The sequence below is a fragment of the Macaca fascicularis genome, chromosome 12, assembly GCF_037993035.2.
Source record: "Macaca fascicularis isolate 582-1 chromosome 12, T2T-MFA8v1.1".
Taxonomy (NCBI): domain Eukaryota; kingdom Metazoa; phylum Chordata; class Mammalia; order Primates; family Cercopithecidae; genus Macaca; species Macaca fascicularis.
In genome coordinates this window covers 2,546,878-2,691,056 of record NC_088386.1, presented here as the reverse complement: position 1 = coordinate 2,691,056, position 144,179 = coordinate 2,546,878, and the positions used below count along the sequence as shown (strand labels likewise).

At 42.0% G+C, this 144,179-nt stretch overlaps 1 long non-coding RNA gene across 2 annotated transcripts; it reads left to right on the top strand.

Annotated features, from left to right (window-relative positions):
• Positions 1 to 79,126: 79,126 nt before the first annotated feature.
• Positions 79,127 to 130,137, top strand: LOC123568059 (uncharacterized). 2 transcript variants are annotated; one of them, XR_006691288.3, is made up of 5 exons: positions 79,127 to 79,282; positions 81,465 to 81,587; positions 81,886 to 81,962; positions 127,388 to 127,442; positions 128,024 to 130,137. It is a non-coding gene; the product is annotated as an uncharacterized lncRNA (long non-coding RNA). The 2 variants fall into 2 exon arrangements; XR_010579824.2 differs by lacking the exon at positions 81,886 to 81,962.
• Positions 130,138 to 144,179: the final 14,042 nt, after the last annotated feature.

Genomic DNA, 144,179 nt, shown 5'->3' with positions numbered 1-144,179 from the left:
GGGAATTTTTCTGACCAGGTCTCTCAGTTTCTCGGTCTCTGTGTCTCCAGAGCGTCTTCCGGAAGTGGAGGAGGGCTGGGTGATTGGCTGCCAGATTCTGGTCTGTGGAGGTCAGAGCATGATCCAGCAGGCCCACCTAGAGAAGCGGGAAGTCTTCCCTGACCCCTTTGCAGGTGGAAACTGTAGTGCACGGGCACTGGAGCTAGCCGGCCGCTTCGGTGCCTGCAGGGGTGGACTCCCCTGGCTCAGTCCTGCTGGGTTCCACCCCTCGCAGGAGGGAGCATGCAGGTGAGCAGGTGCAGGAGCTGGGGTGAGTGTTTTTGGGTGCTGGCAGGAGCAAAACTCAGTGCAGGCCCCAGAGCTGCATCTGGGGGTAGTACCCATGATCCCCAAAGCCCCAGAAGGAGTGTTACAGTGAGCACTCTTAGCTTTTGTCGTCTGCTGACAGCTTAAGTGTTAACAGTTCAATGGGCCCTAGGCCTTCTTGCATGAGGCAGTTGCCCTCCACCAACGAAGGCAGAGGGTCAATGTGACAGCCTTTAGCATCCATATCCGTGGAGCCTGAGCTCTTGTTCAGCATCTAGGAAAAATCAGGTTGCACGAACGAATTGAAGGGAGATGAATATGGAAGATTTTATTGCTGACAAAGGTGGCTGTCAGTGGGAAGGGGAGCTGGAAAGGGAATGGAGCAGGAAGACAATCTTTCCCTAGAGTCCACCTGTCCCAGGCTGAACTCTCTGAAGCAATGCCGTAAAGCCATCCCTCTGAAGTCAAGCTGCTTCTCTCTGATGTCCAACTGCAGTCTCCAATGTCCCACTGCTTCTTCTCTTCTCCTCTCTCTTCTCTCTGCCAGTGGAGCCTGGGGTTTTTATGGGCACAGGATCGGGGGTGGGGTGGGCCATAGGTGGTTTTCAAAAAGGCAACGTTTGAGCGGGAAACAGGAATACATATTCTCACTTTGGGTTGATGTTCCAGGCTTGAGGCTTGGACCCTCACTGGGAACCACTCTCTTCTGCTCAGAATTTCCCTGCCTCCTGTCCCTATCACCAAGGCTTGCTGCACAACTGGTTGTGATATCAGAGGCCACACAAGCCTAACAGTGGCTGAGCTGCAGTGAGAGGGAGCCTTCTAGTCTCCAGCCAACCGGGCTGAGAAGATGTACACTGGGCTTGGGGCTCTGCTGGAGTTCCTGTGTGGGAGACTATTGTCAGGGCTATGTTGTCCCTGAGAACAATGTGGGGATCAGCAGCCAAGTCCTGGGGTGGGACTGTGCCTTCAGTCACCTAGTTATCTTAGAGAAGGCTGACGGGTATATGTGTGTGGGTGGGTGTGCAAGTGTGAGTTTGGTGTGTTGCATGTGTGAATGTGTCTGTGTGTGTACATGTGTGCTTGTGTGTGGATTTTGTGCATGTTTATATTTTAGAAGGCCTGTCAGAGCTTCCTGGCTCTAGAGGACTGTCTGGGTCACTGAGTAGCTTCCTCCTCTTTTCTAGGGGAATGCTCACTGAAGAACCAAGTCAGTGACCTGGAAGATCAGGGAGAGGCAGTGTTTCCAAACTCAAAGGAAAGAATGAGGGAGAAACAGGGACCCAGAGGACAGATCCAGGATATCTAGCATATGGATAGCAAGAGCTCCAGAAGGAGAAGAAGGAACAGATGGGGAAGAGGCAATGGTTAAACAAATAATAGAGGAAATTTTCACTGATCTAAAAAAAGAAACTGTTCACTAACTAAAAAGGCTGGGTTCCAGACAATATGGATACTTCTCCTAGTAAATTTTTGAGGTCCAAGGATAAAAGGAAACATACATGCCTTCCAACAGAAACAACAGCTTATTAACAAGGGAAAATTAATGAGGTCAGGACATATAAATGTGTTTATGTTTTTCTGATCTGCAACATTGGAAACTAAAAGACAGCAGAAGAACCTTAAAGAAACCCTGAAGAAAATAGACCACAACCCAAGAATCGTTCATCCGGGTTAGATAACATTCTGTCAGGCCAAAGGGTGTTTCTAGATGCCAAGGATTCAAAGGAGAGGTAAACCAGAAATTACTAAATACCTAGAAATCAAGAAATGAAAAGAATGCACGCCTGGAGCCATAGGTGATGTTACACCCAGATGCAACTTAATGCTTCATTGGTCTCCATTACGAAAGAGAAGGACTGATGATGAAGGAGCCAGGAGCAAGTAAAGAGAAGAAATTGTCTTAAAAAACCTAAATTAACTAAAAACTAAGAAATAATGATAAATACTTCTGGAATCTTCAAAGAAAAAAATAATAGTAAAAAGAACAAATAAAATCTGTTTTGTTTATTCTTAAGGACCAAAAAATAACAAGACTCTCGCAAGATCAATTAAGAACAAAAAGAAATTAGAAATAAGAAAAAAAAGGCAAATCATGAACAGAGAAGAACAAAATTATGAGAATATTTTTGCCTGGGCAAAAAAAGAGAACATGGATGGTCTCTTAGAAAAATGTAGAGCATCGAAGATTCAAAAATAAATAGAAAATTTTAATAAGGCAGTTACCAATGAAGAATTTGGAATGACAACCAGCAGTGTGTCTGGAATTTATTCCTTCTGCTGGCTTCTTGGTCTTGCTGACTTCAGAATGAAGCCACAGACCTTTGTGGTGAGTGTTACAACTCTTAAACATGGTGTGTCTGGAGTTTGTTCTTTCAGATTTTCAGACATGTCAGAGTTTCTTCCTTCCGGTGGGTTTGTAGTCTCACTGACTTTAGGAGTGAAGCCCCAGACCTTCGCAGTGAATGTTACAGCTCTTAAAGGTGGTGTGTCCGGAGTTGTTTGCTCCTCCCAGTGGGTTTGTGGTCTTGCTGACTTCAGGAATGAAGCCGCAGACCTTTGCAGTGAGTGTTACAGCTCATTAAAGTAGTACGGACCCAAACAGTGAGCAGCAGCGATTTATTGTGAAGACGGAAAGAACTAACTTCTACAGCGTGGAAGGGGACCCCAGTGGGATGCCCTTGCTGGCTGGGGTGGCCAGCTTTTATTCCCGTATTTGACCCCGCCCACGTCCTGCTGATTGGTCCATTTCACAGAGTACTGGTTGGTGCATTTACAATCCCTTAGCTAGACACAGAGTACTGATTGGTGCATTTTTACAGAGTGCTGATTGGTGCATTTACAATCCTTTAGCTAGACACAGAGTGCTGATTGGTGCATTTTTACAGAGTGCTGACTGGTGCATTTACAATCCTTTAGCTAAACAGAAAAGTTCTCCAAGTCCCCACCTAAGCCAGAAGCTCAACTGTCTTCACCTCTCAGCAGGATACCATTAAGTAGAGACTGGGTGAAAATGTTTTTACAGTTGTTCACCTAACCTTTAAATTACATATGATTCCAGTGATATTTATATTATATGACAGTTGTTCTCAGTGTGTGATCCTAGAGAAGCAAAAATGTCAATTCTCGAAGCCCACCATGGATCTCCTATTGAATTAGAAACCCTGGAGATGGGACTCACCATGCCTTCCAGGTGGGAATGCACACTAAATTTGAGAGACACTGCTACTCCAGATCACAGAAAAGGTTTAAGAGTACTCTGTGTGTGTGGGGGTGGTGGTGGTGATGCATTGTTTTGTCATCTCTCTTATCTATCTATCTATCTATCTATCTATCATCTATCACCCATCTATCATCTATCTTAGGTATATAGATTGTGCAAGTTTCCAAATTGCTGGAAGATTTTTTCAGATTTAAAGATGAATAGGTGTTGAATTTTATCAAGCACTTTTCCTGAATGTGATAAAATGATTTCATGAATTTCCTTCTTTATTCTCGTAATATAATGATTTTTACATGTTAAATGTTGCAGTCTTGCCTTAAACGTTGTTTGATCATGATGCATTATACCTTTAAGATGCTGTTGGCTGGGCACGATGTCTCATGCCTGCAATCCTAGCACTTTGGGAGGCCAAGGCCGGAGGATTGCTTGAGCCCAGGAGGTCAAAACCAGCCTGGGCAACATGATGAAGCCCTGTCTCTACAAAAAATGCAAAAATTAGCTAGATGTGGTGGTGCATGCCTGTAGTCCCAGCTACTTGGGAGGCTGAAGTGGGAGGACCGCTTGATGCTTGAACCCAGGAGGTTGAGGCTGTGGTGAGCTGTGACTGAGTTGTTTAAGTTTGCTGATATTTTATTTATGATTTCTGTTCTTGAATAATCTCTAATTTTCTTTAAAAAATATATATTTGTAAAACTTTGGTAGCAGGGTTATTTATGTAGGGAATTGTAAAGATATGTGCCCTTTTTTCTAAAGAAAATATTGTGTAATATTGGTATTATTGCTTCCTAATGTGATAGAATTCACCAGTGAAACTATTTGGGCCTGGAGTTCTTTTTACAGAAATATTATAGTGATTCAATTTCTTAACAATTATTTTTGTTATTATATTTTTAATTCAGATTTTTCTATTTCTTCTGGTGTCAGTTTTGTAAATTGTGTTTTTAAAGTAATTTGTCCATTTCATCTAAATTGTCAAAATTGTTAGCATAAGGTTGTTTAAAACTTTCTTATTATTACCAATTTGAAAAAACTATTGAGATGTAATTTAAGTACCATAAAATTGACTCTTTTAAATTATACAATTTATTAGTTTTTACTATATTCACTGAATTGTGCAACTATCACTTCAATCTAAGTTAATATTTTCATCACTTCATATCCATTAGCAATGAGTACTCTCCTCCTTCTCCAAACCTTGGCAGTCAGTAATTTACTTTCAGTCTCTATGAACTTGTCAGTATTAGTCATTTCATAGGAGTGAAATTGTGCAATATGTAGTATTTTGTGACTGGTTTCTTTCACCTCCGATAACTTTTTTAAGGTTTGTCTCTGTTGTGGTATATATTAGTACTTGTTTCCTTTCTGTTGCCAAATAATAATTCATTATGTGAATATACACAATTTTTTAATCATTCATAATTTGATGGACACTTTCCATCAAATTATGTATTATTTTCACTTTATGGCTATTCTGAATAATGCTGTTCTGAATATATGTGTACAAGATATTTGTGAACATATGTTTTCATTTCTCATGAATATATACTATGGTGTGGGTTTTCTGGGCAATATGGTAACTGTTGACACCTTTCCATGTACTTACTGGCCATTTGCACATATTCTTCAGAGGAATATCTATTGAGTTTCATTGCCCACTTTTAAAGTTGGGTTATTCATATTTTTAAAAATGATTTAAAGGGAATTTGATATGACTCTTTTATCAGGTATAGGAATTACAGATATATTTTCCTATTCTGTGTGGTGTTTTTCCTTCACTTTTCTTGGTAGTATTATTAGCAGTATAAAAGATTTTAATTTTGATGTACTCCAATTTATAGATTTGTCTTTTGCTGCTTGTGTTTTTGATGTCATATAAAAAATAGCTTAAACCAATATGATGAACACTTACTCCTAAGTTTTCTTCTTAGAGAGTTTTAAATTTCAGCTCATACATTTAAGCACCATCATCTATTTTGAGTTAATTTTTGTGTATGGTGTAGGATATGGGTCCAACTTCTTTTCTTCGAAGTGAAAATCCAGCTGTCACAGAATCTTTTGTTGAAAGGACTACTTTTTCTCCCACTGAATCTCCACCTTGTGAAAACCAACTAGTTCATAGATATATGGATTGATTTCTGCATTCCCAATTCTGTTCTATTGACCAGTGTGTCTACCCTTATGCCAGTACCACACTGTTTTGATTACCATAGCTTTGTAGTAAGTTTTGAAATTTAGAAGTGTGAATTTTCCAACTTTGTTTGTCTTATTCAATATGTTGGCTATTCTAGGCCCCATGTATTACCATATGAATTATTAGTATCATCCCGCCAATATTAGCAAAAAAACAAGATAGGATTTTGATAGGGATTACATTTAGTCTGCATATCAGTTTGAGAAGTAATCCCTTTCTTTTTTTTTTTTTTTTTTTTTTGAGGCGGAGTCTTGCTCTGTCGCCCAGGCTGGAGTGCAGTGACGCAATCTCGGCTCACTGCAAGCTCTGCCTCCCGAGTTCACGCCATTCTCCTGCCTCGGCCTCCTGAGTAGCTGGGACTACAGGCGCCCGCCACCGTGCCCGGCTAATTTTTTGTATTTTTAGTAGAGACCGGGTTTCACCGTGGTCTCGATCTCCTGACCTTGTGATCCGCCCGCCTCGGCCTCCCAAAGTGCTGGGATTACAGGCGTGAGCCACCGTGCCTGGCGAGAAGTAATTCCATTTAACAATGTTAATTGTTCTAATCCATGAACATGGATATTTTCTACTTATTTAGATATTTCTTTCAAAAATGGTTTGTGGTTTTCATTTTGCAAGTCTTACATTTATTCAATTTATTCTTGTGTATTTTATTATTTTTGATGTTATTGTAAAAGATTTTTTTTTTTTTTTTTTTTTTTTGGAGATGGAGTCTCGCTATGTCGCCCAGGGTGGAGTGCAGTGGCCGGATCTCAGCTCACTGCAAGCTCCGCCTCCCGGGTTTTTACGCCATTCTCCTGCCTCAGCCTCCCGAGTAGCCGGGACTACAGGCGCCCACCACCTCGCCCGGCTAGTTTTTTGTATTTTTTAGTAGAGACGGGGTTTCACCGTGTTAGCCAGGATGGTCTCGAACTCCTCACCTCGTGATCCGCCCGTCTCGGCCTCCCAAAGTGCTGGGATTACAGGCTTGAGCCACCGCGCCCGGCCAGCTGTAAAAGATTTTTTTAGTTCAATTTTTGGGTTGTTTATTGCTAAAATATAGGCATACAACTGATTTCTGTATCTTGATCTTGTATGTTGCAACATTGCCAATCTCAGAATTGATAGTTTGGTAACTCAAAGTTATCAACATTGTTGATATTAGCTTAACTACTTTGTAATAGATTTTTAAGCATTTTCCATAAACAGAATTATGCAGATGGCATTTATTTCTTTTTCTTACCTAATTGCCTGACTAGAACATCCAGCGCAATGTTGAATACAAGTGGCAGGAGTAGACCTTCTTGTCATTTTCCTAATCTTACAGGAAAAGCATTTAGTCTTTCACCACTAAGTATGATATTAGCTATGAGTTTTTAGTAGATGCCCTTTATCAGGTTGAGGAAGTTTCTTTCTATTCCTAGTTGTTGAATTTTTAAAATCTTTAAATTATGAAAGGCTACTAGATTTTGTCAAATGTTCTTCTCTATTGAAATGAACATACAATTTTGATCATTTATACATTTAATTGATTGATTTTCTTATGCTAAAATGACCTTGGATTCCTGGGATTAATCCTAGTTGGTTACAGTATATAATCCTTTATGTAACTTGCTGAATTTCATTTGCTAGTATTTCGAAGAGGATTTTTGTGTCTGTGGTCATAAGGGAGGCTGGTTTGTAGTTTCCTGTACATGTAACATCTTTGTCTGGTTTTGGTATCAGGGTGATAGTGACCTCATAGAATGAGTGGAGAGGTATTTTCTTATCTTCATTTTTTCTGAAGACTTTATGAGAAATTCATATTAATTCATTTTTTAAAAAGTGGTCAGTGGAAACTACCATTGAAACTGTCTGGGGTTCAATTTTAGTCTGTGGTTCAATTTTAGTTTCAAGTACTATAGTACTTGAAAAGTACTAAAGTCTCTTGTTATAGATCTACTCAGATTTTCCATTTGTTTTTGAGTCATTTTTGGTAGTTTGTATCTTTTAAGGAATTCGTCAATTTCAGTTATCAGTAACTTGAACAAAACAAGTCAGTAAATGGCTGTTCATAGTATTCTCTTGTTACCCTTTTTATTTCTGTAAAGTCAATAATCACATACACCCTCTTTCATTCCTGATTTTGGTAGGTTTACTTTTCTATATTTTTGAGTCATGTAGCCAAATACTTGTCAATTCTGTTAATTTTTACAAACAGCTTTTGGTTTTAAAATTTTTCTATCATTTCTCTATTCTCCACTTTATTTTTTATTGTAATAGTTATTATTTTCTGTTTAATTTCAATTTATAATACTCTTCTAATTTAATAAACTGTACATATTTATGCTATTGATTAGAGACCTTTCTTTTTTAAAAAATACAGGCATTTATAGCCATAGGTTTCCATCTGACCACTGCTTTAGCTATAGCCCATAAGTGTTGTGTTGTCATTTTTATTCATCTCAAGGTATTTTATTATTTCCCATGTGAATTCTCTTTGACTCACCAGTTATTTTGAAGTGTTGCTAAATTTCTACATATTACTGGATTCCATAAATTTTCTTTTCTTGTTTTATAATTTTATGCCATTGCTGCCCATCATACTTTGTATGATTTCAATCATTTGAAATTTATTAAGGCTTGCTTTGTAGCTTACCATATGGTCTTTCCTGAACTGTGCAATCACTGAATTCCTGCTCAGATTTATTTATTTTTGTTTTCTTTGTCTTTTAGCTTGATGTGATGGTTAATACTGAATGACAACTTGATTGGATTGAAGGATGCAAAGTATTGATTCTGGATAAGTCTGTGAGCATGTTGCCAAAGGATATTAACATTTGAGTCAGTGGGCTTGGGAAGGCAGATCCACTCTTAATCTGGGTAGGCACCATCTAATCAGCTGCCAGCGAATAAAAAGTAGGCAGAAAAACATGAAAAGGCTAGACTGGCTTAGCCACCCAGCCTACATCTTTCTCCCAAGTTGGATGCTTCCTGACCTCGAACATCAGACTCCAAGTTCATCAGTTTTGGGACTCAGACTGGCTTCCTTGCTCTTCAACTTGCAGATGACCTATTGTGGGACCTTGTGATTGTGTGAGTTAATACTACTTAATAAACTCTCCTTTACGTTTGTATATCTATCATATTAGTTCTGTCCCTCTAGAGAACCCTGACTAATACATCTGGTTTTCCCTAGTTGAATGGTTGTTTTGTTGGAAAGAGAATCCTCCCCCGCTTCTCTACTATTCTGAAAGTTCCTTTCCCTTCTATTAGCCTGTCAATTCCTATAGGCTCTGTAGTAATGTCTCCTTTTTCATTTTTTTCTATTGGTAATCTGTGTGTTTTTATTTATTTTTATCAGTCTTGACAAAAGTTGATTGGTTTTACTCAGCCTTGTTAATAACCAAACTAGATTCATTTATCTTTTTTTTCCATTTTATACCTTTTAAAAAAATTATTGCATCTTTTATCATACAATTTTTTTGTTTTATTTGCCTTGGTTTAATTTACTTTTCTGTTTTCTAGTTTCGTGAGATGGATACTTAGGTCATTAATATTAAACATTTCTCTTTTTTTCTAACATAGTATTTAAAGCTATAGAATTCTCCTTAATCCCTGCTCTAACTGTATCTCACAAATTTTCATATGTTTACTTTCTTTACTACTCAGTTCCAAATATATTCTAATTTCTGTTTGATTCTTTCTTAGACTCATAAATTATTTAGCAATGTGCTGTTCAGTTTTCAAATATCTGAGGACTTCCTAGTTGTCTTTGTTATTGACTTTATATTTGATTCTATTTTTTCCTTAAAGCATACTCTAATTACAATTCTTTGAAACATATTGAGACTTCCATTACAGTTAAGCATTTGATCTCTTTTGCTGAATATTCCACAAGTTCTTAAAATGAATGTTTATTCTGCAATAGTTAGATGTAGTTCTATAGTCATCAATGGGGTTAAATTGTCTAATAGCACTTTAAAATTTTTCTCTATATTTACTGATTTTTCTCATCTGCTTGTTCTATCAATTCCTGAGCTGTGTGAGTAAAACTATGTGGCTTTGATTGTGAATTTGTATATTTTCACTCAATAGTTATGCTAATTTTTGCTTTATGTTATTTGATGCTATGTAATTAGAAACATACAGATTTAGAAATGTCATGTCTTTCAAATAAATTGATCTATTTAATTATGAGATACTTTTATTTATCTCCCAACTTTTCCTTGTCTTGAAGTTTACTCCATCTGATACTTACGTGGCTACATTAGCTTTCTTGTGGCTAATATTTGCATGTCACATTTTCCCAACCATTTAGTTTCACATGACTTTTTGTCCTTTCACTTAAACTATGTGTTTTATAAGCACCATATAATTTGGTCTCATCTATCCCATCTGACAATATCTGTCTTTAAATTAGATTGTTTAGCTCATTTTGATTTAATATGCCTATTGACATGAGTAAGTTTATTACCTTACAGTTTGTGTTCTGTTTGCCCTTCTTTTCCTTGTTTCCTTGTTCTTTTTTTCTTTCTTTTTAAAACTTAGTAATTTTTATTATAATATAACATTTGTACTCTACATGGACTACCTAGTAATGTCCTTTTAACTTTTTTAGTGGTTATAGCAATATGCATCTTTAATTTATTATAAACTACTTTGAATTAGTATTTTTTTAGAAGCTTAAAACAATGTAATTCCATTTATACTTTCACGCCATCTGTGCTATTTTCATATATTTTATTTCTGTATGTTATCAACTGCAGAGTACATTTTTTGTTGTTCTTAGCCATCAACGGTCTTTAACATAAAAAGTTCTCCATACTTACGAGTGTGTGTGTTCACACGCACATGTGTGTTTACTTGCTGATGCTCATTTCTTCTTGTAAAACTGTGCCTCTGGCTGGTATTATTTTTGGTTAACTTGAGTTTTAATTATTTATTTGAGGGTAAGCTTTGCTTACAAACAAATGTTCTTAGTTTTTGTTTGACTAAAAATGTCTTTATTTCAATTACAAGTTTAAATGATTTTTACTTGATATAGAATTCTAGTTTAGACAGTTTTAGTTTTAACACTTTAAAGATATCCTTTTATTATTTGGCTTCCATCATTTCTGTTGTCAAGACACTTGGAATTCTCATTGCTATTCCCATATCTTTTTGGGGGGTTGTGGGGAGTGCTGGTTTTCAACTTTTATTTTTATTTTTGGTGTTCAGCAGTTTGATTACAGAGCGCCTATGTGTATTTTTCTTATTATCCTGCTTGAATCAGTTAGTTGATATCTTTGATCAGTTTTGGAACATTCTCAGCTGTTATCTCTTCAAATACTTCTGTCTTTTCACTGTCCTACATGTCTCTCGTGGTCTGTTATTTTTTTTTTTTTCTCTTTTTTGGCCTCAGTTTGGAAAATTTATTTAACACTGTCTTCTTATTAACTAATCTTTTTTTCTATGTCCTTAGTTTTGCTAAACTCAGGATTTATTAATTTAATTATTATTTGTTTAATTTATTAATTTCAAATAATTTCTGATCTGAAATGCCTAATTTTTTCAGAATTCCATTTCCATACTGAAATTCCCTCTTTTTTCATCTGTTCTTCTAATGTCTTTACTATAACAACAGCACCTAAAGTCTCTGCCTGCTAATTCTAACATCTGGGTCATCTGTGGGTCAGCTGATTATTGAATATTCTTTCTCTTGATTATGAATCTCATTTTTTCCGTTTATTTACATTTATGATAATTTTTAATTCTTTGCACCTTTTATAATTTTTGGTGAGGCATTATGTTTTAAAAAATTATAGAGATGAGAAAAAATATTATTTTCTCCTAGAATGAATCACACTTTCTCCTCTGAGATAGCTAGAATAAAGGGTTGCTCATTCTGGTCTAATCAGAAATTATGCTAGCTCATGTTTCAATGACACATTTAATTATTTTAGTTAATCCGTTTAGATTTTTGAGAGTGAGATTTGGACTCTGTGTATTACAGGTTCCCTCTCTACAGGCTCTGGGTACTCAAGAATCCCAATACTTTTCCCTAATTTACCAGTCTAGTACTTACCCTTCCGCGGTGAGTTTGAAACATGTAACACAGAAACATGAAGTGAGCACGTGCTGTTGGGAAAATGGCTTGAACAGACTTGCTTGGTACAGGGTTGCCACAAACCTTTAATTTGTGAAAAACAAACAAACAAAAAAACACAGTATCTGGGAAGCACAATAAAGCAAACTGCAATTAAATGAGGTACACCTGTACCTGTAACTGGTGGGAGGGATAGAAATGTTGCTTTTTGAGAATTGTAATGAAAAATCAGAATTCTCACTTGATTTGGTAGAAGAAAATTAGTCTGTTTAGCAAACATGACCTACAAACTGATTAATGTTGTGGACGACAATGCTTTCTCCTGAGGGCATGGTTGTATTTCAGTTGCCATTGCATCCTACTGTAATCATGCCATTTCTTATTTGATTTAAATTATAAGACAAAGCCTCAGAGGCTGGAAGTGGCTTTGGTGCTACACAGCAAACAAGTGGCAAAACCAGAAATCTAAAGTCTAGGGTTTCTGACTCCCAGAACAGGACCATATTCTTTAAACATTTATGGCATACCTCTGATGTGCCAGGAACCATGCTAGGCACTATTATACTGTCGTCCCACCCCCAGATCCTGAAAGGCAGAGAGACTCAGTTCTTCCATTTTACTGCCTTAGCGCAGGATCCTATGATCCTATGATCCTGTGTGATCTCCTACACAGTAAGCACTTGACTAGAGTTGGATTTAATCAGGGCTGGGCTCTTGATGGGAAAATTTTCTTTGTCCTTACTTGGCATATGTTATGGGTTGAACTGCGTCCCCCTCCTAAATCCATGAGAGGCCCCTGAATATTGCTGAATGTGATCTTATTAGATGATAGGATCATTGCAGATGTTAGTAGTAAAGTTGTATAATACAGTTGTGTAATTAGTAAAATTGTGGTGCTGCTCAGGTGCCTAAAAGTGAGCCTGAGGTCCAGAGGGTGGATGCTAATCCAGGATGGCTGGCATGTTTATAAGAAGTGGACACAACCCACAAACATGCTTAAAGGGAAGATGATGTGAAGACATAGGGATGAGACAGCCATCACCAAGCCAAGGAGAGAGGCCTGGAACCAACTGTTCCCTCACAGCCCTCAGAGAGAAGCAACCATGCTGCACCTTGGTCTTGGACTTTCAACCTTCAGAGATACAAGATGATAAATTCCTGTTGTTTAGGCCAAAATGAAACACACACACATGCATACACACACATGTGTGCTCACACACACATATACTATATGTGATATATGACAAAGTGGAAATCTTCAGTACTCTCTGCTATGTCCAACGACACCTCTAGCACCTAGAGGTCAGGATTAAGGGGAGGGCAGAAATGGTGCCCATTTTTATTATAGGAACCTCAAAGTTGTGAGTTGATAATTCTGTACCTTTTCAGTTTATTGCAAAAAAGAAAAAAAAATCTTGCTGAGTACATACTATGTAACATACACCATGTTGGGTATACAAAAGTAAATTAAGATGTGCCCGCAGCACATCTTCAAAGCTAGCAGCCCAGAATTTCCTTTGTGCTGAATCCCTCTCACACTTCAAACCTCTTTTGTGAGGAAGAGCCTTGTAAGGTCTCATCTGGTTAGATCAGGTCCACTAAGGGTGAGATCCCTCTCTTAGAGTCAGCTGATTTGGAACCTTAATCACATATGCAAAATCTCTTACTAGCAGCATCTACATTAGGATTTGATTGAATAACTGGGAGATGGTCCCTGGGAACTTGGGGGACCATCTCCAATTTTAAGACTGTGTTTACCACACAGGGTAATGGTGTGGGACTATTCTGAAGGGGGCGACCTGATGCACCTCCCTTACTACCCACTTTTATAGGGTAGATAAAAGTTTTCACAGCAGATCAGTGAAAATGAGAGCTGACACTTGATGCCATTCCCTGAGTACATTCGGTGCACCATCCGTACCATTTATTTGTTGACCCATGTACACATGCATTCAGCACAAGTTTAATGGTCTCCAGGGTGTGCTAGTGAGGCATGAGGACAACATTCCCACAACCAGACTGAGGATCTCTATTTTTCAGACCAAAATGAGGCCCAAAGGGATTCAGCATGTTGTACACAGTTTGTGGGTGGCAGAGTTGGAATTCATGCCCAGTCTCCTACCTTTTCCCATTGTTTCCCTAAGTCATCACTAAGTGCATGTTTACAAATTGAACCAATAGGTCAAAAGGCGAGCTATTGAATGATTTGGCAGCTTCTAGCATCCTAAAAAGCTTACTGCTGTTTTGGTGAAATCACATGTTATGTGTCCCACCATTCGGGCATGTGCCATGGTAGTCATCACTATCCAATCACAGCCCTCTGCTCTATGATCCAGAGGGATACAGCTGCATAACTCTTTTAAGGGTAGTGCTACGGGAAGCCTTTGGCTGAGGACTGACTCATTATAGCACATCAGAAGAAAACTGAGGCCAGAACTAGAGTTTGAAGACCAAGGACTCTGAATAATTAAATTAAATAGATCAGAAATGGGCTGGGTTTAATCAACATTTTGAAAGCCACTTCTTTTGGTTGTGTTTCATTTTACCACATGGCATGGATGGACAGTTTTGTCAATTCATGAAATCTACTTATTAATGACACTTTCTTCTTTCTATCTTTATCATTATTATTGATTCATTCATATCTTTTTCATTCATCCAATAAACAATTATTGTCTTCTTCCTGTATAAAAGGGGATGTTCTAAGTGGGAAACAGACACCTCAATGAAATCTGTCCTCTGCTCACTTTGAGCTCAGGACTAACACAACTTTCATATTATTTGCCTGACTTTATTTTCCAATCTCTCTTCTGTGTGGTGGAAACCCTCTCTGTCCTCTTTTGAACAAACACAGGCTGATTTAGGTGTCTGTATAGAATTCTAGGGCTGCTTGATGATTGGATTCAGAAAAAATTAGAAAAAGATTGAAAAGAAATAAGCTCCTACATCTAACTTGATGCCATTTACTCGCTGACTTACTTCCAAGTACATTCAACACATTCTGACTGGGCTCCCTAGTGTGCTCATGATTATAGGATATAAAGGTGAGTAAAGCAAGTACCTGCCCTCCAAGAATGTACCATCCACTGGTGGGTGTTTACAAATGTCTACAGTACAAAGAAGTTGTAATAAGCATCCTGAGTGGAATAAACACTTAAAAGGAAAATGAAATACACAAAGCTTTGAGAACCCACCTTTCCCTTTGCCTGAGTCTCCCCTGGGCTCTGGCTCCCAAGCTGCCCTCCCCTGCACCTGGCCTTGCCTCAGACTGGTCCCTGCTATTTCTACCTCAACTCACCTTCCACCAGCTCTCATGTCTCCTGCAGTCCCTTTTCTGGGGCTCCTCTCCATGGAGCTCCTCAGTACTCTCCATGACCTATTTTTGTAGGTGTTGTGCATAAATCCAAAGCAGGTGAGTGAAGCCGAGAGCTGAAGAGAGGAATCCAGACTTCTCAGCAGGATGCACAGGGCCCTCCATGGTTTGGCTGTGGCCGAACATGCAACTGCATCCAGCTCACCCTTCCACAAGCCTCAGTTGCAACCATCCTGGATGGATGCCTGAGCTCTCTGGGCCAGCCCAACGTGCATGTCTCCTGCCTCTGCAGGGGTCCCTGGCCCCACTCAGGTGGTCCCTGAGGCTCAGCTAAGGGCCTGCCTAGGGCTGGACAGTGCCTACTGTTCTCGAAGCCTGGGGTAGCATCTGTCATGCCCTTCCTGGCATCTCATTGAACTCTTGAGACTTCTCCCACAGGGCCTGGATATTTACTTGGGTGTATTTTAATTTGTTTGCACAGCACTCTCCCCATAGGCCTGGAAATAGCTGGAGGAAAAGAGACTGCATCTTCATTGCTGCTTCCCAGGGTTAGATCAATGCACTCACTGTGTTGAATGAATGGATGGATTTGTCAGTGCCCTATGATGATTGACAGGGAGGAAAGATGAGCAGTCTGATGTGATTTAAGGAACCATTTCAGCTCCCAAAAAGTGTGCGCAGAGGGCCAAAGATACCAGGCACTGGTTATATTCTGGGAAAACGTTTGCATAAGGCTCAAAATTTTCTTAACCATTCATGAAAGTATGAATTCTGGGGCAGAGGTAATAGAGAAAACGAAGTCATAACAATGGAAAGTCTACTTAGAAAATGAAAGACTGATTGGGCTTCAGCTTTTATTCACTCACGTATCTGCTTCCGAACATGCATCGAGCATCTCCAGTGGAGCCGTGCGTGCGTTCTGGTAAGACTGGATGGATCGTGGGGTTTCCTGCCCTTGAGACGCTTGCAGAATCCCGGGAGAGAGACGTTTCCACACATAGTTACAGTATGCCCTCCCGGGGAACTCTTGACCTGGGGAAAAGAGCTGGGAAAGATGTGTTTGAGCTGAGCCTGCCCAGATGTCACTTCCAGTGTGAGGAGCCAAGAGAAGGTGGCACAATGCAGAAGGCAAGCGGCAGGGATCCTCTTATTAGAGCCTAGTGTGATGAGAAGGCAAATGTGTTAAGACGTACGTTTCTTATGTTTTCTTAGTTTTTTTTTTTTTTTTCAGTGAGAATATAGTATTTGATTGTAGGAATGAGACGTCAATAATCAAGTTTGCTTGTATGCTTAGAAAGCATGTGATGCCTGCCACCTGGGTGGTGTGAACCAGGCGTTTACCCTACAGTTAGACAGGGCAGGCTCCCTGCCTCATGCAATAACGCCTTCCACAATACCTCATAGCACTGGGGATGCAGGTAGAGACAGCACCTTACTGACCAGGGGTTAGTGTTCTGGTGGTGGGGGTGCCATTGGAGGCCTAGGTGCGAACAGGTGAGCATGTACAGCACATTCTAAGTGCTACTTTATTGGTGGGTAGAGGGGGCCCTGGGAGCACAGCAAAGGGGTGCCTGGCCCCCTGGGGAGAGTCAGGGCACATGGACAGTCATAACGTGTTACAGAATTAATTGTGTCTTCCCCCCAGATTCATACATTGAAGTTATAACCCTGAGCACTTCCGAATGGTTCTGTATTTGGAGACAGGATTTTCAAAGAGGTAACTAAGGCAAAATGATGTCCCAGGGCCAGGCCCTAATCCAAGGTGACTGGTGTCCTTATAATAAGAGATGGGGACACAGACACATGCAGAGGGAAGGCCATGTGAGGGCACAGGGAGGACACTGTCAGTGGGCCAGGAAGAGAGGCCTCAGGAGAAACAACCTCACTGGCACGTTGACCACGAACTTCAGCCTCCAGCAGCCTGGGGGAATCAGCTTCAGTGTTTGGAGTCACCCAGCCTCTGGTGTTTGTTACCCAGCCCCCTCTGACTAATACCTAAGGTAACACAAGGCATCCAATGCCAGTGCAGTGACGAGAGAGTGGCATTATTAGGGGACATGCCTATGTTTCAGGACCTAAAGAATGTCCTGATATTTAGGGAAAGTGGTTTGGGCTCTCAGAGACAGAGGAAGCTTGAGCTGGGTGGGTGAAACAAACCACTCCTGCAAGCATCCTGCACGCGGCCCCACAGTTCAGCCTGCTCTTGTTCCTGGGAGCCTGGGCCCAGCCACCAGGGCCTGCACTTACATGGTTTCACCCCCTCTCTTGTAAGGATTTGTTTCATCATCTGTCACCGCAGTCCTAGAAGGCGAAGTGGACCCGGAGCTAGCTGGCATATTGTCTTTCAGCAGCTAAGTCGGCCTAAAGGAAGAAGCCTGGGCTGCTCCGTGCAATGACGCGGCTAAGGGCCCAGCGGGGCCCTGACACTCAGGGACCCAGGAGCAGAGCTGGGGAGAAACAGGCGCACAGGAACTACAGGTGACACCCGCTGGAGGAGCGTGGCGCGGGATGCGGGCTGGTGCCAGCAGAGCCGGAGCTCATGGTGCTCAGGGCACCACCCCGCCTTTGGTCGTGGTTTTCCCGTTGAACAGTGTTGCAGAGGACAGTGAGAGAGGGTAATGTGAACAATGCATCGCACGTGACAGCTCACAGAGCGCCTCTGTGCCCAAGCCTCATGAAAGCCGCGCGCCTCTCCTGGGACACAGACGCCAGCACCACCCCCACCGTGGCCGCCCACCGTGGCCGGGCAAACGCGCCTGGGGCTGGCGGGTGAGGTCTTCCAGCTGCAGACCCGAGCCAGGCTCCCTCCTGCAGGCTCCTCCTGGCTGCTCGATTTGAGGCTCAGGCTGTTTCTGTGCCCAGCCAGTTTGGCTCCTTACCGAGCTCGCCCGGGCCCCGGACTGTGCGTTCCAGGCTTTCTCTGCACTCGACGACGCCAGGCGGCTTTTCTCTGCGGCTGCCGACGTCGCAGGAAAGTGAAGCTACAGAGCAAGCGGCCTCCGCGTGGGTGTGTTTGAAGAGTGGGAGCGCGCTCCTGTGTGCCTGGTCACCCCTGCGTGAGCCGCGCTCGGCGCCCGTCTCCTCCCCGGCCGCCAGGGGCCGTGCCCTGCGCTGGGAAGCGCCGCCTCGCTGTCGGGAAGGCGCCCCCGCGTCTCAGCTGCAAGGGCCAGCGACCGTGCTTGACTTTACTCAGCTGGGACAGGCGTGCGGTAATCCCCGTCACTCCAGACTGTCTCGAGAATTAAAGAAGACGGAAGGAACGGGAAGTGACTGCTGTATGGGGAGGCCCCGGCCCAGGCCTTCCAGACGCGAACCAGACACGACAGAGCAAAGCCAGTCCCGGTCTCCCTGATGTTTCTCCCGCTCAAACTGCTGCTGTCTCCTCCCGTTCCCAGTCCAGCTCTTCTGTTTCATGCTTCTTAAGTTATGAAATATATAATGTATGCAGAAAGGTAGACTTTGCCAACTGCTAGCATTTGGCCACATTTTCAGCATTTTGCCACATTTTCCACCAGTTATGTAAACCATAACCTTTTAGATGTATATTTGAAGCTCTTGTGTGGTTCCACCCTGCGCACCAGGAGTGCCTGTTCTCTTAACTTCGGCGTGTCAGGGTCTCATGCATGTTTTAAACTTTTACAGCCGGGCGCGGTGGTTCACGCCTGTAATCTCAGCACTTTGGGAGGTGGAGGCGGGTGTATCACGAAGTCAGGAGTTCGACACCAGCCTGGTCAACATGGTGAAACCCCATCTCTACTAATAATATAAAAATTAGCCAGGCATAGTGGCGGGTGCCTGTAATCCCAGCTACTCGGGAGGTTGAGACAGGAGAATCGCTTGAATCTGGGAAGGCAGAGGTTGCAGTGAGCCAAAATCAGGCCACTGCATTCCAGCTTGGGCAACAAGAGCAAGACTCCTTCTAAAAAAACAAAACAAAACAAACAAACAAACAAAAAAACCCTTTTACTAGATATTATGAACTTTTACTACATTTGTATGTTATAAACTTTTACCACACTCGTGCATATTATGTATTTTATATATATTACTATCTGTATATAGTAATACCCTAACGTATTTATTTTGTCAAAGTCATTTAAGATGTTTCCAAATTTTTGTTATAAACAAAATCATAATGAACTTTCCTGTATGTGTCTCTTAGTACATGTGTTAAGGACCTTAGAAGCAAAGAGTTCTTTAAACAGCAAGTCTTGACCTATTAGTGGAACATTAAATCCGTAGTGGGTAAGGCCAGCATTGTGAAGAGATGTAGTACAATAGAAATTTAAAAACCAGTGTGTCACGTGTGGTAAGAGTAAGTATTTTTCATGGAAATACACACAGACACATATATCTCATACACATATATATGTTCTGTTTATTGGTGGATGATGTAAAATGGATTTTCATTGGATCCAGTGAGAAGCATTTAGAAACCATAGTTCTAGTTGTATTCCCAAGAGAAATTTGCTGTTCACACAGTAGTCTCATCTTCCAACGTGGTAGATATCTCCAGATTCATCTCCAAAGTGGTTGTGTCAATTTTTATACCACCCAACCTGTATTTTTTTGACCAATCGAATGGATAAGAAATTGTGTCTCATAGTAATTTTAATTTTTCTTTTCTGGATTAGTGGTGCAAGCTGAGTGTTTGGCATATTTATTGCCCATTCAGGTTGCCTAATTCACAACTTTTTTTCCATTTGCTTGTTGAATCATTCGCTTTTTAATGATTTTGAGGTGTATGTATTTGATACTAATCCTCTTTCTGTTACATATACAGCTAATCTTCTCCTTGTCTATCTTGTCTTTCATGTTATTTATTATATATTTTGTGTATGTTTTTATTTTAACATGTCAAAAATAATCAATCTTTTCCTTTATGGATTGTTCTTTTTGAAACCTTTCTAAGGAACCCTTCCCCATCTGGAGGTCAGAAAAACATTTCCCTGTGTTTCTAAGGAAACATTTTAGTTAGTTTGTTTGTAGAAAGGGACCTCACTATGCTGTCCATGCTGATCTTGAACTCCTGGCCTGAAGGGATGCTCCCCACCTTGGTCTCCCAAAGTGCTGATATTACAGATGTGAGTCACTGCATCCAGATCCTGTTGAAGCATTTAAAGAACTAGTTAACTCTGTTCTATCTACCAAATAGCACATCCTTTCCCCCTGATTTGTTGGGTACTATGTGCACATGATTTTGTGCCTGGGTTTTCTGTTCTCCCCAGGTGTCTGTACCTGTAGCCCCACATCAGCACCACACTGTCCTGCTTTCACTATCACATGCCTTGATAGGTCCAGACACCTGTGTTCTTCAAAACTATCTTGGTTCTTTCTGTCCCTTTGGTTCATCTACAGAAAAATTTAGGATCAGTTCAAATTTTATAAAAATGTATGGGATTTTTTTTACAGTTACATAGAATTTATACATTTATAAAGTATAAATGACATTTTTATAATTATTGAAGCTTCAAATCTCTGACCAAATTTTATCTCTCCAGGTCTCCTATAAGTCTCCTTTAAGTATTTCCATGATTTTAAGTTTCCTTATGGCTGCTTTAACATATTTTTTCTATAGATATTATAACTTTTGCAACTATTTTGAAAATGGGATTTTTCATTAAATGTTTTAATAGATAGTAATAATTATTGATGTGTAGAATCACCATTTACTTTTGAATGTTGATCTTTTATCTGGTCAGAATGTTAGTCTCTCTGGAGTTGTAATTATATTAATAGCTTCTTTTTGATTTTCTAGGCAGGCTGTCATAATCTCAAAATAAGGATGGTTTGATCACTTCTCCCAATCTTGGTACCTTTTTTCCTTTTAACTCTTACAGCCACATCTTTAATGACCATATTTTTTTCAAACTGTACATGTTATACATGCATTGGTTAAAAATGTTTAAACTGCAGAGAAAAGAATGAAAAAAAATAAAACCCCAAATACTACCACCAAGTAGACTATTGTTAAGATTTTGTTTTCACTATGTAAGTTTAAAAAATTATTTACAATAAAATTTGCTGTTTTGGGGAGTACAGTTTTGTGATTTTTGACAAATATATAGAGTCTTGAAACCATCACTACAATCAGAATATGGGAAAGTCCCTCATTCCAAGTTATTTCTTCGTGCTGCAGCTGTATAAGCAAATCCTCCTTCTACCCCTAATCTTTGATAACTACAAATCCAGTCTCTGTCCTTGTAGTCTGTGCCTTTTCCAGAATGCCATATAAATGGAAACATATAGCATATAACCTTCTGTGTCTAGGTTTTTTAACTTACAATTATGCTTTTCAGATTTATCCATTGTTGGGTATATCAATCATTCTTACTTTGAATGTTTAATAGTACTGCCTTGTATGGATATAACACAGCTTGGTTATCTATTCAACCATGGAAGGACATTTGAGTTGTTTTCAATTTTTTACAGTGAAAATAATGCTGCTATAAATATTCACATACAGGTTTTCATGTGAATATAATTTTTCATTTCTCTTGGAAAAAAACTTGAGTGCGATTGTGGAGTCATATGGTAAGTGTATATTTGAAATACACGAAAGAACATACTATTATCCATAGTGTCTTTACCATTTTGCATTCTCTCCAGCAATGTATGAGAGTTCTAAATGCTCTGCATCCTTCCAGCATGTGCTATTGTTGTATATGTATTTGAAATTTTAACTACTTTAATATGTGAATAATGGAATCTCATGGAGATTTTAAATAACCTTAAAAAATTTATAAAAAGCATTTTATTTTAGAACACTTTTAGATTTACAGAAATATTGTCAAGATAATACACATGGTCCTTGACTTGATGATTCTACTTATTATTTTTCAACTTTACAATGAGACAAAAGCAATACGCATTCAACAGAAACCCTACTTCAAGTATCCAAAAAGCCATTCTGTTTTTCGCTTTCGGTACAGTATTCAATATATTATACGAGACATTCAACACTTTATTATAAAATAGGTTTTGTGTTAGATGATTTTGCCCAACTGTAGGCTAATGCCAGTATTCCGAGCACATTTGAGGTAGGCAGGGCTAAGCTGTGTCCAGCTGTCTTTGGTAGGTTATGTGTATTACATACATTTTTTTATTTATGATATTTTCAACTTATAATGGATTTATCATAAGTCAAGGAGCATCTGTGTAGAGAATTACCGTATACTCTCAAATTATTATTTGTCTGATGTTTTTCACATGATTAGACTGGGCTAATATGTTTTTGGGAAAAACCTCAGAGACAAAATATTATTTTCACTGCATCATATCAAATGTACATACTATCAAATGACTTACTGTTATTTGTTGTTACTTACTGTTACTGTTGATGTTAACCTTGAATATCTGGCTGACATAGTGGCTGTCAGCCTTCTCCACTGTAAAGTTCCTTTTTTCCTCCCTTTTCATACTGATTGCTTTGGAGGAAAGTCAATCTGTCCCTGTTTTGGCATCGGAATCTCTTTCACTTGGCTCCTGTGTCCTTCTGAATTATCCATCATCATTGTGGTGCTTTGTATAAAATGTTTTCTTAGCATTTCCTTACTTTCTGACACTAAATATGCTTCCTGTTCATCTTGTGTATTTCCTCTTTTTGTCCTAGGATTAGTTATTTCTCCAAGGAGCCCTGCTTCCTTCTCTAGGAGAATGGTGTTAAAAGCCAAGGTCTGGGGCTAGTTGTGCTCATTGCTATGAGGGTTTTGTTGCTATTAATTCCTCTGAGGTGACAGAGCAAGGAAATGCAGATGTGTATTCTAAACCATGTATATATACTTATCCATAAATATTTCTTTTTTTTTTCTTTTTTTCTTTCTTTCTTTCTTTTTTTTTTTTTTTGAGACGGAGTCTCGCTCTGTCGCCCAGGCTGCAGTGCCATATTGCTGCCTTGGCTCACTGCAAGCTCCACCTCCTGGGTTCACCATTCTCCTGCCTCAGCCACCACCATGCCTGGCTAATTTTTTGTATTTTTAATAGAGATGGGGTTTCACCGTGTTAGTCAGGATGGTCTCGATCTCCTGACCTCATGATCCGCCCACCTCAGCCTCCCAAAGTGCTGGGATTACAGGCGTGAGCCACCATGCCCAGCCTATAAATATTTCTATATGTAACTATCTGAATATATATTAAGCTATGCATGAGTTCATAGTGAGGTCTCTATCAGTTACCACATGGATCATGTGGAACCTGGCTCCCCCCACCAGCCATCCATTTGCTTAATTGCTCAATTCTAGTATACATGTGTAATGGTATTAGAAGTGTTAACCTTATCCCTGTCAAAGTGAAAAATGCACTGAACACAGTTAACAAAAAGGGAATACTTTATTCAAGACGATCACAATAGAGGGAAAGGACTGAACTCAACTCCACGGAAACAAAAGGTAGCAGGGTTGCTGAGTGCTGAGCGAGCTAGTGGAAAAGTACTGGGGGATCTTAGCGGGATGGTTGCTCAATAGGATGTGTCAAGCACATTGAGTTATTCCTGAGTTTGCAAATGTGTTTCTCTGTGATTAGGGTTTGCTAATTGGCACTAATCAAAGTTAGACTCCTACCCTTCCGGAGAACAGAAGACAGGGGTTCCCGGGTACTTGAGAAAGGCATTTCTTGAATTATAAAACTGGTAAGAAACAGAAAGAAGATTCACATACATTTAAAAAGGGCAGAGGAAAAGTGTTCCTATTTCTCCACATCCTCTCCAGCACCTGTTGTTTCCTGACTTTTTAATGATCGCCATTCGAACTGGTGTGAGACGGTATCTCATTGTGGTTTTGATTTGCATTTCTCTGATGGCCAGTGATGACGAGCATTTTTTCATTGTCTTTTGGCTGTATGCATGTCTTCTTTTGAGAAATGTCTATTCATATCCTTTGCCCACTTTTTGATGGGGTTGTTTGTTTTTTTCTTGTAAATTTGTTTGAGTTCTTTGTAGGTTCTGGATATTAGCCCTTTGTCAGATGAGTAGATTGCAAAAATTTTCTCCCATTCTGTAGATTGCCTGTTCACTCTGATGGTAGTTTCTTTTGCTGTGCAGAAGCTCTTTAGTTTAATTAGATCCCATTTGTCAATTTTGGCTTTTGTTGCTGTTGCTTTTGGTGTTTTAGACATGAAGTCCTTGCCCATGCCTATGTCCTGAATGGTATTACCTAGGTTTTCTTCTAGGGTTTTTATGATATTAGGTCTAACATTTAAGTCTCTAATCCATCTTGAATTAATTTTCATGTAAGGAGTAAGGAAAGGATCCAGTTTCAGCTTTCTACTTATGGCTAGCCAATTTTCCCAGCGCCTTTTATTAAATAGGGATATGCACATGTATCCTAGAACTTAAAGTATAATAATAATAACAATAAAAAAAAAGGGCAGAGGAAACTTTTAGAGTTAGGAGTTTTCTAAAGTAAATGCTCTAAGAAAAGGAAGGTCATGGCCATAGAAGCAGAAAGAAGCCCCTCTAAACTTTGGCCAACCTGAGGGAAATATTAAGGCTGCCTTGGTTATCCCTGTGGGAAACATTTTTATCAGTAAGAGTACAGTACTTATGTGCAAGTTCTTTTGCCATTACAAGGTGCCCCTCATTTCCACAATCACTTAGGTTGGCAGCTCCCCTCAGCCTCCTTCAGTGAGGTAGTTTCATACATTTGTAACAGAGTTAAATTGTTTTGTCGGCCGGGTGTGGTGGCTTATGCCTGTAATCCCAGCAGTTTGGCAGGCCGAGGCGGGCGGATCACCTAAGGTCAGGAGTTTGAGACCAGCCTAATCAACATGGAGAAACTCTGTCTCTACTAAAACTACAAAATTAGCCAGGCTTGGTGGCACATGCCTGTAATCCCAGCTACTCAGAAGGCTAAGGCAGGAGAATCGCTTGAACCCAGGAGACAGAGGTTGCGGTGAGCCGAGATCGTGCCGTTGCACTCCAGCCTAGGCAACAAGAGCGAAACTCTGTCTCAATAAATAAATAAATAAATAAATAAATAAATAAATAAATAAATTGTTTTGTCAGATTCTGCATTCCATCCTGGGATCCCCCAGCTTTCTAATTTTTTTTGTTTTAGCTTGTTTTTCTGAATTTTGCATGTATTAAGGTTTATTCCCTGTGTGGTTAAGTTCTATGGGTTTTGAAAAACAAATAACACTGTGGATCTACTGCATTAGTTTACTAAGGCTGCCATAACAAAATACCACAGACTGGAGGCATAGACTACAGAAATTCATATTCTTGTAGCTCTGGAGGCTGGAAGTCTGAGATCAAGCTGACAACATAGTTGGTTTCTCTTGAGGCCTCTCTCCTTGACTTGCAGACATCAGCTTCTTCTGGTGCCCTCACATGGCTGTCCCTATTGGGCATGTCCCTACATGGCCATCTGTGTTGTTCGTGTCTTAATGTCCTCTTCTTATGAGGACACCAGTCATATTGGATTAGGGCCCATCCAAATGGCCTCATTTTAACTTAATCACTTTTTTTTTTTTTGAAATGGAGTTTTGCTCTTTTGCCCAGGCTGGAGTGAGTGATATCGGCTCACTGCAGCCTCCACCTCCCGGGTTCAAGCAATTCTCCTAACTCAGCCTCCTGAGTAACTGGGATTACAGGCACCTGCCACCGTGCCCAGTTAATTTTTGTGTTTTTAGTAGAGATGGGGTTTCACCATGTTGATCAGGCTGGTCTTGAACTCCTGACCTCAGGTGACGATCCAGAAGCCTCAGCCTCCCAAAGTGCTAGGATTACAGGTGTGAGCCACTGCGCCCAGCTGAACTTAATCACCTTTCAAAATACCCTATCTCTAAGCACAATTTAGCCCATAGCATCTACCAGTACAGTTTCATACAGAAGAATTACACCGCCTTAAAAAAATACTCTGTGGCTCACCCATTTCACTTTTCCCCCAATTCAAACCCTTGGCAACCACTGACGTTCTACTGTCTAAATAATTTTGTCTTTCTGAAATGACATATAATGGAATTACACCATATATAATCTTTTCAGACTGCCTTCTTTCACTTAACAATATATATTTAAGATTCATCTATATCTTTTTGTGGCTTGATAGCTCATTTCTTTTTATTGCTGATTCTTTTTATCCATCTGATGAATGTACCACAGTTTATCCATTCACTTACCGAAGAATATCTCCTTTGCTTCTAGTTTTTGATGATTATGCATAAAGCTGCTGTAAACATTTGTGTGCAGGTTTGTATACAGACATATTTTCAAATCAACTGGGTAAATACCTAGGAACAGAATAGCTGGATTTTATGGTAAAATTAGGTATAGCTTTGTAAATGCTATAAAACTGTCTTCTGCTGTTTGAATAGCTGTACAACTTTTCATTCTCAGCACTAACGAATGAGAGTTTTTTTAACTCCACGTTCTTGTTAGCATTTGGTGTTGTCTGATTTTAGATTCTAACCATTTTAATGGGTGTATGAGAATATCTCATTGTTGTTTTAGTGTGAAATTCCCTAATGCCAAATAATGTTGAACATCTTTTTATATACTATTGACCATTTATTGTGTAGCAACTTTGGTGAGGTGTCTGTTCAGATCTTTTGTTCATTAAAAAAATTTTTTTTTAAATTGTTGAGCTTCAAGATTTTTGTGTGTTTTGAGTACAAGTCCCTTATTCGATATGCATGCCTCACATTTTTCCCCAGTCTGTGACTTGCTGTTTTATGCTTAGTATTGTTTTCACAGAGTGAAGCCTTTAATTTTAATAAGGTTATGCTTATCACTCTTTTTTCCTTCAAGGATCATCCTCTTATTGTTGCATGTAAAGAGCCTTCACTCAACCCAAGGGAACTTAGATTTCTCCTGTTTTCTTTGAGAGGTTTTATAGTTTTACATTTTACATTTATTCTATGATGCAGTTTGAATTAATGTTTGTTGACATTGTAAGGTCTGTGTATGGTTTCATTTTTTTCTTTTGCATTTGTTCTCTTAATCTATATGTGCCTTCTTTCACCAGTACCACACTGTCGAGATTCCTGTAGTCTCAAAATCAAATAGTTGAGTCCTCCAGCATTATTCTTCTTTAGTATTGTGCTAATTGCTCTAGGTCTTTTGCTTTCCATGTACACTTTAAAATTTGATTGTTGATATCTACAAAAAAGTTTGCTTGCATATAGAATTGCAAGGAACCCCACTAGCCAAAACAATCTTGAAAAAAAAAAAAAAGGACGAAGTTGGAGGACTCATACTTCCTGATTTCAAAACATACTACAAAGCTGCAGCTATCTGAAAGGTTTGGTATTGTAATAAAACTAGACATATAGACCAGTGAAATAGAACTGAGAGCCCAAAAAGAAGCCGTTACATTAATGGGCAATTGATTTTCAACAAGTGTGCCAAGATCATTTAACAGTGAAGGAATAGTGTCTTGAACAAATTATGCTGGGGCAACTATATATCCACATTCAGTAAAATGAGTTGGACTCCTATTTCATACCATATATAAATTGACTCAAAGTAGAACAAACACCCAAATATAAGGGCTAAGTTATAAAACTCTTGGAAGAAAACATAGGAGTAATTATTGTTGACCTTGGATTTGGTAAAGGAGTCCTAAATGTGACACCAAAAGCAAGAGCAACAAAAGCAAAAATAGATAAACCAGATTCCATTAAAATTAAAAACTTTTGCCATAAAATGACACTATCAAGAAACTGAAAAGAAAATCTACAACATGGCGATTCACTATCCAGTGTATGTAAAGGACTCCTAGAACTCAAATACAATAAGGCAAATACCCCCAAAAAATCTGGACAAATAACTCGAATAGACATTTCTCCAAAGATACACAGATTGACACAAATATTTGAAAAGGTGTTGGATGTCATTAGTCTTTAAGAAGATGTAAATCAAAAGCAAAATGAGATGCCACTTCACACCCACCAGGATAACAATAATAATAATTAAAAAAAAAAAAAACAATTGGCCAGGATGTGGAGTAATTGAAATTCTTATACATTGCTAGAGTGAATGGAGAATGGTTTACCTGCCATGAAAAACAATTTGGCAGTTCCTCAAAAAATTCGACAGAATTCCTATATGATCCAGTAATTTCACTTATAGAAATACACCAAAAAGAATTGTATATGGGTACTCAAACAAATACTTACACACAAATGTTTATAGCAGCACCTTTCACAACAATCAAAAGATGGAGATAACCAAAATGTGCATCAGTGGATGAGTGGATGAACAAAATTTGGTAGACCCGTACAATGAAATATTATTAATCCATAATAAGGAATTAAGGACTAATACATTACAACGTGGAAGAATCTCAAAATCTTTATGGCAATTGAAAGATGTTAGACACAAAAGGTCACATATTATATGATTCAATTTATCTGCAATATCTAGAAAGGTAAATCCATAGATACAGAAAACATATTAGCGGTTACCATGGGCTGAGGGGAATGGGAAGAGAAATGGGAATTAACTGCTTAACAAGTAAGGGTCTTCTCTGGGCATGATGAAAACGTTCTGGACTTTCAATGTGGGAAGATGAAAAATGTTTCGGAGTTGGAATGTGGTGATGGTTGCACAATATTGCGAATATACTCAATGGCACTGAATTGTACACTTTAAAATGGTACATTTTATGTTGCATGAATTTTACCTCAATTTAAAACAAAAGAAAGCTCACAGGAATTTTAATTGGGATTGCATTGAATATATAGATCAATTTGGAAAGAACTGATGTCTTGACAATATCGAGATTTTAAAAGCATGGAATATTTCTTCATGTATTTATTCATGTAGACCTTCTTTCTTTCTTTAATGCTTTTCATGTTCTGCATATAGACCCTGCACGTATTTTGTTAGACTTACAAATAAGCATTTCAATTATTTTGTTACTAAGGTAAAGGGTTTTTTTTTCCAAATTTTTTCATTGCTGGTGTAAACAAAAGCAATTTTTAAAATAATTAGCTTGTATTCTGCAATTTTGCTGCAGAATGGTACTCGGTACTTATAGTTCCAAGATTTTTGTGTTGATTCTTTGGAAATTTCTACATAGACAATCAGGTCATCTGAGAATAAATAAAATTTATTTATATATTTCCAAGGTGTAGATTTTTATTTCATTTTTTAAAAATATCTAGGACTTCCAGTATGATATTGCAGTGTTAAGAAAGAATACCCGTGTCCTATTCCTGATCTTAGGAGGAAAGCATTATATTTTCACAGCTAATGTTAGCTGTAGAATTTTTTTTTATGAAGTTGAGAAAGTTCTCCTATACTTCTAAATTTTTGAGTTGAGGCAGTGCTTGTTAGATTTATTCACTGTGAAGTTAAATTACCTCCTTTCTGTACTAGTCTTTGTCAGAATGTGTAGCCCACATTGCTTATGTGCCATTACTTTTACTTTTAGTCGTGCATAATATACTCATTTCCAAAGTTACTTAGGTTAGTACCCATTTCCCACACCTTCAAGGTAGGTTTTTGATTTATAGTCTTTAAGTATTTGTTCTTTTATCTTACTTTGTTTTGATGTCAGGATCTGCAAGTACTCATATGTTTGACATCATTTTCTTGTCTTCTATATTTAACACTTTTGACCGAATCCTTTTCATCATTTCTTTTGAATTCCCTAAGCCTTTTTATATTTATTTTGTATGCTTTTATGTTAATTTGATGGTGTTAATCTTGTTTGCAGTGAAATTCAGTTTCCATTTCTGAAATAATGTTGTCTTTTTAAAACTTATTTTCTAAATTATGCAAATTTCTAATTAACATTTTTCTCTTGTCTAATCATTTATTCTCTAAGATTTCTTAAAAATTTAAAAATATTTTTTCTTGACTGCATTTGCTTATTTAAAGACATGTTGTTTTGAATTTGTTTTTTGCTATTTACTCTGATTTGTAACTGCACTTTCTAGCAAGTTTTATTCTGTTTGTAACAAGCTCTGATTTAATTATTCCATTTTTGTAAGTATTAAGCATTTCCTTTTTTGTATTAATTATTGAGTGATTTGGCTCATCCTGGGTCACTTATTAACAGAAGAACCATATTGTTGGAATGTTTAAGGGCACTTTCCCCATTTCTCAACTTAAGAAGGTCTCCCTTCTCTGTTATCACAGGAAAGACTCATTTTTTCATATGAAACTGTCTCCTTAATTTTTCTGTACTTCTGACAGCTGTTATCTTGATTCTTCCTTTTCTTCTGTGTTTCTTTATTGGTTCTCAAATGTATCTTTATATTTCTACATGCTGTCTTTTGTGTGTGTGTGTGTTGCAGTAAATTACAAATATTGGCTAAAAATATATGGGTTTATTTATGAACTCTTAATTCTATTCCATTGACCTATATGTATACAGTTGTCCCAATATCATACTTGGTTGACAACTATAACTTTGCTGTAAAATTTAAAATTGGGGGCCGGGCACAGTCGCTCACACCTGTAATCCCAGCACTTTGGGAGGCTGAGGCAGGCGGATCACCTGAGGTCAGGAGTTTGAGAACAGCCTGGCCAACATGGTGAAACCCCATCTCTACTAAAAATACAAAAAAAAAAAAAAAAATAACTGGACGTGGTGGCTTGTGCCTGTAGTCCCAGCTACTGGGGAGGCTGAGGCAAGAGAATTGCTTGAACTTGGATGGCACAGATTGGCAATGAACCAAGATTGTGCCACTGCACTCCAGCCTGGCTGACAGAGCGAGACTCTGTCTATATATATTTAAAAAAAATTAAAATTGGGATGTATGAATACTCCAACTTTAAAAAAACACTGTTTTGGGTACTTGTGGTCTGTTGAAATTCCATATAAATTTTTGGTATTAGCTATTTCATTCTTCATAAAGGCTATTCAGATTTGGAATAGGACTGCACTGAATCATTATATTGCTTTGAGGAGTACTGACATCCTAGAAATGTTGATTCTTTCAATTTATTTTCATGAAATGTGTTTTTGTTTATTTCAGCAATATTTTATGGTTTAAAGTATACTGTTCTTCAAATCCTTGGCTAAAATGATTCCTAAGTATTCTATCCTTTTAAATAACATTATACATAAAATTATTTTCTTAATTTCCTCTTCAGGTTGTTTATTGCTAGCATACAGAAATAAAACTGATTTTTGTGTGTTGATCATCTGTCTTGCAACTTTGCTGAATTCTTTTACTAGCATTGACAAGTTTTGGGGTGTATTTGTTAGGATTTTCTACATGTAAGATTATTTCATTTACATACAGTGTTAGTTTTACTCCTTTTCTTTCAATTTAAAGGACTGTTATTTCTTTTTCTTACCTGATTGCTCTGTCTAGAATGTCTAGCCCAATGTGGAATAGGAAGTAGCAAAAGGAGGTATGCTTATCATGCTCCTGACCTTAAGGAAAAGGATTTAGCCTTTCACCTTTGGGAATAACATTAGTTAAGGTTTTTGTTTGTTTGTTTGTTTTTTAAATATCTATCATTAGTTTTTGAGTGCTTTTATTATAGTAGGGTATTGGATTTCTCAAATGTTTTTGCATCAGTGAAGATTATGATGTGCCTTTCACCATTTACTCTGGTAATATGATGTGTTACATTGATAGATTGTCATATATTAAACCATCCTTGCATTCCTAAAATAACTCACTTGGTTATGGTATAAAATACCTTTAATATGGTGCTGTATTTATTTTGCTAGTATTTTGTTGAAGATTTGACTTATATAGGCACAGGAATATTAACCTCTATTTTTTGTTTTGTTTTTGTTTTCATTTTATTTGTGATATATCTATTTGGCTTTGATATCAGGGTAATTCTGGCCACATAGAATAAGTTGGGAAGTATTCACTACTCTTCTATTCTTTGGAAGAGTTTGAGAAGCATTGGTATTAGGTCATTTTTATTTTTTGGTAGAATTCACCAGTGCAGTTATCTGGCTGGGTTTTGTTGGTTGTGAAGTTTTGATTACTGGTTTAATTTCTTCTTATATGTCTTTTCAGATATTCTTTTTAATCTTTAGTCAATTTTTATAGTTTTTTGTTTCAAGAAATTTTTTCATTACATCTAGGTTATCTAATTGGCATACAATTGTTAATAATATTCTTTAAAAATACATTTTATTTCTACAGGATCTGTAGTAATAAGCACATTTTCATTTTTATTCTACTATTTTGAGCCTTTTTTTTCCTTAATCAGTCTAGGTTAAGATTTGTCAATTTTGTTAATGTTTTAAAAAACTAATTTTTGATTTTGTTTATTTTCTCTATTGCTTTTCTATTCCCTATTTTGTCATCTTTATTATTTTGTTTCTTCTGCTAGCTTTAATGTTAGCTTCTTGTTCTTTTTCTACTGCATTAGGATATAACTTTCTCTTCTTTAAATGTAGGCATTTACAGCAATACATTTCCTTTGAGCACTGCTTTCACTGCTTCCTATGAGATTTTCATTTTCATTTTCATTTGTCTCAAAGTATTTTCTAATTCCCATTTTGATTTCTTCTTAACCTCTTGGTTATTTAAGAGTGTATTGTTCAATTTCCACACATTTGTGATTTTTCAGTTGTTATTCTGTTATTGATTTCTAGTTTAATTCCATCTGGGTGGAAAGGTAGTTTCTATGATTTCAGGTCTTTTAAATTTACTGAAACTTGTTTTGTGACTTCACATATGTTCTATCCTGGAGAATGTTTCACGTTCACACGAGAATAATGTGTAGTTATGTTGTTGTTAGGTGTAATGTGCTGTATGTTTGTTAGGTCTAATTGGTTTGTAGGGTAATTAAATTCTCTTTTCCTTACTCATCTTCTGTCTAGTTGCTCTATCTACTATTAAAAGTGGGGTATTGAAGTCTCCAACTCTGACTGCACATGATTTTTCTCTTCTTTTTTGTCAATATTATGTTCAGATATATTGAGATTCTGTTGTTAGCTGTGTATATGTTTATAATTGTTATATCTCCTTTATTGTCTAAAGTCTTTTAACTTTGTAATAATTTTTGACTGAAAGTACATTTAGTTCTGATACTGTAGCTCCCACTCTCTTTGGGTTACTATTTTCATGAAATTTCTTTTACTTCTAACCTAGTTGTGTCTTTGAAATTGAGATTCTTACAGACAACATATAGATAGTTATTTTAGCCATACTGTCAATCTCTGACTATTAATTGGGGGTTTAAATTTATATTTAAAGTTTAACTTATATTTAAATTAATTACTGATAAAAAGAAATTATTTCTGATATTTTGCTATATATGTTGTATATGTGTTATGTCTTTTTTTGTTCCTCAAGTATTGCTTTCTTTGACACTTAATTTTTTAATGCTCTGTCATCATTGCTTTCTAATTTCTTTTCTGTACAGTTTAAAAGTTATTTTCTTAGTGGCTGCCTTGAGGATTGCAATTAATATCTTAAACTCATACAAGTAAAATTAAATAAATACCAACTTGGCTTTCTTAGTATACAAATACATGGGCTACACATCATTTTGCCTCCCTCTTTTTGTTTTTATTGTCATAAAATATACTTTTATACATTATAGACTTATAATTATTGTTTCTGTATTTGCCCTTTCAATCATAGAGAAAAAAGGAATTACAAACCAAAGATACAATGATACTGGCTTTAATTTACTATATAGTTACTTTTACCAGTGCTCTTGATGCCATCATACAATTTTGATTTAGTCTCATGTCTTTAGATTTTGGTGTGAAAGACTCCCTTTAGCATTTCTTAGGGCAGATCTACTAGCAATAAACTCCAGTTTTGTTTGTCTGGGATTTCTCGATTTTTACAAATTTTATTTTAAGTTCTGGGATACATGAGCAGAAAATTTCTCCATTTTGAAAGATAGTTTCTATAGAATTCTGTACCTAGAATTCTTGGCTGACAGGTTTTTTTTTTCTTCCAGTAGTTTAAATATATTATTCCAGTGTTTTCTTTATTTTAGAGGTTCTGATGACAATTTAGCTGTTAATCTACTTGAGGATCACTTATCTGTGATGAGTCCTTTACTTTTGTTGTTTTCAAAATTCTTTTTGTCTTTGGCTTTTGAAAGTTGGATTAAAATGTACATTGGTGTTTATATCTTTGGGCTTATCCTACTCGGAGTTTGATAAATTTCTTGAATGTGTAGTTTTATGTCTTATATAAAGTTTTGGAAATTTTTTGGCCATTATTTCTTCAGGTATTCTTTATGCCCTCTTTCTCCTCTTCTCTCCTTTTGACACTCCCATTACGTGTATGTTGGTAAACTCAATGGTGTCCCACAAGTCTTAGGTTCTGTTTTTTGTGTTTGTTTGTTTGTTTGTTTTTGTTTTTGTTTTTGTTTTGTTTTTTTGCTTTTAAAAAATCTCTGCTCCTTGGACTGGATACTATCACTTGGCTTATCTTTCAGTTTACTGATATTTTTCTTCTGTCTGTTTAAATCTGATACTGAACACTCTAGTGAGTCTTTCATTTCAGTTATTCTACTTTTCAGTTCCAAATATTCTATTTTGTTCCTTTCTCTTTTTATAGTTTCTATATTTTTATTCCTCTCCTTTTATCTCTGTTCACACATTGTTCTCCTGATTTTCTTTAGATCTTTGTCTATTGTTTTCTTTAACTATCTTATGTATTTAAGATAGTTGATTTAAAATATTTGCATAGTACATTTAACATCTGTGCTTTTTGATGAATAATTTTAATCCTTTTTTATTCAGTTAAAATGCCATACTTTAATAGTTTTTTGCATGCTTCCTAATTTTTTAAAAATTGAACAGTTTGAATATTTTGACATGGTAACTCTGAAAATAAGATGGTCCTACTCCCAGTGAATTTCTTTGCTTACCATGGGCTGTCAATATTTAGTTACTTTTCTAAACTACTTCTGTAAAGCCTGTGTCTTCTTTGTCATGTGTACTCTTTGTTTCTTTAGCTTAATGTTCACTTAGTGTTTTGACAGATTTTACTAAACACCTGAATCCAACAACAAGAATGACAGTAAAAAACATGTGAAGCAAATATCTCCGTATTTGCAGATTGTCTCTGTATCAGGACACTCTTTCAATGCCTACTAATATCTCTGCCCTATCTTTCATTTTTGCCTGCATTGAGTCTAAGGGTAGCCAAAGATGAAATCTCATGGTCTTTCCAGTGTGTATGTTTTGCCCTGGTTCTGTAGAATCTTTGAAATATGTGGGAACTCAAAACCCTTATTCCCCAAATAATTTTACTCTCCAGGTTTTCTTTCAGGCATTCAGTGTGTGCCTATTGTTTGCCCTAAATGGTTTTTATTTTATTTTTTTCTCTCATGTAGCAGAGACTTTATTATTTACATTTTATTGTTCTCAAGTAACCCCGTCTGCATAACTGCTTCTCCACTTTGAGAAGATTTTAAATCAGAAAAACAAACAAACAAACCAAAAAAACAACAAGACCCTTGTATAAATTATTCAGGTAGCTCCCACACAGGTCAAAACAGACTAATGCAACTTCTTGGGAACAGGAGTAACTTTGCTTCTTCTGGAACTCCTGCTGGAAACAGGTACTCACACCAGGAAGGTAGGATGCTGTCTTCAGGACCACCATTATATCAGTGTGGAATATGGAGCAAGGGTAAGTTAAAGTTAAAATACCTCAAAGCTCTTTTACCAGGTTAGAGTGGAGTTTCTCCTTATTAAGCATTCACTTGGAGGCTGTACATTTTTTAATTTCATCCATGGTTCTGATAAGGTTGATTTTCACTTTTTTTTTTTTTTTTTCCAGATATGTGGTGTTTCTGAGGAGGAATGGTTACGTGTGATTTTCCACTTTGCCATTTTTTTCTAATGTTCTCTTATTCACATTTGAAGGATAATTTTTCTATATGTAGAATCTTAGATTTGTTTGTTTTTTAAAAAAATTGTAAATATTGGCTGGGTGCGGTGGCTCACGCCTGTAATCCCAGCACTTTGGGAGGCCGAGGCGGGCAGATCACAGGGTCAGGAGATCGAGACCATCCTGGCTAACACGGTGAAACCCTGTCTCTACTAAAAATACAAAAAATTAGCCGGGTATGGAGGCGGCACCTGTAGTCCCAGCTACTCGGGAGGCTGAGGCAGGAGAATGGTGTGAACCCAGGAGGCAGAGCTTGCAGTGAGCCAAGATCGCGCTACTGCACTCCAGCCTGGACGACAGAGTGAGACTCTTTGTCTCAAAAAAATAAAAAATTGTAAATATTTTACTTCATTATATTCTTTCTTCCATGGTGTCTGAAGCAAATCCCACTGCAATTCTTCTTGTTGTTCTTCTATCTATAAGGCCCCTTGCCACCTTGGGCTTCCTTCAGAATTTTCTCTTGGTCTTGTCTTTCTGCAGTTTGAAAAAAGACTTAGAATAATTTTGGTATTTATTCTGCTTGATGTTTGTGGATCACCCTGAACCTGTGGTTTGGAGTTTTTTATTGATTTTGGAAAAGTCTCATCCGTTATTACTTTTTTCTTTTCTATTCCATTTTCCATTTGTTTTTCTTCTGGTATTCCAATTTTTTATAGATTACACCTTTCAAAATTGCCCTACGGTTCTTGAATGTTTCTTCCTCTTTCCCTCTTTCTGTTATCCTTCCTCCTCTTTTTCTTTCTTCTTTTCTCATTTTTATTTGCTTGTTGATTCTGTAAGTTTTGATTGACTTGTCCTCAAGCTTGCTGATTCCTCTGTCTTGTCTAATCTCTTGATTATATTATCAAAAACATTGTTTACTTATGCCACAGTGCTTTTGATTTCTAGTATTTCCCTTTGATTCTTTCTTAACTTTTCTATCTCCCTTCTTGAATAACCCATCCGTTCTTGCACTGTGTCTCTTTCTTACATTAGGACTTTTAACATCATCATCATAGTTATTTTAAATTCACTACATGATAATTCCAGCAATTGTTTTATATCTGAGTATGCTTCTGGCACTTGTTTTGTTTCTTCAGCCTTGTTTTATTTATTTATTTATTTATTTTGCTTCCTGTACAGGAAAAGGTTAATTCAGGAAGTTACGTTGGTTCAAACCTTACACATTCCCAGAAAAGGCTAGTATTCAGGATTGGCACTTGACTGGCTCCTGGGAGATGAACTTTGAGCCCTAGGAATATTCTGCTTGATAAGAAGTGTGGGACTACGTAGTTCCAGTTTGATCAGATAGTTTATGCTAACGTGCATTTTATGGTGAACTCATGTGTTTGCTCTGGAAGACTGGAGTCTAAGTAGCTGCAGTTAGTCATATAGAAACTGCATACCTGGATGCATGAATCCCAATAAGAACCCTGGACATCCATGTTTGGATGAGCTTTCCTGGCTGACAAAACTTTGCCTGTGTTGCCACACATCACTGCTGGGAGAATTAGCATGTTCATATGGCTCTTGGAATTTACCCATGTAAATTTTTTTTTTTTTTTGCTGATTTGTATCTGTATTCTCTCTCAGTGATAAACTATAACCACAAGTATAATAGCTTATCTGAGTCCTGTAGCCCTTCCAGCAAATCATTGAGCCTGAGGGCAGTATTTAGAACCCCCAACACACTTGCAGTTTAGCATGTTTCATAATATCGTTAAAAGTTGGACATGTCATATTAGGTAATAGCAACTGTTTTATTTTTTTCAATTGCAGTTCCAGCCCGTGAAAATGGTTTCTTATAATAATAATAACTTAGGTGTGTATATAACTAGATTTGCCATTATCTTTTCTCTGTATGTTGAAGAAAATATTCATGTTGTCTTGGATTATATTATTTCTCTTAAATAGTGCAAGGATTTAAAGTGCTTAATTATCACCCTCTCTTATGCATGTGTAATACATTATCTTCTCTTCATTTTAAATGTCTCAAATTAAGCATCACTGTGGTTGTTATTGTAATTTTATAAAGTCAATTATTATTTAGATTTACTCAACTATTTGTCAGTTTCTTTACTGATTTTTTAATATTTTTTCTTTAAAATAAATTTTCATTTTATTAAATTGCATTATTTAGGTTGTTTTGACTACAATTTGCGAGTAGTAAACTCTCAGAATTTGTTTAAAATTATATTCATTTTGCCCATATTGTTGAGTAATAGCTTAGGTGTGTGTTTTACTAGATTGGCCATTATTTTTTCTCTGTATGTAGAGGAAACTATTCATGCTTTTGTGGAGTCTGTTGTTTTGCACTAAGTCTGCCTCAGTCTAATCATCATTCCATTGCAGGTAATGTGATATCTTTTTTAATTTGACAGCTTTTAAGATTTCGATGACTTTGATATTTTTCAATTTTATTATAATTTGCCTATATGTTATTTTGTTTTTATTTAATTGATGTAATTAATTACCTTTATTGATTGCGAGAAAGTATACCTTTAATCAAATGTAAGAAATCCAAGCTATTCTCTTTTCAATCTCCTTTACTTTATCATTCCAGAATTTATGTATGACACAAATTAGATCTTGCAAGTCTCTTTCAAATCTTTTAACTTCTGTTTATACTTCTGCAGTTGTTTCTACCTCTGTTGTTTTATTTTTGTTTTTTTTTTTAGAGTTTTGTTCTTTTCTTATGGTTTTTATTTCTTTGTATGTGGTTAACCATTCTAAATATACTGATTTTGTACTCTTCTATCGTCTGAAATGTGAGACTTATCTTCTATTTACTTTAATCTTTGCTAAAGATCATGTATGATTTTTTAATGCATTCATTGCTTTAGATTATGAGTTCATTTTTAATATTGCTTTATTTGTGGGAATTCTGGCCCAAGACGAATTATACTAATGTCTTGGGTCTTGGGACTATATATTAGTCTGGATTTTCAGAGGAACAGAACTGATATATTATACACACACACACACACTCACACACACACACACACACATATACATATATATCCTATTGGTTATACATAAACACACATATATATACACAAACACACATATATGTATCTGTGTGTGTGTGTATATATATATATGCATGTGATTCATTATAAGGAGTTGGATGTTGGGTCATATACCAGTCCATTCTTACACTGCTATAAAGATATACCTGAGACTGGATAGTTCACAGAGAAAAGAGGTTTAATGGACTCACAGTTCCACAGGCTACACAGGAGGCAGGGCTAGGGGAGCCTCAGGAAACTTACAGTCATGGTGGAAGGTGAAGGGGAAGCAAGCACATCTTTACATGGCAAAGGAGGAGAGAGAGAGGAAAGGGGGAACTGCTACACATTTTTAAACAACCAGATCTTGTGAGAATTCACTCACTATCATGAGAACAGCAAAGGTGAAATCTGCCTCCATGATCCAATCACTTCCCACCAGATCCTTCCCCACCATTGGGAATTACAAATCGCCATGAGATTTGGGTGGGGACACAGACTCAAACCATATCAGGTCACATAGAGGTTGGCAAGTCCGAAATCTGCAAAGTTGATGCCCCAATTTTATTATAATTTACCTGTATGTTATTTTGTTTTTATTTAATTGATATAATTAATTACATTTACTGATTGTGAGAAAGTATACCTTCAACTAAATACGAGAAATCTAAGTATCATTCCAGAATTCATGTATGACACAAATTAGATCTTGTAAATCTCTTTCAAATCTTTTAACTTCTGTTTATACCTCTGCAGTCCAAAGGCTGGAAGCTGCTGTTGAATTGGGAAATGCTCATGACCCAGTTTGAAGGCTATCAGGCAGGAAGAGCCAATGTACCAGTTCAAAGGTGATCAGGCAGAAGAATTCTGTCTTACTTAGAAGAAGGTCAGCCTTTTGTTTTTCTCAGGTCTTTAAACTGATTGAATAAGGCTCATCCACACTATGAAGGGCAATCTTCTTTACTCAGTCTTCTGATATAAATGTTAATCTCACCCAAAATTACCCCTACAGAAACACATAGAGTAATGTTTGAACAAGTATCTGGGCACCCTGCGCCCAGTCAAGCTGATTCATAAAATTAACCATCACAGAACATGCAGTAGTAAGTCCAAATGTAATTCCAAGAGTGAACCAGCTTATATTATGTATTCTAGGGGGCATTTCTTTTATTATCTACCCTGCGTCCAGGTGAAATGAGCTAAGTTTGTGGGTTTTGTTTGTTTGTTTTCGTAATCTCCTTATGCTGTGAGCTAATAATTGTAAATTTGACAATTTACTAAAGATTTAGATATATTTAGATAATGGTCTTAGTTTCAATTCCCTATTTAACACTGCTCTAATATGAAGTCTACTATCTCCAAAAAGTACTAAATCTCAGTTCTTGGGTTGCAAAGACTGGTGATCTCACTAGTCTATCCCTTCTCTAAGGCATTTGCTGCATTAGCTGTTGTGTTTATTGGTCTGTTTCATTTTCTTTCTCCTAGACTCTGAGGATTTTGCTGTCACTCACATTCTTTTGTGCAAACTAAATTCTGCACTTAATGTAATATTTATTAAATAGTTCTCTAGAATTTCTAGGTGTATATAGAATTAAATTTTCAGGATATTTATTGTTCTATTATGCTAATACCCAAAGTCAAATCAATTATTGTTATAATTTTGGGAACAATTTTGGGCATTAGTCTCTACACAAATGTATTACCATGTTCTGAAGCTAATGGAGTAGAAGTAGCAGTTTCTGCAAATACCTGAACCAAATCATAATCCCATTCAGTTTATTTCCTTTCTTTAATGTAACATTTCTGAATTCTGTCCTTCCAAACTTTAATTTTTAGCACAGTTTAATTATTTAATTGTAAAACCGCATATGGATAATTGGGCAAACATATTTTTCCTTTGTTTATCCTTCAATATATAATTATGATTAAAGAGCAGATAAATATTTTTACTTAATCTTATTCAAAGAGAATGTATGCTTACTGTTTTTACACTAGAAAACAAAATCACAACCTTTAATAAAACCTCTTGATACATGCATGATGTACAGTAGCCTGTATTTTAAAAGCCAACTGTGGAAGTAAGCCTTTATTCCCAAGGATAATATATTATTCCCTGTATGGTCACCCTGGACAGAGAGTGATGAAATGCTCCTTGCTTCAATTCCTGCTGAGTCCCTTGTATGGAAACTTTTAATTAGATTCTGGGGCTGGTTTGATCTTCCATAGAGAGAGAAGATTGCTGAATGCAGATATTCATTGCAGAGATAAAGTTCACAGCAGCTGGGAGATCCGACTGGGAAATTGTAGAAAGATGGATTCCAACATGCTATTTTCAGGAAAAGTAATTATCCCAGACCTAACAGGAATAGCCCAGAGTTATCTGGGATGCTCAAAAAATTAAAAATAGGGCTACTTAAAAAAACTTACTGTATAAACTACTTCACAGTAGAGTTTTTACTTTCATAAAATTATAAGGTAATACAGAGTTCCCATGTATCCTAGACCCAGTTTCCTCTGTTATCAATATTTACATTTGTTTGCTAAATTTTTATAATGAATGAACAACTACTGACATATCAGCATTAGCTAAAGTCCAGTTTTACTCAAAATTCTTTGTTTTTACTTTACTATCATAGGATCCCCTGCAGGATAACACATTACATGTAGTCACCAAGTCACCTTGGCTTCTCCTGGATTTCAGGTTCTCAGAGTTTCCTTGTTTTTGATGTCAGTGAGGACTTTTAGAGTACAGGTTATGGACTGATCAACCTGCATTTGTCTGATGTTTTTCTCATAAATAAGTTGGAATTATGAGTCTTTAGGAGGAAGACCACATACATGAAGTTCTATTTTTTATCACATCATATCAAGGTTAGATACTATCAGTGTGACTTATCACTGCTGAAGTTAATCTTGATCACCCAGCTAAGGAAAGGTTGTGATGTTATTCTTTTTTCCCTTTTCAATATCATACTGTTTGGAAGGAAGTCACTATGCACAGTCTGCACATGAGGAGTAGGAAGTTATTCTGCACTACCTGAAGGCATAGTACTTTAATAAATTCTCTGGAATTCTGCTTGGGAGATTTATCCATGCTCCTCTTTATATTAATTAATTAATTAATTAATTTTTAAATTATTCATGTCAGTATGAACTCATGGACATTTATACTATGCTTTCAGTTATACTCCAATACTACCTTATTTTTTTCTCAACTCGTTTTAGCTTTGGCCATTGGAAGTGCTTTCTGTTGGCTTCTATGTCCCTTTGACATACTCCTATCTTTGTGATTTGTTAGAGCACTTCCTTACTTTTCGAAAAGTCCAGACTCGAATGTATATTTCCTGCCTCAGTCCTAGAATCAGTCATTTTTCCAAGGATTCATGTTTTTTTTTCAATTGAAGAATTATATTAGAAACCAAAATCTGAGCACCCAGTGTGCTCATTGTTACTGGTGTGTCATTGCTTCTAGGTTCTCTCAGCTGATAGAGCAAGGCAATATATGCATGTGTGTCCAACTCATGTATACGCATGTATCAATAAATATCTTTTTTATCATCTGTGTCTATATAAAAATGAACATTTGTGCACACTGATGTCTCCAGCTCTACTCTGATTCATTACCACATGGATTACTCTAGACTTTTCCATCTGCTTATCTGTAATCTCCCATTCCAACAGTGAGAAACTTGGCTCCCACCATCTGCATTACATTTATTTAATTTTTCAATTGTATTATACATGTATAGCGGTTGCAGAATTGCTTAACCCATGCCCCATATGAAACTACATTATCAATTGTATTACTCTTATACAGTTCCACTTGTCTTTAAAGATTCCACATATTTCCAAAGTTACTTAGAATAGTTACTTTTCTCACATTTCTTCAGTAATAGACATTTATTTCTATTACTGTAATAGAATTATGTTGCTGCCTTCTGCATTCCTTTCTGGAACATACCAACCACCTGATATTAAAACATTTGCATACACAAATGTCCACACTTTCAGCTTCAAAATGATATGGGGTTTAAAAACTGTTTAGTATTGTGTATCTATCATTACAGTGTTATACAAAAGAGTTTTACTACGCTAATAAAAATTTCCTGTTAATCTCCTATTGAATACTGTTCTCCCTGAAACTATGACAATGACAGATCAGTTTAACATCTCTGTAGTTTTGAGTTTTCCATCATACCAAGTAAATAGAATCATGTAGTATGCAGCCTTTTCAAACTGACTTGTCACATAGAAATATGAATTTAGATTTATCCGTTTTTTTATGACTTGATAGCTCATTCCTTTTATTGATAAATAGTATTATATTTTATGAACATACCACCATTTGTTTATCTACTCTCCTGCTGAATATTGACTGTTTCCAGTTTTTGGAGATTACCAATATAGCTGCTATAAATATTCATCTGCAGGTTGTTGTGTGGACTTAGTTTTCAAATCAGTTGGGTAAATATGTAGGTGCACAATTACTGGATTGTATACTGTGGTAGGCTGAACAATGGCCCACAGAGATATTTGTGTCCTAATCCCTGTAATTTGTAAATGTTACCTTACATGAAAAAATGGACTTTTCAGATATGATAAAGTTATGAATCTTGAAATGGAGAGATTATCTTGAATTATTTGGGTGGTCTTTAAATGTAATCACAAGTGTCCTTATAAAGGGAAGACAGAGGCAGAATTGACTATAGTGTGGATGATGTGACCAAAGCATTGAGAGGTTTGAACATGCACACTGCTGGCTTTGAAGATGAAGGAAAGAGTCAAGATGAAGGAAGGGAGAGTCAAGAGCCAAGGAATACAGGCATGTTGCTCTAGAAACTTGAAAAGGCAAGGAAATTGATTTTCCCTAGATTTCAGAGGGAGTGCAGCCCTGCCAACACGTTGACATTAGCCCACTGAAATATACTTTGTACTTCTGTCCTCCAGAACTGTAAAATAATGAATTTATGTTTTTCAGTCATTAAATATATAATAATTTGTTTTAAAAGCCATAGTAAACTAATAATGAAACTATGTTTAGTATTATTAGAATCTGTCAGAGTTTCACAGTTTTGCATTTTACGATTAGTTTTACGATGTATTTTAAGTTAATTTCATATAAGATTTGTATCTAGAATCATTTATTTTCCAGTGTAGTTACTATTTTGCATTCCAACCAGCAACGAATGACAGTTTCTGTTATTCTTCATCATAGCCAGCAATTGGTACTGTCAGTGTTTTAAAAAATTTCAGACATTCCGGGCGCAGTGGCTCATGCCTGTAATCTCAGCACTTTGGGAGGCCAAGGCGGACGGATCACGGGGTCAGGAATTGAATTGAGGTCATCTTGGCTAACAGGGTGAAATCCTGTCTCTACTAAAAATACAAAAAAATTAGCCGGGCATGGTGGTGGGCGCCTGTAGTCCCAGCTACTGGGGAGGCTGAGGCAGGAGAATGGCCTGAACCCGAGAGGCGGAGCTTGTAGTGAGCCGAGATCGCGCCACTGCACTCCAGCCTGGGCGACTCCGTCTCAAAAAAAAAAAAAAAAATTAGACATTCTATTAAGTATGTAGTGGTAATTCTTTGTTTTAGCCTGCATTTCTTAATGACAAATGATATTGAGAATCTTTTTCACATGCTTTTTTCAAATTTGTGTGTCTTTTTTTACTAATGTGTAGGTTGAGATCTTCAGCCAATTTATAAATTAGGTCATTTGTTTTCTCATTTTTGACTTCTAAGAGTTTATGGTATATGTTGGTTATAAATTTTTTATTACATGTGGGTTTTGCAAATATTTTCTCCCAGTGTGTGGTTTGTATGTTTCTTTTTATATGTGTATATTTTGCAGAACAAGATTTTTAAATTTTAATAAATTTCAACGTTAATTTGTTCTTATACAGATTGTGCTTTTAAATGTTATATCTAAAAAGTTATTATCAAACCAAAGTCACCTAAATTTTTCTTCTATTTTTTCTATGGGTTTCATAGTTTTGCATTTTGTAATTAGTTTTATGATGCATTTTGAGTTAATTTCACATAAGGTATAAGATTTGTATTTAGAATCATTTATTTTGTGAATCGTGTTGGGAGTTCTGAAATTAGAATTCAGTATTATGCATTGCCTTTATGCCTGGCAAAATTGGGAGTGTTTGAATGGCCTCACTGCAAGTCCTCTCCTCCACTCCGCTCATATTGATATTGTTCTCCAGCTGGAAAAAAAAGTTCCTCTTTATCACAGGGACCAGGCACAGTTCCTGCTTATCCCTGAGTAGTGGGCTTCAGTTCCTTGCTTGCCCGCGGAATTATTCAAGCAACCAATCAGTCTCCAGAGAGAACCAGTGGACCTCCCACACTCTTGTTGCTACAAGGCCTTCCTCCCACAGTCCCTGCTTGCTAACTGTTTTGAAGTTCAGCCCCTTTGGTATTGTGAGACTTAGTGTCCTTTGCTGTCAGCTGTCAGGATATGAGACTAATACACTTGTGTTAATCTCACTTGTCTAGTGTCAGGTGTCTTGGGTTTGGCAATCCAAACTCATATGACATCATTTTGTTGCAGTACTGCTTGTCGAAAAGACGACCTTTCCCCATTGGACTGCCATCCTGCCTTACAAAAAAATCAGTTGACTATATTGTTGTGGATCTATTTATGAGTTTTCTAATCTGATCCATTGGTTTGTTTATCTGTTCTTTCACCAATACCATACTGTCTTGATTTCTGTACCTTTACGGTAAATCTTGAAATTATGTAGTGTGAGTTCCCCAATTATAGTCATCTCTTTCGGAGAGGTCTTTTGTCTTTCTGTGTAAATTTTAGACTCAGTTTGTCAAGATCTACAAAGTCACTTGCTGAGATTTTCATTTATATTGCAATGAATTTGTAAGTCAGGTTGAGAAGCAATAACTTCTTAACGATATTGTGGCTTCAAATTCATGAACATGGAGAATCACTTATTTAGATCTTTGACTTCTTTCTCAAGATTCTGTAGCTTTCTGCATACAGGTCCTTCTGTACATATTTTGTTAGATTTATGGCTAAGTACTTCATTTTTAAAGTGCTAATATGTTTTTTCTTTTTAATTTCAAATTCCAATTGTTCATTTGTGGTACAGTCATCTTTCAGTATCTGCAGGGATTCCAGGACCCTCACAGATATTAAAATCTGTAGATGCTCAAATCCATTGTATAAAATGGTATAATGTTTTCATATAATCTACATATATTATCTTTTATATTTAAATTATTTGGGAATGTATAATACCTGATATAATTGCATGCAATGTAAATAGTTGTGATGCTGTATTTTATTTGTATTAGTCTTTGTTGTTGTATTGCTTTTTGTTTTCCTTTTCCAAATATTTTTGATCCACAGTTGGTTGAATCTGTGGATGTGAAAATCATAAATATGGAGTCAATAGGAAAGCAAAATTGACTCTTTTTATGTTGGTCTTGTATCCTTTGATCTTGCTGTACTCATTTATTAGTACCAGAAGGGCTTTTTTATTGTTGTTTATTTCTTCTGTTTTGTTTTTATAGACTTTTGGTGGTTTCCCCTGTAAAACAATCATGCCATCTGCAAATAAAGGCAGTTATAATTTTCCTTTTCAATCTGTGTATCTTTCTTGTCTATGTTTTCTTTTCAAGATATCTACTTTGTGTATCTTCTCTTTTTCTTGTCTTATTGTACTAGCCAGGAATTTCAGTATGATGCTGCATAGTAGTGGTGACAGGTGACACTTAACCTTGCTCCTTTCTTAGAAGAAAACATATTTTTCACCATTAAGCATGATGTTAGCTGTAGAATTCTTTTATGATTTTTTTTTCAATTTGAATAAGCTCAACTATAGATCTACTTTGCTAAAAGTTTTAGCCAAATAGGATTTTGAGTTTTGTCAACATTTTTTTTGTGTCAATTGATCTAATTATAGGATTTTTCTTCTTTAAGCTTATTGATATATTAGATTGCATTGATTGATTTTTCAGTGTCAAATTAGGTTTGTATTCCTATAACAAGTGCCACTTAGTTGTGGGGTATAATTATTTTTTACATTGTTGTTTTTAATTTGCTAATATTTTGTTGAGGATTTTTACACCTATGTCCATGTGAAATTGGTCTGTGGTTTTCTTTTCTGGTATATGATTGGATTTTGATTTTTAGAGTAATGCCTGACTCATAGAATAAATAGGAAACCTTTTCTTTCCTATTTTTTAAAAGCGACTGTGGAGAAGTGATATTATATCTTCCTTAAATTTTTGGAAGAATTCACCAGTGAAATTATCTTTTTGGACAATGATTAATTATTAAATTAATTTTCTCATAGATACAGGGATAATTAGTTTGTGTTTTCTTATGTGAGTTTTGGAGTTCTGGTAGTCTGTATCTTACAAATAATTGTTTTGTTTTGTTTTGTTTTATTGCCAAGAGGGAGTCTCACTCTGTCATCCAGGCTGGAGTGCAGTGGTGTGATCTCAGTTAATTGCAGCTTCTGTCTCCTGGGTTCAAGCAATTCTCCTGCCTCAGCCTCCCGAGTAGATGGGACTACAGGTATACACTGCCATGCCCAGCTAATTTTTGTAATTTTAGTAGAGATGCGGTTTCACCATGTTGGCTAGGATGGTCTTGATCTCCTGACCTCCTCATTCACCTGCCTCAGCCTCCCAAAGCGCTGGGATTACAGGCACAAGCTACCACGCCTGACCCAAATAACTGGTTCATGTAAATTATATAATTTGAGAGAACAGGGTTACCTTTTGCTTTCTCATTCTTCTCTTATTCCTTTAATGCTCGTGTGATCAGTAGTGATGATCCGTTTTCATTTCTAAGATTGTCAGTTGCACTTCTTTTTCCTTTCTTGGTTAGCCTGAGAGGAAGCTTATCATTTTTATTGATATACTTAAAGGATCATTTAAAAAACTTTCTGTATTGCTATCCCAGTTTCAACTTAATTTATTTCTGTTCTAATGTTTATTATTTCTTTTCTTCTGTCTACATTAGTTTTAAATTATACCTATTTCTCTAATTTCCTAAGGCAGAAGCTTAGGTTATTAACTTTAGGGTATGCATCATTTCTAATATGTTTATTTCTTTCTATAAATTTCCCTACATATGCTTCTTTCACTCCACTCCTCAAATTTTGATGAGTTGTTTTTTATTTCCAAATACCTTTAAATTTTTAAGAGCTCTTCTTTTACTATGTGTTACTTAGAAATGTGCTTAATTTGCAAATATTTGGGGATTTTCCAGCTATCTTTCTGTTATCAATTTTGAGTTTAATTCCACTGTGATCGGAGAACATCTTTTGCATGATTTCTATTCTCTTAAATTTGTGAAGGTGTGTTTTATGGCCCAGATCCTGGTGAATTTTCCATTTCAGCTTAAGAAAAAGGTGTGTTCTACCATTGTTGGGTGAAGTATACTATAAATGTCAATTAGATCGAGTTGATTGATGGTGCTGTGCAGTCCAACTATATCATTACTGATTTTCTGTTGGTACCATTTATCAATTACTAAAAGAAAGGCGTTAAACTCTCTCACTGTAAGAGTCAAATTATCTGTTTCTTCCTTCATTCTATTGGTTTTACCTCATGTATTTTGATGCTTTTTATATTTTAGGTAATATATATTTAAAATTGTTTCATGATTGTTATGTTGTATTATAATTTTTAGTAATCATTTTTATAAACCTTTTTTCTTTCTTCTCTTACCATGTCAAACTTCATTTGAAAAAGCAGTGATTGTTGCAGAGTTCACAATATGCATTTTTAACTAAGCAAACTTTTCTTTAAAAATTATTTTATTTTTGGGGGGCACTCATGACGGCCAAATAGAAACAGCTCCAGCCTCCAGCTCCCAGCATGAGCAACACAGAAGACAGGTGATTTCTGCATTTTCAACTGAGGTACTGGGTTCATCTCACTGGGGCATGTCAGACCATCAGTGCTGGTCAGTGGGTGCAGCCCAACCAGCAAGAGCTGAGGTAGGGCGAGGCATCGCCTCACCTGGGAAGTGCAAGGGGGAAGGGAATTCCTTTTCCTAGCCAAGGGAAACTGAGACACACAACACCTGGAAAATCGGGTAACTCCCACCCTAATACTGCATTTTACCAAGGGTCTTACCAAATGGCACACCAGCAGATTATATCCCACGCATGTCCAGGAGGGTCCCACGCCCACTGAGCCTCCCTCATTGCTAGCACAACAGTCTGAGATCTAACCACAAGGCAGCAGTGAGGCTGGGGGAGGGGTGCCCACCATTGCTGAGGCTTAAGTAGGTAAACAAAGCTGCCAGGAAGCTCGAATTAGGTGGAGTCCACCACAGCTCAAGGAGGCCTCCCTGCCTCTGTAGACTCCACCTCTGGGGACAGGGCATAGCTAAACAAAAAGTAGCAGAAACCTCTGCAGATGTAAATGTCCCTGTCTGACAGCTTTGAAAAGAGCAGTGGTTCTCCCAGCACAGAGGTTGAGATCTGAGAACGGACAGACTGCCTGCTCAAGTGGGTCCCTGACCCCTGAGTAGCCTAACTGGGAGACATCCTCCACTAGGTGCAGACTGACACCTCACACCTCACACGGCAGGGTACAGCTCTGAGATGAAGCTTCCAGAGCAAGATTCAGACAGTAACACTTGCTGTTCAGCAATATTCTACCTTCTGCAGCCTCCACTGCTGATACACAGGCAAACAGGGTCTGGAGTGGACCTCAAGAAAATTCCAACAGACCTGCAGCTGAGGGTCCTGACTGTTAGAAGGAAAACTAACAGAAAGGACACACACACCAAAACCCCATCAGTACATCACCATCATAAAAAACCAAAGGTAGATAAAACTACAAAGAGGGGAAAAAGCAGGGCAGAAAAGCTGGAAATTTAAAAAATCAGAGCACATCTCCCCCTCCAAAGGAATGCAGCTCATCACCAGCAACGGAACAAAGCTGGACAGAAAATGACTTTCACAAGTTGAGAGAAGAAGGCTTCAGTCGATCAAACTTCTCAGAGCTAAAGGAGGAACTACATAACCAGTGCAAAGAAACTACAAACCTTGAAAAAAGAATGGAAGAATGGATAACTAGAATAACCAATGCAGAGAAGTCCATAAACGAACTGATAGAGATGAAAACCATGACACAGAACTACGTGACAAATGCACAAGCTTCAGTAACTGACTCAATCAACTGGAAGAACGACTATCACCGATTGAAGATCAAATGAATGAAATGAAGTGAGAAGAGAAGTTTAGAGAAAAAAGAGTAAAAAGAAATGAACAAAGCCTCCAAGAAATATGAGATTATGTGAAAAGACCAAATCTACGTCTGATTGGTGTGCCTGAAGGTGACAGGGAGAATGGAACCAAGTTGGAAAACACTCTGCAGGATATTATCCAGTAGAACTTTCCCAACCTAGCAAGGCAGGCCAACATTCAAATTCAGGAAATACAGAGAATGCCACAAAGATACTCCTCAAGAGGAGCGACTCCAAGACACATAATTGTCAGATTCACCAAAGTTGAAATGAAGGAAAAAATGTTAAGGGCAGCCAGAGAGAAAGGTTGGGTTACACACAAAGGGAAGCCCATCAGACTAACAGCAGATCTCTGGGCAGAAACTCTTCAAGCCAGAAGACAGTGGGGGCCAATATTCAACATTCTTAAAGAAAAGAATTTTCAACCCAGAATTTCATATCCAGTCAAACTAAGTTTCAAAAGTGAAGGAGAAATAAAATCCTTTACAGACAAGCAAATGCTGAGAGGTTTTGTCACCACCAGGCCTGCCCTACAAGAAATCCTGAAGGAAGCACTAAACATGGAAAGGAACAACTGGTACCAGCCATTGCAAAAACATGCCAAAATGTAAAGACCATGGATGCTAGGAAGAAACTGCATCAACTAACTAGCAAAATTACCAGCTAATATCGTAATGACAGGATCAAGTTCACACATAACAATATTAACCTTAAATGTAAATGGACTAAATGGCCCAATTAAAAGACACAGACTGGCAAATTGAATAAAGAGTCAATACCCATCAGTTTGCTGTATCCAGGAGACCCATCTCATGTGCAGAGACACACATAGGCTCAAAGTAAAGGGATGGAGGAAGATCTACGAAGCACATGGAAAACAAAAAAAGGCCGGGGTTGCAATCCTAGTCTCTGATAAAACAGTCTCTAAACCAACAAAGATCAAAAGAGACAAAGAAGGTCATTACATAATGGTAAAGGGACCAATTCAACAAGAAGAGTGATCTATCCTAAATATATATGCACCCAATACAGGAGCACCCAGATTCATAAAGCAAGTCCTTAGAGACTTACAAAGAGACTTAGACTCCCATACAATAATAATGGGAGACTTTAACACCCCACTGTCAACATTAGACAGATCAATGAGACAGAAAGTTAACAAGGATATCCAAGAATTGAATTCAGCTCTGCACCAAGTGGACCTAATAGACATCTACAGAACTCTCCACCCTAAATCAACAGACTATACATTCTTCTCAGCACCGCATTGCACTTATTCCAAAATTGACCACATAGTTGGAAGTAAAGCACTCCTCAGCAAATGTAAAAGAACAGAAATTATAACAAACTATCTCTCAGACCACAGTGCAATAAAACCAGAACTCAGGACTAAGAAACTCAATCAAAACCGCTCAACTACAGGGAAACTGAACAACCTGCTCCTGAATGACTACTGGGTACATAACAAAATGAAGGCAGAAATAAAGATGTTCTTTGAAACCAATGAGAACAAAGATACAACATACCAGAATCTCTGGGACACATTTAAAGCAGTGTGTAGAGGGAAATTTATAGCACTAAATGCCCACAAGAGAAAGAAGGAAAGGTCTAAAATTGACACCCTAACATCACAATTAAAAGAACTAGAGAAGCAAGAGCAAACACATTCAAAAGCTAGCAGAAGGCAAGAAACAACTAAGATCAGAGCAGAATTGAAGGAGATAGAGACACAAAAAACCCTTCAAAAAATCAATGAATCCAGGAGCTGGTTTTTTGAAAAGATCAACAAAATTGATAGACTGCTAGCAAGACTAAGAAAGAAAAAAAGAGAGAAGAATCAAATAGATGCAATAAAAAATGATAAAGGGGATATCACCACTGACCCCACAGAAATACAAACTACCATCAGAGAATACTATAAACACCTCTATGCAAATAAACTAGAAAGCCTAGAAGAAATGGATAATTTCCTGGACACATACACTCTCCCAAGACTAAACCAGGAAGAAGTTGAATCCCTGAATAGACCAATACAGGCTCTGAAATTGAGGCAATAATTAAAAGCCTGCCATCCAAAAAAAGTCCAGGACCAGACGGATTCACAGCCAAATTCTACCAGAGGTACAAGGAGGAGCTGGTACCATTCCTTCTGAAACTATTCCAATCAATAGAAAAACAGGGAATCCTCCCTAACTCATTTTAAGAGGCCAACATCATACTGATACCAAAGCCTGGCAGACACACAACAAAAAAAAAGAATTTTAGAACAATATCCGTGATGAACATCGGTGCAAAAATCATCAATAAAATACTGGTAAACCGAATCCAGCAGCACATCAAAAAACTTATCCACCATAATCAAGTGGGCTTCATCCCTGGGATGCAAGGCTGCTTCAACACACCTTCTACCCGCACATGCGTCTATACAATACACACCCTCTACCCCCATGTGCATCTATAAAACATGCACCCTTTACCCCCACGTACATCTATACAACAGGCACCCTCTTCCCCCATGTACGTCTATACAACAGGCACCCTCTACCCCCCCGTACATCTATACAACACACACCCTCTACCCCCACGTACGTCTATACAACATGCACCCTCTACCCCCACATGAGTCTAAACAACACGCACCCTCTACCCCCCCGTACATCTATACAACACACACCCTCTACCCCCACGTACGTCTATACAACATGCACCCTCTACCCCCACATGAGTCTAAACAACACGCACCCTCTACCCCCACATACATCTATACAACACACACTCTCTACCCCCACGTACATCTATACAACATGCACCCTCTACCCCCACGAGTCTAAACAACACACACCCTCTACCTACACATGCATCTATACAACACACACCCTTTACCCCCACATACATCTATACAACGCGCACCCTCTACCCCCACGTACGTCTCTACAACCCGCACCCTCTACCCCCACATACGTCTATACAACATGCACCCTCTACCCCCACGTGCGTCTATACAACACACACCCTCTACCCCCACGTACATCTATACAACACGGACCCTCTACCCCCCCGAGTCTAAACAACACGCACCCTCTACCCCCACGAGTCTAAACAACACGCACCCTCTACCCCCACATACATCTATACAACGCGCACCCTCTACCCCCACATACATCTATACAACGCGCACCCTCTACCCCCACGTACGTCTATACAACGCGCACCCTCTACCCCCACGTACGTCTATACAACGCGCACCCTCTACCCCCATGTACGTCTATACAACGCGCACCCTCTACCCCCACGTACGTCTATACAACGCGCACCCTCTACCCCCATGTACGTCTATACAACGCGCACCCTCTACCCCCACGTACGTCTATACAACGCGCACCCTCTACCCCCACGTATGTCTATACAACGCGCACCCTCTACCCCCACGTACGTCTATACAACACACACCCTCTACCCCCACATGAGTCTAAACAACAAGCACCCTCTACCCCCACATACATCTATACAACACACACCCTTTACCCGCACATGTGTCCAAGCAACACGCACCCTCTACCCCCTTGTGCGTCTATACAACACACACTCTCTACCCCCTCGTGCATCTATACAACATGCACCCTCTACTCCCACATGAGTCTAAACAACACACACCCTCTACCCGAACATACGTTTATACAACACGCACCCTTTACTCCCTGTATGTCTATACAACATACACCCCTCCCCCCACATACATCTATACAACACACACCCTCTACCCCCACATATAGACATATACACCGTGTACTCTCTGTGTTGCTGGAGGAGTGCTTATGCTGAATTGTTGTGCAAGTGAGACATAAGAGAGGGGGCCAACCAGGAGGTAGAAATGGAAGGAGGGAGAAAAGGACAGTCAGTTCTGCAGATTCACTTTACCACTAACATTTACTTATTGTTAAATATCAGATCTGGTTGTATAGGAGGACTACATGTCTGTCTTGCCTTGCCCAATAAGAGTCATCTGGTAGAATAATATTATTTTATTTTTTTTAGATCATTGAAATCAAGCAGCACATGTGTTTCTTAAATACCGCAGCCACAACCGCCTCAGAAATAGCTGTCAAAAATTACTAAATTCATGAAAAGCCTTTCATACAAATTCTTATTTACAATTGTCTTGGAAATTAAATATGATTTCCTCCTTTCTTTTTTTTTTTGAGAAGACAGTTGAGGCAAGCCTCTTTCCCAAAGTCACCCCAGACCCCAGAGACAGTGTTGGGGCTAGACTCAAGTACTAACCCCATCTGCACTATCACTTTTTTGTTTGTGTTTTTGAGACGGAGTCTCACTCTGTCGTCAGGCTGGAGTGCAGTGGCGTGATCTTGGCTCACTGCAACCTCTGCCTCCTCAGTTCAAGCAATTCTCCTACTTCAGCCTCCAGAGTAGCTAGGATTACAGGCACCCACCACCATACCCAGCTAAGTTTTGTATTTTTAGTAGAGACAGGGTCTCATTATGTTGGCCAGGCTGGTTTTGAACTCCTGACCTCAGGTGATCCTCCTGCCTCGGCCTCCCAAAGTGCTGGGATTACAGGCATGAGCCACTACACTATCACCTTTATTTCAATGTATTTCCATCAGCAAAATTGTGCTCTTGGAGCAGAACAGTTTGTCCAATGTCTGCCTAGAAACAATCATTTTTAACATGCTGGAGGAAGTGTTTATCTCCGAGTTCAGATTATTTATAAGTGGAGAAACCTGAAATTCTCCCACAACAGAATCTGGCAAGCGCATGCAGATCAGCCTTGGACCTGTGCTGTACTTGTGTTTCAAGAGCACCGATCAGCAAACACAGCTCCAATCACCCCATTTTACAGCCCAGGAGGGGGGACTTGGCAGCTGCAGAGCCAGGTGCCTGTGCACTGCTGGCTCCCTTCCTGCTCATGGAGATTCTCCACACTAATCCTCAGCTCATTCAGCCTTATTCCAAGCAAGAGCTCTTCAAAATGTAGTCTTATTGCTTAGTTAGTAGAGTGATTATATAACAAGGCAAATCTTAGCAACTAGCCCAAAGTCTGGTATGCAATAAGCATGCAAATGATTCTTTAAAAAAATAAATAAAGTGTCTCATATCAAGAGACTTCTGTTTGCCTTCACAGCTTCCTAAAAAGGCAATGTTTAATATTTAGGACAAGATTTCCAATGAGGATTGAGCAAAATCATTACTATTTATTAAATTCCTACACTGATGCCCTTCACCTGTCATTTATACAACCTCGTTTAATCCCCACAGTCATCTTGCTACTGATTTTGATTCAATAAGGAAGACAAAGGGATAATCAAATAACTCAAATAATTCATTACAGTGACCTGCAAGTAAACTGTACTGAAAGGATTTGAACCCAGGACTGACCAGCAGCAGACTCAGTGCAGTGGCATGATCTCGGCTCACTGCAACCTCTGCCTCCCAGGTTCAAGTGATTCTCCTGCCTCAGCCTCCCGAGTAGCTGAGACTACAGGCGTGTGCCACCATGCCCGGCTAATTTTTTGTATTTTTAGTAGAGACGGGGTTTCACCGTGTTAGCCGGGATGGTTTCGATCTCCTGATCTCGTGATCCACCTGCCTCGGCCTCCCAAAGTGCTGGGATTACAGGTGTGAGCCACTACATCCAGCCTCAGAGTGTGCTTTCTATCACATCGGTCAGTGGTTTCTAGAGGAGGTCCCTGGCCCAACAGCAACGCTTGATGGAAACACAAGTAGCTGGGTCCCAACCCAGACAGACTCAGTGGGTAGAGCCACTCGGAGGGTAGAGCCTGCAGCCTTGTCTTGATGCCCCTCCAGGAGATCCTGACACAGCTCAAGCCAGAGGGCCGTCGTGCTGCACCACTGGACCATCCCCGGCTTCTTCGTTTTCATTTGCTGGTCTTTCACTAAGTCTTGGCTCTTATTCTTGAATTTGCATGTGCCATTTACCTACTTGGTGCTGATCTAAAATATTTTCTGTTGGCTTCAACCAGTTGTCACAGCATTTCTGCAATAGAAGTTTTTTTCTTACATAAAAATTATTCAGCCCACTTCTTCTGGGGGACACTACACCTCTCTAAAAGCAACAGTTTCTAAATGAGGGCATTCTTAATCACTATGACTGTTGCTACTTTCTGTAGTATTATCATAAATTTTAATATAATTGTGTGTTACCTGCAAAATTATTTCAGTATGAAAAATGATCTTACAATTAAGTGTTAAGCAGTGATGTATTGCATAACATTTCCTAATAAAGATGAGGGATCAACTAGATAGACAAGTCATTGAGGTCAGATGTGTCACCATCATCACAAATGACTCACTGGCGTATCACTGAGAGCAGAGGTGACTGATTCCGTGGGCAGCCTCTATTTCCCCAAACCCACAATGCAGTGACAGCCAGCCCTTTATTGTATCTATCACTGACCTCGACAAAACAATGCAGCCACACAAAATTGACTCCAACTCCAGCCGCAATAATATGCTGTGTGGAAGGTTTCTGAAGAAGTCAGAGGAAGGGCAATCTTGCAGCATGTACAGAAAAACTAAATTACATTCTTGCAACCCACGAGTCCCAGGTCAGCTGTGTCTCTGAGATTCTCCTTGTGCTCTGTCCTGCCCGACAGAGCTGCCCCAGCCCCTCTTACCTTTCCTGATCTTTCCCCTCTCTCTCTTTCCCACGCCCACCTATGTGCACACTACAGATCTTCTTTGAGATTCATTTTTCCAAGACACAGAGCTGATCATAAACATTGTTCCTTTTTTATTGTACACATTCAAAAAGAAAAATTAATTTTGTAAGCCACTCTTTTTAAAAAATTCTAAAACAACTTCGCAGTAGAGCATGGGGACTTCCACAGTGGTTGTTCATTGGTGGCAGAAAGGGGCAGTAAGATAGGCACTGCCACCACTGTGCATTCTGCTGTGCACACACATCACTGAGGCTGGGTGTGAACCGTGCTGCTGGGCCCATGATAGGACAAGGCCCTTCCCTTTAGCTGGAACCAGCCAGAAAATGATGCTCCCGTTTCACATATGAATTTAGGTTTAAACCCCTTATCTGTCCCTGGGGTATAAATGACCTTGATGACAAAAAGGACCTCCTTCCCCTGTGATTACCCTAGTTTAACTTGGTGTTGATTTTTATTGAGTCTGTTTAAGAAATGCAATGTGATCATGCATTTTACTGAACAGATTTTTATCCTCTTTTGTCCTTAAGGAAATAGTCACGTCAGCTTAAGGAAGAGAAAACACTCAATTAGCAAAATAAGTATGTAGGACAATATGAAGATCCCAGTGCTGACCCTACATGCTTCACAGCACAGAGGTCTCTGAAGCTGGGGGTTTGGTAATGAACGTAAGGTGGCTGAGTGCGAGCCAGGTTCCAACACAAACCCATCTGGCTCACAGGACTTCTTGCCTCCTGTCTGGTCTTTGCAATCAGCAGTATAGGAAGTTGGTTAGGAGCAGAAATTCTGGAAGCAGACATTAAAATTCCAGCCCTACCACTAACCAGTTGTGTTACCTTTGGGGAGCTATTTATCTATACCTCAGTGCCTTCATTGATTAAATGACAGGATAATAAATGTACCTGTGTGTCATAGGTAGTTGGTTGTTTATTGTTGCATAATAAATCAACAAATTCAGTGGTTAAAAACAGCTGCAATCATGTTATCTTCTCTCACTGTTGGTCGTCAGTTCAGGAAGGGCTCTGCTGTACAGCTCTAGCTCAGGGTGTCTCTTGGGGCTGTGGCCAGACAGTGACTGAAATGTGACAACGGCTGAAACTGAGGGTGGAGCAGCACAGTGGGGGCTGGGCATCTCTCTCCCCATGCAGACTCGGGCTTCCTCCTATTTTCTGTCCAGCGGAGCTAGTTAGGCTTCCTCACAGCATGGCAACCTCAGGGCAGCTGGGCTGCTTATGTGGTGGCTGCAGGGTTCAAGAAGGAGGCTTCCAGCAAACGAAGTGGAAGTTGTGTCATCTTTTATGGACCACACTCAGAAGTACCACGATGTCACTTTCACCATATTCTTTTGACCATACAGTCACCACAGCCCCACGTGCAAGGAGACATTCCTTTGATTAGGGAAACATCAACGTCTCACACTAAGAAGATCTATAGGGTGGGCAGCAATGTGGTGGTCATCTTTGCAGAGCACAACCTACCGCAGTTGGGTTGTCAGGAGGTTTAAATGAGTGACTTCATGCAAAGCACTCAGAACTTGCGTCTGCACATAGTGATCCCCCGTGAAGCGTGAACCTTGCAAAGATGTGCAGCCAAATTGGCAAAACAGGGACCAGCAGCCTGTGAAAAAGCAACACGAAGAGTTCCTTTCCTTCCCCTGTGGGCCGGGGAGCATCTGCTGCTGACTTAGCCCCAGAGAAGGCAGTGCCCGTTTACTGACCTCTGTGCTCAGGTCTGGGGCACTTTACCCAGGCATGCCACATAGACTGAGAGAAGGACACTGGCTGAATGGATAGAAAGTGGTTCCATGTGCTATTTGGACCAGCCGTGTGGACTGCCTGTGCTGGGATGAGAGCTAAAACATGATTTGGTTGGAATTCCAGAGAGGTAGACTTGAGGTTGCCATTGGTCTCAGTGTGCTCACCTTAGCTGGAACCAGAGCTTCCTCCGGGTCCTCGTGTGCGGCTGACATCTGCATGGCTGCTGGCTCAGGTGGGCAGAGTCAGGTCTGAGCATTGCCACTCGCTGGCCACAGCACCTGGGACAAGTGAGTTTACCTGCTTATGGGACATGAGCCCTGGATTTGGGCTGTTGCTCCTGGTACGGGCCCACCTGGGTCATCCTAGGTCCTTGGTGATCCCACTATACATACTGTGTGACCTGTCCCCAAGTTGTCCTGGTTCTACTTTCAAACCTCGTGGCTGTCTGCCCCCTGGCACTGCCTCTGCCTCCTGATTCTTGCCAGTTCTTTCTCACACCCGTCCCTCCCTCCTAACTGGCCTCCACCTCCGGAAGGTCCCTCCACTCACCCTCTGCACTCCAGAGTGTGCTCTCGCCTGAATGCCATCCCCACCCCATTCCTCCCTCCTTCAAGCCCTTCCTGCTTCTTGGCCTGGTCCAGGAGGCCAAAGGCCCGCCTAGCGTGCGTTCCTCCTCCTTCAATACGTGGCTTGTGGTCCCGCTCCCGAGAAGCCTTCGCCTGGCTCCCACTGCTCTGTTAAGCTGCCTGGCCCTGTTCAACATTGAAACATTTCCCTGAAGGCTGCCTCGCAGCAGATTGTCCTTACTGTTTACCTCTGTGACTCCCTCCCGGGCAGATGCACGGGGTCAGCTCTCCCCGGGCACCTGCACATCCAGAGACCCTGGACTGTGGAAACGTGCCGTGGGCATAGACTGTGCCGTGGGCATAGACTCTTGGAGGGACTTTCTGTCGGTGAACACCTGGGCTTTGACAAACCCCTAACCTTGGCTCCTCCGGTACCGCCTGAACAAGGAGGCATGGCCAGAGAATGCGCAGAAAGCTGATCACTCATCTCAGGCAGAGGCTGAGCACACGGAGCAATCACGGCCAGACCAGGCCATCCTAGAGCTTTGACCCACAGCTCGGAGCAGCCTGTCCAGGAAGCCAAACCTCAACTTCTGTAGCCATCAACTCGAGGTGGTCAGGATTTACACAATAACTGACAACTTCCCTAACTTTGCCCCTCTTCCAAATTAGGATCAACCAGAGAGAGCTAAATGTACACCCTTACCGATCCCATGGGCTGCCCGGCTGCCAGCCTCCATCAGGCACACCGCAAGCCTTCCTTTTTCCATATTATGAAGCGTCCCACTCCTCTGCCTGCCTTTGAGTCTCTGCCCAGCACAAGGGACCACGGCCACCTCCCTTGCTATGATGAGCTCTGAAGAAGTAGCGTTTGCTGTTTCTCTGTAGGGCCACACCAGACCCCTGGAGGCCAAGGCAGGCAGCTGAGCTGTGAAGGCTATAGGTGGGGATCTAGGTGAGCTGGATGTGGCAGTAGATGAGTGAGGACTTGAGACACTTATTTCCATGAAAGACAGCGTATGTGCTCCTGCACAGGCCTCGTGGTTCCTCCTTATCTCCACGTGTGGAATACTGGGTGGCTGGGGGAGGGGGTGGTTGCTAGCAAAGAGGGGAGTAACTACTATTACAAAGAAATACAAAAAACACCAACCACTGTTAAAATGTTAGCATTTTTGCTCACTCCCTTTAAATAAACATTATTTTCTTGTTTCCCTCAACACCATTATACTTATGAAGAAACAGACCAATGCACACAAGTACGAAAATTGGTAAAATAATTTACCTGAAAGCCCACAACTTAGAAATAACTACCCTTAATGTAGGCAAATATCACATCAGATTTCTTTTTATGAGAAATTCAGATGGAAGGTGAGATGGATATAAAGATAAATGCATGGAGAGTCTTTAAAAAGTAGGCAAATATAAATGTGTTTTTTATGTAAAGGTAATAACTGGTATACTTAGTTTCACTTGAATTTAACAGAATACAAAGTGGAGTTAAAATGAATAGGTATTCAAATACATGTTTCTTCACTACAAAAACTATTATTATTATGTAACATATCTAAGAATAAGAAAAGAGGCTGTGAAAATGTTAAGTGCTTGTGAGTCATGTTTTTATCTGTTTTGAGCTTAGACAGTTTCAACCTGGCACCTGCCATGAAAGAGGACAGAGCCCCTCATTCATTGTACTCAGCTTCCATCCTTGCAGCTCCTGATGTTAGTCCGTTATGATTTCTATGTGTGTCCCTTTACATAATGTTCTGATTCTGTTCTATAAACATCATTCCCAGCACCCTTCAGTGTTTATAAATGTGTAAACTGCTCACAGTAGCTGAAGCCAGAACTTCAGTGTCCTGGTGTGTGTGGCTGTGAGTTCTCCACGGCGTCTGAGTTCGCTGGATGGAGTCCGGTGTGAGCACTGCCACTCACTGGCCGTGGAACCTGGGATCAAGTGTTCCCCAGGTGCTCTTGCTGGTGTAGAGAAGGAGGCGTGTCCAAGCGGCTCATCGCAGGCTTGCTTACAATTAAGTAAAAAACAAAATGAAACCTAAATGCTCATTGTGAGAAACAGATACTTACATTGTGGCATCTTCATACAATTAAGTATTACACAGATTTAAATGTATGATCTAGATCCACATGACGAATCTCGTAAAATAAAGCTGAGAGAAAGAAGCTTGGTGCAGAAAATTATAGTAAGCCATTTTTTTGTGAATTTTATAAACACCCAGAAAAATATTGTATGCTGCCTATGAATTCATATACATGAGGTACAACTATCAAAACACTGACTCCAGAAGGCTGATTACTCCAGGGAAGAGGGAGGAGGGCACGCATGGGATCTGGTGGGATGCAAAAGATGTTACCATGAAATTGGAAATGTTTTATTTGTAAAACAAAACACGAGTACATGTGACAAGCATATCAACACTTGCTTGCTATATTAGGTACTCTGCTTTTTGCTTGTTTGAAATATTTCCTAAACAAACCTGTGGAAGAAGAGAGGAGAGGAGAGGAAGCTGGCTGCTTCAAAAGGAAGCCCCACTGCTCCCAGATTCCAGGTCTCTGAGTTGGCCCTCCCGTCCTCTCCTGTCCCCTCTTTCTCCCTGTCCTGACTCAAACCACACCTGTGCCCTTAGAGCGGGGTTTTCTGTGCATTCATACACAACTGCTTCTTGTACCCTCTGTCCTCTGCTCCCGCTGGGGCCTCTGAGTGACCTCTGGGAAGCTGACTGCTATGGTTTGGATTCGTGTCCCCGCCCAAATCTCATGTTCAATTGTTATCCTCAGTGTTGGAGGCGGGGCCCGGTGGGAGGTGATGGATCATAGGAGTGGATCCTTCATGAATGGTTTAGCACAAGGGCATCCAATCTTTTGGCTTCTCTGGGCCACATTGGAAGAAGAATTGTCTTGGACCACACATATTACAAAATACACTAACATTAATGATAGCTAATACATTAACATCAACATAACACCTGACAGGCTCTGGTGTGTGATATTCCCCTCCCTGTGTCCATGCATTCTCATTGTTCAGCTCCCACTTATAAGTGAGAACATGCGGTGTTTGGTTTTCTGCTCCTGTGTTAGTTTGCTGAGGATAATGGCTTCCAGATCCAACCATGTCCCTGCGAAGGACACGATCTTGTTCCTTTTCGTGGCTGCATAGTATTCCATGGTGTATATGTACCACATTTTCTTTATCCAGTCTATCATTGATTGGCACATGGGTTGATTCTGTGTCTTTGCTGTTGTGAATAGTGCTGCAGTGAACATCTGCATGCATGTATCTTGATAATAGAATGATTTGTATTCCTTTGGGTATGTATCTAGTAATGGATTGCTGGGTCAAATGGTATTTCTGGTTCTAGGTTTCTGAGGAATGGCCACACTGTCTTCCACAACGGTTGAACTAATTTACATTCCCACCAATACAGCAATGCAAGAACAAACTGACACACTGACCCTCCTGGCCAAGTGTTCTTACACCACCTCATTCTTTTTTGTTGTTTGTGTTTTGTTTTGTCTTGTCTTGTTTTAGACGGAATCTCACTCTGTCGCCCAGGTTGGAGTGCAGTGGCGTGATCTCGGCTCACTGCAAGCTCCTCCTCCCAGGTTCACGCCATTCTCCTGCTTCAACCTCCCAAGTAGCTGGAACTACAGGCGCTTGCCACGCCCGGCTAATTTTTTGTGTGTTTTTAGTAGAAACAGGGTTTCACGGTGTTAGCCAGGATGGTCTCGATCTCCTCAGGATGGTGATCCGCCAGCCTCAGCCTCCCAAAGTGCTGGGATTACAGGTGTGAGCCACTGCACCTGGCCCACCACCTCATTCTTACACTTGCTATCCAGTCACTACAGCAGTTTGTAACTGCCTGCACATATCTGTCCCAGTGGCTAGATGGAGGCTATGCTGAGAGCTGGGCTCTGGTCTGAGTTCTGTCTCTACCCACAAGTCAGTCTAGAAGCCAGTGGGGGACGCAGGAAGTGTGTTTTGAGCTCAGCGGACTGAACCTCAGGCATGCCATTGGTCATTCTCAGTCCCTGGCCAGTCACTGCTGGACCTCAGTGAAGGCAGGAGTCCACTACTGCTGGAGTCACCTCAGAGCCCCCATCCCCAGGCCTGCTGCTGCAGATTCCGGGGGCTCTTACAGCCACAGTCACACACCCACAGGTGAAGGTGGGAAGGTGCTGTAGCCAGAGCTGAACTGGTTTCCTCTCTTTTGAGGACTTCCCTCATTTTTGTTTGTTGTTTTTGTTCTTTTTTTTTTTTTTTTTGATGGAGTTTCACTCTTGTTGCCCAGGCTGGAGGGCAATGGTTCGATCTCTGCTCACTGCAACCTCCGCCTCCCAGGTTCAAGCGATTCTCTTGCCTCAGCCTCCCAAGTAGCTGGGATTACAGGTGACCGCCACCATGCCCGGCTAATTTTTGTATTTTTAGTCAAGATGGGGTTTTGCTATGTTGGCCAGGCTGGTCTTGAACTCCTGACCTCAGGGGGCCTTGGCCTCCCAAAGTGCAGAGATTATAGCGTGAGCCACTGTGCCTGGCCAGTTGTTGCTGTTCCTGAGGCTTTTATTGATCTTTCAGCTTCTAAGAGGCTTACTGCTGTCACCACCCCATCAGCTCCTTGCTTTCAGGGGCTGAATTAAATCTTTTTCCTGCTTCATGATTGAGAGACCACTCATCCCTGTAAGTCTCTGCTCTTCCTCAAGCACCTTCCTTAATCACATCATTACTCTCCTGAGCGTCTGGTGAAGTGTGTCACCATCATCTCCATTTCACCGATGAGCACATAGAGGCTCCAAGAGGCAGAATGACCCATGCAACGTGACACAGCAAGCAGCAGGGCCAGAAATACTTCCCAGGGTGGCGGGATTCCCAGCCAGACCTCTGCTCCTTCTGCAGCTCCCCTGATCCCACCCTGACTCTTGTCCCCCGGGGCCAGTGGCCCCCCCAACGCGCTCACTCCAGTTATTGTCAGGGACAGGACCAGCCCAGCAGACGTGCCAACAGTGATGTGTGTATACCAGCCTGAAGGAAAGACAGTGATAGGCAGTGATAAGCAGCCTCATTACTCCGGGGCAATTGTACACAGTTAACAGCTTTACTCATTTCACATTCCTGCCCTTCTGATAGATGTGCCATTTTATATGCAGTTATAATTCCCGTATCAATACAAGATTGCTCCACTTTGAAGCAGAAGTAAAAAGCAGTGGGAGGGGTCACTGGGCCAAGCCGTGACTGGCTGTGCCCTGAGAAGGGCTGGATGCACTGCTGCCCTTAAGTCTTCATCAGGGAGACAGTGTCACTGGGGCAGGGCGTCACAAAGGCGGGATCATCAGCAAATTATATCGCTAATGAAGGGCAAATTAATGAAACACGGTAACGTTTTATAAGCCTGTGCAAACAGCAACTTGTCATACATCACTGGGAAATAATTGCCAAAGAGTTGCTTAGAAGATACTCATTAAGTCTTCACAATACCAACTGGACAGACTATCCCCCACGGAGCAGCCTGTTCAAAAGAGCTTCTCTCTTTATCTCAGGCTCTGAGAAACAGATTTCAGGCCGCGATCCCAGGCAGGCATCCAGCCTCACCTTGCGAGGTAGGATGGGCATGTCTGGGGACGTCATCTTATGAGCTGGAGGAGAGAAATGCCCCGCCCCCAGCAAAGGGCAGTGAACCATCAAATTGCAAAAATGTTGTATGTGTTAGAAGATAATTCCTTTTCTGCTCTTCCTTACCGATACTTGTTTTTGAAGAAAAAGACAGCAAAAGCAATGCTGATGCCAATGTGAACCACAGCACACCTGGCTGCTGCATCTGGACGATGCCCTGCAGCCCGTCATGCATACACCTTGGTAGTGATGATAGCAGTAGCGCGGGCACAGCTGTATGTCTTAGCATAATTAACAGTCTTGCCATGCAGTCTCATTAGGTCTGGATGGGCCTAGCTTAAATTTGGAATGACTTTTGCGAATGTTCTTGCGGTCTGTTCTCTGTAGGATGGCTAATGCTAACAGAGTTGCCATCAGCCCAAAGGCCACCAGTTCCTGGTCTTGCTGTGGGGCCGGTGTAGGCAGATGCACCTGTCTGCAGGGCTGTCTCAGTGCTCCAGCGTCAGCCTCTTGAGGACACTGTGGGAAGGTCTGTGTCATGCGAGGTGATTGTCCTGGGGGCTGGAAGGAAATTCATGGTTATCAAGTTGGACAGAAAAGAAATGAGACAGAGAGGAAGAGGGGTTGCTGGGGGAGAGATAGAGGAGAAAGGAAGAGAGAGAGAAGAGAGAGATGGAAGACAGGGCCTTGGGCTGTAGCTCTCACGTGGGATCAGGAGGAGCACCAAACGGGACCTGCCTGGACATGGAAATGGTCTGTGCAGTGAGAGATTTGGGGCTATGTCAGAGGTTAATGGTTTCCATGGAGCCCGAAGGTGGGGATTGGGATAGAGGCAGGGGAGACAGCTGTGGAGATGGCAGGCCCTGCTTAAGAGCAGAAGGCTGGCAAGTGGCAACTTCTCAGGGCTTCAGGTTATCAGGAAAGTTAGTGTTATGGGCTGAGTTTTGCTCCCCCGAAATCCATATGTTAAAGCAGTAACCCCCAGGACCTCAGAATGTGACTGTTTGGAGACAGGGCCTTTCAAGAGGTGATTAAGGTAAAATGAGGTCAGGAGGGTGGGCCCTAACGCAGTCTTCCTGGTGTCCTCATACGAGAGGAGATAAGGACATGGACAGGCACAGAGGGAAGACCACAGGAGGACATGGGAGAAGATAGTCACTTGTAAACCAAGGAGAGAGGCCTCAGGGGATGCAACCCTGCCGACACCTTGATCCTGGACTTCCAGCCTCCAGAACTGTGAGGAAGAGTTTTTGTTTAAGAAGAAGCCTCTCTGTCCATGGGGCTTTGCTACCGCAGCCCTTATAGATGAACACATTTGGGAAATAGGAGCTTGCAGGGTGGCCTTGATGAGCACGGGCTGAGGTTAAGATATCAGTAACACAAGCTTCCTCTGTCCACCCCAGTCTTGGGCAAACATGGACTTAGGTAAGGAATTACCTAAACACTGCTAGGTCTTGCACCAGCCCCCAGCCAACCAGCCCCTGTACTCCCCACAAAGGACCCACACACGCCCCATGAGCCAACCGCTAGGTGCCACACACAAACTCACACCCACAGGCACTTGCCCCTTGACCCCCTTGGCCACTGCAGACAGGATTCCCAGAGCCAGAGCTGAGCTGATTAACCTCTCCTCATCGTCCCCCTCTCCTCCCCTTCCCAGTGTCTGGTAACCACTATTTTACTCTCTGCTTCTATAATGTCATTTTTTTTTAAGATTCCATGAGTGAGTGAAATCATGCAATATTTGTCATCCTGTGACAGGCTGATTTCACTTAGCATAATGTCCTCCAGATCCATCCATGTTGTAGTGAATGACAGGCTTCCCTTCTCCAGGGCTGTGTGGTATTCCACTGGGTCCGTACACCATGTTTTCTTTATCCATTCATCTGTTGTAACGGGGTTCCAGATGGGAAGAGTGAAGAGTGCAGCAGAACTCTCAGCAGCAAAGCAATGATTTCACTGGAGAAAATGATTTTTTAAAAGTCTGTGGAAACTGTTCTAAGGATATACTGCAAATGGAGAAATATTCATTAAACAATTACTATACTTGGTAACGATGACCAGAATGTGCAGCATTTGAACCATCAGCCCCTTTCCCTGCAGCCTTCCCAGTTCTCATGGAAGCTTCCCTGGGGATTTCAGTCCATTGGATGCAGTGGAAAATCAGGACTTCTTCTGTCTCCATCTCCCAGCTGGGAATATGTCCACACTGCAGGAGGAGCAGGCCGCCAATGCTTCTATTTGCCTCTGCCCCATGTTGCAAAAGCTCTCTCCCAGGCAGGCACTGGCTCCCTCCCCTGCTCAGCCTCTACTCATAAGGTGGGAGCTCTACCTAGGTGTATCAGGCTGAGAATATGGGGACCCTGATCCTCTGCCCCATGTCACTCCTCATGAGGCGGAAGTTCCGTGCTTAGAGGGGAAAGACAAGAAGACTAGGGGCTCACACTTCCAGTGTTTGTTCTTATTAGCGAAACACCAGGGGCTCAGTTTGGGTCCTGTTGCTCACCACACAGAAAACCAATCACTAAGATGTTGAGTATTGCCAAGAAAGAAGGCTTTAATTAGGTGCTGCAGCCAAGGAGATGAGAACTCAGTCTCAAATCCATCTCCCTGACCAACTAAAACTTCCACCCTACGAATAGAGGCTGGGCAGGAGAGTGAGCCAGTGCCTACCTGGAAGACAGCTTTTGCAACATGGGGCAGAGGCAAGTAGAAGCACTGGCAACCTACTCCTCCTGCAGTGCGGACATATTCCCAGCTGGGGGATAGAGACAGAAGGAGCCCCGATTTTTCACTGCATCCAATGGACTGGAGTCCCCAGGGCAGCTTCCATGAGAGCTGTGAGGGCTGTAGGGAAAGGGGCTGGTGGCTCAAATGTCACACATTCTGGTCACTATTACCAAATATAGGTAACTAGGGATTTACTGCATTAGTCCATTTTCATGCAGCTCTAAAGAACTGCCCAAGACTGGTAATTTATAAAAGAAAGAGGTTTAATTGACTCAGAGTCCTGCATGGCTGCAGAGGCCTCAGGAAACTTACAATCATGGCAGAAGGTGAAGAGGAAGCAAGGCACCTTCCTTTTTTTTATTATTATTATACTTTAAATTCTAGGGTACATGTGCACATGGGCATAACAATTCAAGAGGAGATTTGGATGGGGACACAAAGCCTAAACATATCAGTTTATACAGAAGGGAAGAAACGTAACAATGTGTGGGAAAACAGGAACTAGGAAGGGGCAAGGAAGCAATCATGATGAATGAGGGGTCCAGCATTCCATTGTCTGAATGTGGTGATCTGGTGAGTTTCAGTTCTTTGATACTTCTTTTGGGAGTCCTGAAGGTCATTTCCTGAAGAAGAAACTCAGATAAAACAAATAGTTTCAAGCTTTAAGACCAAAGTGTCCATTTCCATATTATTTTTTTAAAAAATTGCCCATGGGTCAGTTTAATCACTTTCATTCCGAGAGCAATGGTGTCACCCAGGAGAAGTGCCCACAGTTCCCACTCCAGACTCCATGCAGTTGTGCAGGACTCCTGCCAAAGGTGAGGGCCAAGGCATAAGGACTAATGGCAACACTGGTCTGTCTCAGGGGACCAACTTTATCTGGAAGAGATAATGGAGAATTCTGTACCTAAGGGTATTGCCCCCACAAAGGGAGATCTTGGTGGAAGTAATTAAGAGAGTATTTACGTCTCCATAATCTGTGTAACAAGCTGTGTGACAAAGAAGCCAGTTTAATAGAACTGGGGAAAGAGACAGCCAAGACCAAGAAGAGCCCTCTGAGATTTGTGGACAACCTGGGTCCTGTGAAGGTTGTGTTCAAGGGTAGGATCCACTCAACCAGGAATAATCAGAGGGAAATACTTGCAAATATTCCCAGAGCTTGACACAAGGTAGTCAACATCACTTGCACTCGGGGCTTGAGCACAGCCTCTGACCAAAGACTCGCTGAACGATAAGCTACTCTAAAGCACAGTGACTCCTAGAAAGTCAGGCTGAAATAGTACCGGCACACCTCATTTTATTACACTTCATTTTATTGTGCTTCCCAGACACTGGATTTTTTTTTACAAATAGAAGGTTTGTGGCAGCCCTGCATCTAACAAGTCTATTGATGCCACTTTTTTTCTAATAGCATGTGCTCACTTTGTATCTCTGTGTCGCATTTTGGTAGTCCTGAAAATATTTCAAACATTTTCATTATCATTACGTCTGTTATGGTGATCTCTTGTTACTACTGTAATTTGGAGTGCCACAAACATGCCCACCACATAAGGCAGTAAACTTAATCAATAAATATTGTGTGTGTTCTGATTGCTCCACAGACTGGCCATTCTTACATTTCTCTCCCTCCCTTTGGGCCTTCTGGTTGCCTGAGACACAAAAATATTGAAATTAGGCCAATTAATAACCCATCAGTGTCCTGTGAGTGTTCAAGTGAAAGAAAGAGTGCGTATCTCTCACTTTGAGTCAAAAGCTAGAAATGATTAAACTTAGTGAGGAAGCTATGTTGAAAGCCAAGGTAGGCTGAAAGTGAGGCTTCTTGAGCTAAACAGTTAGCCAAGCTGTGAATGGAAAGGAAAAGCTCTTGAAGGAAATTAAAAATGCTATTCTAGTAAACAGGATAATAAATAAGTGAAACAGCCTTATTGCTGATATGGAGAATTTTAGTGGTCTCGAGACATCAAAATATTCTCTTAACACAAAGAATAGGTGCACTGTCAATGAGCAGGAAAAAAAGTTGAAAGTAATCTTTTTTTTTTCTGAGCAGTAGGTCTCAACAGTTGACTTAAAATACTCAGTAAACCATGCTGTAAACAGATATGCTGCTATTCAGGCTTTGTTTTTACATTTATAGAGCACAGGCACAGTAAATTTAATGTAATTCTTAAGGGCCCTAGGACTTTCAAAATGGAACATGACTATTGGCTTCAACTTAAAGTTACCAGCTGCATTAGTCTCTGACTCCTTAGTCTCATATCATTAGTTTCTTTCAGGGTTAGAGAAAGGTCCTAACCCTATTCAATTATATGAAGGCTGAAGGAGGTGAGGAAGCTGCAGAAGAAAAGTTGGAAGCTAAAAAGGTTGGTTCATGACTTTTAAGGAAAGAAGCTGTCTCCATAACATAAAAGTAGAATGTGAAGCTATAGCAAGTCATCCAGAAGATCTAGCTAAGATATTTGATGAAGGTGGTTGCACTAAACAACGTGTTTTCAATATAGATGAAACAGCCTTATATTGGAAGAAGATGTCTTCTAGGAACTTTCATAGCTAAACTGGAGAAATCAATGCCTAGCTTCAAAGCTTCAAAGGACAGGTTCACGCTCTTGTAAGAGACTAATGTAGCTAGTGACTTTAAGTTGAAGCCAATAGTCATTTTCCATTTTGAAAGTCCTAGGGCCCTTAAGAATTGTGTTAAATTTACTGTGCCTGTGCTCTATAAATGTAAAAACAAAGCCCGAATGACAGCATATCTGTTTACAGCATGGTTTACTGAATATTTTAAGCCAACTACTGAGACCTACTGCTCAGAAAAAAAGATTACTTTCAACATTTTTTTCCTGCTCATTGACAATGCACTTAGTCACCAAGAGCTCTGATGTACAAGGAAACTAATGCCATTTGCATGTCTTCTAATACAACATTCATTCTGTAGTCCACAGATCCAGGAGCAATTTTGACATTCAAGTCTTATTATTCAATAAATCAACTTTGCAATGCTATAACTGCTATAGATCGTGATTTCTCTTGGATCTGGGCAAAGTAAATTGAAAGCCTTCTTGCAAGAATTCACATTCTAGATGTCATTAAGACTATTCATGGCTCATGGGCAGAGGCAAAAATAGCAACATTAACAGGAGTCTGGAATAAGTTGATTCCAAGTCTCATGGATGAATTTTAGGGGTTTAAAACTTCAGTGGAGGATGTAACTGCAGATGTGCTGGAAATAGCATGAGAACTAGATTAATGTAGAGCCTGAAGATGTGACTGAATTGCTGCAGTTTCGTAATAAAACTTGAACCGATGGGGAGCTGCTTCTTATGAATGAGCAAAGAAAGTGGTTTCTTGAAATGGAATTCACTTCTGGCAAAGATGTTGTGAACATTGTTGAAATGAAAACCAAGGATTTAGAATATTACATAAATTTAGTTGATAAAGCAGTGTCAGGGTTTGGGGGGATTGACTCCTATTTTGAAAAAAGTTCTACTGTGGGTAAAATGCTAGAAAATAGCATCTCATGCTACAGAGAAATATTTCATGAAAGAAAGAGTCAATTCATTACTGACCTATTATTTTCTTATTTTAAGAAACTTTATTATTGTTTTATTTTAAGAAATTGCCCCAGCCACCCCAACCTTCAGCAACCACGACCCTGATCAGTCAGCAGCCATTAACATCAAGGCAAGATCCTTCCCTAATAAAAAGATTATGACTCACAGAAGGCTCATATGATTATTAGCACTTTTTTTAGCAATAAAGTATTTTAAAATTAATATATGTATGTTTTTTAGAGATAATGCTATGTACACTTAATAGATTCTAGTATGCAAATAACTTTTACATGCACTGGGAAACCAAAAAATTCATATGACTCACTTTATTGCGATATGCTTTATTGCAGTGGTCTGGAATCTAACCCACAATATCATCAAAGTACACCTGTGTTGTAGTCAACCCTCAGTCTGGAAGACCATGTGCATGCCCAAGAAGGCACCCTCTCAGGCGTGGTTAGGGAAAAAATAATCTAGTTAAATAGTTTCTGGATAAATGATGTACAAAAACAAATAAATATGTAACCTCCCCTGAACTGTTTACACACATATCCAACGGTGAAGGGTAAAAATCTATCTTGCCAAAGGGACTTAAGTACAACCTCTGACCAAGAACAAGCCTAGGTTGCCAGACTAAAAGATAATACAATTTTTAAAAAAATCTAACCAGAGAGATCAGAAGCTGCACACTGCAGGATAAATAGATACTACATTGTTAATTCATCAATGTCATGACATAAACAAATAAACGACTGGACATATATCAACATCTACCTTAGGAAAGGGAGTGATCAATGTCCAGAGGTGCCATACTGTCTAAAATGTCCAGTTTTCATCACAAACCTATAAGCATCCAAAAGAAGAGTAAGTCTGACCCATGCACAGGAAACAATGCAAACGATAGAAACTGTTTTTGAAGGGTTCCAGGTGTTGAATTTAGCAAATAAAGACTTCAATGTAGCTGATATAACTATGTTAAAAACATTAAAACAATCATGTCTAAACAATTGAAGGAAATTTTAAAGACAACATCTCATAAAAAATACAATCAGAAAGTAGAAATTAGATTTTAAAGAGAACCAAATGAAAATTCTGGGGTTGAAAAGTACAATATGTAATACGAAAACATCACTGGAAGGGCTTAGTACTGGACTGCACTGGCAAATAAAGAATCAATGAACTTGAAGACAGAGATGATGCAATCTAAAAAACAGAGATAAAAAACTAAGAAAAATGAATAGCGCTTTAGAAATGTAATGGAGCCTTAAGCACCAACATAGATGTAATGGGAGTGCCAGAAGGAGAAACCACTTCTTTCTCTAAAGAGGCAGAGAAATTATTTGAAGAAGTATTGGCTGACAACTTCCCCACTTTGGTGGAAGATTTTAACCCACGCATCCAAAAATTCAGCAAACTCCTGGTAAGATAGGCACAAAGAGATCTACGCAGAGATGCAGTATAGTCATCATGTGGTAAGCCAAAGGTAATGAGAAAAGTTTCAAAGCAGTAAGAGAAAAAGGACTCCTCATGAACAAGAGAACCCCGGTTACACTATAGGCCGACTTTTCATCAGAACTGTGGAGGCCAGAAGGCAATGGGATAACATACCCAAATTGCTGAAAATAAGATGAAAATGTCGGCCATATTTGTATCCAACTAAAATAACAAAAATTTTTCAATAATGAAAGCATAATTCACGCAGTTCCTGACAAAAGCTGATGGAACACGTTGTGAGCAGATGTGACTTAGAATAGATATTAAAGGAGTTCCTCAGTCTGAAAACAAGAGGGACCAGACAGTATTTTGAATCCACATATAACAAGGAAACAGAGAATATTGATAAGGGTAATTAAATAAGTAATTATTTAAAAAGTATAGTTGCAAATTTGTATCCTTCTAATTGAATTAAAAGGTAATTGCAAAAATAATACTACTTAATTTATGATAGTATAACATGATGATAATGATAATTATAATCATTTTATTGTTGATCATATGCCTTATGTAAATGTCATATAATTAAAAATAATAGTCCGAAGGAGGTGGGTGGGGACAGAGCTGTGTTGGAGTAAGGAAAGGACACCAGATGGTAACTTGAATCCACAGGAAGAACCTAAACTTAACAGAAATGTTAAGTAAGATGCATAACATAACAAACTATAAATATATGCTCACTCTCCTTTCTCTCTCAAAGTCTTTAAAAGACTAGAGTTACATAAAACAATTATTACAACAATGTATTGGTGAGTTTGCACCATATGCAGATGTAAAATGTTTAATAATAATAGTACAAAACAGAAGGGCAAGAGAATGGAACTACATAGAAGTAAAATTGCTATATTACACTAGTATTTATTTAGTGTAAATAAAATATAATCTTGATAAAGTAAGATTTAATATATGTTAAGCCTTACAGTGACCACTAAAATAATAATTAAAATATATAATTATTAGATTAAAATGTCACACTAGAAAATAATGACTTCATCAAAATAAAGCAGTAAAGGAAGATGAGAGAAAAAAATGACATGGGACATGTAGAAACAAAAAGAAGAATGGCTAATGCAAATCCATGCAGTAATAACATTACATGTGAATAAACAATGAAAGTGAGAGACAGATTTTCAGACTGTATAACGAAACAAGGTTCAGCTTTATTCTACAGGAGACATACTTCATATACAAAAATATATACCACACAAATAGCAATCATAAGAGAGTTGGAGTGGCTATACCAAAATGAGAAAGAAAGAAATTTTAAAATAAAAAAGTTACTAGATATAAAGATCTTTAGTCCTAATGACTAAAGATCAATCCGTAAGAAAGACGTTAACACTTAGAAACATCTATGCACGTAACTTCGGAGCTCAAAATACATGAAGCAAAACCTCACAGAATTGAAGGACTGTTTAGACAACTTGACACTTTTGATAATGGGTAGTAGGACTAGGAAGAAGGTCAATCAGGAAACAGTGACTGGAATGGCTGTAACCCAGCTGACATCTACAGAGCACTGCCCAACAAGAGCAAAGCCTACATTCTGCAGTGCACATGGAACACGATCTGGGAGAGACTATAGGCTAGGCCATAAAACAAGCCTCAATTTAAAAAAATACAGATATTTAAAGTATACAGAGTGTGTTCTCTGAAACCATGGAATTCAATGAAAAATCACCCTCAGAAGAAAATCAGGGAAAATTTACAACTATGTGGAAATGAGACAATCTACCGTTAAACAACCAATGAGTCCAAGAAGAAATCACAATGGAAATTAGAAAACATTTTGAGATCCATGAAAATGAAAACACAACGTACAAAACCCTGTAAGATGCAGCGAAAGCAATGCTTAGACATTCTACCCTGCTGTCTGGCTTCCGAAGCATGAACAGCGTCACGGTCGAGAACCCTGTCCCGCAGTGCCCAGAGCTTCCTGGCAGCTTTCAGCGCAGTACTCTTAAATATGAGTTGAAAACCAAGGGCGGTCAGACATCCGACGGAGCCTGTCATGTGGCAGAGATCAAAGCAGGCAGGAAACACACAGAGAGGAAACAAACATAGGGAGAGGGAAAAAGAAACTGTCAATAATATCCTCAGAGACATAAGGGAAGACAACACTGTGACAAAGCTATAAAGAGAATATCATAGAAATTTAAGTGAGAAAATAGACATCCAAAGAGTTCATATGCTAGAGTCTTCATGGAATGGAAGTGTGATAATGACAGACCATGGGGCTGGATGGGTTCCAGTTCTCATTTCTTATTCACCTTTTTTTTTTTTTTTTTTTTTTGAGACGGAGTCTTGCTGTGTCGCCCAGGCTGGAGTGCAGTAGCACAATCTCGGCTCACTGCAACCTCCACCTCCTGGGTTCAAGCGATTCTCCTGCCTCAGCCTTCTGAGTGGCTGGGACTACAGACTACAGGACTAAAGTAAAAATTTACTACACGCCCGGCAAATTTTTGTATTTTTAGTAGAGATGGGGTTTCGCCATGTTGGCCAGGCTGGTCTCGAACTCTCGACCTCAGGTGATCCGCTTGCCTCGACCTCCCAAAGTGCTGGGATGACAGGCGTGAGCCATCGCGCCCGACCTCTTATTTACCATTTAAGGGGATGCACAAGGGAGAAAGTTCAGGATGTGCCAGGCAATTCCTATTCTGAGCTTTCAGTATGCAGTGTCTATGGTGGTCTGTTCGTGTATTAGTTTTCTATTACCGTTGTTAACAAATTGCCACAAACATAGTGGCTAAAAATGACACAAATTTAGTGTCATGCAGTTCTGAAAGCAAGAAGTCTAAAATCAAGATGCTGGCAGGACCCCATTCCTTCTGCGGGCACCAGGGGAGAACTTCTTTCCTTGCCTTCTCTAGCTATCAGAGCTACAGGCATTCCCCGGCTTGTGGCCCCTTCTTCCACCTTCAGGCTACATCACTCCAACCTCTGCTCTGTACTCATCTCTCCTTTTTCTGAATTGGTCTTTTTTTCTCCTCATGAGACCTTTGTGATTATGTTGGGCACACCTAGATAATCCAAAACACCCTGTCTCAAGGTTCTTAACACAAGGTTCTCACATCTACAGAGTCCCCTTAGCCACGAAAATTAACACAGTCCCAGCTTCCACAGATGAGGGGTTTGGGAGACCGTTGTTCAGCCTACTAAGCTGTCATTTGATAATTTCCACAGCTAGAGCTTACTGAATATCTGCTCTGTTCTAGATCCCATTGGTGAAGCTGGGGGACACAGAGCAGGTGAGAACAGCCTCTGCTCTTGAGGAATTCACGGTCACATGGGGGACACACAAGGTAAGATAAGCAGGCACCTGTGACGTCTGCAGGACCACGTTCCGGGCAGACTTCTGCAAGCGGCGGAGAGCTGATGCAGACATTATCCTTGCCTTCAGAAAGATTAAAATCCAGTTGGGGAGAAAACTTGGGAACAGATGTCCCTGGTGCAGTCAAGAGCGCCATCTCTGGCTCCTACACAGAGGGTGGTTTTACTGTTTTATGGGGAGTGCATGTTAAAATCCCCTTTTCTCATTGGAAGGAAGCCCCCTAATAGTAAATCAAGCTTCCAGGGCTTCCTGATCCATTTCAATTGATAAAAATCTCATGTTAGTTCTTTAAAAATTCAATCGTGTGGCCGGGCGTGGTGGCTCACGCCTGTAATCCCAGCACTTTGGGAGGCCGAGGTGGGCGAATCACAAGGTCAGGAGATCTAGACCATGGTGAAACCCCGTCTCTACTAAAAATAGAAAAAATTAGCCGGGCGCAGGGGCGGGCGCCTGTAGTCCCAGCTACTCGGGAGGCTGAGGCAGGAGAATGGCGTGAACCCGGGAGGCGGAGCTTGCAGTGAGCCGAGATTGCGCCACTGCACTCCAGCCTGGGCGACAGAGCGAGACTCCGTCTCAAAAAAAAAAAAAAAAAAAAAAAAAAAAATCAATCGTGTTCCTGTTAGAGCCTAAGCGTCGTGAAACCTTCTTTCCCCTCTGCTGAGCGCAGGCTGGATGCCTGGCTCTGGTCTTGAGTGGACAGGCTGAGGGTGGGGAATGGGGTGCTCTTGGGCACCAGCCCCCATCATCTCACAGAGGCAGGGAGGACAGAGGCCAGTGGTCCTGACTCTCCCTCCCATGCCTGCTGCCTGGCAAAGTGTGGGCTCTACTGTTTCTCTGCCTGCCACTGTCTGGCCATTGGGTCCCTCGGTGTGGGGAGCATTTGTCCTTCTTTTGGGGCCTGCGGGACCCTCTCCCCACCTCAGGCATCTTCCACTTTGCTGCTCCTGCATGAAGCACCCGCTATTCCCACTTCTTGTTGCAGGGGGCCCGTGCCAAGGTGCTTTCAGGGGGCTCTGCCCATGGGAACACAGCCCCCTCTCAGCTCTGTGGTTTCCTTCCTACCTTTTCCCCCCACCCTAGCCATTTTAGATGCCTGCTCATTCCAGAGACTCCTCAACTCCCAGCAAGAGGTGCTCTCCAGCCCAGGCTGGTGCTGTGATCTCAGAGAGGGCCCTAAATCCTCCCTCCCTCCCTGGACGTAACCAAGGGAGTTGCTTCTCTCAGCAGCCAGTGTCCTTTTACACAGAAAACATTTGAGAAGCTCAACATTTAAACCAAAGCAAACGCAAACTGTCCTTTCCAGCACCTCCTCAAGCGTATTCAAGGGAGTGAAACTCAACACCGGCCAGAGCTCTGTCTTCCCTTTGAATGATTCTCCAGGCTTTTCATGCCCTGATCTCTCCAGAGCCTTTCATTTACCAGACCTGCCCCTATAAAGGACAAAATCCTCTCCCTAAGTCATTCACTGGGGCACCCCCTGGACCTCCGTGGCCATGTCACTGGGCCACACTTGCACTGAAATATTTGTAGTCCTACCTGGTGTATAGGGAGGGGAAATGGATGTAATAATAGTCATCTTCATCCTGACAAGCTTGGCAAAATATTATATTTCACCAATAGTAAATGACCTGGGAAGGACCTTGAAGTTCCTGGACTCTGGCTGGGCACATGGTAGATCCACTGACCGGCTGCCAGGGTGGCAGAAGGAGATGCCTCAAGTGGAGGGAAAATGGCTGTGGGTAAAGGGGAGCGCTGATCTCGGGCGTTTTGGGGGTTCCGTTTCCTGCGCTCAGTACACTTCTTTCGCCAACTTATTTGGCTTTATCCAAACCCAGTGGAGTTTTGGCCTCACATGCTTACCATCCCTCCTCCCTGCCTGCCACCAGGGCCTCCGTGTGGCCAGGTGCAGCACCTTCCTCTGGTCTGTTTATCTCTGCTCTCCGTTGCCTCCCCAAGATAAAAGGCACCTGGGCCTTAGGCAGCACTGTGTAGGATTTGCTGTCAGAGCTATCTAATGAACTGTAAAGGACTCCTATAAAATGACAGGGCGCAGCTGAGAGCAGGGCCCTAAAGGACAGTAACACAGGGGCGGTGGAAAATCATGATTCATTGTCCAAGCTCCCAGAGGCAGCTACTGGTTTCCCCGCAGCACACCAGGGAGCCACACAAACTGCTTTGTCAAATGACTGCTGGGACAGCCGGCACCCTTGTGGAATGAGTGCGCCGCTCGCAGGACTCCCAGCGGTTCCTTCCTTCACCTGCCCTGCAGTGTGGGACCGTCTGAAGGTAATAGAGCACTCCTCACCGCCCCGGTGATAAAAGGAGTCACAGAAACTGAATGGACAATTTTCCTGCTAGACCATCCCTGGTACATCTCCATTTGGGTTGGATTCATAACATTTATAATAGAATTGAGCAGAGAAGATCTACTGCCTGTGATAAGAAGGTCAATGGCTGTCAGCCAGGCTTTATGATTTCTTCCTTCGCAAAAAAATATGTTTGGAAATGTCTCACTTCTATTTTCTCCTTCTCCGTTCACGCTAGATGACTCCCAGCATTGCCGTGTATGCATCAGGGCACCTGGCGTGTCCCCGCTCCATTTTTATAGAGACATAGAAGCATCTTCATTAATGCTAGAGGAGAGAGCAACCTGGCCTTCAGAACTCATATCATCATGCTCTCTCTGTCCTCCTCGAAAATGAGGTGAGCATATGTCCAAGTGAACAGGACAATGGCATTGGAAACCTGCGCACGGGGGCCACAGGCTGAATGATCACTGAGATTGCACCTGCATCAGCTAATTCTATCCCCACACACTTCGTGAAGTTGACAACCACGTTTATTGTTCTATTTTATAACGGAGGAAACTGAGGCACAGTGATACGGTGTGATTTACCCGGGAGCATGAGATTATCAAGTGGCAGGCTGGGTTTTGAAGCTGGGTCCATCAATTCCAAATGCAAGCCTTTAGCTCAGATCTTTCTCTGTGAGAATCAATTTGGCACAGATGCTACTGAAAGCATTTTATGACAACTGAAAATTCTTTATAACAGTTTAAGTAAGCATGTTCACATTATACACAGTATCTAAATTGGGTGTATGTGTGTGCGTCTGCCGTGGAGATATTTCAAAAACTGAACTACAGCTTCTTTCTGAACTCTTGATTGACAGACTCTATTTTACAATTTTATTTAAGTTTTTAATTTTTAAATATGTGCATTTGTCTTTCTAAATACAGCCCGAAAACAAAACAAGTGGGTCCGAAAGCAAGGGGCGGGAGCTGCATCCAGCCAAAGCCCAGCCTCTCCCTGAAGCCGCCTGGCCTGATGGTGTCCCCTCTTCTTCCGGTGCCTACAGCGGAGCCCTCAGGACCGAGACCTGGGCCCATCCTGCCTTCTGAGAGACTTCACCAGGATCAGGCTGTGTCCAATGCACAACACGGTGTTATTCACACAGTAAGTCATCAATTCCTGCCGATGTTACTTATGACGAGGTATGAGGACTAGGGAGAGATTTCCTTCTATCTGTTCCGTACAGAATGCTGTTTCATAAAAAGCCTCGACTGAAGAGGAGAGTCCATCACAACTTACAGAGAAACGTACATCAGAGTATTGGGGTATTCTCACATTTAGCCGTTTGCCGCTAAGTGTGACTACTGTCTTGCAGTTTTAGGGAAGAACAAGACAGACCCAAGCGTGCTGAAAGGCCAGCTTTGCCTTCCTGGCTTCCAGCTTTTACTCTCTACTCTATAAAGATTCCGAAAAAGACACCAGCAACGAGGCCAGGGGCGGTGGCTCACACTTGTAATCCCAGCATTTTGGGAGGCCAAGGCAGGCTGATCACCTGAGGTCAGGAGTTTGAGACCAGCCTGGCCAATATGGTGAAACCCCATCTCTACTAAAAATACAAAAGTTAGATGGGCAAAGTGTCATGCACCTGTAATCCCAGCTACTCAGGAGGCGGAGGCAGGAGAATCACTTGAACCCAGGAGGTGGAGGTTGCAGTGAGGCAGAACAGACGTAATGGGGACTGTGATCACCAGAGGACCATGAGTGGAGATCGCGCTCAAAAAATAAAAATAAAATAAAATGACATCGGCAGCAAGAGCAAACCCATCCATTCCGATATTAGTAGATTATGCTAATGGCAGCCTTTCTCATAGGTGTGTATTGCTATTTCAGGATGGTTTTAATTTGAGAACAAATGATATCAAGCATTTTTCATGTTCTTTACAGCTTTTATCTCATTCTTTTTAGAAAATTGTCGACTTAAGTTTATTGCCCATTTGTCTTTTCAAAAGGGTAAGAATTCTTTACCTATCTTGTATAGAGGCCATTTTTGGTTATATGTGTTGAAAATATCTTCTCCTGTTTTGTGACTTGAGTTTTTACTCTCTTCTTGGTTTCTTTTGATGACTCATATTTCATGGTCTTAATGAAATCAATTTTCTCAGTCTTTTCTATTATGATTAATACTTTTGAAACATATTTAGAAATTCTTTGCATACCCAAAAGTCATGGAACTATTTTCTTTAGTTATATTTGAGAGTGGTGTTATTATTATTTACATTGTACATTTAGACTTATAATATACCTGTGTACAGTATAAAGTAGAAGTATAAATATCCAACTGATCTATCACAATTTATTGACATTTTACCATTTTCCCAGGATTCTTTGTTCTACATCAACAAATTTGACACCTTTGTCATCCATCAGTCACCGTGGGCCAGTCTATCCTTGACTGTTCTGTTTCATCAGTCTGTTAATCTGTGTAATTTAGAAGCTTTTGTCCTCCAATTTGTTCTTTTTCAAGATTGTCTTAGCTATTCATGGCCTTTTAAGTTCCATATACATTTCAGAATCAACTTGCAATTCTCCAACAATCCTCCAAGTAGATTGATGAAGATTTTATTGGACCTATATGTGAGGAAAATTGCTATTTGTATCTTCCAATCTGTGAATAATTCCTTACCGATTTGGTCCTTTGTGTAGGCTTTATTAATGTGTCACCTTGGCTAGGTTGTGATGTCCAGTGATTCAATCAAATGCTAATCTAGTTGTTGCTGTGAAGGAATTTTGCAGATGTAGTTGACAGTAAGTAAGAGAGGCTATCCTGAATAATCCGGGCAGGTTTGATGGAATCTGTTGCAAGGCTTTAAAAGCAGGGCCAAGGTTTCCCCAGGAGAGGAAAGACATATCAGCTGTGGATGAGAGCCTCAGACCTGCCACGTGCTTACTATTCCGATTGCCTTCCCTGCGGATTTTGGACGGGCCAAGCAGTCCCCACAAATTTATAAGCCAATTCCGCATTTTATTTTTTACCCCTTCCAGAAGAATGAGTATGTTGTGCTGAGGGCTATGTCTTCAAATCCCATCACTGCTGATGTGTAATAAATATTTGTGGTTGTAGTCACTGAGATATTACCTTTGTTATGCAGAAAAGGTAATCAATACTCTGAACTTCCACCTTGGGATGTTTTTCTTCTGTCTGTAGAGCACTATACTTCTGTAGTGTAGGCATGCTGGGAAGATAGTCTTTCAATTTTGTCAATCTGAAAACTTTTTCATTTTACCTGCATGTTGTTTTGCATTTTATTGAGGTATAATAAGCATATAAATTGATGAATTTTCACAGGGTTAATACACCTTGGTGGTCAGGACCCTGATGGAGAAGACTAACACAATCAGCGTCACAGAAGCCCTCTCACTACGCCCTCTCGAGGTGGAAGCACCTTCCAAGTTCATGGATATCCTGACTGTAATTATTGATCAATTTTGCCTATTTCTAAACTTGACATGAAGGGGACCCATGCAGTGTGCATCTTTTGTAGAATTTGCTTTGTTCACCAATACTTCCATATTTTAAAAATAGTCATAATATATGATTACATTAAGTTTTACACTTTTATTGCATTAGATATATTTATTTAGCATATTTTTCCCTCCTCACCCTCGCCAGAAGTATGTCTCTTTTTTCAACACCTGATTGTGCTTTTGGTGTTTTGACATGCTTTTGTGCACATGCTTTCTGACGTCGTGTGTCTCTTCTGTATCAGGCACTGTGCAGCCGAAGGGAACAGGTGTGACCAGGGTACTCCCTCACCCTTAATGGGGGATGGTCTGGGGACTACAGGTAAATAAGTAGTGTGATGATGGCTATAGCTAGTGTAAGCACAGGAGCCTTGGGTACTATGTAACACGAATGCATGAAATAAACAATGAGCAGTACTCCCTCTGAGGCAGCCCCGTGCACTTATTGCACACATCTTTATTACACACCCACTGGGTGTCTTCCCCTGTCCATGCCCCGGAGATACACAAACCTCACCATGTCCCAGCCCAGCTCTCTTGTAAGTTTTACTTGGGGCTGACGTGCACTCAGTGAACAACTAGAACAGTAAGGGAAGGACGTCAAGCAGTGATGCCTGGTGTCAGTGCAGCACGGAGGAGTGCTGTGAATGGGAGGAACTGGGGCAGGAAGTGCCAAAGCCCTGAGGTCTTACCCAGCTTAGTTCAGTCAGGACAAAGGGGTCTGTGTGGCTGAAGCCTCATACCTAAGGGCTGGTGAGCAGCCCAGCCTGAGACTGGGGAGGCAGCAGAGACCCAGGCACGTGGGCTTTAGGGGCGGGCCTTACCAAGGCGTTTGGTTTTCACTCTGTGTATAAAAGAAAGTCAATGCAGATCTAGAAGCTGCAGGTAAAGAAAAGGAGGAGAGGGCTCAGCAGCCTTTGGAGGAAGAGCAGACGTCCTAGGGACTGTGAGCACCAGAGGACCGTGGATCAGTCCCTTGCTTTGCAGTAGAAGTAGAGGAAGTGGTCCTGAGGAGACCCCACAAAGGCCCTTGAATGCCAGGCCAAGGACCTGGGGCTTATCCAGTAGGAAAAGAGAATTCACTGACACAGCAAATTCAAGAAAAGATCGTGACCCAAAGGAGGCTCTGGGTATTGATCTGAGGGTGACATGAAGCACAGATTTAGGAGGACATGCCTCACCCCGGCAGTGGGGAAGGCTGGTGCCCAGGCACCCTGCACATTATATAAGACACTCGCAGAAAGAGTCCAAGACAACACAGCCCTCTTGCTTTCACACTTTCTAGCTCCCGGACTCACACTCTGTGCAGCTTGAGGCATTTGGACGATGCCACCTGGGTGAGATGTGAATGGGCAGCAGAAGAGCGAGGGCACAGCAGTGGGAACGTGGCCTTAGTTTCCCGTTCTGCACTGAGGTCCTAGTTCCTGCTCACTGGTGTCCCTCCAAGAGCAGACAGCACAGCTCCGTGCCCCACAGGGCTGGCTCTTGAAGAGGCTGGTTGATGGGAGCCGTGTGAGGTGAGGGTGGGGAGTGGAGCAGAGGCGTGGGAGGGGCCTCGCCGTGGATGGCTGTGGGGCCCGAGCGAGGAGGACTGGGAATTATACGCAGTAGGGAGCCCCTGGTGGCTGTTGAGCGGGGGTGGGCGTGGGAAAATGGATGTCTTAGGAACATTTGCTTGGTGGTGGCAGGCAAGATAGCTATAAGAGCATCATTTTGATAATGGAGCCAGGAAAGCGCAGTAGGATTTTTTAAAGTCATTACCTATAAATGTAGGTCTTCATTCAAAAGGGATTGTATGGATATATGCATACTTATGTTTCTAAATATGGAGGAAGCATAGTGTCTGGAGGAACATAATGATACTTTTGAGTTTTGGTCAGAAAGATATTATATGGCTCTAAATTGCTTCTGCATATGTGACCATATTTTATTCCCATTACGGGTAAGAGATGAGAGAATGCAAGCAATAATCCCATTTTCTGGTGGGAAAATAAGCCAGTGTTTAAGCACCTCCCATGGCTGTAGATAGCCAAAGAGGACAGAGCCCAGAATCCTCATAGCTTCAGGTCAGTGGGGCTGATTCTGCCTAGTGGTCTCTGCTTCCTTTACTGGCTTGTCCAATAGGAAATTAAGCCATCATGGGAAGGTCCTACATCTCAGCTGTCCACTCCAGCATCGTTAAAGAAAAAAGTATTCAAGGATGCTTGTGAAAGCACAGTCAGGCTGACTTTATTCAAGGGAAGCTATTGCCTGTCTAGGAGCAGGGACCATTGTGATGAGCTTCTCGGTGAGGGCGGGGAGAGACTGGGCTGGACTCTGAAAACGGCAAGGACACATGGTCAGGTATAGCCACAGAGCAGGGTGGAAGGGCCCGTGGGTGGAACGTGACTAGTTGGAAACCTCAGGAATGAGGGGGATTCTGGCTAAACCAACCTAACAGGACTTTTGGTGAAGTCAGGCCAGGGAGATCAGGCATCAGTGGCAGGAGTGGGGAGGGGATGAGGTGCCAGATTAGGCAGGGGGGGTGCTCAGATGATTAGCTGTTGGAGGGGGGGATTCTAGCTAAACGGACCTGGGAGGGTTCCTGCTAAAACTGGACAATGCCGAGATGAACGGGGATCTGAAAATCAGGCCTTGCTGGAAAAGAGCTTGGGTAGCTGGAGTAGAGTTTGGTCTGGGAGAGAGCCTTTGTCAGGAACCACTGGCTGCATATGGCTTTCATAAACTTGAAACCTGGGTGGGGCGACCAAAGAGTTTTATTTTATTAAATTTTAATGAATTTAAATGTAGACGTGAACACCTGTCTGTGGTTGCCGGTGGCGTCCTGAGCCGCCGCCTCGGGGCCTGGGCACTCGGCCCTGCTGGGGCTGCTTGGCTGCGGCTCAGTTGGCGCTTGGGTGGCTTTTCCCAGGCTTGTGGCCAGAGAAACATCCTTGTAATGGGGAGGCAGCAGGAGGCAGCAGGATATTGCTTCGGGGTCTTTCAAGGCATATTTGATGCGTTAAAAGTCTCCGGTGGGCCAGGTGCAGTGGCTCAAACCTGTAATCCCAGCACTTTGGGAGGCCGAGGCAGGCAGATCACAAGGTCAGGAGATGGAGACCATCATGGTTAACACGGTGAAACTCCGTCTCTACTAAAAATACAAAAAATTAGCCAGGCGTGGTGGCGGCGCCTGCAGTCCCAGCTACTCGGGAGGCTGAGGCAGGAGAATGGCGTGAACCCGGGGGGGTGGAGCTTGCAGTGAGCTGAGATCGGGTCACTGCACTCCAGCCTGGGCGGCAGAGGGAGACTCTGTCTCAAAAGAAAAAAAAAAAACAAAAAACACACACACACACACAAAAAACAACAAAAAAAACACAAAACAAAACAAAAAAAAACAGCCTCCGGTCATTTGGGGTTGAGCCGTTCTGGATTAAACAAAGGTGAAGGACTTCTTTATTGCAAGACCTGCTTGAGTCTTTTCTGTGCTGACCCTCTTAAAGCCCTAAGGGAAAGAGACTCGGGAAAACATGTTTCTCAAATCCATGACAATAAACCCATTCTCACAGGACGTGGAGTATACGAGGAGGTATATTTTGGAAGTTTCTGGCTTCAGACTAAGAAAAATTTGACTGAACCCTTTATTGTCCTGTCTGTGTGACTTTGAACTACGTGTTAACCTTGCTGGTCTGCAGTTCCTTAATCACAGAGTGTGCTAATGGCATCTCCCAACTCAGAGGGTCTCTGTGAGGATGGCCCAGGCTGTGTGGTTCTGGGGGTGACTAAGACACTGTCCCAGTCTTCCGTGAGCCCCAGGTACGGTTAGTCATGGGAATGAAGGATACAGAGAAGTGCAGTTCTAATAGAAATGGCACAGAGCCTGCTGCGGACATCGGGGTCAGGACCTCCTCCTGTACCTTCCTTCTCTCCCTCTTACTTAATGCCCTGTGGCTTCCTGAGTGGGTCTGCGTGTATACAGCCATGCTCCAGGGGGCAGTCTGCCGTCCCTCCTCTGTGGTGCTTGCAGACTTCTGGTGATAGGTCGGGTTTTCCTTTGTCTGGTGGATAAATTGATGTCATTGGTGATTTTTAATGTGCAGATGTTGGACAGGATAGGGACAACTGTCGATAGAGAAAGACAAACAACTGATGCCCCAAGCCCTCAATCACTGAGTTTCTAGAAAGGGGTCTCGTCTATTTTTATTCTTTCAACTTGAGTTATTGCAGTTTTGTGTTTATCCTGGAAGACTGAGGGACAGGACACAGAGCCAAAGAGGACTACTGCAGAGCCCTACTTGCCTTGCTGGGTTTTGAACTTGCTTGGAACCTGTTGCCCTTTCCTCCTTCCCTACTCCTCTCTTGGAATAGGAGTGTCATTCCTGGGCCTGCCCCGCCTTTGGATTTTGGAAGCACATAACTTGTTTGACTTCATGGTTCACAGCTGGCCAGGAACTTTGCCTGAGGATGAACGGTGCCTTGAGCCCTACGCACTCCTGACTTAGGCGCTGTATGGACGAGGCTCTGGCATTCGGCTTCAGAGCTCATGCCGGCGCGAGTTTAGACCTTTGGGGCTGCTGGGACGGTACGAATGTGTTTACCTGTGAGAAGGACATGGATGTGGAGGACCACAGTGAAATGTTATGGACTAAGTGTTTGCGTTCCTCGCAAAATTCTCATGTTGAAGCCCCCAACCCTCAATGTGATGCTATTTAGAGATGCAGTCTTCAGTAGGTAATTAGGGTTAGATCAGGTCGGGTAGGGCCTTCGTGATGGGTTCAGTGCTCTTCCAAGAGGAGGCTCCAGAGAGTTCTCTCTCTCTCTCTCTCTCACTTTCTCTCTGCCATGTGAGGATACAATGAGAAGTCAGCCATCTACAAGCCAGGAGGAGGGCCCTCACCAGAACAAGACCAGGCTGGTACCTTGATTGTAGACTTGCAGCCTTCAGAAGCGGGAGAAAATAAATGTCTGTTGTTTAAAGCACCAGACTGTGGTATTTTGTTACCTCGATATGAGCTGGCGGTGACGCCCACCTAGGACCCTGCGTTCCCTTGGGCTGAGGTTGTGTCTGCTGCTGGTCTCCAGGGCCAGGCAGAGGCCTGACATGCAGTAGGCGCTGAACTAGTGCTGATGAGCCCCAGCTCCGGGGAAGCCTGCACATTCCCAACAGCACACGGTTTTTAGTGCCTGTGAGCTCACGTCCTGGCAGAGCAACTGATTAGGAGGTGGTTGTTTTTGAGAGAAAGGGCAGAAAAACAAGCAGATTTGTTTTACTTAAAAAATAATCTCCTTTATAAAAGATGGGAGTGAAGTCCAGGGATGAGGGGAGAGAGAAGAAGCCCTTGCCTGAGTGCAGAAAGCAGGTCTGTGCCTGCCGGGAAGGGGAAGGTGGAGGAAGAATGAGATACTGGTGGTGTGGGGCTCAGACTCCAGCCTGTTCTCCTCTGGGACTGCCTTCCTGGCATATGAGAGCTGGAACCTGCCAGCTGCCCTCATTTCTCCACCTGCTGTCCTGGCTACAAAGTGACTTCCCTCCCTGAGTTTGCTTTCCTCTCACTCTACAAGAAACCCTCTTCCCTAAGGGCACCAATCTGGCGAGTCGCTGGTCACTGATTCCTAGGACTGCAGTGTGGACTCAATCCATAAAACCGAGTCTCCCAGGACAGCCCTGTACCATGGAGGGGAAGAAGAGCCTGCCATGGAAGGGAGCGTGTGGAGTCCCTGTGGCGAGGAAGGCACTGCCCCACCCAGGTGCATAGTCTCCTTGAGCGACTCTAGGAAATAAATCCCTGGAGGAGAAGATTTCCAGGACTCATGCCTCAACAAAGCCTCTGCTGCCTCATAAAAATGCGAACTGGTGTGTCTGCATCAGTCCACACCCCAGAGACGCGAAGGAGTGGTGACAGTCAGCACCCCGGATAATCAAGGTGGCCTCAGCCAGACCCTGCCCCACACTCAGCCAGAATGAAAGCAGAAGGAGAGAAATTGTGAGGTTGAAAGTCTGCTCTCCTCGGGTCGTAAGTTCTTGAAGCCGCTGCCGGGGATGCAAAGAAGAGACAGGCTTGCCATGAGGGGTGTCACGGCCTCCAGCCTGCAGCCCAGGAAACCATGCTGCTCCCTGCCCACTCAGCAAAAGCAAGGTTGTCATCATTCATGATTCTACAGGGTTTAAGAGATGAAGTGGACTCCTCCCCCCACTCAGGTCTCTCCAAAGGTTTCTCAGTAGGTGTGGCCAGATGGGTCATCATCATCGTGGCTAGGCAAAATTTAGAAATCTGAGTTGGGTCAAGTTTAATGATACTTACAAATTATCACGGCCCTGGCTCTATATTAGGAATGCCTGATAATGGAAAAATAGGTATGTATGAAGGCAGGCTGTGAGGTTGTGGAAAGAGTCAGTTTGTCCCAGGTTCAAATTCAAATTCATTATTTAATTAAATGTGAAGTCTTCTGGAAGATGCTCAACCTCTGTGAGCCCCAATGTCCTCATCTGTAAAATGGGCTTGGAGTCCTGCCCCACGGCATTTTTGCACAAGTTAAATCGGATCTAGCATGAGGACATTCCTTTTCGCCACACAATACTGGCTCACACATTGAACTTGGAAGGTAGCCCATTTATTCCAGGCAGTAGCATATGGCTGGCATGAATTTTAAACACTTTCAAGTAAGATTCAGAATTCATCCTTTTTAGTGAATTTTAAAAAAAATCATGACAGAGCAACTTCCAGGCAACAACCAGGATGAGCCCTTCTCTCAGACCCTTCTTCCAGACGTCAGATGACGACAGCTCTTTGTTCGGGATTTTTCTAAGCCCAAACAAACACTGCACACCAGCAGCGCCTACGTTCAGAATCATACAATTACTGCATGTAAGAGGGGCCAGCTCTGTCTTTGAGTCAGGAGGTGCCTTTTCCATATATAAGGTCCTAAGCGTATTCCCCTGTTGCTCCCTCCATGAAACAGAATGGCCATCCATGGAAGAATCCCCAGTGCGGAAGCAGCTGTTTCAGTGGGAAGACCCTGCTTTGAAGTCAGAAGCTCCATGATCAAACACTGGCTTCCCCAGCCGTGTGACTTTGAGAAGGTTGCTTAGCATCCCCGATCCTCTGTGCCCTCAATTATCAAATGAGGCTGAAAACGACTCCCAGGCCTGCTGTGAGTGTTACATAATACAATGGATTAAACATTTGGGCCTAACACCTGACACACAGCGAGCACCCAAAGGTGCTCTGACTTCTTTGGTGTATCAGTGACATTATTTTAAACGTGTTCTTGTGTGAAGAAGCGGCCCAGAGACAGGGGAAGCTGCGGTCTCATTTCTGCATCCCTGGGCACGCCTTGCCTTTGTGTGCACAGACTCACTTTGCTGCCTTGTGCTCAGCTTGTGGAGTGCTGTCATTCTATTCTAACTGCTTTCCAGTGCCCTGCCTGGGTGCAAGAGAGATTCCCTAGAGGCCTACTATATTTCATTGCTTGGGTTCACAAAACCCAGTAATAAATGGTCGTATGTTGATGATGAGGCTGCTGACGGACTCATGGAGTATGGTAAGGAAGCTACCCTATCCTAGCACCCTAGCATCCTGGCAGACCTTTGAGGGCACTGGCACCGGCGGCGGGGGTGAGAGTCCTGGTCAGAGCCCCCGTTGCCTTGTGTGATATTTGGAAGGCACCTGCTCCTTGGAGCCCAGTTCCTCACTTGTAAAATGGGAACGTAATGCTTCTTATTTGCTGCTCTGGATGGAGTGGATACATAAGACTAAAACGCACAGAGAATCAAACACAGGTGTTCTGTCCCCTGTCATCAATAGTGGCCTTGTTCTGAGAGTCCTCGTATTGTGAACATGAATGATGGAAATTCTAGGAGGAAGAATAACCCATGAATGGTACTAAAGCCACTGCATTTCTGTCCTGGGAAGGTCTCCCAACTTTTACATTCCTCTTTTTCATCCCAGAAAGTGAGACTTTTGTGAAGTAGAAGCCCATGCTGGCTCTGCCTCGTTTTGTTGTTTTCTGAAGGACGACCTGTTATCTCTTTAGATTAGTAGCAATAATACTGATGATAATGGCAATAATAATAGCAGTTTATATTTCTCGAACACAGGGTGCTAAGCAGACACGTTTATATTACATAGTACCCTAGACAGTAGTGGTTGCCGTTCTCATTTCACAGACGAAAAAAAAAATAAGTCTCAAATATGTTAAGTGGCTGAATTCCAGGCTACTCAGTAAGTGAATGGCAGAATACAAATTCATAGCTACTCAGTCTGGGGACAAAGCCCAGTGAACTTTCTTCTTCCGCATTATGTGGTTTGTTTGTTTGTTTGTTTGTTTTGTTTGTTTTGTTTTGTTTTTACAAGGACCTCCCTTTTGGTCTGATACTTCCAGCATCCTGCACAGGGTCTGACCCTTTCTAAGAAGGTGTTAAATGAACGAATGAAGGACGGAATGCGTGCCTGAATACATCAGGGGCTTAATTCAAACTCTCTTGCAACCATGACTCATTGAGAGACATACTTTTGGTTCCGGCCAAATTAACATATTTTTCTCCTGCTTGGCTGTGCATTCCCTAGGGACAAATGACTCTGATGCACCGACCCACTTTTTATGCTTCCAGCAGCTCCTGCCAGGCAGGGAGGCCGCTGTGCTCATCTGGCTCTGAGTACGTCCTAGCCTGAGAGCTGAACCCAGACAGGAGGCAGGAGCACACACACTTCCACGTTGCCTACCTCTCTTGCAATGTGTGCAGGAAACGGGGAGATTAATAGACCATGGGGCGGTGACGTGGAGAGATGGAGGCCCCAAGGCAGGCACGGTCACCGGATTGCCCCAGAGCAGCGGGATCTGTCTTGAACTGTTCCTCCTGCCGGAGGACTATCCTCCCCTCGCGACCTTGGCTGAGCAGCTGGTGGCTTTCTCAGGGCTCTCTTTTGTTAAAAACAGGAAAATAACCCAGATTCAAGTATGAACACGACTGTCTTTGTGAGAGCTTCCCGCCTAGGGACCTTTCCCTACCTTGAGAGAGAACAGAAAGACCACATACAGAGCGTCTGAGGTGCTCGGCTTGGAGAGGGAGCTGCGTCCACAGGAGCTTTTATTATTGACCTTCCAGTGAAATTGAACTGGGCTACCTCCCCTCCACTGCTAGAATGCTGTGAATCTTCACGGCACAATTACACCCAGCGTCTTGCTCAAGGTCACAGTTAGGAGGCGACCCAGCCTGCCCTGGAAGCCCAGCCTGCACCCCGCCTGCGGGTTTTAGACGGACCCAGGGCTGCTCTGTGCAAGGTGCTTCCCTGAGCATGTTATGTAACAATCTCATTAACCAGCCACGGCAGGCCTATTTTCACATCGATTTTAAGTGTGAAAAGACTCAGGCTCAGACAGGTAAAAACACATCCCAGCTCACAAAATTGGCAAAGGTGTGTGCCCAGGTGTGTCCGAGCCTTTAACCCTGAGCTGTCGTTTGTGACTCTCTTGCTGCACCGCGCCCTCCTACTGTAAGGTGAGGAGCTCTCTAGGCTCAACAGCTGCAGGTGCAGGGATGGGTCTCTGGGGGGGGTTTCTGGTCTCCTTAGGAAGCCTGACCCATGAGATCCTTTTGGTTTTCCATCCAGCCTTCACAAAGATCACCGCAGAGCCCTGACTGCGAGTCTCTCTGAAAAATTCACGGCTCTTGTTGACCCCCCTTTAATTAAGAGACAACCCCAGAGGCTGCTGAAGCACAGGCCATCCAACTTCTAGAATAAGTCACCAGCTGAAGGAGTAAGGGGCTGAATCAAAGCCTGAGGGTTGACCCAGGGAGAATCTGCCTTTCACAGTGAGAGCCTTGCTGTTCCAGGATGGGGGAAGCGGGGGTGATGGGTGATTTTACTCAGAGGTGCATGTGCTGATCTTGACAGATAGAAACGTGCACTTCTGTCTTTCTCATTTTGACAACGAGTCATGAAACAAAACTGTGTCTTCTCCTCTTTGTCTGCACGCACACTATTTAGCAAAGGGCTGGACACAGGGTGGGCGTTCCCATTAATGGCTTGTTCAGTAGTAAAAACCAAATTTGTCTCAGGTTCATTCATTCATTCATAAAATATTAACTTAGGTAATTAGCTAAGAAATTGACAGTAAACTGAACGTTGTTGTTAAAATTGTCATGTAAAAAAGCCATGATACTTTCTTGTAGGACACAGCCTGGCAGAGACAGCCAATAATTAAAGAAGATACTTAAGTGTACAATAGAACAAGACTCACCAGGTGTCTGGCCTATTCGGGGATCAAGGAAATATTTGCGAAGAGCGTGACTGTTCAGCTGATGTCTGACTTGATTAAGTGAAGAGGGGAAAGAAGCATTCCAGAGGGAACAGCATGTGCAAAGGTCCTTTGGCAGGTGGGAGCGGGTGCTTAGGAAAGACTCAAAGATGGTGTGTGGGTGGAACAGAGAGAGAGATGGTGCCCAGGAGGCTATGGAGGTGCGGGAGGGAAGTGAAGGACCAGACAGAACCTGTATACTCTGTTCATGAGGTTGCTTTGTCTGCTTTTAAAAAAATCTTTAACTATCTTTATCCATGCAAGTGTTGAATGATGTTAAACACGTTAAAGAGGCACCACATGTTCGCTGGCATTATCCCGTGTGTGTGCTTCTTTTACACATCATGCTGCCTGCCTGCAGTTGGAAGAGGTCAGAGAGGGCTTGAGGAGACCGGTTTAAAGACCTGCTGCCACAGTCCAGGAACGAAGGAAGGTGGCTTGGACCAGGTGGAGGTGGTGGTGGCAGTGAAGAACAAAGGAGAGATTAGTATGTTCGGGAGGTAAAGCCACAGTTCCTGTATGTACAGACAGAACCTTGGCTGGTGCAGGGTTCTTGGCTGCCCTTTTGAGCAGCTCTCAGGCAGGGACAGAATCTGCTCACTCAGTTCTGGTACCCAGAATACCAGCTCTGCCCTCTGCGTAGTTGTGGTGAAACATTCATACCAGGCAGAATGTCTTACTGGAACAAAGCACTGCTGTTTGTCAAGGTCAAGTTTCCTTTCTTCCACTATCCATTTTCTAAGGCCTAACTCAGGCCCTCTCCATCCAGGAACCCTCTGCAGCCACCACAACCCTTGGTGACTGCTCCTGCCTCTGAACTATGTGAGAGATTCCGGGTTCACTTCTCTGCAACTCACCTCAGCCCTGAGAGCTGGAACAGGCTGGGTGCAGGGCATAGTCCTGCCTGGGCCTCGCTTTCCTCCTTTGTCAAATGAAGAGGAAGGACCAATTCTGTTTAATGTCTGCCTGGCTGTGCAGTTGGCTGTTCCCATGACGAGTGTGCACTTTGAAGGCCCTGTGGAGACTCGTGAACCCTTCTCTCTCTTTTTTTTTTTTCGAGACGGAGTCTCGCTCTGTCGCCCAGGCTGGAGTGCAGTGGCCGGATCTCAGCTCACTGCAAGCTCTGCCTCCCGGGCTTACGCCATTCTCCTGCCTCAGCCCCCCGAGTAGATGGGACTACAGGCGCCCGCCACCGCGCCCGGCTAGGTTTTTTGTATTTTTTAGTAGAGACGGGGTTTCACCGTGTTAGCCAGGATGGTCTTGATCTCCTGACCTCGTGATCTGCCCGTCTCGGCCGCCCAAAGTGCTGGGATTACAGGCTTGAGCCACCATGCCCAGCCGAACCCTTCTCTCTTAATCTATCTTTTGAAGGTGTGCCCAGTTCCATCATAGCTGTATCTCCTTGTGCGTCAAACATGGCTTACACTCCTCTGCACACCTCACAGTGGGTGCACAGTGAGCGTTTGCTGATTTGATTTGATATGCTTTGATTTGACTTGACTTGAATGTTGGCTTCAAGGCCAAGATCAGAACCAGGCAGCCTGGGAAAATCTGCCCAGTCATGACCTGAGCTCTGGCTATCGGTCACTGCTGTTGGGATGTGGCATGAGCTAAGTCAGCAGCAGAAAAAGATGCGGATGGTATGAAGTGGGGTTGGGGGTTGTACTTGAGCTGAGATAGGCAGAGGGGAAACTGCAGGAATCAGCCCATTAATTTTATATTTAGTTTTGTAATGCAAGCACATAGTTACTAGACAAAACAACACTGAAAAGATCATGAGATAAAACAGCAGATTCCACTGCATCCCTTCCAAGCACCCATTCCAACATTTTTGGCTTTCTTCTTGCACTTATAGTCATATTCTGCAATAGAGGCTGGCACTACTGCTTCTGTGTGCATCTGTCTCACGCATTATTTGTTGCTGCTGCTTTGTGTGAGATTCAGATTCAGCCCTCTTGCATCTCCCTGACATCCCTCGCCTGCTTCTTCCTCCCACACCCCAAGGTCCCCATCCTTCCAATCCAGTCCCTCTCCTTTTTCATTACACCCATGCTCACTGTGCTCCACACTCATCCGTCTCATCTAAAGTGTGTTTAGGTGCACAGGTCATGGGTCCCAGGCACCACTGCAGAGGGACGGCTGCCTAGGAGAGTCCTGCAACAGAGAGGAATTGCATCCCTACCCCACCTTCCCTCACATTCTGTTGAGTTTTTGGGCACATGTCATTTGGGAGCTGGGGACAGTACATTTTTCCCTAGGGGCAGATATATTTGGGTTAACATTCTAAGCACTGGGGAATATCTTTTTTCTTTCATTTTGTGAGTATAAGGCCAATATTTTGATATTTGCATATGTTCTATTTAGTGGTCATATTCATAAAAATGCATCCAGAGGTTATGGGCTGAATTCCTTTGGCTTTGGGCTTGATGAAGGAACCAACCAGATATCATTTCTGGTTGAAGACAGATCATGTTACAGTTGCTGAAGAACATCAGCACTCTCCAGGCTCTAATAAATTGTCAGGGTGATAAAAAAAAATGTGCTATAAATCTGACGAGAATTGGAAGTAGGGAAATGCCATAAAATTCGTAGGAAGTTCTGCTTCTAGGGAGTTGTGAAAGGGATTTTTCCCTATTTCTCTAGATAAGTAAAATGAAAAATCCTGGACATTAGATAGAAAAGAACATTTCAGGAGGACTTAGAAAGGTGGGAGAAGAAGGCAGACTGGCCAGGCACCTCAGCATTGAGAAACAACACATTCAAGTTGTAAGGATTTTCTTTTTTACTTCATGTGTCTTGTGGAAATCTCAACAGACACAGAAACAAAATAAAATGACAGATTTAAGCCCCAACAAATCAGTAATTACACTGAATGTAAGTGGTCTAAATACACCAATTAAAAGTAAAAGATTGGCAGACTGAAAACTAAACAACGCTCTTCTAAATAATTCATGGTCAAAGAGAAAGTCTCCAAAGAATTTTTAAAATAGCACACTAAATTGAAAGAAAATAAAAATACAACATATCCAATTTGTGGGACACAGCTAAAGTAATGTTGAATGGGAAATATAAAGAGGAAAAGGTAAAAATTAATAATCTCTGGTCTTAAGAATCTAGAAAAAGGAGAACAAAATGAGTCCAAATTAAGCAGAAGGAAGGAAATAAGCCTAAAATAGAAATCAATAAAATTTAAAACAAAAACAATAAAAAATAAAACAAAGAATAGGATCATTATAAGATAAAAGAAATGGACAAATATGTAGCCAGACTGACAAAAAAAGAGAAGACACAAGTTACTAATATCAAGAATGAAATGGGATATTATCAAAGGAATAGCAATGGAATGTTACAAACAAGTCTACACACATAAGTATACAACTTACACTGGACCAGTGCCTCAAAAACACAAATCACCACAATCCACCAGATACAAAGTAGATAGTTTTAATAGTTCTATAACTATTAGAGCAATTGAATTTATCATTTAAAAACTGCCTCCTGTTTGCTGCAAATCCCCAGGCTCAAATTGTTTTACTGGAAAATTCTACCAAACATTTATAGGAGAATTAATTCTAATTCTACACAAACTGTACAGATGATAAAAGAGAAAGAAACATTCCTCAGTTCATCCTATGAAGCTATTGTCACCCTGATACCCAAACCAGGCAAAGACAGTAAAACAAACACAGCAAAACCCAGACTACATACTGATATTTCTCATGGCTATAGATGCAAATATACTTAGCAAAATATTAACAGATAGAAGTCAGCAATATAGAAATAATCATACTGTGACAAAGTGAGGTTTATTCCAGGGATGACGGGCTAGTTGGTATTTGAAAGTCAAGCCATGCAATCCATCATATCAACAAACTAAAGGAGAAAAATTATATGATAATATCAATCAATGCAGAAGAAGCACTTGCCAAAATTCAACACTCATTCTTGAAAAAAGCTTTCAGCAAACTAAAAATAGAAGGGAACTTCCTGAAATTAATAAAGAACATCTTCAGAAGTCCTATGGCTGACATTTATTCTTAGTAGTGAAAGATTAAAGGTTTTATGTCTAAGATTGGGGAAAAGGGAAGACTGCTCTCACCACTCATATTTGTGACATCTTATGCTGGATGTTCTAGCCAGTGCAATCCGGCAAGAAAATGAATTAAAAACCAAGCAGATTGGAAAGAAAGAAATAAAATTGTCCCTTTATGCAGGTGACATGATTTTCTCTAGAAAATCGTAAGGAATTTACAAATAAACACCTAGAACTAGTAAGCAAATTCACAGTAACTAATAAGCAAAATCACAGATGAAATCAATTGTATTTATACATACTAGCAAGGAACACATGGGGACCAAAATGACAAACACAATCCTTTCAAACTACACATCTAACAAAGAAATGAAATAATTACCTATAAATCTAACGAAGTAAATATACCTGACTACATACTAAAAGTCATTCACAAATCTACCTGACTTACATGCTAAAAACTACAAAGGACTGATCAAAGAAATCAAAGATGAAAGAAGGCATTCACTTATTAGAAGATTCAACCCAGTAAAGATAGCAATTCTTCTCAAATTGATACAGAGGTTCAATGCCATTCTTATCAAAATCCCAGCAATACTTTTTTGTGAATACAGGCAAGGTTTATTCTAAAATGTATATTGAAAGGCAATGGAACTAAAAATAGCTAAAACAATTATGAAAAGAGGTAAAGTGGAGGTATCAGCATAGCTGATTGCAAGACTTCTTATATAGACTATGCGGTCTTGGAGGAGGGATAGACACTTGGAGGGAGAATAGACGCATAGATCAATGGGACACAATAGAGAACCCAACGTAGGCTTACACAGATATGCCAAAGAGATTTCTCACAAAGGTGCGAGAGCAATTCAATGGGGGAAATTATAGCCTTATAATGTTGGAGCAATTAGGCATTCATAGGTCAAAAAATGAACTTCAACCAAAATCTCACATCTTTTGCAAAAATTAATGCAAAATGAATCATAGGTGTACATGTAAAATGTAAAATTATAAAGCTTGAGAAAAAAAAAACAAGAAAATCTTTAGGATTTAGGGCTCGAACTCTTTAAGTTTACAAAATGTAAATTTCTGGGAAAAACTGATAAATTTGGATTCATCAAGGTTAGAAACTTTTGCTCTGTTAAAAAAAATAACCTGTCAAGAAGATGAAAAGACAACCTTCAAAGTGAGAGAAAATATTTGTAAACCATAAAACAACTAGTAACTAGAATATTTAGATAGCAGTCAAAACTCAACAGTAAAAAGTACAACAAAACAATCTAATTATAAAATGGACAAAAACCATGAAGACAGATTTCACCATAAGAAATATAGATGAGGATGGTTAACATCATTAGCAATTAGGGAGATGCAAGCTCAAAGCACAATAAGATACAACTACTTACCTATCAAAATATCTAAAATAGAAAATAGTGACAATGTCAAATGCTGTCCAGTATTTTGAGAAACTTGATCATTCTTACATTGTTGGTGGGAAAGTAAAATGGTACAAACACTCTCAAAACAGCTTGAAAGTTTCTTGAAATACTAAACATACAACTATCACACAACCTGGTACTGAACTCCTGGACATTTATCCAGAGAAATGAAGACTGATGTTCACACTAAAACCTGTACATAAATGTTTCTGTGTATTATTTTATTGGTGATAGCCAAGAACTGGAAACAACTCAATTTTTCTTCAATGGGTGAGTGGCTAAAGAAACTGTAGTACATGCATACCATGGGCTACTGCTCAGGAATGGAGGCATCGTGGGGACACATGCAACCACCTGGATGAAGCTCTAGAAAATTATGCTGAAACATCCTTATTCCAAAATGTCATATACTACATTAATATAATATTCTTGAAATGATTATAAAATGTAAAGACAGATTAATAGTTTCCCAAGTTAAAGAGGGGATGAAACTGGGAAGAAGGTGGATGAGGACGTGGAAGGGCAACCTGAGAGGTCCTTGTGGTTATGGAAACATTCTTTATTTTGACTGCATCAATGTCAATATCCTGGTGGTGATATTACACCATCATTTTGCAAAATTAGATTATTAAGATGAACCATGTGAAAATGCACTAGATCTTTCTATATTACTGCATGTGAACCTACAATTATGTCTAAACATTTTTAATTAAAAAATTCTGTGAACATTAATTTCAGAACAAAATTGGATTTTAGAGGTTGATGTAGTTGTATCTTGTTTGAACTTTAATTTCTGCTGGGGACTTCATAATGGGAGAGATTTTATATTTACATTTGGAGCAGCTATCAATATGTTGTTGGCATTTTGTGATGGAATATCTTATGTTTTTAATATTGTTGGAAAATTTTGATGAGCTGTATTGGACAGTGTGGCTGGACATAATTTGGAATGGGAAACAGAGAAGCAAATTCATTTCTAACCTTGAGAACAGAGTGTCCTTGGAGTCCACTTCCATTCTAGAGCCTTCTGGGGACAAAATCCATAGTAGCCACTAGCAACCCTAGGGGGAGTCCACAAAGGAGAGTTGGCCTCATGTATGACGATCAGGACTGCCTTGAAGGCCCCATGCTGGATTGATGATATGATTGATGGTTATGACCATTATGTTAAGAAATAAAAAATCTGGCAGTTATTGAGGGGTGGGAGTTGTGAGTCAGGAGAATGATATGAAAGCAAGGCCTGCTGGGTGGTGGGGATTTGACTGGCTTCTCTGCAAGCTTGGGAGAAGCAGCTGCACATGCTCGACTCAACCCTTCCTTTCTCTCAAAAAAAAAAAAAAAAAAAAAAAAAAAAAAAAAGGAATGGCAGTCTCTCTTCCTCCACACCACTGGAGATTCCACAGGGGCAGGCCCTCAGAGAGACCCATGTTGGTGGGCACGCTAGCAAGCACACCTGGCTAACTAACCTCCACCATATTCTCCTCTTCCTCTGATCACTATCTTTCAGTTGGTTCTGAATTTATTTGGGAATAAAAGGGGGTGTTCTGCGTCGAATTCCTGGAAATCTCAGCTTCCTTTAGTTAGCAAAATGACTGAGCACCCACTCTGCATTGGTCATTGTGCCAGAAGATGAGATCCAGCTCTGTATATAGGACCACAAGAACCGTAGGGGCTTGAGTGAGAATTTTTCTGAGATCACACACATGGACCCCAAGCCTTCTATCATAGTAACGTTCACTGCATATGTGCTTTCTTCATATTCATGGCAAGGTGTTTGCAAAAATGGTCATAAGGGTTCCCTCCCTTTATCCACCCTTATGCTGTTCCATCCTGTAACAACACTAGGCTAAGCCTATAACTTGCTAGCCACGGGGTCAATCACAACTGGCTCCATAAGCAGAGATTTGAAAAATGCCTCGCATATTGGGGCTCTTTCTTGCTACTGTTAGAAACCTGTGACCACCACCATGCGAGCCTGGCTAGTCTAATGCATAGTGAGAGACACAGGGACCCCTTGTTCCCGTTGCCTCAACTGACAGGAATAGGCGAGTGAGACCATTCAGTCCAGCCAGACCAGCAGAGCTCCCAGCTGACCACAGAATCATTGAGTAACAATAAATATCCATTACTTTAAGTTACTAAGTTTTAGGGTGGTTTGTTATGCTCCAAAAGCTAACTGAGACGACGGTTCTTAGGCATTTGTTCAAGGTGTTGACTCTTGTCGCCGTCAGTTTGTGGCTTTACCCTAACATGTCAGAAACCTTCAAAGGTGACTTTAATTCCCCATGCTATCAACAGAAATAAAGGTATTTGATACATAAACTCCCACTGTTTTATATTCAACCATTGACAGGCTTCCCATGACTCTGCCACTGGGGTTCGGCCGTTCTCCATGATAAAATCTCCCATAGAAGGAAACGAGGATTCCTCCCTTGCACTTCTGAGTGCTCTCTTCTTTGGCAGCTACCGGTGCCAGCACCATCACACTGCAGTGACAAGACACTCACCCTCGCCACCGCAATTCTCTTTCTATTGATTTTCTTGTAGAGAGATTTTGGTCACAGCCCACATTGCCCATAAAATCTTTATGTCATCATTAACACTGCAGAATCGTAGAAACTCAGCTTTATTTAGTGCTATGTTATGTACTGTGCAGAGGTGGGGGCTGCCTAGGCCTCCAGAGGTGTTGCAGTGAGTCAGGCTGGTTTGTGTCTGGAGCACCCACAACTATCCTACTCTTTTCCTCATTCCTTCCTCTGCTGTCTCTGTTTTCTATTTTTTTTTTTTTTTTTTTTCGTACTCACATTACTGGAGTTTTCCACACTGTACATCACTGTGAGTTCCCTGGGGACAGGGACTCTTCATATCCATCTTCATTTCCCACCCTCCAGTTCTGTATATGGAGTGTGTCAGGTGAGGAGTGAAAGTTGGATGCCCGGAGGGTTGAGTTCAATTCAGCTAATTCATTCCGCACATCCTTATTGAGCTTGCACTGCATGAAAGACACCAGGTAAGCATGCCATCTGGAACAGCAAACAAGATAGACATGGTCTTGTGTCCTCACACAAATAAATGTCTAGTTATAAAGTGTGATGGTTTCCTTGAGAATAAAGCTCAAAGGGAATAAGAAGATCTTATTGGTGTTGAAAGGTTGGGGTAAGCTTTTATACAAAAGGGATTTCAGTTGCTTACGGAAGCAGGGATCATCTAGGCATTGCAAGTCTGGGACTATTGATGGACACGGTATTCTATCAACAGTGCTCCCTGGAGTAATGCAGTTCAGTGACTCTGAGGCACAGGATGAGGGCTTTTCTAGAAAGGGAAAGAATATGCAACCATCCATAGGTGGGAACGTGCTGGAATTAAAAGGAAGCCGTACACCAGGAACATAGTGAGGTCCACCTCCATCCAATAACCACTTCTTTAACATTCCTGTTGTTTGTAAAGCAGGGTGCTAGTGGAGTTTCTTAGAGACATGTACTGTTGGACATCTGTGCTAGGAGTGCAAAGGTTACCTCTGGGCTGAAGATGCAGGTGAGCAGCCTTCGGCTTATAGATGGAAGGAATGGGAAGAGGCAGAATCAACTGGATGGAATCTGCAAGTGAGATGTGAGCTGGCTGGGGACAGAGCCCTCAGGAGGACGAACAGCTGAGTACAGGCAGAGGCACAGGAGCTCAGGAGGAAGGAGGAGGTGTTGGGAGAATGGCGAATGACATGCAGGAAGAGAGTGCCTGGAGGATGAAGAGACCCAGGTCAGCGGGGACTCCCCTGTTGCTTGGCTCCTTCTGCTCCCCTGACTCACAGTGTGGCCCCTCTGATGACTTCTCATCTTGTGGTGGATCTGCTTGCTTGTCTTCCTCCCAGCCCTCCATAACTGGGGCCATGTCTACACACTTCCGACTCTGTGAACCCAGCCCGGATGCTAAGCACATGATAACTTCTGGCTCAGCAGCCACGGACCTTAGCCAGAAAGCTCAGGACCCCCAGGAGCCTTCCTCATTCTTGCATTTACACTCACCCTTCTCACTCCCAGCCTGAGTTCAATACCCTCTTCTGAGTTCCCTGGATACACAGTGTATCTCCATTATTGTCCTTATGTTGTGCTGCACATTCCCCCAGACACAGACCCCGAGCTCAGGATTTGAGAGCTAGTTGTTTATTTGGGAAGTATAGGGATGCCAGGAAGGAAAGATAGCCAATCAATACGTGTTATTAAGTCAGACAACACTGGACAATGAAACTTGGCCAGTGCCATATACTCGGAGTTTTCCCAGCTAAGAGATGAGGGAACTGAAATATTTATATACTGTGATGGTTAATATTAGGTGTCGACTTGATTGGATTCAAGGATGCCCAGATAGTGGTAAAGTGTGGTTTCTGGGTGTGTCTGTGAAGGTGTTGCCAGAGGAGACTGACATTTGATTCAATGGACGGGAAGAGGAAGACCCACCCTCAATGTGAGCGGGCACCATCTCATCAGATGCCAGCATGGCTAGAACAAAGCAGATGGAAGAGGGTGGGTCCTGGCTTGCTGAGTCTTCTGCCTTTCATCTTTCTCCTGTGCTGGATGCTTCCTGCCCTTGGACATCAGACTCCAGGTTCTTCAGCCTTTGGCCACAAACTGAAGGCTGCACTGTTGGCTTCCCTGCTTTTGAGGCTTTGAGGCCTGGACTGAGCCACTACTGGCGTCACGACTTGCCTATTGTGGAACTTTGCCTTGTGATAGTGTGAGCCAGTTCTCCCTAATACACTCCCTTTCCTATATACATATACCCTAGTAGTTCTGCTCCTCTGGAGAATCCTAACACACTATCAACTCCTGACACTCACTGGATGAGGGCATGTGTGTGTGTGTGTAGAGCTCTTCTCATTGGGGGCAGTGTGACCTTATATAATTCTGGAAAATGCTGCTAGGCACAGAAATGAAGATCCTGGAAGCTAGAGTTCACTAAAACTGCTAAAGTCAGAGGAACATGGGTGGATCATAGTCAGAATCTGCCTCAACTGATCACAGACAGAATCTCTATCTATCTATCTATCTATCTATCTATCTATCTATCTATCTATCTATGTACCTACCTATCTATCTATCATCTATCTATGCTATTTATCTATTTGTGTCTGTCTACGTATCTATGTATCTATGTATCTATCTATCTATCTATCTATCTATCTATCTATCTATCTATCTGTCTATTATCTATCTATCTATCTATGTATCTATCTATCATCTTTCTACCTGTCTCTGCCACCCTCTCTATATCTGGGTCTAAATTTCTTGGGCCTAGCCCATGTCTGGTGCCTGGAAAGAACATGAATGTGAGGTGGATGAACAAATCTATAAGTGAAATAAGGCAAGGCTACTTTGAAGGGTTGATTTCATGTGTCTTATGCTCTGGAAGGCTAGGGAAATTTGTAGGGCTTTTAGGAGGATGTAGAGAAAAGCAATAAACTTGCCCCAAGGAATTTTTCCTGTATGATTAAGAAAGAAGCTTTTAACTAACTCATCTTTGTCACTCAATTTGGCAATTCAAACATCGCCTTTCAAAATTTTCATTATAATATTTTAAAAGTCAATTTGTCCTATAATGTTTATTCAGAAAAAAGTATGGCCTCTCCCCTCATTTCTCCAACTTCCTCTTCCCCAGATGCAACTGATTTACTGTATTTTAGCTGTCCTGCTTCTGTTTTAATGTCGATGTTCACCCCCATCTCTAAATAAAACGCCTGCAGCGTTGCCTCTTGCCTGTTCAATTTTAGGTGTTGAGGATTGACCATTCACTCTATTAGGTGAAGATCTCTCTTATTGATCTCTAGTAATGGATCTTACTCTGTTATTGATCTCTTTCTTCACTTCTACTCCACACCTTTCCCTTCCACCCCGACCCAAGTGGTATGGTAGTAATCATGCCATTGCCATTGCCAGCTAAACCATGGATTGCCTTTTTTCCTCTAGTTACACTATTTTTTTTCTTTTCCTTGGAGTATATATTTCCCTCCTTCTCTTTTTTTCCCTCTATCTCTATTTTCAATGAATTTATCACAAATTTGACCAAAAATTCCCTTGAAATGTTCAGACAAATCTGTTGTCTGTTGATCTTATCCTGGTGAGGAAGCCTGGCCCAGAGCTCTGATGGCTCCCTGTGTGTGTAGCTGACTCCAGGTCTGGTGCTGGCTGTCACTCCTGTGGTCCTCCTTTCCTCTGATCCTGGGGGTGTCTTTCTCTCTACTGTTGGGCTCCACTCTTTCAAGCACTCCAATATTCTTCTTTCTTACTTTACTCTTCTTTATAGAACAGATCTTCCAGTAGCTTCCTGACAAAAAGTGCTTGGGAGATAATTTTTTGAGACTATGTCTCACGAAAAAATTACCCTGAGTTGGCATGGATGTGGTGAACAGGGAACACCTCTACGTGGCTGGTGGGAATGTGAACTAGTACAGCCACTGTGAAAAACAGTGTGGAGATTACTTAAAGAACTAGAAGTAGATCTATCATTTGATCCAGCAATCCCACTACTGGGTATCTACCCAGAGGAAAAGAAGTCATTATATGAAAAAGATACTTGCACACACTTGTTTGTGGCAGCGCAATTTGCAATTGCAAAAGTGTGGAACCCACCCAAATGCCCACCAGTCAATGAGTGGATAAAGAAACTGTGGTATGCATATGTGATGGAATACTACTCAGCCGTAAAAAGGAATGAATTAATGGCATTCACAGCAACCTGGATGGAATTGGAGACCATTATTCTAAGTGAAGTGACTCAGGAATGGAAAAACAAACATCATATGTTCTCACTCATAAGTAGGAGCTAAGCTATGAGGATGCAAAGGCATAAGAATGACACAATGGTCTTTGGGGACTCAAGGAAAAAGGGTGGGAAGGGGATGAGCGAAAAAAGACTACAAATTGGGTGCAATGTATACTGCTAAGGTGACAGGTGCACCAAAATCTAAAAAATCACCACTGAAGAACTTACTCAGGTAACCAAACACCACCTGTTCCTTAATAAACTATGGAAATAAAAAATTTTTTTAAATACTATAAAGATTACTAACTATAGAAAAAATTACTTATTTTACCCTTATATTTATGTTACCATTATATCTGAGTTGTAGTTTTAAATTTTTTTTTTCAGAATTTAAAGGCATTTTTTGGTTGTCTCCTGTCTTTTAGGGTGGCTTTTGAAAACTCAGATGACATTCTCCTCCTTGATTCTTCATGTTTCACCTTGTTTTTCTGCCTAGAATCTTACGGAATCTTTTCTTTGTCGTCCATGTTCTGAAATTTCACGGTGATGTGCCCTGGAGAGTGTCTGATTTTAGTACCGTGTGGGCTACTCCATGGGCCTTTTCAAACTCAACATTTGCCTCTGTCAGCCTGAGGGAATTTTCTTGAATTATTTCTTTGATAATTTCCTCCTCTGCATTTTCTCTTCTCTTTCCTTGCAGTTCTTGCTTTCATACACTGGATGTGCTGGGCTCTCCCGACTTCCCATCTCCTTTGTATTTGCCATTCTGTCTTTTGCTTTCCTCCTTGGAGAGTTCTTTAACTTTATCTGAGGAAACTTCTATTGTATTTTTATTTCTACTATCTTATTTTTAGCTTCTAAGAGTTATTTTTTCTTCCCTGCATATTCCATTTTTATAGTATCCTACATTTTCTCCCTAAATATGATACCTTCTATTATATCTCAGAGAATATTTATGACGGTTTCTGTTTAGTGGTGGGGCTGTTACCCTGCATGGTTACTCTTTCCTTTAACTTTTGTTTTAAGTCTATCTTAGCTTTGGTCTTTAATTTTCATGTTAATCACATTCCTCAAGCTTCTGATGGTCTTCGGTTTTCTGATGACATTTAAAATGAGGCACTGAGAGGCTGCTGGAAGGCACCGGAACATGCATGAGGCTCTTTGATGAAGTTCATTGTGAAAGAAGTAGGCCACTTCCTTGAAGATGCCCTGATGTCACTATCTTTAAGTCTTTCTCTTGGGCTGGCCAGATTCTCTAGAGAAATGTACTCTGGTCTGTGACCTGGAACATGGAGACCTGGCTGGCAGGATTCTGGATACTGTGTGGGATAAAGGGTAATGTTGCAATGAGGTCTCAGTGTCCAAAATGGGATTATTTACTAAATCCATTTCAAAGCAAGACAGCAAAGAAATGAGCGTGAACTAAGCAAATCCAAGAAAGCAGCTTCCTAAACCAGTAACAGAAAAAACAAGAATTGACTCTGAATATGCAGGCAAACCCCTAGAAAGCTCAGTGTTTCATAGAACAAAGTGCCTGTAGGAGCAGGGTGATGGCAGGGCAGGAGGACTGACACACAGCCAGTTGACACAGTGGCCTGCAAGGACCTGGCACATCCTGGCACATCCTGGCAGAGGACTGGAGGATAAATAGAGGGGCAAAGCCCATCCTCCTGCAGGTCAAAGACACCCATACCCTCAACACCATAACCCTCTCCCTTTGGCTTTACTCAACTCCTCACTCCTTCCCTATCCTTACGATGGATGCTGCGGTAGCTGACATTAGGCTCCCCGAGGTCAGCTCTGTGACCAGCCTAGAGCGCAGTGCTGGGTAGACCTTTAGAGACTGAGTATCTTCTTTCTAACAAGTGGCTTGCCGATATCTACACCTTCTGAGTGTTGAAATGTCTCTGCTACGTGCCCTGTCTAGTCCATGCTCTTACTCTTTTCTTAGAATCTGTCCATTCTATGGAGTGCAGGGTGTAAGTCGCTGGTATCTTCTATGACAGATAACGCAAAGGGAAACAGAATTGCTGTCATGTTTCTGACATGGAAACATGATCACATATTTCTTACTTTTTGGAGGAAAGGGCATGAGGCCAAGCTCACTCACCAATGTGCAAATGTTTAGTTATCTCAAAAAAGTAAGCCAAAATAGGAATATTGAGGCTTTGCTATGTTTGCTAACATTATTCTAGTATCCCAAATCGCAGGGGCAAGTACCCCTTACTGACTAACAAATGCTGTAATGGCAAAAGTAATACAGCATATTCAATTTATCTTTTATCGTTTTAATATTTAACTCTTAAGTTTTTCTAAACTAAGCGCGATGGACCGAATATCTGCATCTCCCAAGAGTCCTTTGTTGAAATCCTAATCCCCAATTTGATGTTATTAGGAAGCGGGGTCTTCAGTAGGTGATCAGGTCATGAAGGTGGAGCCCCCCATTCAGGAGGGGGCTCCACCCTCACAAATGGGATGACTGTCTATACAAGGGACCCCAGCGAGCCCTCCCGTCCTCTTTCTGCATGTGAGACACAGGAAGAGTCGGTTGTCTGCACCGTGGAAAAGTTCCTCACCAGAACCCAACCCTGCCAGCACCCTGATCTGAACTTCCAGCCTCCAGAACTGTGAGAAATAAATTCCTGTTGTTTATAAGCCACCCAATCTATGATACTTCATTATGGCAGCACAGAGCACCTAAGATAATATGTGACAGTAATCTGACCTTCATTATGTAAAAATTGCCATTATGATTAGGACCTTTTGCAAGACATCCAAAAAGACTATTTTTGCCTTTTCTAAAACTCAGTCTTAGTCCTCCTAAATGATACATTAACAACTCAAAGCTCACGGAGATAAAATATGACAAATATGCAAATATGCAAAACTGCAAATATGCAGTTTCAGTTTATGAAAAATTCTGTTTTCAATATCTCACTACACAAAGCTCATTTCTTTTGCTTTAGAAAAATTTATATTTTAGGATATAAGTAATGGACATAGCAAATACCTAAATCCCAAAGGTATAAAAAAAATAGTAAAAGACATTCATTATTTCACGTCTCATGTAACTGCTACTGGCATTTTGAATTGTTTAGGCTTTCTCAAATGTATATGTTGTGTTTTTCACATCAAGAATGATTCAATAAGAAAAATTTTTTGGCCTACTTTCTTTTTTTAATCAACAGTATTCCAGTCCTCCACATCAGAGGCTTTTTTTTTTTTTTTTTTTTTTGAGATGGAGTCTTGTTCGCAGCCTAGGCTGGAGCGCAGTGGCGCCATCTCGGCTCACCACAAACTCCGCCTCCCAGGTTCAAGCGATTCTCCTGCCTCAGCCTTCTGAGGAGCTGGTCTACAGGTGCGCACCACCATGCCTGGCTAATTTTTGTATTTTTAGTAGAGACGGGGTTTCACCATGTTGGCTAGGCTGGTTTTGAACTCCTGACCTCATGATCTCCCTGCCTTGGCCTCCCAAAGTGCTGGGATTATAGGTGTGAACCACTGTGCCCAGCCCAGAGGCTATTTGTAGTCATAATTTTTTGCCATTATTTATTTAGTAGTTCCCATGTTGGATGTCCAGGTCACATAATGGTTGTCAGTACTGTAAATGATGCTGCCAGGGACATCTACGTGCATCCACCTCCACCTGCACCACTGATGTTTTCCTTGGTGTAGACTCCTAGAGGTGAAAATTACTGTTGCAGAGATGAGCGATATTTGTGAGGTTTTGATGCATGTTTTTGAACTGATTTCCAGAATGATCATACCAGTTTAATCTTCCCTGTACAAAACCTCCAGAAAGGCAGCTATAAAGCACTTGCATCTTGGTGCTGATGATGAGTTCCCCCTTCCCCACACTAAAGAGCCCACAGGCGACCATATAAAACCTTCCCGTCTGCCTGTCAGACTTTGGTCAGAGTTAGGATATGTGCGATGTCTGGACTCTTGCCAGACACAGCCTTAGAAGAGTTAAAGTACTTTCTACTAAAATGTCCTGTAGTCCACATTCCACTCTGTGCCTCTTCCCCTTCCTCACCAAATAAAGTGGTCTTGTGGCTTCCAGAGCCCGTGCAGGCGGAAGGGTGGGTGGGGATCCCTGAAGCTTCCTTCACTCGTGTGTCCATCCATTCATCCAGCATCTCCTCAGGGACAGGCAGCACACCAGACCCTGGAAAAGACGATGATAAAATCTCAGGCCTCACAAGCTCTCAATCTATATGAGGAGACAGGTGTTTAACAGGCAGGCAGGTGTTTAACAAGGTCCTTGGCCATTTCTGCTATATGAACAGACCATGAATTTTTATTGCCCTGTGTTTGTATAATCCTCTTTCACAGAATAACTTGAGCAGCAAATGATCTTTCACTGAGAACCTGAGCGCCCAGGCTTGACTCACTTATTCCATATCCTCCCACCAACTACTCAAGGAGGCCACTGTGACACCCATTTCACAGAGAGGGAAACCGGGGCTCAGAGTGGCAGCCATGGTCACCTATATAGCATTACCTACCCAAACAGCTCCTCTCTCTGTTGCACCTGGTGGTCACCATCTCAGGGACTTTCCATGGAGCTCAAGCAGGCTTAGGCTTCATGTAGATTAATTCAGGCTTTTAATATCAAATTAGAATGCAGTCCACCTGGTGGCAGGCCCTGGAGTTGTGGGGGTGGCATGTGTGGATAGGGTGTCTGGGGACTTTTCTCACCAGGAGTCTGGAGGGGGCAGGCTGGCTGAGCATCCAACAGCAGGGGGCGAGGGCACTGGGCTGCTGTGGAGCCAGGTGCGTCCCACCTGCTTGGACAGCAAGAATGTGAGAGTTCCCCGTGAGGCCTGTAGCTGCTGTGGAAGGTGGGCAGACTCAGAGGTCTTGGAGTGCCCCACCTAGGATGCAGCCCAGGTGAGGGGCCTGCAGGGCTGACCATTAGGAGCAGCAGCTGCAAAGGGTGTTAAATAAGGCAGGAGGTGAAGGAGCTGCAGTTTGGAGGCCCCAGCACGAAGTGTCTGAAGACCCTACTGGTGGTCATTGCACTGAGGCGCTTACAAAGGTCCCAGTGACATGTGTCTTCTTTCTTGTCATCCAAACTGTGGGAGGTGGTGAGAAGGACAGGAGGCCAGGCCTGAGTAGAAAGCAGTGTCATCTGGTTATGTGGTTTCTTCCCAAGGAACATGACTTGGTAGAAGATGGGACTGAGGAACTAACTGAAATCACATCTTTCTTTCTCCATTGAGTAGGAAAGTCCACAAGGTCAGGAGACGTGCCGAAATCCTAACTCGTAGATGGAGCTGTACTTGAGATAATGTTTCTACACACTATGTCACTTAAGAGGAAAGCAGCTGGGCCAGGTGCAGTGGCTCATGCCTGTAATCCCAGCACTTTGGGAGGCTGAGGCAGGCAGATCAGGAAGTCAGGAACTCGAGAACAGCCTGACCAACATGGTGAAACCCCCGTCTCTACTGAAAATACAAAAATTAGCCAGGCATGAATCCCAGCTACTCAGGAGGCTGAGGCAGGAGAATCACTTGAACCCGGTGAGAGGTGAAGCCAGCTGGACTTCCTGGGTTGAGTGGTGACTTGGAGAACTTTTCTGTCTTACAAGGGGATTGCAAAATGCACCAATCAGCACGCTGTAGCTAGGACTGTAAAATGCACCAATCAGTGCTCTGTAGCTAGCTCGAGGTTTGTAAAATGCACCAACCAGCGCTCTGTAAAAACCCACCAAACAGCACTCTGTAGCTAGCTAGAGGTTTGTAAAATGGACCAATCAGCGGGACATGGGCGGGAACAAAAGAGGAAATAAAAGCTGGCCACCCCAGCCAGCAGGGGCAACACCAATGGGGTTCCCTTCTGCCCTATGGGAGCTTTGTTCTTGTGCTCTTTGCACTAAATCTTGCTGTTGCTCACTCTTTGGGTCTCTGCCAACTTCAAGAGCTGTAATGCTCACTGCGAAAATCCGCGTTCTGCATTCTTTTTTTTTTTTTTTTGAGACGGAGTCTTGCTCTGTCGCCCAGGCTGGAGTGCAGTGGCCGGATCTCAGCTCACTGCAAGCTCCGCCTCCCGGGTTCACGCCATTCTCCTGCCTCAGCCTCCCAAGTAGCTGGGACTACAGGCGCCTGCCACCTCGCCCGGCTAGTTTTTTGTATTTTTTTTAGTAGAGACGGGGTTTCACCGTGTTAGCCAGGATGGTCTCGATCTCCTGACTTCGTGATCCGCCCGTCTTGGCCTCCCAAAGTGCTGGGATTACAGGCTTGAGCCACCGCGCCCGGCCGGACTGCATTCTTGAAGTTAGGGAGACCATGAACCCACGGGCAGGAACAAACTCCGGACACACTGGGAGGCGGAGCTTGCAGTGAGCCGAGATCGCACCACTGCACTCCAGCCTGGGCAAAAGAGCTAAACTGTCTCATTAAAAAAAAAAAAAAAAAATAAAAGGAAAGTAGTGGTGATTCCTTGTTTCATTTATTCAATTATTAATTTGTAAACCCACATTAAGTGCCGCTTTCTGCCTGACAGTGCAATAGGTGCAGCACACCAAGAGGCTCAGGCAGAGGTGGACACACCTTGCTGTGGATGGAGCGTATTAATGGTGCTCAATGTGATCATGAATACTCTATGTTCTTTTAGAATAAAATTTAGTACTCTTACAATATTATGTGTAATCTAGTTCTGAGAAAATGACTAAGCAATAATAAAGACCTGCTTCCCACTGAGCCTGGACTTAATATTAGGTTGAACCACATAAAGTTGCAGGTCTTGCAGATGGAAATGGTCAAATAGTGCCAATATCGAATGGTCCAGCTTCAATAGCCAGAAACTTCCCTGGACTGTCTCCTCCCAGGGCAGGACAGAGATGCAGGACCGACTGCTCAGTGTTATGTTCAAATCTGTACGCGAGAGTTCCTCAAATGTGAGATTGTCCCGCATCTACAGACGCACGGGAGCTCTGCTGTGCCCAGGCTCCCACTTCAGGAGAGGAAGGCCATGGCTTCAAGTTGGCTGGAAATCGTGCCATCTCCCATCACCGTTATTAAAGCAGAAGATTAATAATCCGTGGCTCCTTCTACACACGTACCCAGAATGGCAGAACTTTAACCCCTCACCGATTCCTTTGAGATTGATCTCCACAGCCTATCCATCAATATCTTTTGTTTGCTTTTGTTGTTTTTTGATAGCTAAAGCTGGTGGGGTTGGACCACCTTAAAAAGAACAACATTTATGGAATAAACCCAGCTCGGCCGAGTCCTTAGCTAAGGCTTGGCGGTCTGAATCACCTGTTTCTGATTCAGCTTAGCACCAGCCAGGAGGCAGGCTTATCAGAGCGCAGCTAAAACACATTTCCATCTAACATTAAAAGGGCTTAAAACGGGCTTGCCAAGTGGCTTCTCCCCATGAGCCTGGAAGGTCAGATTTGGTGGGACACAGCCCCTGGCTCAGCCTTGTAGAGGTGAAGAACTCATGGCTACAGGGCCAGGGTCTCCAGTTTCCACGCGTTCAGACCTGGTTTGTCAAAAACAAGTCTCCTGGGGCAAATCACCTTATGTAGCTTCGACTTAGAGTTAACTAAGCTCAAAACTTGTTTATTTCGTACGTATTGAAGTCTTTAATGTTTCAAGCTCTACTCCAGCGAGATAAAATTGATGTTACCTATTAGCAACGTGTTCTTTTTCTAGAAAAAAAAGAAAAGGGGGCTGAGCTAAAAATTCGGGAGGAAGGGAGAGATGAGTGGCCAGGGCATCGAGGGCTGCAGGTACCTGCACAGAAGCGTCTCAAGAGCCAAATGGAAGGAATCTCCTCAATGTTGTCATGCTTCTATTGAAAACCACAGTGAAGCAAACCCTAGAAGAACATTGCAAGTGGCCCAGAGACTGTGAGGGCAAAGCCAAAGGCAGATTTAATTAGTCTTTTCCCCTATCGGATGTCTGTGCAAAGGACGTCACCTGAGGCGTGAGCACCCTGAGATGCATGCCGTGACCTGCACATCACTCCCTGAACACACTTCTGCCACTGCTCTCAGCCCCACCACGCTCCTGCTCCTGCTGACTATCTGCCTGCTCTCTACCCAGCTCCCTCAGCACCCCCCACTGAGTCTCAGCCCCAGAATGCCCCACCCCTGCAGGAGATCATCTCCGTCCAGCCCCGTCTCTCCCAGCTGAACTGTGTCCTGCCACCTCTGATACCTCTAGCAGCTTTTATCATGTGGTTTCCTAAGGATTTGCCACCTCACTCTGTCTCTGTGGTTATGAAGTCCTTGGAGACAGGGACTCCCTATTACTAATTTTTGTATGAATCACACAAGTCTAGCCTATTGTGGGCAGACAATACAAATGCAAATTTAAAAATATAAATGGAGGCAACAACACAAAACCCTTCTACCAGTCCAGTTTGTAGGGGTTGAGGATTGGAGTCCCCTCCCTGACATTATCCAGCCAGCAGTTGCACCCCCTGCTCTGCACCAGCTGTGGGCCTGGCCCCGTGGGAGCCCGGGGAGGACAAGACAGTCAGGCTACTGGGCACCTTATGATAAGGGAAGTCCTTTTGAAAATAGGACAGGATTAGCATCAGGCAGACCGTGTTCCTCTTGAGATAGAATCTGAATCATGCAAACAGACTTGAGTTCTAACACTTGAGGTATTTATGCGGTTTAGCCAAGAGAACTGTCTTAGAGGCGATGTCAGAGCTGTGTGCCCTCCTTTATTCCACAGGCAAGCCCATTCTCCTGTGTGCCAGGTGCAAGGTGGGGCATGGCTGTGCCCAGGTGAGCCTCTGCCCTGCCCCTTGGAGATGCAATAAGGATGTACCTGTGTGGTGTGCCAGTGCCAGCCAGGGTTGCCAGGCAGAAGACATGCAAATGGGGGGAGGGAGAGTAACTGGGGTGGGATTGATCTTAAAAGGGAGGTCAGATGGGAGCCCCTCTGCTGGGGGACGCTCGGCAGAGTGTGATCAAGGGGAGGCGTGACCCTGGAGAGGGCGCCCAGGCAGGTGCAGGTCCTCCAGGGAGAGGCAGGCCGGGGGCAGGCGCAGGGAGAATGGGGGCAGAGCCCGGGGTGAGGGAGTGAGGGTGTGAGGCACGGCCCCGTGGCTGTGCAGTAGGCCAGGACTGCCAATTTGGAGAGAGATGGGAAAAGTTGAGGTTTTGAGCAGAGGAATGATAGGGTCTGACTTAACCGCAGGCTCCTGTCCTGGAACAGTGTGAGGGGCCAACAGCACAAAAAACGAGAGTGGCCAGTCGGCCTCTGCAAGAGTGGGGCAGGTGGGGAGGAGGACTCCAAAGAGTGCCAGAGGGACCTCCTGCAGCACCCGAGAAAAAGAGGAGCCAAGAACAATTTGGGGACCACCACGGTGGACGCCGGTGAGGGTACAGGGATTGGGAGCTCAGGCTCGGGATGCCAGGAGCTCAGGCTTGGGATGCAGGTGAGGGCAAGGGGGTCAGGAGCTCAGGCTTGGGACGCAGGTGAGGGCACAGGAGTCAGGAGCTCAGGCTTGGGCAGATTCAACCTGCAAGGCCTGGCAGCCATCTCATGGAGGTCTCTGGAACTCAGGAGACGGGTGAAGATTGGGAGTCATCCATTGGAAGAAGAGATTTCTCAGGGAAGGACTGAGGGAAGAGAAAGGAAGGAGGTTGAGGCCCAGGCCCATGATGCCCCAGCATTACAGGTGGGGCAGAGGGGGAGACCTAGCCAAGGAAACAGGACAGAAAACGCTCCCTGGCCTGAAACTGGAACTGCCTGCTGTCCCCTTCACACTCTTGCTTGATCTGGGGACTCAGCACACAGCGTGGAGCCCCTGTTATGTGCCAGTTCTGTATTAATGCCGGGACATATGCTTTTGCCCTCAGGAGCTCCCCTCAAGAAGGGTGTCCAGCAGCGCAGAGATGCAGGAACAGGTGCTGTGCGAGACAGGGCGGTATGTTAGTGAGTGCAGGAGCAGCAAGGAGATGCCCCCGCCTGGGAGTCAGGGGAGCCTGGAGGCAGTGTCCAGGTTGGTCTTGGAAGACGGTCAGGCATTCAGCAAGTGCTCAGTGTAAGCTGTGACAGGGGATGGGGGAACTAGGAGAAGTCCAGAAGAGACAGCACAGAGCACCATGCATGCTGGTGACCATGGGGGTTTGCCCTTCCACCTGCCACTGGGTCCTGGCACCTCTCCCAGGGGTCCCCCTCTTCCTCGCCCAGGATGCAAGGCCCAAAGCACCAACTGCCCCTGGTCACTCTGCAGGCATTCGACCCCACTCGGAAGCAGACGGAGGACGTTTCTGTCCTTTGGAGGCTGATTTGTGAGGAACATGAGTGATAGGCAAATGAGCAACACAGCTCTGAGTTCTGTGAAATATGAGAGGGCCATGTGGGGCTGGGATTGGGGCAAAGCTCTCACTGGAGGCCGGCAAGGAAGCGGAGAGTGGCGCAGGCTGTGGCTTCATACTTAGCAGGGCTTTATGGCAGAGCTGAGTTGCGCTCTATGCGGGAGGGAAAACCATTGCCGGAAGTACTGAGTGGAGAAGACACAATCTGACTTACCTTTCAAAATGTTGACTGGCTGCTGGGTGAATAATGCCCTCTCGGAGAGCTGCCTGTGGCAGGACTCAGTGGCCTGGGGATACTGCAGGTGGCCCACTTGGAACATGAGTGGCTGTTGGCCAGCTGTACAGTGGAGGCAAAGCCCACAGCCTTGCTAAGTGACTGAACGTAGAAAACAAGGGCAAGAGCGGGATGGAGAGTGACCCACAGGCTTTTGGAGAGAGCAACCGGGCAGTGTTCCACAAAGAGGGGAGCCCCTCCCGCAGCTCTGGTTGGTGGCGTTGCAGCGTTCAGCGTCGGATGCTGCCTCGAGGTCATTCAGTTGAAACTCCACCAGGCGTGTGGACTCCAAGGTTACACCTGGCTCTGCTTACACAGGCAGTGATGGGGTCAGGACAGGTCTCCAGGGCTCTGCCCAGCCTGTCTGTCCAGGCAGCCCACTGTCCTTACAACAGGAGGGTAGGGAGGGTGGGTGACAGTCACCTGACAAATGGATTGAGAGGAGGGAGGTCCCTTCAAAAACTGGTCCAAATTCTCATTTATTTTCTCCTCCCACTAATTTCACCTCAGGAGGCTGCAGAGGGGTTGAGTCTCCTTTGCAGCATCCCACTCTCCCGGTGTGTGAGAAGGTGACGGAGCCCGTGTCACAGTGTGTCAGCAGAGGTGCACAGTTTCTCTCTGAATTGAGGCATTCTTTTTTCAGACAATGTCACATCAAACATACAAGTATGTCCCAGGGATGGAGTATGTCCCCAGGGCTGGGCTGAACTGACAATATTGCTCTTGCAGTATTAGCCGTGGAAGCCTGGCCAGGGCACCAAAGCTTGTTGAGTCTTTGTTTCTCCATTTGTCCGAGTACTTAGCTCAAAGATATCCTGGCTACCTCACGAATTGCTGCTGTTTCCTGTAATTTTATTTTGAGGAGTAAATGCAGAGAGGTGCTGGTGTGGCTGTCACATCGGCATGCACACAGGAAGGGATGAGTAGGGACTGGCTCTTCTATCCTCCCTGAGACTCCCTGTGCTCTGGGGTGTGCAGGGCCGTGTGCTGGGTCATCTGGCTGCCGGCTGCCATGATTCTCCCTGCACCTGGGCGAAGGTTTTTGGGTTTTCTGCTTGGCACTACCCCTACTTGTATTCAATGCTTCGAGCCATGTGCAGCTTGTGGACTTACGAGACAAAAGTAGGCTCAGTTGCTTTGTTAGAGTTTTGGTGTCAAATAAGGCCAGTGAGTCACAAACCGTCTATAAAATGAGAGAGTAGTATCTTCCTCAGAGGGTGAGGTTGAGGAGCATGAAAAATGCAGAGTGCAGCCCTTGCCACTTACTAGTGCTTGGTTTAATGAGAGAGAGAGTGTGTGAGAGAGAGAGAAAAGAGAGAAAGAGAGAGGGTGAGAGAGAAAAGGAGAGAGATGATGAGAGAGGAAGCACAAATGAGAGAGAGAGAGGGAGGGAGGGAGGCAGGTAGGGAGGGAGGGAGGATAAGGAAGAGAGGAGAGAAGATGAGAGAGGAAGCAAGGATGAGAGAGAAAGGGAGGGAGGGAGGATGAGGAAGAGAGAGAGAGGATGAGAGAGAAAAGGAGAGAGAAGATGAGAGAGGAAGCAAGGATGAGAGAGAGGGAGGGAAGGAGGCAGGGAGGGAGGAGGGAGGGAGAGAGGGAGGATGAGGAAGTGAGAAAGAGAGAGGATGAGAGAGAAAAGGAGAGAAGCTTGATGGCTCATGTCTGTAATCCCAGCACTTTAGGGGGCCAAGGTGGGTGGATCACCTGAGATCGGGAGTTTGAGACCAGCCTGACCAACATGGAGAAACCCCATCTCTATTAAAAATACAAAATTAGCCGGGTGTGGTGGCACATGCCTGTAATCCCCCCTACTTGGGAGGCTGAGGCAGGAGAATCTCTTGAACCCGGGAGGTGGAGGTTGCAGTGAGCTGAGATTGCACCATTGCACTCCAGCCTGGGCAACAAGAGCAAAACGAGAGAGAAGATGAGGAAGAGAGAAGATGAGAGAGAGAGAGAACAAGGATGGGAGAGAGAGAGAGAGAATGAAGGAGGGAGAGGGATATTGAATATTTGGACTGTCTGTGTTTAGAGATAACTTTTACTTATTGAACAACTGACCGGGCATGTTGCTAATTTCACTAAAATCCCGTGAAGGACCAACGAGCAGAAGAGGAAGCTGAAGGCCAGTAAGATCCAGTTCTTCATGCAAGGTCCCAGCGCCAGTCCGTGGCCGACTTGCGGTTTACTCCCCTGGTCCTTGTATGACTACGGAGTCCCATTACTCTTTCTAGTTTGCTGTGCTGTCACTCCAAAGGCTGATCTGACAGGGTTCGGTCAGTGAGAGCAGTGCCCAGGAGCCTGGGGCACAGGACGAGGGGCTGGTGGAGGGGAGCAGCTGAGTTTGAGAAGGATACACAGACTGGAATGAGGTGAGGGCTTCTGAGCTGGGGCAGTGAGCCAGACACGGGAGTGCAGAGCAGGATGCAGCTGGGAGTCTGTCCAGGCAGTGGGATGGCATCAAAGAGAAGGGCAGTGGTGAAGATTGATTTGAGGGCATCTACACCCTCCCCACCAATCTACCGCTGAAGAACACAGAAGGAGAAGATCTGGGAGAAAAAAAAAAGGAGAGTTCCAGTTTGGATGAGTTATATTTAAAATGTCTGTGAGGTGTCCCAGTAGATATGGCCAGTTTCAACTGGGAACGAAGTCTGAAGCTCAGGAGAGAGGGCTGGGCTGCAAATACCTGGGGAAGGGCATGATCCCTGGAGCCCCTGGCTCAGCTCAAGTCATCAGCCTGTGCCCCGGATATGATTCCCAAATCCTCAGTGTAAAACAAGGAGCATGATCTTGTGGGGTAGAGTGAAGTCATTCATGTGAATCCCTTTGAACAGTGCCTGGCACGTGTAGTACAGTCTTTAAAAAAAACACACACACACACTATTGTGTATACTTAAGGTTTACAACATGATGTTGTAAGGATACATAGATAGTGAAATTGTTACTATAGTGAGGAAGATTAACATATCTAACATCTCACAAAGGTGTGTGTATGTGTGTGTGTGTGTGTGACAAGAACAGCTAAAATCTACTTATTTAACAAAAATCCCTAATGCAATAAACGTTTATTTGCTACAGTCTTCATGTTGTTCATTAGGTCTCTGGATTTGTTCATCCTACATAACTGCTACTTTGTATTCTCTGACCTATATCCACCCCTTATCCCTCTGCCCCGCCCTCCCCCCTCGCACCCCGTAACTACTACTTTATTCTCCATCTCTATGTGTTTGATTTTTAAACTTACACACAAAAGTGAGATCATGCAGTATTTTTCTTTCCGGTCTGGTCTATTTCACTTAGCATAATGTCATCCAGATTCATCCATATGTGGCAAATGGCAGAATCTGCTTTTTTAAAAAATAAGGCTGAATAATATTCTATTGCATATCTTTACAACATTTTCTTTATCCATGTGTCCATCAACAAACACTGAGGTTGTCTTCCATCTTGGCTATTGAGAGTAATGCTGGAGTGCAGATATATTCTTGATGTGGTGGTTTCATCTTTTTGGGGTATATAGCCAGAAATGGGATTGCTGGGTCACATGGTAGTTCTATTTTTAATTTGGTGAGGAACCTCCATACTGTTTCCCATAACGGTTGTACCAACCTGCATTCTCATCAACAGTGTGCTAAGGTTCCCTTTTCTCTATATACTTACCAACACTTGTTATCTCTTGTCTTTTTGATAATAGCCATTCTAATGTGTATGAGGTGATATCTCCTTGTGGTTTTAATTTGCATTTCCCTGTTGATCAGTGATATTGAACACATTTTCATCTATGTGTTGGTCATTATTATGTCTTCTTTGGAAATATATCTTTTCAGGTCCTCTACTCATTTTTAAAATCTTGTTGTTCTGCTACTGACTCATAAGAGTTCTTTGTAGATTTTGGGTATTAACCCCTTATCAGATATGTGGTTTGCAAATGTTTATACCTAGTCAGTAGGCTACCTTACCATTTCACTTATTGATTTCTTTACTGCGTAGGAGTTTTTCAGTTTGATATTTTCTCATTTATTTTTACTTTTGTAGCCTGAGCTTTTGGTGTGATATCCAAAAAATTCATTGCAAAGACCAGTGTCAAAGAACGTTTGCCCAATTTTTCTCTTGCCAGAGTTTTATGGTTTCACATCTTACATTTAGGTCTTTTATTCATTTCAAGTTTATTTTTGTGTATAGTGTATAACAAGAGTCAAATTTCATTCTTTTGCATGTGAAAATTCAGTTTTCCCAGCATCATTCAGCATCATTTATTGAAAAGGCAGTCCTTTCCCTGTTGTGTCCTCTTAGTGCCCTTGTCAAAAATTAGTTGACTGTATACATCTGGACTTATTTCTGGGCTCTCTAGTCTGTTCCATTGGTCTATATTTCTGTTTTTATGCCAATTCCATACTATTTGATTACTATGGCTTTTTAATATAGTCTTAAATGAGGAAGTGTAATGCTTTCAACTTTGTTTTATCTTCTCAGTATTGCTTTGACTCCTCAGGGTTTTGTGGTTTCGGAAGTATTTTAGGATATTTCTTCTTCTGTAAAGAATGCAATCAGCATTTTTATAGGAATTGCAGTGAATCCATATATTGCTTTGGATAGTATAGACAGCAATATTAATTTTTCAATCCATGAACATGGGATGTCTATTATAGTCTTAAAAATATGTTTATGAATGGAAGCTGAACTCGATGTCATGTGTGTCATCTCCAAATCTGGTAATATTTTATCTTTTTAGATATGGTGAAATATAACACCCACCTAAAACTGTTTTTGACCAGGGCTTGATGATTAAGACCGACTGGCTATGATTTGGGTGTTTACAGATTTTATATAGTGTTCATATTCATGAGAGAGGGAAAAAAGTCACCTGAGAGGGTTATATAGGGTTGGCCTGAAAGTTATGTCCTGTTCATAGCTAGGTTGACTCTAAAATTTACAATCTAAACCAGGACATATTTGTGAATGAAAGAAGAGAGGGCATTTCATTAATGACCACAGCTTATGGTCAAGGAAAGGCATCCTGAGGGATGACAGCTTTGGGAAATGACCAGGACTACAGATCATATCAGAAGTCCAAGTGCTGTTCGAGGTTCCGGCCTCATCCCATGCGCCTCTTCCTCCTCCCTCCCAGCTTACTCATTCAGCTCCAGCCATACCGGCCCTGGAACATGCCCAGGCTTTCACTCTCAAGCCTCAGTGCTCATAGTTTCCTCTGCCTGCTGTGTCTCCTCTCCAATTTGATCCTTCTCACCCTTCTGACCTCAGTTATTGTATGTCTTCCTGACTCGAACACCTCACCATCCAAAGATGGCTCTTCCCAAGTTCTCACTGTCAGCACCCCTCAAGATAATTCCCTCCATGGCTCTTATTGCAATAATTAGCTAATTGTCTTTGTACCCATTTACATATGAAATCCTCAAAGACAATGACTGGTCTCACCTTCATCTTCAGCACCTAAGACAGTGCCTGGAATACAGCTGCCACTCACTATGCATGAACCCAAGGAGTAAATAAACTAAGCAGGGCTCCACAGATGCCCCTTTGGGGATTCTGTGCTTTGAAGGCTCATTGAATCTATAATGGATTATTGATTTAGGGATTTTATGTTTTCCCATTTGAGGTCAGTGTTCTATTAAAGAAATGCGTGTGCTTTCTGTACCACCTGGAATACCAGCTGCCACCTGAAATACCCAGTCAGCCCTCCCCACGTCTGCCCGTAGCTGACTTCTGAGGTCTTGCTGCCTTTAGGGAGCCCTCGCGGATTCCCATAGCATGAGGGTTCTTCTTGGTGCCCTCCTGCCCTGCATTTTGACAATTTCATTTGCATTTGCCCATTTCAGAGTGAGTCTGCCTCTTCTATTACGTAGATGCTCCTTGACCTCTGGGCACTCCTGGCACAGAGCAGAGCTTAGTCCCTCCGTGGGTGTGTGTAGGACAGGCAGGCTTGGGTACATGTGCCAGCAGCCAGGGACAATGATGGAGAGGCACTTGTAGAAGAAGACCCAACTCCACAGGGGATGCATTTGAGCTCTTACCAGTTGCAGATGCCAGATGCTAATAGTGGAAGAAAGTTATTCTGAATAAAAAGGTGGTTAACATTCTGCAAACATTTTCTATCTCAGACATGCACAGAGTAATTTTGATGAAATGTGTTGGTTTACTCAACCTTTGGTATTATGCACATTCACAGAAATGCATTTGGACTTGGGTCTGCCTTGGAGGACTACTGTGGAGGAACGTAATCAAATCACTTGTGAACTCAATATTGCTTTCCTGTGGACTGTTTGGATGTGGCTTTAATAAAAATGCTTTTTTTTCCCCTCTCTAGCAAATCATTTCTGTGTGCAGCCATGAAATGTTGTTGCACTCCTACTTTATTGCAGATTTAAATTACTTGGATTATTCTGTTGGACAGTGGCTCCCCAAAGCACAATGAATCAAATCATTAATTACCACTCGAGTGTGTGTGATCCATTGGAAAGCATTAAGCTCCACTCAGGAGCTCATTTCGTGATGATGACTTCTGAGTCAGTCCCTGGGGCCCCAGATCAAATGGAAACTTCCGAACAAGATGTTGCCATTTGCTCCTCTGGGCCTGAAATTGTAAGCGCTGCTGTGTGAGATAGACCAGGTGCCCTGGGCTTCCTGATTCTGTCAGATGGGCCCTCTTTTCATGCCCCTTCCAGCAGGTAGCGAGCAATCCTCACCTGGCACCTGTATTTTTCCACCATGTCTTCCTATTTTTTACTTTGTGCATCCTTCAGTTGACAACAAGGAAAATCAGCTTTCTAAAATGCAAATCCAGTCACAACTTGCCCTTTTAAAAATGCTTCACAGCCTTCCCATTGCCCTGGAAGGTAAGTCAAGCTCTTCATCTAGCTGGACTCCTGCTAAGTCTGGCCTCTCCTGCCTCCCTAGCATTATTTCCCACTACTTTACCCTGCCTTTTCCCTCCCAGTCCTGCACTGCCTGCCAGATGGCCCTTCTGGTATCTCCACTGTGTTAGGTTTCTATAAACAGCCCCCACAGAACACCACCATTCTTTAAGCAATGGACTTCAAAGCACAGTGCTGACATCATTCTGTTCAGGAATCTCTTATGAGATCTCTGGCAGGTGGAGAGTGTTACCCCAGAGTGCCCAGTACCCTCTGATTCCCAGGAGCAGTCTCTCCCTGAGTAGATGGATACAGCAGTGTGGTCTAGCGGACACCCCTCACGTGCACACAAACAGCATGGGTGTTTCATGTAGAACCAGTGAACTGGTTCTGGGGGACAATAGAGAGTGGTGGAGACTGTGGCAGGGTGGAGAGCCCATGCCAAGGAGCTGTAACCATCTGCTTCATCATGCTGCTGAACGGGAAGGCGAACCCTTCAGTGACTCAAGAGATAGGACACCTGCCTTACCTGTGAAGCTTCTGGACTTTCTAATGTCAAAGGAAAAACTAAGTTGCTTTTGTGTGGTTTGCCTTACAAATATATTTTTACACACCATATGTACCAAGTAAAACCATTGGACAGATCAGATATGGCCCACTGGCCACCAGCATTTTTTTTCCTCTGGTATGGATGTAGACAGTGAATGAGAAAAGCCATCTACATTGATAAGTTTATAGTCATTGACCTCCCAGTGTAATTGTGTGCTTTGGGTTGGGACTGAGGCATGCAGACAGTGGGTATGGCAGGAGCCAGGCCACCGCCGAATCCCTGCTCTCTCCCTCCTCTTAGGCCCACATTCAGCTGGATGACTCTTCCCATAGCCCTCACAATTAGATGTAGCCAAGGGACTGAGTCTGGCCAATGGCATGGAGTGGAAGTGAACGTGCCCTGCTTTAACCCTCGGCCCACAGACACCTGCTGTGTTCTCTATTCTGTCTTCCTTAGCCTGCCCTGCAGAGGGTGACACCCAGGGTGACGACCTCGGGAACTTCTTTCAGCCAGGTCCCCAGATAACTGGGTGAAGCAGAGCCTCCCCTCCATGCCCACTCCCTTATTAACGGTACTTTACATGAGCAAAAAACAAATTTCCATTGTATGGGGCACTGAGATTTTAGAGTTCTTGGCTTGCAGCAGCTCATGCTAAGGTTACTAATGCAGCCTGGCTTACCCCGATGGACAGTGACCATGCACAGTGGGCCCCAGTCCCAGGTGGATGAGGCTACCGACCACTTTGGCTCTCACCCCAGAACAGAGTCCTTGGGTTTGGCCTCGAGCAACCCTTGGCCCTAATGCCCCGTAATCCTGGTGTTGATTGTTCATGTCTTCATGGACAAAGGAGGCAAGGGAAGCTGGGCCTGGAGCAGTCCCACCCCCAAGCTGTCCGATGCTGGATTCCCTCATGGTCCAAGGCACAACTCAGGAGAAACAATCCGCTCTTTTGTGTGCAGCTTTGCCCTCTAATCTATCAGCCCTAGATGACCCCAGGGTCAATGCACCAGCTGTCACCTCTGCCATGCCTTTCACTTTCTCCACAGTCTCTTGATTTTACCCCCATCACCTCTCTCTGATTCTCTGGCTCTGGCCCTGACCATGACAGTCACCTCTGACCTCAGGCTTCGAAATGTCCAGGGCTCCTGGGCCCCTCAACTACTTGGCACTTCCCTGATTCGAGAGTGGGGGATCTCCCACTCAGCTAATTTCCAAGTGAAATAGAAACCTGTGGGCCTACCCCAGCTGGGCCAGATCCCATCCCCCAAGGAAGGAGCACACGTGGCTGGCTCTGGAGCCCTGAGTTAGGGAGCCTCACCTAAGAGGAGATGAGGGGCTCCTGACAGGGAACCTGCTTTTGCCTCCTCTGCTCTGTCGGCAAGCAAGGCTCACCACTCAGGACCAATGTTGGACTCTGGGCTCGCCCCCTGCTGCAGTTGCCTGGATCATGGAGCTCAGATCCCAGGATCAATGCAGCTGCCTGGATCGTGGAACTCGGATCTCAGGATCTATTCCCGACCCTAGTTATATCAGTTTCCTTCCCTGCAGGGACTGAGTCTGAGAGAAGAGGCGCTAAATGCTTAGCATGTGGATGCACTTTGCCCTGCCTATCCAACTACAACCAAATTCCCAAGCAGAAAGGAGACAGGCAGCCCTGTGGCCCCGACTCAACCCAGTGGTGGCGAAACCACTTTTTATTGACGGTCATCGATGCAGAAAACCTAATCTTAGGCCCATAAGGCAAAAACTAAAACATATATCTCAAATTAATTTACTTAAGCATTATTGAGAATCTATAAGAGAAATTTGAAATGGTCCTGAAATAATTCAAGCAAATTTTATCTAACAAACAAGGCAATTGCCTTATTAAATTAGACTTTGATTTCTTGTTATGAATAGTTGGTGGAGCAGGGGCATGTCCATGAGTGTTCATGGATGTGTTCTTATTGTAAAGGAATCTCCACTCATTACTTGAGAACACATCCCTATAGGCAGGAAAGGGGCCTGGGTGGTGGGACAGGTCATGCATGCCCTTTATTCTATGTTGGAATTGCTTGACTTTTTAAAAAAATGAGTATTACATTGTTTTTAAATTAAACATTAGGCCGGATGCAGTGGCTCATGCCTGTAATCCTAGCATTTTGGGAGGCCGAGGTGGATGAATCACATGAAGTCAGGAGTTTGAGACCAGCCTGGCCAACATGGCAAGACCCCATGTCCACTGAGAGTACAAAAATTAGCCGGGCATGGTAGTGCGTGCCTGTTATCCCAGCTAGTAGGGAGGCTAAGGCAGGAGAATTGCTTGAACCCAGGGGGCAGATGTTGCAATGAGCCAAGATAGCACCACAGCACTTCAGCCTGGATGACACAGTGAGACTCTGTCTCAAAAAAAATTACATAAATCAATAAAAATTAATACAAGGAAGAAAAAGGGAAAGAAGAAAAATGAATAAGGGAAAACAAAACAAAAAAGAGAAAAAGAAAGGGAGTGAATAAGGAAATATTGAGAGCCACAGGAGGCGTATTTTACAGGGTCGGGGGAGGGAGGGGAGAGCAGGGAGAGTCGGCAGAGAGAAAGGGGAGCCTCCTGCCCCATAAGCCCTTCCGTGTCACCCAGCACCTTAATGAACCAGGTGACTGCCCAGCACATCTCATTAACTACTGTTTATGTTCAAGTCTTCCCTCTGAAGCTCTGATTTAAAGTCACAGCCAACTAGAGACCAGAAGTGACTCTCTAGTTTTCACAGTAGAAACCATGGAGGGGCAGGGATCTGGGTGGCACAAGGAATCTAGGCAAAGGCCAGACATTCCAGCTCAAGGAAGGGCTCCATCCCTAAAGCAGGAGTCAGTGGGCCCCTGACATTTCCCACCTTCAATTCTTATTTTGCTCTTTCACAAAGCCATCTGCCAATCAAATAAACCGTATTTCCAACAAGAAAAGACTTCTTGCAAGGGCCCCAGAGTAAGAGGATGCATTAACACACACACAATTGGTGATGTGATGCGGATGTCACCTGGTCACAGTCTCCCCTGCTGGCCTTGGGTGTACATCCTTAGAAGGCAGTGCTAGCTTTACCTTCTGTGTGTGAAATAAGCACATATAGTTATTAAACTTGCTTAAGGGCAAAATGAGGGAAGACAGAACAGTGGAGTCAGGTAGATGTCTCCACTGGCCTGATTAATTTATAGCCCTCAAAAGTCATGGTGAATAAGGTCTCAGCACTTGACTTCCTCCCCATTTCTTTTTACCTTTTTTTTTAGGTTTGAGATTATTTTTATAGTTTTTATTTTCATAATTTTATTTTAGTTTCAGGGGTACAAGTGCTGCTTGGTCACGTAGGTAAATTGTGTGTTGTGAGGTGATATGGTTTGACTGGTTGTCCACCCAAATCTCATCTTGAATTCCCACCTGTTGTGGGAGGGACCTGGTGGGAAGTAATTGAATCATAGGGGCAGGTTTTTCTTGTGCGGTTCTCATAATAGTGGGTAAATCTCACAAGATCTGATGGTTTTAAAAGGAGGAGTTTCCCTGCACAAGCTCCCTCTCCCTCTTGTCTGTTACCATGTGGGACGTGCCTTTCCCCTTCTGCCATGACTGTGAGGCCTCCACAGCCACGTGGAACTGTGAGTCTATTAAACCTCTTTCTTTGGTAATTTGTCCAATCTCGGGTTTGTCTTTATCATCAGTGCGAAAATGGCCTAATACAGTAAATTGGTACCTGTGGAGCTGGACACTGCTGAAAAGATACCTGAAAACGTGGAAGGAACTTTGGAATTGGGTAACAGGTAGAGGTTTGAAGAGTTTGGAGGGCTCAGAAGACAGGAAAATGTGGGAAAGTTGGGGAGTCACTAGAGACTTGTTGAGTGGCTTTGACCAAACTGCTGATGGTGATATGGACAATGAAATCCAGGCTGACGTGGTCTCAGATGGAGAAGAGGAACTTGTTGGGAACTGGAGCAAAGGTTACTCTTGTTATGTTTAACAAAGAGACTGGGGGCATTTTGTCCCTGCCTTAGAGTTTTGTGGAAGTGTGAACTTGAGAGAGATGTTTTAGGGTATCTGGTGGAAGAAATTTCTAAGCAGCAAAGCATTCAAGAGGTGATGTTAAGGGCATTCAGTTTTATAAGGGAAGCAGAGCATAAAAGTTCAGAAACTTCACAGCCTGACAATGCAATAGAAAAGAAAATCCAGTTTTCTGAGGAGAAATTCAAGCCAGTTGCAGAAATTTGCAAAAGTAACGAGGAGCCAAGTGTTAATCACCAGGACAATGGGGAAAATGTCTTCAGGGAATGTCAGAGGTCTTCATGGCAGTTCCTCCCATCACAGGCCCGGAGGCCTAGGAGGAAAACATGGTTTCTTGGGCTGTGCCCTGGGCCTCCCTGGTCTGTGCAGCCTAAGGACTTGGTACCCTATGTTCCAGTCTCTCCAGCCAGGGTTAAAAGGGGCTAAAGTACAGCTTGGGCTGTTGCTTCAGAGGGTGGAAACCCCAAACCTCAGCAACTTCTACATGGTGTTGAATCTGTGGGTGTACAGAAGTCAAGAGTTGAGGTTTGGGAACCTCCACCTAGATTTCAGAGGATGTAGGGATATGCCTGGATGCCCAGGCAGAAGTTTGTTGCAGGAGTAGGGCCCTCATGGAGAACCTCTGCTAGGGCAGTGCAGAAGGGGGTCAGAGCCCCAACACAGAGGCTAGTGGAGCTGTTAGAAGAAGGCCACCATCCTCCAAACCCCAGAATGGTAGATCCACCAACAGCTTGCACTGTGAACCTGGAAAAGCCACAGACACTCAACACCAGCCCAATTTATCCCATTTGGAACAGCTGTATTTACTCAATGCCTGTACCCCCATTGTATTTAGGAACTAATTAACTTGCTTTTGATTTTACAGACTGATGATAGGCGGAAGGGACTTGCCTTGTCTTAGATGAGACTTTTGGTCTGTGGACTTTTGAGTTAATGCTGAAATGAGTTAGGACTTTGGGGGCACTGATGGGAAGGCCTGATTGGTTTTGTAATTTGAGGACATGAGATTTGGGAGGGGCCGGGGTAGAAAGATATGGTTTGAGTGTCCCCACCCAAATCTCGTCTTGAATTCCCATGTGTTGTGGGAGGGACCCAGTGGCAGGCAGCTGAATCAAGGGGCAGGCAGGTCTTTCCCATGCTGGTCTCATGATAGTGAGTAAGTCTCATGAGATCTGACAGTTTTAAAATGAAGAGTTTCCCTAAATAAGCTCCTTCTCTCTCTTGTCTGTTACTGTGTAGGACATGCCTTTCCCCTTCCGTCATGATTGTGAGGCCTCCACAGCCATGTGGAACTGTAAGTCCAATAAACCTCTTTCTTTTGTAAATTGCCCAGTCTCAGGTATGTATTTATCAGCAGCATGAAAACTGACTGATACACGGGGGTTTGGGGTACAAATTATTTTGTCACCCAGGTAATAGGGTGAGGATTGAAAAACTGCCTCCCCATATCTTGATAAGGAAATAACCAGATAATTCCAAAGAACCTCCTATAGAAAATTGTCTTTAGATTTTGCCAAACTGTTTTGATTTCAAAGAACATATGAGAACTTTCCAGGTGTGAAACGTCTTGTTTATAAGCAGTGCAAGTTGCTGGCAGCATGTCTGTGCCTGCTAGTGCTTCCTTGGGAAGCCTTAATGCTGCAGATCCCATGTCCTTTGCTGTTCAGGAGCTTGTCTGCCTAACAGAAGACAATAAGGATGTAATGAGGGTGGGGCTGAACATGGCCCCTCTCATTATAGAACACGGTCTCATGTTTGAAATTTTATTATGAAACATTTGAAATAAATTTAAAAGTAGAGAGAATCGTAAGGATTCTCATCCCTGCTTTAACATATCAAGATATAGCCAACTTTGTTTTCTTTTTCTTTTTGTAGAGACAGGGTCTTTCTCTGTGACCCAGGCTGGAGTGCAGTGGCATGCTCAGACCACAGCTTACTGCAGCCTTCAACTCTTCAGCTCAAGAGATTCTCCTGCCTCAGCCTCATCAGCATCTGTTGTTTTTTGACTTTTTAATAATCACCATTCTGATTGGTGTGAGATGATATTTCATTGTGGTCTTGATTTGTATTTCCCTGATGATTAGCGACATTGCACATTTTTTAAATACTTGTTGGCTGCTTGTATGTCTTTGTTTGAGAAGTATCTATTAATGTCCTTTGCCCATTTTTTAATGGATTGTTTTTTGCTTGTTGAATTAAGTTTCTTATAGATTCTGAATAGTAGGCCTTTGTCAGATGCATGGTTTGTGAATATTTTCCCCCATTTTGTAGGTTATTTACCCTGTTGATATTTTCTTTTGCTGTGCAAATGCTCTTTAGTTTAATTAGATACCACCTATCAGTTTTCTTTGTTGCAATTGCCTTTGATAACTTAATCATAAATTATTTCCCTAAAGCCAATGTCCATAATGGTGTTTCCTAGGTTTTCTTCTGAAATTCTTCTAGTTTAAGGTCCTACATTTAAATCTTTAATTCATCTTGAGTTAATTTTTGTATGTGGTAAAATGTAGGGGGTCCAGTTTTATTTTTTTATATATAGCTAAGCAGTTATCTCAGCATCATTTATTGAATAGACAGTCCATTCCCCAGTTCTTATTTTTGTCCATTTTGTCAAATATCAGATAGCTATAGGTGTAAGGCTTTATGTCTGGGTTCCTTATTCTGTTCCATTAGTCTATGTGTCTGTTTTTTGTTTGTTTGTTTGTTTGTTTGTTTTACCATTACCATGCTCTTTTGGTTACTGTAGCCTTATAGTATAGTTTGAAGTCAGATAGTGTGATGCTTCTGTCTTTATTCTTTTGGCTTAGGATTGTTTTGACTATTCAGGCTCTTCTTTGGTTCCATATGAATTTTAGAATAGTTTTATTGAATTCTGTGAGAAATGACATTGGTAGTTTGATAGGAATATTGTGGGATCTGTAGATTGCTTTGGGAAGTATGATCATTTTAATGACATTGATTCTTCCAATCCATGAGTATGGAATGTTTTTCCATTTGTTTCTGTCATCTATGATTTCTTCCATTAGTGTTTTGTAGTGCTCCTGGCAGACATCCTTTACCTCCTTGGTTAGATTCCTAGGTATTTTATTTTTTTTTTGTATGGTAATTGTGAATGGGATTACACTCTTAATTTGACTCTCAGCTTAAACATTATTGGTGTATAGAAATACTACTGATTTTTGTACCTTGATTTTATATCCTGAAAGTTTACTGAAGTCATTTATCAGTTCCAGGAACACTTTGGTGGAATCTGTAGGGTTTTCTAGGTATAAAATCGTATCATCAGTGAAGAGAGATAGTTTGACTTCATTTATTCCTATATACCTGATCTTTATTTCTTTCTTTTGCCTAATTGCTCTGTCCAGGACTTCTAGTACTACGTTGAATAGGAGTGGTGAGAGTGAGCATCCTTGTCTTGCTCCAGTTCTCTAGGGGAATGATTCAAGCTTTTGCCTGTTCAGTATAATGTTGGCTGTGGGCTCGTCATAGATCAGTTTTATTATTTTAAGGTATGTTCTTTCAGTGCCTAGTTTGGGGAGAGTTTTTATCATAAGGAGATGTTGGGTTTATTGAAGGCTTTTTTTTTCTATGCCAGTTGAAATTATATGTATTTTACTTTTAATTCTATGTGGCCTAGTCATTTTTATTGATTTGCATATGTTGAACCGACCTTGTATCCCAGGACGAAGCTTACTTGATCATGGTGAATTAACTATGTTTTTCTTTTTTGTGACAGGGTCTCACTGTATTGCCCAGACTGGAGTGCAGTGGCATGATCTTGGCTCACCACAACCTCCACCATCCAGGCTCAAGTGATTCTGCTGCCTCAGCCTCTGGAGTAGCTGGGGTTACAGACACACGCCACTACTGCCCAGCTAATTTTTGTGTTTTTAGTAGAGATGGGTTTCACCATGTTGGCCAGGCTGGTCTTGAACTCCTGACCTCAAATGATCCACCTGGCTCAGCCTCCCAAAGTGCTGGTATTACAGGCATGAGTCACCATGCCTGGCCATGAACTAACTTATTGATATGCTGCTTGATTGAGCTTTCTAATACTATATTGAGGATTTTTGCATCTATATTAATCAGAGATTTTGGCTTGAAGTTTTCTTTTTTTTTGTTGTGTCACCTCCAGGTTTTGCTATCATGGTAATACTGGCTTTGTAGAATGAGTTAGGATCTGCTCGATTTTGTGGAAATGGTATTAGTTCTTCTTTGTATGTCTGGTAGAATTGGTATTAGTTCTTTGTATGTCTAGTAGAATTTGGCTGTGAATTCATCTAGTCTGAGGCTTTTTATGGTTGGTAGATTTTCTATTGCTGATTCAACTTTGGAACTTGATATGGGTTGGTTCAGAGTTTCAATTTCTTCCTGATTCAATCCTAGGAGGTTGTGTGCTTCCAGGAATTTATCCTTTTCCTCGCATTTTCTAGTTTGTGTGCATAGATGTGCTCATAGTAGTCTTTGAGGATCTTTCTGTTTCTGTGGGATCAGTTATAACATCACTTTTCTCATTTCTGTTTGTGTTTACTCAGACCTTCTCTCTTTTTTTCTTTATTAATCTAGCTAGCAACCAATTAATATTGATAATCCTTTATGAGAACCAACTTTTGGTTTCATTGATTTTTTTTTTTTTGCATGGATTTTTGGGGTCTCAATTTCATTCAGTTCCATTCTGATTTTAGTTATTTCTTTTCGTCTGTTAGCTTTTGGGTTTGTTTGTCCTTATTTTTCTAGTTATTGGTGTGATGTTAGATCATTAATTTGAAGTGTTTTAAATTTTTTGAGTAAGCATTTAGCACTATAAATTTTTCTCTTAATACTGCTTTTGCTGCATCCCTGAGATTTTCATATGTTCTGCCTGTTTTTATTTATTTCAAAGGAGATTTTCATTTTTGCCTTAATTTAATTGTTTACCTAAAAGTCATTCAGGAACAAGTTGTTTAATTTTTAAATAACTGTGTGGTTTGGGGAGATATTCTTGGTATTGATTTTTATTTTTGTTCCACTGTAGTCTGACTGTGTGGCTGGTGCAATGTCAGTTTTTCTAAATATATTCAGACTTGCTTTATGGCTAAGCATGGGGTTGCTCTTGGAGTATGTTTTGTGTATCTCATATGTTTTATTTATTGTTTTCTCATTCTTTAGAAGTGATAATTATAGTGGAAGGCTTAATCTCTATATTCTTTGTTTTAAAATGCCTAATTGTAAATAAAATAAAAGGTGTATGCAGCCTATTAACAATTACAGATCTCATTACCAGCTAGTCAATAAATCCGTTTGGTGCTTATTATTTGCCAGATGTGCTATCCATAAAGAAGTACAAAGTAGTTGAGCTCTAAACATCCCTTCAGTCCTAAATTGTGATCATTTAATTATAAAATTCAGGCACACAAGCTGCTGTTTGTGTGTGAGTCTCTTCATCAGTTCAGATAAACACAGGGTCTATCGAAGGTAACCTAGATGGTGATGGGGAGGCTACTGTATCACCTGACAGGCCAATGATGCATGTTTTCACTTATAATTACTCCTTGGGACACTGTAGTGATTGTAGAGAGGGAGTCTAGGGACCTCTTTTATGGACAAGGTTGCCTAGGCTCATAGGAATCTCATGCTGTGCTCAGTGGTGTTGAGGTAGTATTATGGTGGCATTAAAGACAACTACCATGTATTGAGAACCTGCTGCATCCAAGGCATTTGGTATATGTTACTTCTGTTGATTCTTACACTGAGTCATGAGATAATATCATTCACAGTCTACAGGTGGAGAAATCAATACACAGAAAGCTCATGCGCAACCACACCTCCACAATTCATTGACGGTCAAGCTGCGGTTTAAACTCAGACCATTTCCTGTTCTGCATCATGGTCTTACTGTCCTGACCAGTAGGGACCAGATCAGGATCTCAGTCCTGAAAAAGTGGAGGCAGTTGGTCTAGTGGGCCAGACAATAGCCAGAGTGAGGGCTACCACGCAGTGGGTGGGGTGTCACAAGTGTGCTTTCCTTCCTCCGTCCTAGCTTTATTTCGGGTGTTCTAATTATGAAATCTGCTTGTATATGGCAGGTTCTCATTTTGATAACTTTTCTTTTTATTGTTATTCCCACGTGCTTGCAGATTGTGCTACTCCCTTACCTTGGTTTGCTAGAAGCAATATGGGCCAGTATCTCTTGGGCCCACCCAGAGTGCCAGTGGGAGTTGAAATTAAATGGATTTTTCAGTGTCCAATAACCTTACCTTCAACGGCCCCAGTGGCCATCTCCATCCTGAGTGCCCACTGGACGGCCAGGCGCCCATCCAGCCCTAGTCCTGATTAAGGTTCTGTAGTGGAAGGGTCTCCTTAGCGTCTCCCTGAGGCCCTGATGTCCATGGAGAAGGCCATCCTGCATCTCTAGGAAGCTGGACAAGGCATAATTCTCCAATGTCTAGAGCATCCATCCACCCATTCATCAACAGAGTATTCCTTAAACACCCAAACCTGCTACTCTGTGCTGGTTCTGAGAACACAGACATGAAGAAAAAGAAAACTCTATCCTACAGGGGCTTACGGTTCAGACAGGGAGGCTGACCGATAACCAGGAGGTCCAGTGCACTCTAATGGGCAGTGATGCAGAGACACAAGTAAGGTGCTATTACTGCATGGTAGGGGCACCTGACCCAGTTTCAGTGCCCTGTACTGAAGAGTTCTGAACACTGCCCAGCTTAGTAAACCATTCTTACACTTCTCTTACCTTCACTCTTACCTTTTCCCACAGACTATAGACCTGTGCCCACGTCTGTTTCAGAGACCATACATGTGTGCTCATGTCTATTTCAGAGACCATAGACCTATGCCCATGTCTGTTTCAGAGACCATAGACCTGTGCTCATGTCTATTTCAGAGACTATAGACCCATGCCCACATCTGTTTCAGAGACCATAGACCTGTGCCCGTGTCTGATTCCACAGACCATAAACCCATTCCCACATTTCTTTCAGAGGTCAAAGACCTATGACCACCCACGTCTGTTTCAGAGATCATAGGCCTGTGCCCACATCTGTTTCCACAGACTATAGACCCATGCCCATGTCTGTTTTAGAAATCATAGTCCCACACTTATGTCTGATGCCACAGAGCATTGATCCATGCCCATGTCTGCATTCACAGACCATAGACCTCTGTCCATGTCTGTTTCAGAGACCATAGACCCATGACCAAGTCTGTTTCCACAGACCATAGACCCATGCCCAAGTCTTTTTCAGAGACCATAGACCCATGTCCAAGTCTGTTTCCACAGAGCATAGATCCATGCCCAAGTCTGTTTCCACAGACCATAGACCCATGTCCAAGTCTGTTTAGAGACCATAGACCTATGTCCAAGTCTGTTTCCACAGAGCATAGATCCATGCCCAAGTCTGTTTCCACAGACCATAGACCCATGTCCAAGTCTGTTTCCACAGACCCATGTCCAAGTCTATTTAGAGACCATAGACCCATGCCCAAGTCTGTTTCCACAGAGCATAGATCCATGCCCAAGTCTGTTTCCACAGACCATAGACCCATGTCCAAGTCTGTTTCCACAGACCCATGTCCAAGTCTATTTAGAGACCATAGACCCATGCCCAAGTCTGTTTCCACAGAGCATAGATCCATGCCCAAGTCTGTTTCCACAGACCATAGACCCATGTCCAAGTCTGTTTCCACAGACCCATGTCCAAGTCTATTTAGAGACCATAGACCCATGCCCAAGTCTGTTTCAGAGACCATAGACCCATGTCCAAGTCTGTTTCCACAGAGCATAGACCCATGCCCAAGTCTGTTTCCACAGATCATAGACCCATGTCCAAGTCTGTTTAGAGACCATAGACCCATGGCCAAGTCTGTTTCAGAGACCATAGACCCATGGCCAAGTCTGTTTCAGAGACCATAGACCCATGGCCAAGTCTGTTTCAGAGATTATAGTCTCGTGCCTACATCTGATTCCATAGACTACAGACCCATGCCCGAGTCTGTTTCAGAGATTATAGTCTCGTGCCTACATCTGATCCCATAGACTATAGACCCATGCTGAAATCTGTTTCAGAGATCATAGACCCATGCCCATGTCTTTTTCGAAATCATAGTCTTGTGCCTACATCTAATTCCACAGACCATAGACCCATGCTCATGTCTGTTTTAGAGACTATGGACCTGTGCCCACATCTGTTTCCATAGACCATAGACTTGTGCCCACACCCATTTTCATCAATTGTAGACCTTTGCCCATATCTATTTTTGTAGACTTGTGCTTAAATTTTTTTTGTGTGTGTGTAGGTTTTAGACCTGTGTCTACATCTGTTTCCATGGACTGTAAACCTGTGCCCTCTTCTGTTTCCACAGACAATAGTAGCATGACAGACTTGCACCCACATCTGTTTCTGTAGACCATAGACCTGTGTTCACATGTTTCGACAAACCACACTTGTGTTCCCATCAATCTTCATAAACCAGAGACCTCTGGATACCTGCCACACAGTTTGGACATTAATTAATTTTCCCACTCTACCCTAATTTAATGTTAATTAGCTGTCACCCCAAAGGATTTTACTCACATTACTGCTATCACTTTTTCCTTCCACCAGAGAATTTCTCTCTGATTTTCAGTCTTTTCTTGGCCCTGAGAATAACCCCCACTGGCGAGTGTAGGCTGTCATGCCAGACACCTGTTACTATCTTATTAGAGCAAAACTCATCAAATCCCAAATGGTTTCATTCTTTCATAGTCATGCATGATATATTGGCCATGCCTTGCCTTGTGCTGGGAACTGAAGACACAGCACCAATATTGCTAACACATGTGCTCACTTTTGAGGCGATCACCATAGCATTCTCAGATAGGTTAAATGTAGCACAGGTGTCCATTTCACCCCTCACTTGACCAGGGCAGACATCACTAATCAACCACAGCATCCTTTCCTGCTGAGTTAGTATTGGGGGAAACCAGTCCCCAATATTTCATGTACATTATTCTTTTTCCCTAAGTGTCAGCCAATTTGAGAAATAAAGGGAAAGAGTACAAAAGAGAGAAATTTTAAAACTGGGGGTCCAAGGGAGACATCACATGTCGGCAGGTTCTGTGATGCCCCCCAAGCCACAAAACCAGCAAGTTTTTATTAGTGATTTTCAAAAGGGGAGGGAGTGTATGAATAGGGTGTGGTCACAGAGATCACATGCTTCACAAGGTAATCAAATATCACAAGGCAAATGGAGGCAGGGCAAGATCACAGGACCGGGGCAAAATTAAAATTGCTAATGAAGTTTCGGGCACTCATTGTCATTGGTAACATCTTATCAGGAGATAGGGTTTGAGAGCAGACAACTGGTCTGACCAAAATGTATTAGGCAAGAATTTCCTCATCCTAATAGGCCTGGGAGCGCTACAGGAGACTGGGGCTTATTTCATCCCTTATCTGCAACGTTAAAAGACAGACATTCCCAAAGCAGTCATTTCAGAGGCCTCCCCTTAGGAACACATTCTCTTTCTCAGAGATGTTCCTTGCTGAGAAAAAGAACTCAGTGATATTTCTCCTATTTGCTTTTGAAAGAAGAGAAATATGGCTCTGTTCCTCCTGGCCCACAGGCAGCCAGACTTTAAGGTCATCTGTCTTGTTCCCTGAAAATCGCTGTTATCCTGTTCTTAAGGTGCCCAGATTTCATATTGTTCAAATACTCATGCTCTACAAACAATTTGTGCAGTTAATGCAATCATCACAGGGTCCTGAGGTGACATTCATCCTCAGCTTATGAAGATGATGGTATTAAGAGATTAAAGTAAAGACAGGTATAGGAACTCATGAGTATTGATGGGGGAAGTAATAAGTGTCCATGAAATCTTCACAATTTATGTTCAGAGATTGTAGTAAAGACAGGCATAAAAAATTATAAAAGTATTAATTTGGGGAACTAATAAATGTCCATGAAATCTTCACAATTTATGTTCTTCTGCCTCAGCTTCAGCCGGTGTCTTCAATTGGGGTCCCTGACTTCCCGCAAAAAGCTAGAGCTTGGATTGAGAAGTCTTCTTTTCAATCTGATGATAAAAATGAAATGCGTTTGTTCTTCCTGGTGTGATGGGTAAGAGTTGGTGCCCTGAAAAATTCAGGCAGAGGTAAAGGTTTTTACCTTGGTGTCAGCCTCTGCAGTTTGGAGGGACTCTGAGCTTCAGTATTCACACCCTGGTTTCCAAGCTGCCTGTTCTGTGGTAGGAAAGAGTACAGGCACTTGCATCAGAGTCCAGCTACCACCCAACATTGCCAAGAGAATCCTCAGAGTAGCCTCATGAGACAGGCACCACTTCCCAAGTAACAGATGGAGGACAACAGGCTGAAGACGCCAGCCCCTTGGAAAGATTGAAAGGCAGGTAGTGAGGGGACTAACTTCAAGTGCAACGTCTGTCTACACCCCAGGAACCAAACGCATTCCATTACACAAGGCTGCCTGGCTGGAAAGACAGTGCCTCCAAGTAATAGTTTGTTCTTGATTCAAAGAAGGGTGGTAGTTTTGTTACTCTAAGTAGGATCATGGTCACTAATATGCAAACAGAGCAAGGACCACATCTTGGGACTTCCATGTCCAGCATTCTTACTTGAAAACTGTGAGTTTGCTCAAGAAATGCAGAATGTAGATACTTCCCCCAAATACTGACAATGCAGTAAAAATGCCTGAGGTGCTGTTCACTTCATGCTCTGACCCTGCCAAGGGAATCCCCGGGTGCAGGGGAATGTCCCCTCCCTGGGTCAGCTTACCTCAGTGTACAAGTGCAAACCAGGGAGGAAAAGAGGAACAAACCCTACCAGGAATATTTAGCACTGGATGACACAAAACAGCTTTGCAGAATGGGCTCTCTTTCTTCGTAGTGGGCTTGAATTGATGCAGCTGTCCTATTTTCTTAAAGCACGTGCATACATACATGTAAACCCCAAACATCACAGAAAGAACAAAAGAGGCCAATCTGACTCAATTATATGTCATTCCTCTGTCAGGACTGGCTTGCGGAAATTGAAATCTAAAAGGCTGCTCACAGGAACCTTAATAGGAATAACCCAGATTTGTACCAGGCTGAATGAGAGATTTATGAATTTTGAGAGTATCAAGTAGGCTAGGTTTCTGGCTCTCATCCACACCACCTCCCCAAAAATTGATGTGTGGCATGAAAAGTTTTTTGAGAATTGCTATTTCAGTTTTTTTTTTTGAGGCGGGGTCTCGCTCTGTCGCCCAGGCTGGAGTGCAGTGGCGCGATCTCGGCTCACTGCAAGCTCCGCCTCCAGGGTTCACGCCATTCTCCTGCCTCAGCCTCCTGAGTAGCTGGGACTACAGGCGCCTGCCCCCGCGCCCGGCTAATTTTTTGTATTTTTAGTAGAGTCAGGGTTTCACCATGGTCTTGATCTCCTGACCTTGTGATCCACCCGCCTTGGCCTCCCAAAGTGCTGGGGCTATTTCAGTTTTATCTGCATACATATCAGAGGAGCTGGCAGTGAGAGGGAAGAGGCAGAAACAGGACCAAGCAGGAATACAGTCACTTTTGTTTTTTGAAAACTACTTGCTGAAAACTTGAGGTAATCCTATACCCAAGGTGGGTCTGGATAGAGCTTATCAGTGTGGGCTCACTGAGGACATCCAAGTTGACCTTACTGTCGTACTGGACAGCTCCTCCTTGCCGTGCATCCTGGCTGATCACTATGAAGCAGGAGCTGCAGTGAGGGCAAGCACCAAAATGCCCTGTTATAGTCAAAGACAGTCCTGCTATCCTTGCCTAGAGCCATCTGGAACCATTCCTCTTTCTCTGTTCAGAGGAGGATATTAGACCTCTAACAACAGTCAGTCTGAGCAGTAAGTGGATCCTGGGAGTTCATGCCATACTCCAAAGTAGTATGACAGTCATTTATTTAATCAGATATGTATTTAGCCCTCCACCCTAGCCAGCCTTTACCTTTATTCCTTCATTCACTTCTCACTTCAGGAACCAAAACCTACTGTTAAAGTCAATTGTGTTGTCATTTTGCAGGAAAGGAAATAAAAGCAGGCACTTTGGGGTCAAGTGCACATAGGTCTCAGGATCTTGGGCATCGAAGAAGTGGATTGCAAATTAATTATGTTGGGGACAGGACACTGTGGCTGGGTCTGGTGCTCCATATTTCATAATGGTTGGTGCACATCAGACAGGTTGGATTTCCAAGTCTGCTGTTTGGGAGCATTAAGTCTTCCAGCCACCAAACTTTGAACTCAGTTTTAATGTCTGTAAAATGGGCGTAAATGGGAGTAAACCCCTTTCCCTACACATCGAAAGTGCCGTCACATAGAGTTGGTGTGCACATAGCCCGAAGAACACAGTGGGCATTTGATTAAAGACTGCTTCTGTTTTGAAAGAACATGAAGTCGGAATGGCAGGAAGGCCAGGCACCACCATCTTTACAGAGGGGATGTGTGTATCTGTTCCATAACCGGTTAAAAGTGCATGGGAACGCTCAGAGGAGACAGCTCTGCAACTAATGAAATACTGGTTCCCATCACACATTCCTGGCAGTGACAGGCGGAGACTGGTAAAGGGTGGCTAAGTTGGTGCGCTGAAGTTGGACGGGTAGAGCACCTCATCTAACTCATAGCCCTGTGGGGGTGCAGGGACTCCCCTCTATTGCCTGTGGGGAGGATGTGAGGACAGACATTTATGCCCAATTACTAGTAGGAATTTAAAAATCATGGTACCACTCCTCTGAAGGGCAACTTGGACATATTTAGCAAGGGTAGAGGTGCAGATGTCATCTATTGCTTTTTCACCAGGATACTGAAAAAGGGAGCACCTGAGACCTGCAAAGTATCAATACCAGGAAATAGACTTCAGCAGGGTGATAAAGCTCAGGAAAAATGATCCACAAAGTTGTTTATCTCCAGGGGAAACTCCTGAGCTATATGTGGGTCTTATTCAAACAAGAATAGAATAGATTTTGAGCACTTGGCTCTGGCTAGACTACTGTCCAGGCACACTGATCCCTGGGAGTACATATGTAAGAGAGTTGTAAACAGTGTTTACAGCATGCAGAAGGTTGATTGGAACTTGCAGTGCTCACCAAAATGGGTGTCTTGGCTGCTAAAATAGAGTGTCTATTTTCTCTATAGAATTTAAATGGGATCCAGCATCTCAAAACACAGTACACGTAATATCCAAGATAGTATCCAGAGTTACTTAGCAAAGAGTAAACTAGTAAAATCTTACCTCTCACAGGAAAGAACAATCAAGAGACTTCAAAACTGAGATGATACATGTTGGAATTATCTGGCAAAGACTTTAAAGTAGTCATAGAAATTCTCCAATAAGTAAGGACAAACACTCTTAAAAAAAGACAAAAAGTTTCAGAAAAAAATAGAAAATGTAACACAAAAAGAAGCAGCAAGTGGCAATTTTAGAACTGACAGGTTAAGCTACAAGAAATGAAAAATAATCTTACGATTCAACAAAAATACCAGCAAATCCATTTTAAAGATGGGCAAAGGACTTGAATAGACCTTTTTTTCCCAAATAGGTTGAGATCACCAATAAGCACATCAAATGTTCAACATCATTAATAATTAGGGAAATGGTAATCAAAATCACAACAAGATACCAATTCACATCTATCTGATTCACGTTAGGATGGCTATTACAAAAACAAACAAACAAACAAAAACAAACAAAAAAACAGATAATAATGAGTGTTGGTGAGGATGTGGAGAAACTGGAACCTTTGTGCATTACTGGTGGGAATGTAAAATGCTGCAGCCACTGTGGAAAACAGACAGCAGTTCCTTAAAAAATTAAACAGAGAGTTACCGTATGATTTAGAATGTTATGCACATGTACCCTAGAACTTAAAGTATAATAATAATAATAAATTAATTAATTAAAAAAAAAGAAATTCCACTTTCAGCTATATATGTAAAAGAAGTGGAAGATGAGCTGATTAGATATTTATAAACCAATGTTTATTGCATCTTTATTCACAATAGCCAAAAAGTAGAAACAATCTAACTGTCCATTGATTGAAGAATGGATAAACAAAATTCAGTATGAGCAGTCACATACTTAAAAAGGAAGAAAATTCCAATGCATGCTACAGTATAGATGAAACTTGAATGTTATGGTAAGTGAAACAAGCCAGACATGAAAAGACAAATATTGTGTGATTCCACTCATATAAGGTACACTCAGTAGTCAAATTTAGGGAGCTAGAAAGTAGAATCAAGAGCAGGAGTTCGAGACCAGCCTGGCCAACATAATGAAATCCTGTCTCTAATAAAAATACAAAAAATATTACCTGGGTGGCACCAGCCCTGTAATTCCAGCTACTCGGGAGACTGAGGCAGGAGAATCACTTGAACCCAGCAGGCAGAGGTTGCAGTGAGCTGAGATCATGCCACTGTGCTCCTGCTTGGGTGACAGAGTGAGATTCTGTCGGAAAAAATAAGAAAGAAAGAAAAAGAAAGAAAGAAAGAAAAAGAAAGAAAAGAGAAAGAAAGAAAGAAGAAAGAAAGAAGAGAAGAGAGAAGAAATAAAACACCACAACTGGCCAGGCATGATGGCTCATGCCTGTAATGCCAGTACTTTGGGAGGCCGAGGCGGGTAGATCACGAGGTCAGGAGTTCGAGACCAGCCTGACCAACATAGTGAAACCCTGTCTCTACTGAAGAAAAAAATTAACCAGGTGTGATGGCATGCGCCTGTAGTCCCAGCTCCTCAGGAGGCTAAAGCGGGAGAATAGCTTGAACCCTGGAGGTGGAGGTTGCAGTGAGCCAAGACCATGACATTGTACTCCAGCCTGGGTGACAAAGTGAAACTCCATGTCAGAAAACAAACAAACAAACAAAATAACAACAAAAACAACAACAAAAAACAAGTGGAAGTGGAGTTTTACCCCAGGAGTTCAAGACTGTTCAGTAATCTAAAATCAACAATGTAATTCATCATATTTACAGTCTAAAGAAGAAAAACACGTTATCATATCTTTGTCAGAAAAAGATTAGACAAAATTCACCATCCACACATGATAAAATCTTAGCAAATTAAGCAAACTAAACAAAACTAGGAACGTGATATTGTTTGGATGTGCCCCTCCAAATCTCATGTTGAAATGTGACCTCCAAGGTTGGAGATAGACCTGGTGTGAGGTGTTGGAGCCATGAGGACAGATTTTTCATGAATGATTCGATGTTCTCCTTGCAATAATGAGTGAGTTGTCACTCTATTAGTTCACCAAGAGCTAGTAGTTTAAAAGAGGCTGGCACCTCTTCTCCATCTCTTGCTCCCACTCTTGCCATGTGACACACTGGCTCTCCTTCCTTCTTCTACAACTAAAAGCTCCCTGAGCCCTCCCCAGAAGCCAAGCATGCTTGGCCCCATTCTTACACAGCCGGCAGAACTGTGAGACAAATACACCCCTTTTCTTTACAAAGTACCAGCATTGGGTATTATTTTATAGCAATGCAAATGGACTAATTCAGATGGAAACTTCCTCAACCTGAGAACAGGACTTTACTAAAAAACCTTCAGCTCTCAATATGCTTCATGGTGAAAGACTGAAAATTTTACCCCAAAATGATATACAAAGCTATTCTCATGATACATAGCTATTCATATCAAAATTGTACCGGAATATATGCATAAATATATAAAACATGTAGATTGAAATGGGATAAATAAAATCATTTATTTTCTCAGATGTAATTGTGCAGAACATATCAAGGAATTGACAACATATGTGCACACAGACACACTCACACCTCCTAGAACTCGTATGTGAATTTACAAAGTTACAATATTATAGGTCACACAAAAATCGTACTTCTATTTACCAGCAATGTACAATTGGAAATCAAATTTAAATAATAATAATATCACTTACAATAGCTTCAACAAATGAAATATTCATATATGTATATATCTCTAACAGAACATAGATGGAATCTAAATGCTCACAACAACAGGATGTTGGTGAAAAACTATCTTTGATTTATATTTAAACCAAAATGAATGGAGAGATACCACTTTCATGGATGGAAACACAGCAGTGTAGAGATGCCAATGTTTCCCGAGTTGATTTGTAGATTAAATGCAAACTCAATAAAAATCCTAGCAGGAGTTTCTTTTGAAGATACAGACAAACTGATTATAAAACCTGTATGGAAAGTCAAAGGAATTGGAGTAACCAAAATAATTTTGAAAAAGGAAAAACAAATTTAGAGGAATCACATTACCCAATTTTAAGATTCACTTTAAAGTTCCAGTAATAAAGTCAATGCATTACTTTTAAGTTAATAAACATATAGATCAAAAAAACAGAATAGAGAGTCTATGTTGACTTACCCAATTGTTTTCGGAGAAAAGTACAGAAACAAAATGCAGAAAGGATAGTTTTTGAATAAATAACTTTTGAAAAATTGGACATCCATATGCCATGAAAGAAAAAAAAAAACAACTTTGATCTGAGCCTCAGACCTTAAAAGGTTACTAAAAATAAATTATAAACTTAAATAAATAACTTAAAATTATAAACTTTTAGAAGAAATATAATAGTAAAACTTCTTGGCCTGTGGTTTGGCAGTAAATTCTTACATATGAGACCAAAGAAACAACCCAGAAAAAATGCAATTTATCCAAATAAAAACAATATTTTGTTCTGCAAAAGACATAGGTAGAAGAATAAAAATGTAGATGATAGATTGGGAGAAAATGCTTACATATTGCATATGCAAAGAAGGACTTGTATCTAGCATAAGTAAAAATCTCTTAAAACTCAGGAATAATAAAAAAAAAACCTATCCCAAAAGGTGGGCAAAAGACCTGAATAGACACTTTAATAAATCATACATGTGGATGGCAAAAAAGCACATGAAAAGATGTTTAATATCATTAGTCATTAGGGAAATGCACCAGTACACTGAAACCACAATAAGATACAACTTCACACCTATCAGAATGGCTAAAATAAAGTTTAAAAAAATAGTGACCATATTGAGTGTATTTGTCCATTCTCACAGTGCTATAAGGACATACCTGAGACTGGGTGATTTATAAAGGAAAGAGATTTAATTGATTCACAGTTCTGCATGGCTGGAGAGGCCTCAGGAAACTTTCAATCATGGTGGAAAGCGAAGCAAACGTGTCCTTCTTCACATGGTGGCAGGAGAGAGAAGTGCTGAGCAAAGCGGTAAAAAACCCTTATAAAACCATCAAATCTTGTGAGAACTCACTGTCACGAGAACAGCAGCAGGGGGGAAACTGCCCCCATGATTCAATTACTTCCCAGCAGGTGTCTCCCATGACACATAGGGATTATGGGAACTACAATTAAAGATGAGATTTGGGTGGGGACATAAAGCCAAATCATATCATTCCACCCCTGCTCCTCTCCCCAGATCTCATGTCCTCACACTTCAAAACAATCATGTCCTTCCAACATTCCCCCAAAGTCTTAACTCATTCCAGCATTAACCCCAAAATGCAAGTCCAAAGTCTCATCTGAAATAAGGCAAATTCCTTCCACCTATGAGCCTGTAAAATCAAAAGCAAGTTAGTTATTTCCTAAATTCAATGGAGGTACAGGCTTTGGGTAAGTACGCCCATCCCAAATGGGATAAATTGTCCAAAACAAAGCAGCTACAGGCTCCATGCAAGTCCAAAATCCAATAGAACAGTCATTAAACCTGAAAGCTCGAAAATGATCTTTGACTCCATGTTTCACATGCAGGTCATGCTGATGCAAGAAGTGGGCTCCTAGGGCCTTGAGCAGCTCCACCCCTGTGGCTTTGCAAGATACAGCCTCCCACCTGGCTGCTTTCACAGGCTGCTGTTGAGTGTCTGTGGCTCTTTCTAGGCACATAGTACAAGGTGTTGGTGGATCTACCATTCTGGGGTCTATAGGATGGTGGCCCTCTTCTCACAGCTCTACTAGGCAGTGCCCCAGTAGGAACTCTCTGTGGGGGCTCCAACCCCACATTTCTCTTCCACACTGACCTAGTAGAGATTCTCCATGAGGGCTCCGAC